At 44.2% G+C, this 144,179-nt stretch overlaps 3 protein-coding genes, 1 long non-coding RNA gene, 17 other non-coding genes and 3 pseudogenes across 26 annotated transcripts; 22 read left to right on the top strand and 2 right to left on the bottom strand.

The window, feature by feature from the left end:
• Window positions 1–71,145: 71,145 nt before the first annotated feature.
• Window positions 71,146–71,284, bottom strand: LOC147992249 (small nucleolar RNA Z247; annotated as a pseudogene).
• Window positions 71,285–72,459: 1,175 nt separating this feature from the next.
• Window positions 72,460–72,547, top strand: LOC125533392 (small nucleolar RNA U31b; annotated as a pseudogene).
• Window positions 72,548–72,730: 183 nt separating this feature from the next.
• LOC125533357 (small nucleolar RNA Z107/R87) lies at window positions 72,731–72,834 on the top strand. The gene has a single exon (XR_007294239.1). It is a non-coding gene; the product is annotated as a small nucleolar RNA Z107/R87 (small nucleolar RNA).
• An 87-nt stretch (window positions 72,835–72,921) lies between these two features.
• Window positions 72,922–73,017, top strand: LOC125533438 (small nucleolar RNA R30/Z108). Its single transcript, XR_007294311.1, has one exon. It is a non-coding gene; the product is annotated as a small nucleolar RNA R30/Z108 (small nucleolar RNA).
• Window positions 73,018–73,069: 52 nt separating this feature from the next.
• On the top strand, window positions 73,070–73,162 carry LOC125533395 (small nucleolar RNA snoR31). Its single transcript, XR_007294273.1, has one exon. It is a non-coding gene; the product is annotated as a small nucleolar RNA snoR31 (small nucleolar RNA).
• A 41-nt stretch (window positions 73,163–73,203) lies between these two features.
• Window positions 73,204–73,301, top strand: LOC125533349 (small nucleolar RNA snoR31/Z110/Z27). Its single transcript, XR_007294231.1, has one exon. It is a non-coding gene; the product is annotated as a small nucleolar RNA snoR31/Z110/Z27 (small nucleolar RNA).
• Window positions 73,302–73,342: 41 nt separating this feature from the next.
• Window positions 73,343–73,413, top strand: LOC125533364 (small nucleolar RNA snoR77Y; annotated as a pseudogene).
• A 38-nt stretch (window positions 73,414–73,451) lies between these two features.
• Window positions 73,452–73,634, top strand: LOC125533343 (small nucleolar RNA Z112). The gene has a single exon (XR_007294227.1). It is a non-coding gene; the product is annotated as a small nucleolar RNA Z112 (small nucleolar RNA).
• Window positions 73,635–73,833: 199 nt separating this feature from the next.
• LOC125533430 (small nucleolar RNA SNORD14) lies at window positions 73,834–73,953 on the top strand. The gene has a single exon (XR_007294304.2). It is a non-coding gene; the product is annotated as a small nucleolar RNA SNORD14 (small nucleolar RNA).
• Window positions 73,954–94,678: 20,725 nt separating this feature from the next.
• LOC147992248 (uncharacterized) lies at window positions 94,679–96,815 on the bottom strand. The gene is made up of 2 exons (XM_087538976.1): window positions 96,676–96,815; window positions 94,679–96,536 (listed from the first exon to the last, which is right to left on the bottom strand). The coding sequence occupies exons 1-2, from the start codon at window positions 96,813–96,815 to the stop codon at window positions 95,450–95,452; spliced, it is 1,227 nt and encodes a 408-aa protein (XP_087395102.1). The 3' UTR covers window positions 94,679–95,449.
• Window positions 96,816–97,077: 262 nt separating this feature from the next.
• LOC125533391 (small nucleolar RNA U31b) lies at window positions 97,078–97,164 on the top strand. Its single transcript, XR_007294270.1, has one exon. It is a non-coding gene; the product is annotated as a small nucleolar RNA U31b (small nucleolar RNA).
• A 128-nt stretch (window positions 97,165–97,292) lies between these two features.
• On the top strand, window positions 97,293–97,396 carry LOC125533356 (small nucleolar RNA Z107/R87). Its single transcript, XR_007294238.1, has one exon. It is a non-coding gene; the product is annotated as a small nucleolar RNA Z107/R87 (small nucleolar RNA).
• Window positions 97,397–103,656: 6,260 nt separating this feature from the next.
• On the top strand, window positions 103,657–109,219 carry LOC125525788 (uncharacterized). The gene is made up of 2 exons (XR_007291421.2): window positions 103,657–103,931; window positions 106,554–109,219. It is a non-coding gene; the product is annotated as an uncharacterized LOC125525788 (long non-coding RNA).
• Window positions 103,999–104,097, top strand: LOC125533339 (small nucleolar RNA Z43). The gene has a single exon (XR_007294223.1). It is a non-coding gene; the product is annotated as a small nucleolar RNA Z43 (small nucleolar RNA).
• Window positions 104,673–104,759, top strand: LOC125533389 (small nucleolar RNA U31b). Its single transcript, XR_007294267.1, has one exon. It is a non-coding gene; the product is annotated as a small nucleolar RNA U31b (small nucleolar RNA).
• LOC125533358 (small nucleolar RNA Z107/R87) lies at window positions 104,944–105,045 on the top strand. Its single transcript, XR_007294240.1, has one exon. It is a non-coding gene; the product is annotated as a small nucleolar RNA Z107/R87 (small nucleolar RNA).
• On the top strand, window positions 105,125–105,220 carry LOC125533435 (small nucleolar RNA R30/Z108). Its single transcript, XR_007294308.1, has one exon. It is a non-coding gene; the product is annotated as a small nucleolar RNA R30/Z108 (small nucleolar RNA).
• Window positions 105,273–105,365, top strand: LOC125533393 (small nucleolar RNA snoR31). The gene has a single exon (XR_007294271.1). It is a non-coding gene; the product is annotated as a small nucleolar RNA snoR31 (small nucleolar RNA).
• Window positions 105,407–105,504, top strand: LOC125533350 (small nucleolar RNA snoR31/Z110/Z27). The gene has a single exon (XR_007294232.1). It is a non-coding gene; the product is annotated as a small nucleolar RNA snoR31/Z110/Z27 (small nucleolar RNA).
• LOC125533362 (small nucleolar RNA snoR77Y) lies at window positions 105,546–105,626 on the top strand. The gene has a single exon (XR_007294243.1). It is a non-coding gene; the product is annotated as a small nucleolar RNA snoR77Y (small nucleolar RNA).
• LOC125533342 (small nucleolar RNA Z112) lies at window positions 105,685–105,864 on the top strand. The gene has a single exon (XR_007294226.1). It is a non-coding gene; the product is annotated as a small nucleolar RNA Z112 (small nucleolar RNA).
• Window positions 109,220–110,078: 859 nt separating the features above from the next.
• Window positions 110,079–110,164, top strand: LOC125533390 (small nucleolar RNA U31b). Its single transcript, XR_007294268.1, has one exon. It is a non-coding gene; the product is annotated as a small nucleolar RNA U31b (small nucleolar RNA).
• Window positions 110,165–113,901: 3,737 nt separating this feature from the next.
• Window positions 113,902–117,141, top strand: LOC125525781 (putative WRKY transcription factor 51). Its single transcript, XM_048690794.2, has 2 exons — window positions 113,902–114,541; window positions 116,681–117,141. Exons 1-2 carry the CDS (start codon window positions 114,039–114,041, stop codon window positions 116,856–116,858), a joined length of 681 nt encoding a protein of 226 aa, XP_048546751.2. The 5' UTR covers window positions 113,902–114,038; the 3' UTR covers window positions 116,859–117,141.
• Window positions 117,142–122,962: 5,821 nt separating this feature from the next.
• On the top strand, window positions 122,963–126,139 carry LOC125525771 (malate dehydrogenase, chloroplastic). Of its 6 annotated transcripts, XR_015608831.1 has the most exons (4): window positions 122,963–123,219; window positions 123,961–125,203; window positions 125,743–125,799; window positions 125,890–126,139. XR_015608831.1 is itself a non-coding variant. In XM_087528785.1 (3 exons), exon 2 carries the CDS (start codon window positions 123,967–123,969, stop codon window positions 125,161–125,163), a length of 1,197 nt encoding a protein of 398 aa, XP_087384911.1. In that variant the 5' UTR covers window positions 122,963–123,219; window positions 123,961–123,966; the 3' UTR covers window positions 125,164–125,203; window positions 125,858–126,139. The 6 variants fall into 6 exon arrangements, 5 of the variants coding, with proteins under 5 accessions (XP_087384911.1, XP_087384916.1, XP_087384913.1 ...); XM_087528785.1 differs by lacking the exon at window positions 125,743–125,799 and having other exon boundaries at window positions 125,858–126,139; XM_087528790.1 differs by lacking the exon at window positions 125,743–125,799 and having other exon boundaries at window positions 125,829–126,139.
• Window positions 126,140–144,179: the final 18,040 nt, after the last annotated feature.

The following is a 144,179-nucleotide window of genomic DNA, read 5'->3' as shown; positions in this document are numbered from 1 at the left end:
TGCTAGGAAACAAGGCCTAGGGTTCATACTTTCACTAGTGCAAGTCCTCTCAACAATACTAACATAATTGGATCACATAACTATCCCTCAACATGCAACAAAGAGTCACTCCAAAGTCACTAATAGTGGAGAACAAACAAAGAGATTATGGAAGGGTACGAAACCACCTCAAAGTTATTCTTTCCAATCAATCCGTTGGGCTATTCCTATAAGTGTCACAAACAGCCCTATAGTTCGTACTAGAATAACACCTTAAGACACAAATCAACCAAAACCCTAATGTCACCTAGATAATCCAATGTCACCTCAAGTATCCGTGGGTATGATTATACGATATGCGTCACACAATCTCAGATTCATCTATTCAACCAACACATAGAACCTGAAAGAGTGCCCCAAAGTTCTACCGGAGAATCACGACAAAAATGTGTGCCAACCCCTATGCATAGGTTCATGGGCGGAAATCGCAAGTTGATCACCAAAACATACATCAAGTGAATCACGTGGTATCCCATTGTCACCACAGATACGCACGGCAAGACATACATCAAGTGTTCTCAAATCTTTAAAGACTCAATCCGATAAGATTACTTCAAAGGGGAAACTCAATTCATTACAAGAGAGAAGAGGGGGAGGAGAAACATAATATCCAACTCTAATAGCAAAGCTCGTGATACATCAAGATCGAGCCAAATCAAGAACACAAGAGAGAGAGAGATCAAACACATAGCTACTAGTACATACCCTCAGCCCTGAGGGAGAACTACTCCCTCCTCGTCATGGAGAGCACCGGGATGATGAAGATGGTCACTGGAGAGGGATTGCCCCCTCCGGCAGGGTGCCGGAACGGGTCTAGATTGGCTTTCGGTGGCTACGGAGGCTTTTGGCGGCGGATCTCTCGATCTATTGTGCTCCTGGATGTTTTTAGGGTATATGGTGATATATAGGCGGAAGAAGTATGTCAGGGGGGCCACGAGGGGCCCACGAGGGTGGAGGGCGCGCCCAGGGGAGTGGGCGCCCCCCTGCCTCATGGCCTCATCTTAGGTCCCCCACGTGCACTCCAAGTCTTCTGGGCTTCTTTCCTTCCAAAAATGAGTTCTGTGAAGTTTCAGGTCAATTGGACTCCGTTTGATTTTCCTTTTCTTTGAAACCCTAAAACAGGGTAAAAACAGAAACTGGCACTGGGCTCTGGGTTAATAGGTTAGTCCCAAAAATGATATAAAAGTGTATAATAAAGCCCACAAACATTCAGAACAATAGATAATATAACATGGAGCAATCAAAAATTATAGATACGTTGGAGTCGTATCAGCATCCCCAAGCTTAATTCCTGCTCGTCCTCGAGTAGGTAAATGATAAAAGAAAGAATTTTTGATGTGGAATGCTAGTTGGCATAATTTCAATGTAATTCTTCTTAATTGTGGTATGAATATTCAGATCCGAAAGATTCAAGACAAAAGTTCATATTGACATAAAAATGATAATACTTCAAGCATACTAACTAAGCAATTATGTCTTCTCAAAATAACATGGCCAAAGGAAGTTCATCCCTACAAAATCATATAGTTTAGTCATGTTTCATTTTCGTCACACAAGAATGCTCTCATCATGCACAACCCCGATGACAAGCCAAGCAATTGTTTCATACTTTAGTAATCTCAAACTCATAAAATTTCACGCAATACATGAGCGCGAGCCATGGATATAGCACTATGGGTGGAATAGAATAATGAGGGGGTTAAGTGGAGAAGACAAAAAGGAGAAAGTCTCACATCAACGAGGCTAATCAATGGGCTATGGAGATGCCCACCGATTGATGTTAATGCAAGGAGTAGGGATTTCCATGCAACGGATGCACTAGAGCTATAAATGTATGAAAGCTCAACAAAAGAAACTAGTGGGTGTGCATCCAACTTGCTTGCTCACGAAGACCTAGGGCACTTGAGGAGGCCCATTGTTGGAATATACAAGCCAAGTTCTATAATGAAAAATTTCCACTAGTATATGAAAGTGATAACATGAGAGACTCTCTACTATGAAGATCATGGTGCTACTTTGAAGCACAAGTGTGGTAAAAGGATAGTAACATTGTCCCTTCTCTCTTTTTCTCTCATTTTTTGGGCCTTTTCTTTTTTATGGCCTTTCTCTTTGTTTGGGCCTTCTCTTTTTTATGGCCTTTCTCTTTTTTATTTTTTTATTTATTCCTCACTTGGGACAATGCTCTAATAATGATGATCATCACACTTCTATTTATTTACAACTCAATGATTACAACTCGATACTAGAACAAAGATGACTCTATATGAATGCCTCCGGCGGTGTACCGGGATGTGCAATGAATCAAGAGTGACAAGTATGAAAGAATTATGAACGGTGGCTTTGCCACAAATACTATGTCAACTACATGATCATGCTAGCAATATGACAATGATGAATGTGTCATGATAAACTAGATGGTGGAAAGTTGCATGGCAATATATCTCGGAATGGCTATGGAAATGCCATAATAGGTAGGTATGGTGGCTGTTTTGAGGAAGATATAAGGAGGTTTATGTGTGAAAGAGCGTATCATATCACGGGTTTGGATGCACCGGCGAAGTTTGCACCAACTCTCAATGTGATAAAGGGCAATGCACGGTAACGAAGAGGCTAGCAAGGATGGAAGGGTGAGAGTGCGTATAATCCATGGACTCAGCATTAGTCATAAAGAACTCACATACTTATTGCAAAAATCTACAAGTCATCAAAAACCTCGGTACTACGCGCATGCTCCTAGGGGGATAGATTGGTAGGAAAAGACCATCGCTCGTCCCCGACCGCCACTCATAAGGAGGACAATCAAATAACGCCTCATGTTTCAAATTTTTTACACAACGTTTAGCATACGTGCATGCTACGGGACTTGCAAACTTCAACACAAGCATTTCTCAATTTTACAACTACTCAACTAGCACGACCTTGATATTATTACCTCTATATCTCAAAACAATCATCAAGCATCAAACTTCTCTTAGTATTCAACACACTCATAAGAAAGTTTTATTATTCTTGAATACCTAGCATATTAGGATTTTAAGCAAATTACCATGCTACTAAGACTCTCAAAATAATCTAAGTGAAGCATGAGAGTTCATCTATTTCTTCAAAATAAAACTACCACCATGCTCTAAAAGATATAAGTGAAGCACTAGAGCAAATGAGAAACTACTCCGAAAGATATAAGTGAAGATCAATGCGTAGTTGAATAATTATGCAACTATGTGAAGACTCTCTAACATTTAAGAATTTCATATCTTGGTATTTTATTCAAACAGCAAGCAAACCAAAATAAAATGACATTCTAAGAATGGCAAACATCATGTGAAGAAGCAAAAACTTAGGATCAACCGAAACTAACCGATAGTTGTTGAAGAAGAAAGGTGGGATGCCAGCCGGGGCATCCCCAAGCTTAGAAGCTTGAGGATTCTTGAAATATTATCTTGGGGTGCCTTGGGAATCCCCAAGATTGAGCTTTTTTTGTCTCCTTAATTCCTCTCATATCACGGTCTCCCTAAATCTCAAAAGCTTCATCCACACAAAACTCAACAAGGACTCGTGAGATAAGTTAGTATAAACCATTGCAAAAACCTTATCATAATATACTGTAGAAAATCACTAAAATTATTATTCAACATTGCATACTAAATGCCTCTGCATATTTTATAGTCCTATCCTCAAATAGAATCATTAAAGAAGCAAACATATGCAAACAATGCAAACATAACAGCAATCTGCCTAAACAGGACAGTCTGTAAAGAATGCAGCAACATCCATACTTCCCTAGCTCCAAAAATTATGAAATAAAATTCCCACTGTAGTAAATTTATCAGATCTTAATATGCAAAAGGTTTCAACATTTTATCACATTCTGACTTTTCTAGGGAATCATTGCAACAGCGGTAAACTTTCTGTTTTCAAACAGCAACATGTGGACTTCTAAAATAGGCATAGTAAAGACTATAAATGCCACTTTTATTGAAATAAAAGATGAAGAAAATTGTTTTAAATAAAAGCAAGAAAATCCTAAATAAAATAAAATGATTCTCCAAGCAAAACTGATATCATGTGGCGAATAAAAATATAGCTCCAAGTAAAGTTACCGATGAACGAAGACGAAAGAGGGGATGCCTTCCGGGGCATACCCAAGCTTAGGCTCTTGGATATCCTTGAATATTACCTTGGGGTGCCTTGGGAATCCCCAAATATTAGGCTCTTGCCACTCATTATTCCATAGTCCATCAAATCCTTACCCAAAACTTGAAAACTTCACAACACAAAACATAACAGAAAACTCATAAGCTCCGTTAGCGAAAGAAAACAAAAGACCACTTCAAGTTACTGTAATGAACTCATTCATTATTCATATTGGTGTTAAACATACTGTATTACAACTTCTCTATGGTTTATAAACTATTTTACTAGCCATAGATTCATCAAAATAAGTAAACAACACATGAAAAACAGAATCTGTCAAAAACAGAACAGTCTGTAGTAATCTGGATCAAACGTATACTTATGTAACTCATAAAATTCTCAACTAAATTGATGAACCTGATGAATTTATCTATTAATCATATGAAAAAAGAATTAACTAAATATCACTCTCCAAATAAAAATGGCAGTAATTCTCGTGAGCGCTAAAGTTTCTGTTTTTTACAGCATGATCAACAAGACTTTCCCAAAGTCTTCCCAAAGGTTCTACTTGGCACAAACACTAATTAAAAGCATAAAACCACATCTAAGCATAGGCTATATTAATTATTTATTACTAAACAGGAGCAAAAAGCAAGTAACAAAAATAATATTGGGTTGCCTCCCAACAAGCGCTATCGTTTAACGCCCCTAGCTAGGCATGATGATTTCAACGATGCTCACATAAAAGATAAGACTTGAAACATAAAGAGAGGATCATGAATAATATGACTAACACATTTGAGTCTAACCCACTTCCTATGCATAGGGATTTTGTGAGCAAACAACTTGTGGGAACAAGAATCAACTTGCATAGTAAGGTAAAACAAGCATAACTTCAAAATTTTAAGCACATAGAGAGGAAACTTGATATTATTGCAATTCCTACAAGCATATATTCCTCCCTCATAATAATTTTCAGTAGAATCATGAATGAATTCAACAATATAACTATCACATAAAGCATTCTTTTCATAGTCTACAAGCATAGAAAATTTACTACTCTCCACATAAGCAAAATTCTTCTCATTCGGAATAGTGGGAGTATCATAAGAGACTTGAATACTATAAATTGTTTCCACATTAAAAGAGTAATGTTTAGAGAAAGGGTACTCATAATCATGACAAGTTTTGTAAATATAATCATCACTACTCTTTATAACATAAGTTTCATCACAATAATCATCATAAGTAGCAACTTTGTTCTCATCATAATCAATTGAAACCTCTTCCGAAATAGTGGATACATCACTAAATAAAGTCATGACCTCTCCAAATCCACTTTCATCAATATAATCATCATAGGTAGAAGGCATGCTATCATCATAACAACTTTCCATATCAAAACTTGGAAGACTAAAAATATCACCATTATTAAACATGGCATCCCCAAGCTTGGGACAAACATTAATTGCAGCAAATATATTCTCAAATATGTCATCCTCATCAAACATAGATTCCCCAAGCTTGGGCCTTTTCGTATATAAGCATAATCACTCTCATCATTAATAGTATGGATAGCACCAATGGTATAGCAATTATAATATTCTTCCAAGCAAGTGCCAAAAAGATTTTCAAGATCATAAGGAGTATCATTATCTTCCCAATCATAATCATCACAACAAGCAATAGGCATAACGAGATCATCATCAAGTGTATCATCTTCATTTTCATGAGGCACAACAATAATAGGAGCAACTTTATTTGGGAGAGATACCTTTTTACCTCTCTTCCTTTTTCTTTTCTTCTTCTTTAGCACATCATGTGTGGGTTCAATCCTCCTTTTGGAGCTCCTTATTAATGAGATTGGTTGAATAGAAGGCTCCTCCTCGTTACCTGATTCATCATAAGAAATAATAGGAGCATATTGGGAAGTCTCTTCCCTTTCATTAGTATTTTATTCATCCTCTATTTGTTTTCTTTTCTTTATGTAATTGGCAATATAAGGATTTTCAATGCAATTCACCGCACAATACATATAAATTTCTTGTAGATCAATATCGAGGAATTTCTCAAGGTTATATTCTGGAATATGCCTAGTTTGACGTTTCATTTCTTCATAACCCAAAAGCAAACTAAGTTCATTATAATGTGCAAGGGAAATCAAGTCATCACAATTTTTGGACACGATTCGATCATGAAACAATTTGCATTTGATATTTAAATGACCATGTTCATTGCAAAGTTCACAAGTACGGTAAAGATATTTTAAATTTTCAGCACTCACATTTAGCCTTTCTTGCAACCATTTAGTTTCTAAGTACTTATGCCTCTTGCAATATCTATCTTCCCTATTTGGTGTGTACTTACAAACCCAATGCACTCCACAAAAATTGACATGTTTATAGGAGGCATTTTCATCATAACTAGTGCAATCATCATTAGTACTATGGATATTCAAGGAGTTCATACTAACAACATTGAAATCATGCTCATCATTCAAAGATTTAGTGCCAAACATTTTATAGATTTCTTCTTCTAGCACTTGAGCACAATTATCCTTTCCATCATACTCACGAAAGATATTAAAAAGGTGAAGCATATGAGACAAACTCAATTCCATTTTTTATATAGTTTTCTTTTATAAACTAAACTAGTGATAAAACAAGAAACTAAAAGACTCGATTACAAGATCTAAAGATATACCATCAAGCTCTAACCTCCCTGGTAACGGCGCCAGAAAAGAGCTTGATGTCTACTACACAACCTTCTTCTTGTAGACGTTGTTGGGCCTCCAAGTGCAGAGATTTGTAGGACAATAGCAAATTTCCCTCAAGTGGATGACCTAAGGTTTATCAATCCGTAGGAGGCGTAGGATGCAGATGGTCTCTCTCAAGCAACCCTGCAACCAAATAACAAAGAGTCTCTTGTGTCCCCAACACACCCAATACAACGATAAATTGTATAGGTGCACTAGTTCGGCGAAGAGATGGTGAAACAAGTGGTATATGGATAGTAGATAAAGGTATTTGTAATCTGAAAATATAAAAACAGCAAGGTAACTAATGGTAAAAGTGAGCGTAAATGGTATTGCAATGCTAGGAAACAAGGCCTAGGGTTCATACTTTCACTAGTGCAAGTCCTCTCAACAATACTAACATAATTGGATCACATAAGTATCCCTCAACATGCAACAAAGAGTCACTCCAAAGTCACTAATAGCGGAGAACAAACGAAGAGATTATGGTAGGGTACGAAACCACCTCAAAGTTATTCTTTCCAATCAATCCGTTGGGCTATTCCTATAAGTGTCACAAACAGCCCTAGAGTTCGTACTAGAATAACACCTTAAGACACAAATCAACCAAAACCCTAATGTCACCTAGATACTCCAATGTCACCTCAAGTATCAGTGGGTATGATTATACGATATGTGTCACACAATCTCAGATTCATCTATTCAACCAACACATAGAACCTCAAAGAGTGCCTGAGGGAGTCCTGGATTAGGGGGTGTTCGGATAGCCGGACTATACCTTCAGCCGGACTCCTGGACTATGAAGATACAAGATTGAAGACTCCATCCCATGTCCGGAAGGGACTTTCCTTGGCGTGGAAGGCAAGCTTGGCGATACGGATATGAAGATCTCCTACCATTGTAACCGACTTTGTGTAACCCTAACCCTCTCCGGTGTCTATATAAACCGGAGGGTTTTAGTCCGTAGGACAACATACACATCAACAATCATACCATAGGCTAGCTTCTAGGGTTTAGCCTCCTTGATCTCGTGGTAGATCTACTCTTGTATTACCCATATCATCAATATTAATCAAGCGGGACGTAGGGTTTTACCTCCATCGAGAGGGCCCGAACCTGGGTAAAACTTCATGTCCCTTGTCTCATGTTACCATCCGGCCTAGACGCACAGTTCGGGACCCCCTACCCGAGATCCGCCGGTTTTGACACCGACATTCGTGCTTTCATTGAGAGTTCCTCTGTGTCGTCGCCATCAGGAAGGATGCCTCGCCCCGTCTTTAAAGACGGCACCGTTGCTGAGGGAGCTTTGGCTGTCGACCAAACCCTCCGGCTAGGTGGTTTTCGTATGACCGCCTGTTCGGCTTCTGCGCCGACGATGACCTCTCAAGCCATCGAAAACAATCTTCATGTCAGCTCGGAACTCGCTGAGCAGTTAGATCCAATGGAGCTTTCCTCCATAAACGAGCTCTTGCATTGCTTCGCCGCCCTGGGAGTCGCTACGGATTACGACCAGATCGGGCCTAAAACCGATCTGAGAGAGATTAACTCTCCCCAAGTCACCCATCACGTTGCCGTGGTAGAGGGACAGTGCGGCGACCCTTCATCTATCTTAAGGACTCGCTACGTCCGGATTCCCGATCCCTCCAAGCAGGATACCCGCGGAGGGGAGGATATCACTCAAGACCTGAACTTAGAGTCAGGCGATGGGCTGGATTCATTAGAAAGCATCCAGGAATCCAAATTTTCGAGTTCAGAAATTCCTCGGCCTCTGAGCCTTAGATGGGGTGAGGCTTCGGATTTAATTCCACCCACCCACCCCAACATAAGCGATCTATCCAAAATCAGGCAAGAACCCGATGAAACAGTACATCATTACTGGGCCAGATTCCTCCTGGTTAAGAACAGGCTAAGGGACTGCCGCGAGGAAGACGCAATCTCAATCTTCTGCAATAATTGCACGGACAAGGGAATACTCAACGCCATAAGTCGCCATGATATTACACGCTTCGCTGACTTGGCGTCCATTGTACGAAAGTACTGTGCGATGGAAAGCGCCTGGAAAACCGAAATAAAATTTTGGGACAATCCGGCCCTGAATACAAACCCAGTCCGAAATAAAAGGGTGCATCATCACCAGTCACCCGGGTCAAGCACTAAAAAGCAAAAACCATCTACAGGGCAGGGAACCGTACTGGAAGGATGGCTTAATGGACCCTGTAAAATTCACAGTACAGAGGACGCCACACCAACTCATAGCCTCAGAGCATGTTGGATACTCCGGCAGGTGGCCAAAATTGGCAAAAATCTCCTAATTCCGGAGGCCACAGAAAGCCACCCTAGAGACACCAATATGCTATTAACAGTCTTCGAGACTTTTGCATCAAATAATATGCGAAAAAGGACACTCCGCAGCCTTGCCGAAGTCTACCAAATAGCAACAATAAACCCATGGAGTGACACGGCTATTACCTTTAACGCCAGTGATGAACCTAAATTTCGAACAGCCCGAGCACCAGCCGCATTGGTCCTCAGTCCAATAGTGGACGGCTCTCGTCTTACCAAGGTACTCATGGACGGCGGCAGCGGATTGAACCTCATTTATGAGGAGACCCTTCAAAAAATGGAAATAGACTGGAACCGCATTGAGCGAAGCAGCACAACCTTTAGAGGAATAATCCCCAGTCGGGAAGCGCGCTGTACAGGAAAAATCACACTAGATGTGGTGTTCGGCATGCCGGATAATTACAGGTCCGAAGAGGTCACGTTCCAGGTGGCTCCATTCAGCAGCGGTTATCACGCTCTACTAGGGCGGGAAGCGTTTACAATCTTCCAAGCAATACCCCATTACGGGTACATGAAGATCAAGATGCCCGGGCCTAACGGGATTATCACTCTCGCTAGTGATCCGGACATAGCACTCCGCGCCGAAAACAAGACAGCCGCATTGGCCCTCGAGGCACTATCCGAAGCCCTAGCGGCTGTGGAGCTGACTGCGCTGCGCTCTACAGTGAATAGGGACGATGTGGTACTCGACAAAAGATCCAAGTCCACCTCCTTTAAATCGGTAGACGAAATAGTCAAATTCCAAGTCCATCCAACGGACCCCAATAAAACAGCTTCCATCGGGGCACAGTTAAACCCTGATGTCGACACCGCATTGCGAGAGTTCCTACGTGAGAACTGGGACATTTTCGCCTGGCACCCTTCAGACATGCTAGGAATCCCATGCAGGCTGGCCGAGCACAGCTTAAATATCCAAACAGGATTCAAACCTGTCAAACAGGCTCTTCGGCATTTTTCCGAACCTAAGAGACATGCCATGGGAGAGGAGCTAGCAAAGCTATTGGAGGCTGGATTCATCAGAGATATAAAACATCCGGACTGGCTAGCAAACCTGGTGATGGTACCAAAGAAGGACAAATCCTGGCGCCTGTGTGTTGATTTTAAAGACCTTAACAAGGCTTGCCCAAAGGATCCCTTCCCCCTCCCCCGCATCGATCAAATTATCGACGCTACCACAGGACATGATTCGTTGTGTTTCCTCGACGCATATTCTGGCTACCATCAAATCAAGATGGCAGAACCGGACCAAGCCGCAACGGCATTTATCACACCATACGGGCCATTCTGCTTCAACACGATGCCCTTCGGGCTCAAAAACGCCGGCGCAACATATCAGCGCATGATTCAGACATGTCTGGCAAGCTAGATCGGCAAAACAGTGGAGGCATATGTAGACGATGTGGTCGTCAAAACAAGACATGTTGAATCTCTAGTAGACGACTTGAGGCTCACATTTGATAACCTCCGAACATACGACATCAAGCTCAACCCGGAAAAATGCGTTTTCGGCATTCCAGCCGGAAAGCTCTTGGGCTTTATTGTATCCGGTAGAGGAATTGAAGCAAATCCAGCCAAGATCCGAGCTCTGTCGCAACTGGATATCCCAAAGGACCTCAAACAAATACAAAAGTTAACCGGATGCATCGTGGCTCTAAGCCGCTTTATCTCCCACTTGGGAGAAAAGGCCCTACCCCTTTACCGCCTCCTTCGGCGCACCGAACACTTCAAATGGACGGATGCAGCCACGGCCGGACTCGACAAAATAAAAGCCATACTGGCAACAAACCCAGTCCTGGCCGCGCCAAACATTGGCGAACCAATGCTATTATACATTGCAGCAACACATCAGGTTGTAAGCGCAGTGCTCGTCGTCGAACGAGAAGTGGACGGACACAAATTCCCCCTTCAAAAGTTGGTCTATTATGTGTCCACTATCCTCACTCCCTGCAAATCACGGTACCCACATTATCAAAAGATTGCGTACGCGGTATTCATGGCATCCCGGAAGCTACGACACTACTTTCAAGAGTGTTCAATAACAGTAGCCTCGGAAGTACCACTTAACAATATTATAAACAACCGTGACTCAACGGGCTGGATTGCAAAATGGGCCATTGAGCTCCTCCCGTTCGACATAACTTATAAGCCACAACGAGCCATCAAGTCACAAGTCTTGGCCGACTTCGTCGCAGAATGGACGGAGGCCGAACTCCCTAAAGAGTACGGCACATACTCAAATTGGATCATGCATTTCGACGGCTCCAAGATGTTGGCCGGACTGGGGGCTGGCGTCGTTTTGACGTCCCCCACGGGAGACACAGTTCAATAAGTACTACAGATTATGTACACGGACTCCAACAATGCAGCCGAATATGAGGCCCTTTTACATGGTCTCCGGATGGCAGTATCCATGGGCATTCAACACCTAGAGGTGCGCGGGGACTCGAACCTCGCAATATCCCAAATAAATGGAGACTTTGATGCCAAGGATCCAAAAATGGTAGCTTACCGCAATGCCGTCCTAAAAATGTCAGCTCGGTTCGAGGAGCTTGAATTTCACCATATAGCCCGGGAAAATAATCAGGCGGCAGATGTCCTAGCACGCATCGGTGCAAAACGCGATGTAGTCCCCCCCAACATTTTCTTGGAAAGGCTGTTCAAGCCATCCGTAGCATGGGAAGGGGAGCCGAACAATAACAGCCCAGACCCAACCGCACTACCCGACATCGAACATTCTGACACAATCGAAGGCTCTACCAATGAAATAACACCTTCAGCCCACGTAATAATGGCCGTCATCGCCCCGTGGACAGAACCATTCCTCGCCTACCTTACTAGGCAGGAACTCCCCGAGGACCAAAATGAGGCACGCTGCATAGTGCGGCGATCCAAAGCCTACAGAGTCCACGAGGGAGAGCTTTATAAGAAAAGCACTACCGGAGTCCTTCAAAGGTGCATCTCCGAAGAGGAGGGGCGGAACCTCCTGGCTGAAATTCATGCCGGACTCGGCGGTCATCACGCTGCAGCCCGGTCCCTTGTAAGCAAGGCCTTCCGTACAGGCTTTTATTGGCCGACGGCCCGGGCAGTCGCTCAGGACTTAGTCCAACGATGCACCGGTTGCCAGCTCTTTGCATACCAAAGCCATATGCCACCCACCGCCCTCCAAACTATCCCCATTACTTGGCCCTTCGCGGTCTGGGGGCTTGACATGGTTGGACCCCTTAAAGGCGGAACCCACAAGCAAAAATACTTACTGGTCATGGTGGATAAGTTCACCAAATGGATAGAAGCCAAGCTTGTTAAGACGGCCGAATCCGGACCGGTGATAGACTTTATATCCGGGGTTGTACACCGTTACGGCGTCCCCCGCAGCATCACGGCACGAACTTCACGGCCGATGAGGTAAAACTCTGGTGCAAAAACATGGGCATCAAGCTCGATTATGCTTCCGTCTATCACCCACAAACTAACGGCCAGGTCGAACGTGCAAATGGTCTTATCATGAGTGGCATCCAATCCAGATTAGTGCGGTCCCTCAAGGAATCTAACACGCATTGGGTAGAGGAGCTCGACTCCGTACTCTGGGGACTGCGGACCACACCGAATCGCACCACCGGATACACACCATTCTTTATGGTGTACGACGCAGAGGCAGTTTTGCCTTGCGATATAATTCATGACTCACCTCGAGTGCGCATGTACGAAGAAAGAGAAGCCGAGCTCGATCGGCAGGACAGCTTGGACGAATTGAAGAGGAGCGTGACGTGGCAAAAACCCATTCTGTGTTCTATCAACAGCAGGCTCGAAGATACTAAAGCAGAGAAGTACGGGCCAAAAATTACAACGTTGGCGAATTAGTTCTATGACTACCGGACAAGAAAAAGGACAAACTCAAGCCCAAGTGGGAAGGTCCCTTCATAATTGACCAAGTCCTGACTGGTGGAGCGTACCGCTTGCGGGATGCATCGGATAACCGACTCGAGCCAAACCCATGGAACGCAGCCCGTCTCCGAAGATTCTATGCCTAGCGCCGGACTCTGTGTTCGTCTCCTTCCTCTGTCCATTTTTTATATATTTTCTATCTTACATTTCTTTTCTTCTTCTCTCTCTCTTGTAGCCTCTAAAGGCTCATAAAGTGACGCACTATCTGCGCTCATTAAACCTGGGGGCTTCTTTAAACAGAAACTTATTCATACGGGCTTCATGCCCAACACATGTGTCACACTTCCGCATGTACCTTTTATTCGCCATTATATGCATCAATATGACTTATGTTTTGGCCAAGCTGGGTTGCCTGGCTCCTGTGCTTACCCTTACGTTCCCGATTGTTCGGCTAGGTGGTAAAGGGAGCACCTCTGCGATTGTTACTGTCGGGTCAGCCGGACGTGTACCTCAGACTGGGTGAAGCCGAAAGCTAGCGTTCTTAAGGGAATATTCGGTCGGTGAACAAAAGATGATCTTTTTTTATTTTTATCTATACGCCCCCAGATGTTTTTCCTGTGTTTCTTTTCGCAGCATGGACATGCACCTTAGGGCATGCCTCCCAGGGAAAGGAACCCCTAACAAAACTATTCTCCCTGGAAGATGTTTCTTACTAACCATGTAATATAACATAACTAGTCGGGCACTTGTCTGTTCACGCCCCAATGACCCCTACGCCTGGTCTCCATGCATTTCCCGGTTCCTATATAACCGCATGGGAATTCGGACACACTCCGGACCGTCAGGTCCCGAGGCTGAAGTGAAAAGGTCGGCCATGACAAATGATCTACAATCCGGCTAGAAGGCATTATAAATGTCAATTAAATTACATAGTCATTTTGACTGGCTATATTCCTCTTCAATACCATCTAACAGGCTGTCTAATTTACAGTCCTGCTGGGAATACTTTGCGGCCAACTCTACTTGGCCGTATACTAAGATTACAGGGATCTCCTTCCCATCGGGCCCTACAGGACCGACCTCGGCCATGTAGTTGGGGTTAGCCTTTGCGTACAACGTCTTCACCATGGCCCAGGCCTCCCTAGCGCCTTGACGGCAGGCTGATATCTTCCACAATAGGAAGCGCCGCCGTGCTCCCTTTAGCTTCTCCGCAAGCTCTCCAATACCTTCGGGCATGGAGACGGATGGCCACAGGGCCTGGGCGACGCCTTGCATTGCCTGCCAAACTCGATCGAGTAGTTGCGAGAGCTCGGGAAGAAGGTCACCCGTAGAACCGGGCATCTCCTCTGCAGGACGACATGTTAGTACACCTATAGACATTGCTCTGTTAGTCGACTTCCCGCTGAACTTTCTTTCAAAAGGTTCATTCAAGCACTTACTAAATATGCCGCGCCGAAGCCGCTGATTCTCCTTCACGGAGTCTGACAGCTGGGCACGAACATCTTTCAGCTCGACGCCCAGCTTGGTGTTGGCATCTTGGAGATTGTTCTTCTCCCCCATCACCTTTATCAGCACCCTCTCACCAGCCTTTAGCTGGCATAGGAGGTGTTGCCTTTCCGGATTCAATCCGGCGCCATCTGCAATTTCATTTGTCAGATTCGCACCCATGCCATGCTTCGCAAAATACTTATCTTTCGAAGTATATATTACCAGAGGGGGTCTCCTTGGGCTCCCCTGCCGCGGCTAGTGCGGCCTCAAGTTGGGCTTTGCACTCTTCCAGCTCCTTGGACAGTAGGGAATTCTTTTCTGTAAGAACCTGCATAACAAATGATCCTTAAATCAGTTATTCTAACTGTTTCAAGTCTCGGGGGCTACTGGTATATATATAATTACCAGAATTTTCTTACCCGTATGTCTTTTACATACTGCTCCGTGGCTCGGGCTAGACCATTTTGAGCGGCACGGAGGTACGCATCTCCCGAGTTGAAGGCATCTAACGCCCCTTGGGAGAAACAAGCGTCGCGAAGAATTGTCTGGCGACGCCTGTGGTTCATGGCACTCTCCACCTCAGAGTTAGTGGCAGACAACCCGTCCACATCCTCCGTCGGAGGAGCATCTGGCGTGCGCCTTGCGTTCGCCTCCGCCTCCGGACCAGGCTTTGGAGCCTGGCTGGTGGAGGCGCGATTGGCAGCCTCTCCAGATATAGTCCGGCGAGGTCTCTTTGTCCTGAAAAGAGCGCAAGTGTCAATATGCCTCGAATGTATAACGCCTGCGATAAGGGGGCGCGCCATACCTTTGCACTGACGCCTCCGTCCGGACTGCACTTCTTTTTTGCCCACGGGGCCCTACGGCCCCTCGTTGGCTTGTCGCCGCAGGTTCGGCCTTCCACCTTAAAAACCTCCCCTGCAAAGTTTGATTGCAATTAGGAAACTGAACACGAGTGGGCGGACACCTATTCGGGGTACTGGGACTTCGATCTCAGGTACCTGGGGCGTCAGGATTAGCCTGGGGTAATCGGCCGTAATGGCCACCAAGGTGTTGTCCTTGCTCAATTGATGGAACACTCCATCAATCAGCTCCATAGATATGTCCGGATCCTCTTGAGAGGCCGGGTCGAGGGACCGTCCTGGGTCCTCGGGTTGTGGAGGAGGGCTGCTTATTTCCTTAACAGCCCGGTGCAGTTCCTGCGTTAAAGTCGTCAGACTGAATATTTAACAATGGGAATACAAAACGGTTGGACAAGTAAATACGGCCACTTACCCAGCTCGGGGGATTGTGCATGGAGAATCCACCCTGAGGGTTGATGCGGAGAAAGTCCTCCTCTTCCCCCTTATACAAAGTGGATAAAATCTTTAGTAGAGCGGCAGCTGAATCCGGCCCCTTGCGACCGTAGCGGGTGGCGTCGTCCTCCCCGTTGAAATCCCACATGGGGTGGCTTCTATACTGAAGCGGCTGCACCCCCCGCATAATGCATTCAGCCATAACCCCGATCATGGTTAGTCCGGAATGGGCTAACAATCTTATTCAGCCCATCAGGTAAATGATGCCCCTCTCACTTTCCCTCTGAGGGCTCCGCGGGCGCCAGCTTAGGCGCTTCTTTAAGGGAGCGCTGTTGAATTCAGGGAGGCCGATCTAGACATGATCCGGCAACGGGACGTCTTCTATATAAAACCATTCTGAGGGCCAGTCTTCGGACGCCTTCTTTGGGGTTCCGGACAGATATCCGGTCCCGGCGATGCGCCACACTTCGGCTCCGCCCACTTGATACATTGACCCCTTCTTGGAATGGGGCACGAGGCAAAATAGCTCCTTCCACAGTCCGAAATGAGCTTCAACACCCAAGAACAGCTCGCAGAGGGCTACAAAGCCCGCGATATGCAATACTGAAGCAGGCGTGAGATGATGTAGCTGGAGGCCGTAGAACTCCAGCAGCCCTCAGAGAAATGGATGGATTGGAAATCCGAGCCCCCTTATTAAGTAAGGGACGAGGCACACCCGCTCTCCTTTGGAGGGATTAGGGGCATTCTCTGCTTGCTCTCCGCGGTTGTAGACAGCAAGACCGGCTCGAATCGGGACCATATAGGTCGGGGGAGAAATCCCTTGGTCTGAAGCGTCACTAGCTCGCTATGCGGGATGGAACATCTCTCCCAATATCCAGGCTTAGGGCTGGAAGGGTGAGGGGAGGAGTTGCGATGGCTGGCCATGGTGGAATGGACCTTTGTCGAATGCGCTCTGATGAACACTCATAGAGGGGAGAAGGTGTGGATTGGATCTAAATCCTCGTCCCCTTAAATAGGGCAGCTCCTCTACGCGGCTAGGGGTGTGAATGTAAAAACACTCAGACTTTTCATATTCGTTTGACACGTGGGAAGCGGCCATTATTGGGCGTAGAAGCCAAGGAGCGCAAACATCTACAAGAAACCGGACTTTATTCAACAGGTACACGGAATTTGGAGGAGAACCCGCCTTGCAATGCCGAAGACAATCTGCGCGCCGGACTCATCGTCATTGAAGCCTAGTTCGGGGGCTACTGAGGGAGTCCTGGATTAGGGGGTGTTCGGATAGCCGGACTCCTGGACTATGAAGATACAAGATTGAAGACTCCGTCCCATGTCCGGAAGGGACTTTCCTTGGCGTGGAAGGCAAGCTTGGCGATACGGATATGAAGATCTCCTACCATTGTAACCGACTTTGTGTAACCCTAACCCTCTCCGGTGTCTATATAAACCAGAGGGTTTTAGTCCGTAGGACAACATACACATCAACAATCATACCATAGGCTAGCTTCTAGGGTTTAGCCTCCTCGATCTCGTGGTAGATCTACTCTTGTATTACCCATATCATCAATATTAATCAAGTAGGACGTAGGGTTTTACCTCCATCGAGAGGGCCCGAACCTGGGTAAAACTTCGTGTCCCTTGTCTCCTGTTACCATCCGGCCTAGACGCACAGTTCGGGACCACCTACTCGAGATCCGCCGGTTTTGACACCGACAGTGCCCCAAAGTTCTACCGGAGAATCACGACGAAAACGTGTGCCAACCCCTATGCATAGGTTCATGGGCAGAACCCGCAAGTTGATCACCAAAAGATACATCAAGTGAATCACGTGGTATCCCATTGTCACCACAGATACGCACGGCAAGACATACATCAAGTGTTCTCAAATCTTTAAAGACTCAATCCGATATGATTACTTCAAAGGGCAAACTCAATTCATTACAAGAGAGAAGAGGGGGAGGAGAAACATAAGATCCAACTATAATAGCAAAGCTCGCGATACATCAAGATTGTGCCAAATCAAGAACACGAGAGAGAGATCAAACACATAGCTACTGGTACATACCCTCAGCCCTGAGGGAGAACTACTCCCTTCTCGTCATGGAGAGCACTGGGATGATGATGATGGCCACCGGAGAGGGATTGCCCCCTCCAGCAGGGTGCTGGAACGGGTCTAGATTGGCTTTCGGTGGCTACGGAGGCTTCTGGCGGCGGAACTCCCGATCTATTGTTCTCCTGGATGTTTTTAGGGTATATGGAGATATATAGGCGGAACAAGTACGTCAGGGGGGCCACGAGGGTGGAGGGCGCGCCCAGGAGGGTGGGCGTGCCCCCTGCCTCATGGCTTCCTCTTAGGTCCCCCGACGTGCACTCCAAGTCTTCTGGGCTTCTTTCCTTCCAAAAAAGAGTTCCATGAAGTTTCAGGTCAATTGGACTCCGTTTGATTTTCCTTTTCTTCGAAACCCTAAAACAGGGTAAAAACAGAAACTGGCACTGGGCTCTGGGTTAATAGGTTAGTCCCAAAAATGATATAAAAGTGTATAATAAAGCCCATAAACATTCAAAACAGTAGATAATATAGCATGGAGCAATCAAAAATTATAGATACGTTGGAGACGTATCAAGTACCACGAGCAACATTCTTCGACTCTGTTCGTGGAGCTGCTATGGAAGCCATACGTCAGATTGGGGAAATGCTAGAAGCAAGACTCCGTCACACTCGGGAATACCTGAGGGAGGTGCATGCAGAGATGATGGAGGTGAAGCTCATGGCCACCATGATGAAGCAAAACATCGATGATTTGAAGGATCACATCGCACAATTCTAGTGGGACTAAAGCATCTTCAAGTAGGGCAAAAGAATAAAGATGGAAGTAATGCTTGACCATGCCAAACTATGTGGGTGGCAGCTTTTGTAATATAGTACTTTTGAAATTTGAGTTTTGAGTAGTGGTTAAGGTGTAATAAAGGATTTGATATGAAGAGAATATGAATTATTGATGAACCAGTGCATTTTTTTGGCGATACTTGTTTGTGTGAACACTTGACCAATGGAAAAGAAAATGTATTCCATAGAGTGAAGTTTGGACAAATGAGTTGGAGTTTGGTTTTAGTTATGATGGTTACCCCAAGAGTAGGCAGGAATGAAGTGATATTGTATTTAAAGGAGATGTAATGTTGGAATATGGAACAATAGTAGCTCCAAGGATGAGTTAAAGTTATACCAAGTGTTGAAGTGGGCCATAACCCACAAGACCCAGGATTTGATAAGGAAACAAGCACAATCTTGTTGAAGAAAAGAATTCTGGAAGAAGCTGTGAGTTCATCAGCAGACGTTCCATAGGAGGTTACGTAAACCCGAGAGTTGTGAAGAAACGATAGAGGTTTTGTTTGGCTTGCAGGACCAATGGATTTATCGGACCCAGTCCGTGGAGAAGAGAAGTTCTGCAATGCTTGTGAGGATGCCCAAGTGTTAGAATACGTGATTCACTATCTGCGTATGTGGTAATGATTCAAGTACGGGATGGATTGCCCCCCATACTGGAGACTTCTATCATGAGCCATCATATGTTGATAGAAAATCAGATAGCCTTAAAACCCTAGAAGAGTGTCGACGCCATAAGACAAAAACCTTAGAATGGCAGGACGATGGAAACCCTGTACAGGCACCTATTGCCAATCGTAGGTTATGCGGTGAGGTTCAACCCAGACCCATTTCCTACAGGAGAAATCATAAATTGTTGACCACCATGAGGTTTTTGATAGTTGTTTAGCATTGGCGCCAGACCTGTCAAGTCTCAGAAGGATCCTATTTTGATGCAAGGACACCTGATTTTGAGGAAAAGGCCATGCCCTTACCAGAAGAGCAAAAGTGAAGGAGTTATCTCGGAGAATATGAGAAGACCGACACCTTCAATGCAAAGGATGGAGTACATGATTTTTGTTGGAACCGTGACCATGCTTCTAAGGGTGGTAGCACCACATACCTCTTGGGTTGATTAATGGATTTCCAAGAAGACCCCCCAAACCTAACCTTCATTCTAGCCTCTTCGAATCTCGATGACGAGATTCATTTTAAGGGTGGTAGTTTGTAACATCCCAAAATTCTAAATTTTGGAATGTTATATTAAATAAATTATTATGATTGTTAGTTTGATTGTTGTGTGATTGATTGTGTGAAAATGTTTGGAAATTGAAAACTTTTTGAAAGTTGAATGAGAGGGAATAAAAGGACTTTCCCGAAACTTTCATCTTGCATTTTGATCTCCATGAATTCAAATTCATTTCATCAAAAAACCCTAGAGTGAAGATAATATGACCTCTTCCATTTAAAGAAATGAAGAGGCGTTTGAAATGATTTGAATTCCATTTGAGATATTAAAATATAGAAACTTTAAGCAACTCAATGAGTTCATGAGGGAAGATAAAATGACTTCTTCAAAATTGAAGAAAGAGAGTTGGGAGTTTCAAAGAAATAAATTGGAAGTCACTTTGAAGTTATTTGAAACTCATTTTCCAATTGAAGTTGTTTCAAATTCCAAATTCAAATCCTCTTGGAAGTTATTTAGTTTTAATTCAAATTATTTTTCTCTTAAAAATAAATAAATGGAAATAAGGGTAAAATGATTCCCTTCAATGGAAAATTAGGAGAAAATAAATTTTAAATCATTTTGCTATTTTAAAAATGATTGTTATTGATTTTAAATGCAACAGTAGCACTGTTTGACTTTTATGAATTTTTATGGAATTTAGTTGAACTTGAAAAATAGTTCATCTTATTCCGGGTATTTTTTTTGAACATTTTGGTATATAATATTCCTACTTAAATTGTTTTTAGTTATTTTTCCTATGTTGAAGTTTTTGTTTCTGCAAAGAAAAACAAAAAAAACACGCACACCACCTGGACCGAGGCCAGTTCGGCCCAGGAGTGCACCCAACCGGCCCATGGCCAGTTTTGGCCAGGCTAGCCCAGCGCCCGAGCGCTACTCGCATCGCTCGCCCGCGACCCTCTTCCCTCGCTCGCCTCCCGCCGCTGCCGCTGACTAGCGGGGCCCATCCCCGGGTCGCCCCCAACCTCCCACCGCGCCGCTCGGAACGAGCTCGCGCGTGTGCCGCCCGCAACTGCCGGCCGCTCCACTCGGGATAGAGCTCATTCCCTCACTACCGGAGCACCAGACTGCGCCTATAAATGCCCCCGACTCCCCTCTGTCGATCCCGCCGTCTCGCATCTACCCAAGCCGCTTGTAGCCGCCTCCTCGTCGTTTTGCATCTCGCCAGAGCCGAGCTCCTCACCGGACGAATTCGTCGCCGGTGAACCCTTTCGATCCCTATCTCCGTGCTCATTCGGACCCCCGTGCTCCTCCACGTCTTTGTGACGTTTTTCTTGTCGCCTAGGTCGCCCGGAGAAGCCGCCCCAATGACGCATGCCCTCGCCGGAGCACCAGAGCCGCCGCCCTTCCTCCGCCCACCTGGACACTACCGACGCCCTGCACCACCACTCCGTGGACGCCCTCGACACGCCGGACCCCGCCGCCTCCTTCCCTGCCGTCGAGGACCGCCGCAGCCGCCACCCCACCGACGGAGAGCCCTGCCGGAGCATGGAGCTCCGTTGTCCTCGCGCCACCCATCTGGACGCCCCGAGGATCCTCGCCACCACCACCGCGACGCCCGCGCCACGCCGCACCCCTCCGTCCACTTCGCCGCCGTCGAAGCCCGCCGGAACCGCCGCCCCGTCGACGCCGAGGTCCTGGCCAACGCAGGCACCGCCGCAGTTGCCCCTATTAGCCGCCCCGCCTCCTCGTTCTTTTCTAAGTCTAGGTTTTTTTGTGAACCATTACATGAAAAAAAACCCACCGGTTTTATTTGTAAACCGGCCGGTTCACTTAGTTTAGGCGCGGTAGCCCGTTTTTCTTATATGTCGACCGTTCGCCGGTTAAGCTCCGCAATGAATGGGTATGCACCAGTAGGAATTTGCCACGTGTCAGGGACCCGTTTGTGATAGTTTCTTCACTGTTTAGTCCCTGTAATTAGCAGATTAGTCCCTAAACTTAGAATAGCCACAACTTTTTAACCGTAAGTCCAAATTCGACGAAACCAGCGGCAAAATGTTCGTCTCAAATAGCTTTATCCAGAGAACCAGCTTTGAAAACTTTTGGCCAATTTAAAATTTGAATTTATTCAGGTTCGAATTGAAACTTCAACTGGCCATATCTCCTAAACTGTAGCTCCGATTGATGTGATTCTTTTTGCACCGTGTCACCGTTGCCAAACCCTATCACTTGGACCTATCTCGTGATATTTTTCACACATTAGGATCTGTCCATAGTAGTTTTACTCGTATGCCTAGTATGCACTGTGGTCCACGTCACAATTTTTGGCACCCATGCCCTATGTTGTTTTGCACTTAGTATTTTCTTTTGATAGTTAAGTGTGTTGTGTGTTCATTTGGATTTTCCGAGTCTTTTCATGTTGCATGTTATTTGGTTCTCTGAAATGATTGCTTATGTGAATGCAATGTTTGACCTTATAGATTTTCATCGGAGAGTGACGAATAGCTCTATGAAGTAAATTTCTGAGAGCGATATAATCTTCATCAACTATTACCAGGAAAGTTCACATTTGACAATTCTTCCAATTACCTATGTTTATATTATGCACTTAGTCCTTTTGTGGTAGGATTGCATGGTAGGATTTATTGTTGCCAGATGGCAATGCCGTTACCTAGTAGTTAATTTGAGGTAGGTCTGATCTATACAACCTTGTCACCACCGTATTAGTTTATTTCTACCTCGCAAATGTAGATGTGGATTGGGAAGTGTTCATGGTGAGACATGAGTGACAAAGTAGTAATCAGGACTAAGACTTCTAAATGAACTACTTGGGCGGTATTTGGTTTGAATGGTGGTGAAGTACAGTGGGAGCATGCATGGTTAATCCATGGTGGTGCACCACTAGTGGTCAGTCGCCCAGGCTCAAAGAGATCAATCGTATTCTCATGTCTAGAAGCTTACGTGTGCAGCCACAAGCCAATATGGGCTCTGTCTTAGTTGAGTAGTTAGTGTGACCCCTTCCGGGATGGGGTGGCAGATGTAGAATGAGTAGGTGTACCGGCCTATCCGTGGGTTAAGGGGGAATACTTTCCAAAGACTATGTCTCGGTCATCCTGTTCTCAAATGCCAGGCAGTGCAAGAACTTCAAGGGAGGCGATCGAGTGTTGTGGGGAAAAGTGCACAAACCTCTACAGAGTGTTAAAACCTAATCGATTAGCCGTGTCCCCGGTTACGGACAACTTGAGCATCTAGTAGTGGAAATGCTGGGAGATCTCATCACTCTTAATTAAATAGTTGGGTTTTAAATGAAACCTTGGGAATGGATTGAGTTGGGTTTGCCAACTCATCCTATGCTATACAGTAGTGGTAGAATAATATCTTTTATTCTAGGGGAAAACTAGCTTTATGCAAAAACTAAACTTAGAGCTTTCCACCAGCCAAATTACACGTACAATAGGTTCATTATTCTTATGATGTGACTTGCCAATACATTCAATGTACTGACCTACAGGGCTGCAACGTCTTATGTTGCAGGAATTTTCTACGACGAGTAAGAGTTACGTTGTAGGGTTACGGTCTACACTCAACTTGCCGTTGGCGTTGATGGACTCCACACCCTTATGTTTGTTTCCGTTGAGACTTATGAGGTATATATCAGTTTTACATTATTTATACATGTGATTGCACTTTGATATATACATTGATGTACTGTGTGTGCCAGCATACCGATCCAGGGATGGCACGGATACACAGAGGCTTGACCGTTTGAGGTTGGGTCGCTACAGAGATGGTATCAAAGCACATGTTAACTGTAGGACGTGACCCTAGAAACTAGAAATCCCTTAGGAAAGGATTTCTCTAAAACTTTATTTTCAAAAAGATCCTTTACCTCTCTTCTTTTCTGAGCTTTATCAAATATTTCCTTTTACCTCAAATATTTAGACAATACCCTTTTTCCCTTTGACCACACGGAGGATCAATTGATGAGACCCCTCCGAGAAGGGCAAGATATCGGACTTCACCATACACTAGAAGAATTGAAGCTACAACAGTCGAAGCCTTTGAAGAATTGAAGAATTTGAAGACACCGACAAATTCCAAGATTTATATGACCTTTAGAAGACCAAACCCTTGTTGTATACTCACGTTAGATGCGATGATTTGTGAGCTGTCATATTTGGTGTGTGTTTTCTGACAGCAACAAATAAAACTTATTTTCAAAAGTATATTGTTTGTATTGTGTGTATCTCTCTCTATCCCTTTCTTGTATCTCATCCCAAAACCCTATTGTTTGTATTATTTTCATTGGGTATATTGAGTTGAGTTGTGAAATGCAAATTGTAATAGTTCATGAAGCAATAAAAGTTGATGGACTCCACACCCTTATGTTTGTTTCTGCTGAGACTTATGAGATATATATCAGTTTTACATTATTTATACATGTGATTGCACTTTGATATATACATTGATGTACTGTGTGTGCCAGAATACCGATCCAGGGATGGCACGAATACACAGAGGCTTGACCGTTTGAGGTTGGGTCGCTACAGCTAGTGTTTCCATGATTCCAAAAACTTTGTGTGATGTGTTAGGTTTTCGTGAATTTGATGATTGTTCTTTAAATTTGCACCTTGCGGATTCCACCATTAAGAAACCTATGGGAAAAATTAATGACATTATTATTGTTGCAAATAGGAATTATGTGCCTATAGATTTTATCGTTCTTGATATAGATTGCAATCCTACATGTCCTATTATTCTTGGTAGACCTTTCCTTAGAACGATTGGTGCAATTATTGACATGAAAGAAGGAAATATTAGATTCCACTTTCCTTTAAGGAAAGGCATGGAACACTTTCCTAGAAAGAAAATTAAATTACCTTATGAATCTATTATGAGAGCCACTTATGGATTGCATACCAAAGATGAGAATACCTAGATCTATTCTTGCTTTTATGCCTAGCTAGGGGCGTTAAACGATAGCGCTTGTTGGGAGGCAACCCAATTTTGTTTTTGTTCCTTGCTTTTTGTTCCGTTTTAGTAATAAATAAATCATCTATCCTCTGTTATGATTGTATTTTTATGTTTTAGTTAGTGTTTGTGCCAGGTAAAGCCTTTAGGATCTTCTTGGGTGATTGTTGTTTGATCTTGCTGATAAAAACATAAAGTATGCGCTCACAAGAATAATTTTCATTTTTACCAGAGAGCGATAAAATACCAATTCCAACTGCAATAGATCAATATACAAATTATTTAGGTCTTCCTAATTTTTCAGAATTTCTGGAGTTACAGAAGTATTCAAAACCTCCAAATTGCTACAAAACCGTTCATTTTTTGACAGATTCTGCTTTTCGTGTGTTGTTTGCTTATTTTGATGAATCTATGGCTAGTATATGGGGGTATGAACCATAGAGAAGTTGGAATACAGTAGGTTTAACACCAATATAAATAAAGAATGAGTTTATTACAACACCTTAAAGTGGTGGTTTGTTTTCTTATACTAACGGAGCTCATGAGATTTTCTGTTGAGTTTTGTGTTGTGAAGTTTTCAAGTTTTTGGGCAAAGATTTGATGGATTTTGGAACAAGGAGTGGCAGGAGCCTAAGCTTGGGATGCCCAAGGCACCCCAAGGTAAAATTCAAGGACAACCAAAAGCCTAAGCTTGGGGATGCCCCGGAAGGCATCCCCTCTTTCGTCTTCGTCTATCGGCAACTTTACTTGAGGCTATATTTTTATTCACCACATGATATGTGTTTTGCTTGGAGCGTCTTGTATGATTTGAGTCATTGCTTTTTAGTTTACCACAATCATCCTTTCGGTACACACCTTTTGGGAGACACACACATGAATCGGAATTTATTAGAATACTCTATGTGCTTCACTTATATCTTTTGAGCTAGATAATTTTGCTCTAGTGCTTCACTTATATATTTTTAGAGCACGATGGTGGTTTTATTTTATAGAAATTATTGATCTCTCATTCTTCACTTATATTATTTTGAGAATCTTTTAGAACAGCATGGTAATTTGCTTTGGTTATGAAATTAGTCCTAATATGATAGGCATCCGAGATGGGTATAATAAAAACTTTCATATAGAGTGCATTGAATACTATGAGAAGTTTGATACTTGATGATTGTTTTGAGATATGAAGATGGTGATATTAGAGTCATGCTAATTGTGTATTTGTGAATTTGAGAAATACTTGTGTTGAGGTCTGCAAGTCCCGTAGCATGCACGTATGGTAACCGTTGTGTAACAAATTTGAAGCATGAGGTGTCTCTTTGATTGTCCTCCTTACGAGTGGCGGTCGGGGACGAGCAATGGTCTTTTCCTACCAATATATCCCCCTAGGAGCATGGGCGTGACAAGTCTCCAACGTATCTATAATTTTTGATTGTTCCATGCTATTATATTATCTGTTTTGGATGTTCAATGGGCTTTAATTTACCTTTTTATATTATTTTCGGGACGAACCTACTAACCAAAGGCCCAATGCAAATTGCTGTTTTTTGCCTATTTCAGTGTTTCGCAGAAAAGGAATATCAAACGGAATCCAACCTTCGGGAGAGTTATTTTTGGAACAAACGTGATCCCGGAGACTTGGAGTGGACGTCAAGAAAGAAGTGAGGAGGCCACGAGGCAGGAGGGCGCGCCCAGGGGGGTAGGCGCGCCCCCACCCTCGTGGGCCCCTCGCAGCTCCACCGACATACTTCTTCCTCCTATATATACCCATATACCCCGAAAACATCAAGGAGCACCACGAAACCCTATTTCCACCGCCCCAACCTTCTGTACCCATGAGATCCCATCTTGGGGCCTTTTCCGGCGCTCCGCCGGAGGGGGAATCAATCACGGAGAGCTTCTACATCAACACCATAGCTTCTCCGATAATGTGTGAGTAGTTTACCACAGACCTTTGGGTCCATAGTTATTAGCTAGATGGCTTCTTCTCTCTCTTTGGATCTCAATACAAAGTTCTCCTCGATTCTCTTGGAGATCTATTCAATGTAATTCTTTTCGCGGTGTGTTTGTCGAGATCTGATGAATTGTGGGTTTATGATCAAGATTATCTATGAACAATATTTCATTCTTCTCTGAAATATTTTATGCATGATTTAAATATCTTTGCAAGTCTCTTCGAATTATCAGTTTGGTTTGGCCTACTAGATTGATCGTTCTTGCAATGGGAGTCGTGCTTAGCTTTGGTTTCAATCTTGCGGTGTCCTTTCCCAGTGACAGCAGGGATAACAAGGCATGTATTGTATTGTTGCCATCGAGGATAAAAAGATGGGGTTTATATCATATTGCTTGAGTTTATCCCTCTACATCATGTCATCTTGCCTAATGTGTTACTCTGTTCTTATGAACTTAATACTCTAGATGCATGCTGGATAGCGGTCGATGTGTGGAGTAATAGTAGTAGATGCAGAATCGTTTCGGTCTACTTGTTGCGTACGTGATGCCTATATACATGATCATGCCTAGATATTCTCATAAGTATTCTCTTTTCTATCAATTGCTCAACAGTAATTTGTTCACCCACCGTAGAATTTGCTATCTTGAGGGAAGCCACTAGTGAAACCTATGGCCCCGGGTCTATCTTCCATCATATTATTTTCATATCAATTTGCTATTTCTATTACCATTTATTTTGCAATCTTTATTTTCCAATCTATATCATAAAAATACCAAAAATATTTATCTTATTATCTCTACCAGATCTCACTTTCGTAAGTGACCGTGAAGGGATTCACAACCCCTTTATCACGTTGGTTGCAAGGTTCTTGTTTGTTTCTGCAGGTACTAGGTGACTTGTGTGTTACCTTCTACTGGGTTGATACCTTGGTTCTCAAAAACCGAGGGAAATACTTACGCTACTGTGCTGCATCACCCTTCCCTCTTCAAGGGAAAACCAATGCATGCTCAAGAGGTAGCAACGCGTAGTGCTTGGTTTTGATGACTTGTAGATTTTTGTAATAAGTATGTGAGTTCTTTATGACTAATGTTGAGTCCATGGATTATACGCACTCTCGCCCTTCCATCATTGCTAGCCTCTTCGATACTGTGCATTAATTAACCTTTCTCACCTCGAGAGTAGGTGCAAACTTCGCCGATGCATCCAAATCCCGTGATATGATACACTCTATCACACATAAACCTCCTTATATCTTCCTCAAAACAGCCACCATACCTACCTATTAGGGCATTTCCATAGCCATTTCGAGATATATTGCCATGCAACTTTCCGTCGTTCCGTTTATTATGACACGCTTCATCATTGTCATATTTCCTTGCATGATCATGTAGTTGACATCGTATTTGTGGCAAAGCCACCGCTCATAATTTTTTATACATGTCACTCTTGAATCATTGCACATCCTGGTACACCGCCAGAGGCATTCATATAGAGTCATATTTTGTTCTAGTATTGAGTTGTAAATAAATAGAAGTGTGATGATCATCATTATTAGAGCATTGTCCCATGTGAGGAAAAAAAGGAAAAAAAGAAAAAAAAAGAGAAAGGCCAAAAAAGAGAAGGCCCAAAAAATGAGAGAAAAAGAGAGAAGGGACAATGTTACTATCCTTTTTACACACTTGTGCTTCAAAGTAGCACCATGATCTTCATGATAGAGAGTCTCTTATTTTGTCACTTTCATATACTAGTAGGAATTTCTATTATAGAACTTGGCTTGTATATTCCAACAATGGGCTTCCTCAAAATGCCCTAGGTCTTCGTGAGCAAGCAAGTTGGATGCACACCCATTTAGTTTCTTTTGTTGAGCTTTCATACATTTATAGCTCTACTGCATCCGTTGCATGGCAATCCCTACTCCTCGCATTGACATCAATTGACGAGCATCTCCATAGCCCGTTGATTAGCCGCGTCAATGTGAGACTTTCTCCTTTTTTTTGTCTTCTCCACACAACCTCCATCATTATATTCTATTCCACCTATAGTGCTATGTCCATGGCTCGCGCTCATGTATTGCGTGAAAGTTGAAAAAGTTTGAGAAAACTAAAGTATGAAACAATTGCTTGTCTTGTCATCGGGGTTGTGCATGATAGGAGCATTTTCTGTGACGAAAATAAAGCATGGCCAAACTATATGACTTTGTAGGGATGAGCTTTCTTTGGCTATGTTGTTTTGAGAAGACATAATTGCTTGGTTAGTATGCTTGAAGTATTTTTATTTTTATGTCAATATTAAACTTTTGTCTTGAATCTTTCGGATCTGAATATTCATGCCACAATAAATAAAATTACATTGAAAATTATGTTTGGAAGCATTCCACATCAAAAATTATGTTTTTATCATTTACCTACTTGAGGACGAGTAGGAATTAAGCTTGGGGATGCTGATACGTCTCCAACGTATATATAATTTTTGATTGTTCCATGCTATTATATTATCTGTTTTGGATGTTTAATGGGCTTTAATATGCTCTTTTATATTATTTTTGGGACTAACCTATTAACCGGAGGCCTAGTGCCAGTTTCTGTTTTTGCCTATTTCAGTGTTTCACAGAAAAGGAATATCAAACGGAACGAAACCTTCGCGAGGATCTTTCTTGGAACAAACACAATCCAGGAGACTTGGAGTGGAAGTCGGAGACGCAACGAGGCGGCCACAAGGTAGGAGGGCGCGCCCAGGGGGTAGGCGCGCCCCCACCCTCGTGGGACCCTCGTAGCTCCATCGACATACTTCTTCCGCCTATATATACTCTTATACCCTAAAAACATCCAGGGGAGCCATGAAACCACTTTTCCACTGCCGCAACCTTCTGTACCCATGAGATCTCATCTAGGGACCTTTTTCGGTGATCTGCCGGAGGGGGATTCGATCACGGAGAGCTTCTACATCAACACCATAGCCTCTCCGATGATGTGAGTAGTTTACCATAGACCTTCGGGTCCATAGTTCTTACCTAGATGGCTTATTCTCTCTCTTTGGTTCTCAATACAAAGTTCTCCTCGATGTTCTTGGAGATCTATTCGATGTAATATTCTTTTGCGGTGTGTCTGCCGAGATCCGATGAATTGTGGATTTATGATCAAGTTTATCTATGAACAATATTTGGCTCTTCTCTGAATTCTTATATGCATGATTTGATATCTTTGCAAGTCTCTTCGAATTATCGGTTTAGTTTGGACTACTAGATTGATCTTTCTTGCAGTGGGAGAAGTGCTTAGCTTTGGGTTCAATCTTGCGGTGTCCTTTCCCAGTGACAGTAGGGGCAGCAAGGCACGTATTGTATCGTTGCCATCGAGTATAAAAAGATGGTGTTTATATCATATTGCTTGAGTTTATCCCTCTACATCATGTCATCGCCTAAAGCATTACTCTGTTCTTATGAACTTAATACTCTAGATGCATGCTGGATAGCGGTTGATGTGTGGAGTAATAGTAGTAGATGCAGAATCGTTCAGGTCGACTTAACACAAACATGATGCCTATATTTCATAATCATGCCTAGATATTCTCATAACTATGCACTCTTCTATCAATTGCTCGGCAGTAATTTGTTCACCCACCGTAATACATGCTATCATGAGAGAAGCCACTAGTGAAACCTATGGCCCCCGGGTCTATTTTATATCATATAAGTAATAAGTTTCCGATCTACAATTCTAGTTTACTATTTATTTTATTTTGCAATCTTTACTTTTCAATCTATACAACAAAAATACCAAAAATATTTATCTTATTATCTTTATCAGATCTCACTTTCGTAAGTGACCGTGAAGGGATTGACAACCCCTTTATCGCATTGGTTGCGAGGTTCTTTATTGTTTGTGTAGGTACTAGGGGACTTGCGTGTAGTCTCCTACTGGATTGATACCCTGGTTCTAAAAAACTGAGGGAAATACTTACGCTACTTTGCTGCATCACCCTTTCCTCTTCAAGGGAAAACCAACGCATGCTCAAGAGGTAGCATGCCACCCCTGGTTGATTTTGGACTATTGACGACAAACGTGGTTGAGGAACTAATGTGTTTGTGAGTTTCACACGAGAATAGAGGTAGAAGTCCCTATTGATTCGGTTTACCCATTGACGATGACCCCTAAAACCATATGCAGACATTCAAGACAATGGTGGTTCGCGAAGACAGTCGTGTCAAAGATAATGACACGTGAAGACATTCATTTGAAGACAATGGAGCGCAAAGACATAGTTGTTTCGTAGTTTCATATTCTTCTTTCTTGGGTCATAGGAACCATCGAACTGTTAAGTGGGTTCAAGTGAACAAAGTCAAAAAGCTGACGTGACGCTCAACCCAAATCCTATGTATTCAAGCAAAGACAAATCAGAGAAAACCTCATCCTGAGTTGGATAAGTCAGCTTTACTTGTAGCCCAAGTCAAGCTGCCGCTTGTTTGAAATCCGACTGTTGGACACGTGTCGGTTCCTTAATGACCTAGGGTCATTTCAGTCATATCATGTCGGGTTGCCTCATGGCTATAAATATCCCACCCCTCCATCATAAATTGGTGTCTGCTCAGAGTTAGTGCACGACTTTTGTCATTTGAGAGAAACCAACCTCCGAATGTTTTGAGAGAGAATCCTTGCAAGGACAAAACCCAAAAAGGCCAGAGCCCAGAGAGTGTTTGGCATCACTAAAGTTTTTCTGTCTGTGTCATCTGAAGACTTATTACACTTGAAGACTATGATCTTCGAGTCGGTTAGGCGTCGCATTTTGAGGATCCAAGAGTAATTGTGGATCATCGGCGAATGAAGTCTGTGAAGGTTTGGAAGTATACCTTGAAGACTTACCCGAGTGATTGGGCGAGGACTAAGTGACCTTAACTCAAGTGGAATTAGGTGAAGACGTGGTCTTCCGAGTTCAATCTCAGCTTCCCTAGCCAGACGTACAATTGTCACAACAACTGGAACTGGTCTACTAAATCCCTTGTCTTCGTCAAGCAACTGGTTCTATCACTTCAACCCTTACTTACCGCTTTGCTTTGTGAAGTCTTTGCTTGTCTGTCCTCATTGACTTCAGTGTGTGAAGACATTCACCTTTGATTGCATATTTGGCTTCATACTGACTTCCTGTTTGATCTGTTCTACCTAGTTGCTATTTTCCCTTGTGCTTACTCTGTACTGTCTCTTTGAATATGGCATGACTAGTGTAGTTTACCTTCCGCTGCATCCTGTATAGGTGTCATTTGATTGCCTGTCTTCGGAGAAGTGATTAGCTTTGGGTTCAATATTGTGGTGTCCTTTCCCACTGACAGTAGGGGCAGCAAGGCACGTATTGTATTGTTGCCATCAAGGATATAAAGATGGGGTTTATATCATATTGCTTGATTTTATCCCTCTACATCATGTCATCTTTCCTAAAGCATTACTATGTTCTTATGAACTTAATACTCTAGATGCATGCTGGATAGCGATTGATGTGTGGAGTAATAGTAGTAGATGCAGAATTGTTTAGGTATACTTAACACGGACATGATGCCTATATTTCATAATCATGCCTAGATATTCTCATAACTATGCGCACTTCTATCAATTGCTCAGCAGTAATTTGTTCACCCACCATAATACATGCTATCATGAGAGAAGCCACTAGTGAAACCTATGGCCCCCGGGTCTATTTTATATCATATAAGTAATAAGTTTCCGATCTACAATTCTAGTTTACTATTTATTTTATTTTGCAATCTTTACTTTTCAATCTATACCACAAAAATACCAAAAATATTTATCTTATTATCTTTATCAAATCTCACTTTCGTAAGTGACCGTGAAGGGATTGACAACCCCTTTATCGCATTGGTTGCGAGGTTCTTGATTGTCTGTGCAGGTACTAGGGGACTTGCATGTAGTCTCCTACTGGATTGATACCTTGGTTCTAAAAAAACTAAGGGAAATACTTACACTACTTTGCTGCATCACCCTTTCCTCTTCAAGGGAAAACCAACACATGATCAAGAGGTAGCATGCCACCCCTTGTTGATTTTGGACTATTGACAACAAACGTGGTTGAGGAACTAATGTGTTCGTGAGTTTCACACGAGAACATAGGTAGAAGTCCCTATTGATTCAGTTTACCCATTGACGATGACCCCTAAAACCATATGCAGACATTCAAGACAATGGTGGTTCACGAAGACAGTCGTGTCTAAGATAATGACACGTGAAGACATTCATTTGAAGACAATGGAGCGTGAAGACATAGTTGTTTCGTAGTTTCATTTTCTTCTTTCTTGGGTCATAGGAACCATCGAACTGTTAAGTGGGGTTCAAGTGAACAAAGTTAGAAAGCTGATCTTGATAACCCACAAGTATAGGGGATTGCAATAGGTTTCGATAAGTAAGAGTGTCGAACCCAACGAGGAGCTAAAGGCAGAACAAATATTCCGTCAAGTTATATCGAGCACCGATACAACTCTACGCACGCTTGATGTTCGCTTTACCTAGAACAAGTATGAAACTAGAAGTACTTTGTAGGTGTTGTTGGATAGGTTTGCAAGATAATAAAGGGCACGTAGATAAAAAGTAGGGGCTGTTTAGATAAAGAAACTATAAAGTAAATATAGCGAGTGTGGAAAAGTGGTGGTAGGAGTTGCGAAATTGCCCCTAAGCAATTGACTACTTTACTAGACCGATAGCAAGTATTATGTGGGAGAGGCCACTGCTAGCATGTCATCCCTGACTTGGAATTCTATGCACTTATGATTGGAACTATTAGCAAGCATCCGCAACTACTAACGTTCATTAAGGTAAAACCCAACCATAGCATTAAGATATATTGGTCCCCCTTCAATCCCGTATGCATCAATTTCTATGCTAGGTTGAAGTTTTTGTCACTCTTGCCCTCCAGTACATAGTCCTATCAACATACAACTAACCCTATGGTGCGATCCATGCGCGCACTCATATGATGGGCACCAAAGGACAGCAACATAACCACAAGCAAATTAAATCAATCATAGCAATTCATCAACCACCAATAGGACAACGAAAATCTACTCAGGCATCATAGGATGGCAACACGTCATTGGATAATAATATGAAGCATAAAGCACCATGTTCAAGTAGAGGGTACAGCGGGTTGCGGGAGAGTGGACCGCTGTAGATAGAGGGGGGAAGGTGATGGAGATGTTGGTGAAGATGGCAGAGGTGTTGGTGTATATCGCGGTGATGATGATGATGGCCACGGCAGCGTTCCGGCGCCACCGGAAGAGAAGGGGAGATGGGGCCCCTTTGTCTTCTTCTTCCTTGACCAACTCCCTAGTTGGGAGAAGGGTTTCCCCTCTGGTCCTTGGCCTCCATGGCATGGGAGGGGCGAGCCTCTCCGAGATTGGATCTGTCTCTCTGTCTCTCTCTGTTTCTGCGTTCTGTTCTGCTGCCCTTTCACCGTTTCGTATATATATGGAGATCCGTAACTCTGATTGGCCTGAAACCTTCGCCAGGATTTTTTTACCAAAAAATAGCTTTCTTGCGGCCGAAGAAGGGCATCAACCGCCTTACGGGTGGCCCACGAGGGTCAAGGGCGCGCCCCCTGCCTCGTGGCCACCTCTGGCACCGTCTCATGTGGATTTTTCTTCCGGAATTTTCCAAATATTCAAAAAATAAGCTCCATCCGTTTTTATCCCGTTTGGATTCTGTTTGATATGGATATTCTGCGAAACATAAAACATGCAACAATTAGGAACTGGCACCGGGCACTGGATCAATATGTTAGTCCCAAAAATAATATAAAAAGTTGCCTAAAGTATATGAAAGTTGTAGAATATTGGCATGGAATAATAAAAAAAATATAGATACGACGGAGACATATCAGCATCCCCAAGCTTAATTCCTGCTCGTCCTCGAGTAGGTAAATGATAAAAAATATAATTTTTGATGTGGAATGCTACCTAGCATAATCTTGATCACATATCTAATCATGGCATGAATATTAAGACACGAGTGATTCAAAGCAATAGTCTATCATTTTACATAAAAACAATAATACTTCAAGCCTACTAATAAAGCAATCATGTCTTTTTTAAATATCATGGCCAAAGAAAGCTATCCCTACAAAATCATATAGTCTGGCTATGCTCCATCTTCACCACACAAAATATTCACATCATGCACAACCCCGATGACAAGCCGAGCAATTGGTTCATACTTTTTAACACGCTTCAGCATTTTCAACCCTCACGCAATACATGAGTGTGAGCCATGGACATAGCACTATAGGTGGAATAGAATGGTGGTTGTGGAGAAGACAAAAAGGAGAAGATAGTCTCACATCAACTAGGCGTATCAACGGGCTATGCAGATTCCCATCAATAGATATCAATGTGAGTGAGTAGGGATTGCCATGCAACAGATGCACTAGAGCTATAAGTATATGAAAGCTCAAACTGAAACTAAGTGGGTGTGCATCCAACTTGCTTGCTCATGAAGACCTAGGGCATTTGAGGAAGCCCATTGTTGGAATATACAAGCCAAGTTCTATAATGAAAATTCCCACTAGTATATGAAAGTGATAACTCAAGAGACTCTCTATATGAAGAACATGGTGCTACTTTGAAGCACAAGTGTGGTAAAAGGATAGTAACATTGTCCCTTCTCTCTTTTCTCTCATTTTTTTTATTTTTTCTCCCTTTTTTGGTGGGCTTCTTTGGTCTCTTTTATTTTGATAACCTCACATGGGACAATGTTCTAATAATGATGATCATCACACTTTTATTTACTTACAACTCAATATTACAACTCGATACTAGAACAAAGATATGACTCTATATGAATGCCTCCGGCAGTGTACCGGGATGTGCAATGATCTAGTGTAGCAATGCCATCAAAAAACAGACAAGCCATGAAAACATCATGCTAGCTATCTTACGATAATGCAAAGCAATATGACAATGAATGCTCAAGTCATGTATATGATGATGATGGAAGTAGCATGGCAATATATCTCGGAATGGCTATGGAAATGCCATGATAGGTAGGTATGGTGGCTGTTTTGAGGAAGGTATTTGGTGGGTTTAAGGTACCGGCGAAAGTTGCGCGATACTAGAGAGGCTAGCAATGATGGAAGGGTGAGAGTGCGTATAATCCATGGACTCAACATTAGTCATAAAGAACTCACATACTTATTGCAAAATTTTATTAGCCCTCGAAGCAAAGTACTACTACGCATGCCCCTAGGGGGATATATTGGTAGGAAAAGACCATCGCTCGTCCCCGACCGCCACTCATAAGGAAGACAATCAATAAATACCTCATGCTCCAACTTCGTTACATAACGGTTCACCATACGTGCATGCTACGGGAATAACAAACCTCAACACAAGTATTTCTACTAATCCACAACTACCCACTAGCATGTCTCTAATATCACCATCTTTATATCGCAAAACTATTGCAAGGAATCAAACATATCATATTCAGTGATCTACAAGTTTTATGTAGGATTTTATGACTAGCCATGTGAATGACCAATTCCTGTCATCTCTCTAAATAGATATAAGTGAAGCAAGAGAGTTTAATTCTTTCTACAAAAGATATGCCCACGCTCTAACAAATCTAAGTGAAGCAAAAGAGCATTCTACAAATGGCGGTTCTCTAAGTGAAGAGAAACAGGCAATCCAAACTTCAAATGATATAAGTGAAGCACATGAAGCATTCTATAAAGCCATACTCAAAAGATATAAGTGAAGTGCATAGAGCATTCTATAGATCAACCAAGGACTATCTCATACCAGCATGGTTCATAAAAGAAAGATGAAAACTAAATGCAAAAGATGCTCCAAGATTGCATATATCGCATGAACTAAACGAATCTGAAAACATACCGATACTTGTTGAAGAAACAGGGGATGCCTTCCGGGGCATCCCCAAGCTTAGACGCTTGAGTATCCTTGAATAGTTACTTGGAGTGCCTTGGTCATCCCCAAGCTTGAGCTCTTGTCTCTCTTCCTTCTTCTCACATCGAGACCTTCTCGATCATCGAACACTTCATCCACACAAAACTTCAACAGAAAACTCGGTAAGATCCGTTAGTATAATAAAGCAAATCACTACTCTAAGTACTGTTGCAAACCAATTCATATTTTGTTTTTGCATTGTGTCTACTGTAGTATAACTTTTACATGGCTTAATCCACTGATATAAATCGTTAGTTTCATCAAAACAAGCAAACTATGCATCAAAAACAGAATCTGTCTAAAACAGAACAGTCTGTAACAATCTGAACATTCACCACACTTCTGATACTTGAAACATTCTGCCAAAATTAAGAAAAATAAACAATTTTTATAGAAAGATAGTGCAAAAAGAATCAGAACCATTTGATGTTCCAGATAAAAATGTAAAATCGCGCACTACAGCCAAAGTTTCTGTCCTGCACCGTACAGACCATCAACCAAATGTAAACATCCTAAAGGCAAACCTTGGCACATTATTTTTATAATACAATGGAATTGTACAAGGGGATAATTATTTTTGTTGAAAAGTTTCTGTAATAAAGATTCACAAAGTTTCGTGAGCATGAACAAAGTTCAAGGAGCTCTCCCACTTCAACAATGCTTGTCTCTCTCACTTTCACTTTCCTTTTTGAAGAAGTTTTGGGTTCCCCTCTTTGTTTTTGTTGTTTTTAAACTATATGAAAGCACTCAACAGAAATAAATGACTCTCTAAAACTTCCGGGTTGTCTCCCTGGTAGCGCTTTCTTTAAAGCCATTAAGCTAGGCATATAGTGCTCAAGTAGTGAATCCACCCGGATCCCAAGGTATATCAAAGCCAATTTTAATTAACAATGATTTATAATTTAGTAGTGAGCACAAAGTAACATATATCATGCAACAATGAAGTCTAACTCTCTTCCTATGCATCGGCATGTCATAAAAGAACAATTCATGCACACAAAGTAAAGGCCAATGCATAGTATAAACAGTTTGTTGCAATTTTATCATGTGGGAAACATAGAGAGGTGGAGATATAGTTCCTCTCTCATAATAATTGCAAGTAGGAGCAGAAAGCACATGCATATTATATTCATCAAAATCATCATGTGCAATGGTATAAGGCAACCCATCAATATAATCCTTAATAAGCACAAACTTCTCCGATATAGTGTAGTTTGGAGAATTCAAAAAGATAATAGGACTATCATGCGTGGGTGCAATAGCAACAATTTCCTGTTTAACATAAGGAACTATAGCAAGTTCATCTCCATAAGCATAATTCATATTGGCATCTTGGCCACAGACATAGCAAGCATCATCAAAAAGAGATATTTCAAAAGAATCAACGGGATGATAGCAATTATCATAGCACTCATCCTTCGGTAAGCGTGAAGGGGAATTAAACAATGTATGGGATAAAGAGTTAATCTCATTAGAAGGTGGGCATGGGTGATCAATCCGATCTTCCTCCTTTTGTTCTTCGCTCTCCTCCTCATCTTTTTCATCCAATGAGCTCACAATTTCATCAACTTCTTCCATAGATTCCTGTAAAATATTAGTCTCTTCTTGGACAGCGGAGACTTTCTCAATAAGCACATTAATATAGGAATTATATTCATAATTATCATAGCAATATTTTAGGATAGATAAATTTTCAGACCTATAAACATCATCATCAAAATCTTCAAACTCTTTAAACATAGATTCAATTTCATAAGCACCCATAAAAGCAACAAATTCTTCTATTTGTTCCACATCATAGTAATCATATATACCATTAGCATAAGAAGCTAAGGTTTAATTATCATTAAATTCGCATAAAAAGGGAAGGTTTGGAGCCTTCATCCTAGAGCAACAAGCATAATCATATCTCAAGAATAGTTGCCTAGCATACCAATTCAATATATGGATTTGATCCCATAATAGTTTCCCTTTTTGTGTCAAGCGGTAATCCCTAAAGTATTCACGTTGATCCAACGTTACTCCCATTACATAATTGAATGGGGTTTTCTCAGGATTATTAAAGTAGTACATAATATCTTTCACATAACCAGCATCGAGGGTTTTAGGAGGTTCCCCGTCTCCATGAGCAGAAAGTACACCTAATTTTTTTGGTATTTCGTGTTCCATATCCACAACTAAAGATAAAGAACAACTAAGAACAGCAAATACAAATTACTTAGTGATAAACAAACAAGCACACACGAGAATATTCACCCCACGCTATTGCTCCCCGGCAATGGCGCCAGAAAAAGGTCTTGATAACCCACAAGTATAGGGGATCGCAACAGTTTTCGATAAGTAAGAGTGTCGAACCCAACGAGGAGCTAAAGGCAGAACAAATATTCCGTCAAGTTATATCGAGCACCGATACAACTCTACGCACGCTTGATGTTCGCTTTACCTAGAACAAGTATGAAACTAGAAGTACTTTGTAGGTGTTGTTGGATAGGTTTGCAAGATAATAAAGGGCACGTAGATAAAAAGTAGGGGCTGTTTAGATAAAGAAACTATAAAGTAAATATAGCGAGTGTGGAAAAGTGGTGGTAGGAGTTGCGAAATTGCCCCTAAGCAATTGACTACTTTACTAGACCGATAACAAGTATTATGTGGGAGAGGCCACTGCTAGCATGTCATCCCTGACTTGGAATTCTATGCACTTATGATTGGAACTATTAGCAAGCATCCGCAACTACTATCGTTCATTAAGGTAAAATCCAACCATAACATTAAGATATATTGGTCCCCCTTCAATCCCGTATGCATCAATTTCTATGCTAGGTTGAAGTTTCTGTCACTCTTGCCCTCCAATACATAGTCCTATCAACATACAACTAACCCTATGGTGTGCTCCACGCGCGCACTCATATGATGGGCACCAAAGGACAGCAACATAACCACAAGCAAATTAAATCAATCATAGAAATTCATCAACCACCAATAGGACAACGAAAATCTACTCAGACATCATAGGATGGCAACACATCATTGGATAATAATATGAAGCATAAAGCACCATGTTCAAGTACAAGGTGCAGCGGGTTGCGGGAGAGTGAACCATTGTAGATAGAGGGGGGGAGGTGATGGAGATGTTGGTGAAGATGGCGGAGGTGTTGGTGTAGATCGCGGTGATGATGATGATGGCCGCGGCAGCGTTCCGGCGCCACCGAAAGAGAAGGGGACAGGGGGCCCCTTCGTCTTCTTCTTCCTTGACCTCCTCCCCTGATGGGAGAAGGGTTTACCCTCTGGTCCTTGGCCTCCATGGCATGGGATTGAGGGGAGAGAGCCACTCTGAGATTGGATCTGTCTCTCTGTCTCTCTCGGTTTCTGCGTTATGTTCTGCTGCCCTTTCACCATTTCATATATATATGGAGATCCGTAACTCCGATTGGCCTGAAACCTTCGCCGTGATTTTTTTTACCAAAAATTAGCTTTCTTGCGGCCAAAGAAGGGCATCAACCGCCTTAGGGGTGGCCCACGAGGGTCAGGGCGCGCCCCCTACCTCGTGGCCACCTCGGGCACCGTCTCGCATGGATTTTTCTTCCGGAATTTTCCAAATATTCCAAAAATAATTGATACGTCTCCAACATATCTATAATTTTTGATTGTTCCATGCTATTATATTATCAACCTTGGATGTTTTATATGCTATTTTATATGATTTTGGGACTAACCTATTAACCTAGAGCCCAGTGCCAGTTTCTGTTTTTCCTCGTTTTAGAGTATCGCAGAAAAGGAAAATCCAACGGAGTCCAACTGACCTGAACCTTCACGAAACTTATTTTTGGAAGGAAAGCAACCCGAGAGACTTGGAGTCCACGTAAGGGAAGCAACGAGGAAGCCACGAGGCAGGGGGCGCGCCCTCCACCATCGTGGGCCCCTCATGGCTCCCCTGACGTACTTCTTCCGCCTATATATCTCCATATACCCTAAAACGATCGGGGAGCACAATAGATCGGGAGTTCCGCCGCCAGAAGCCTCTGTAGCCACCGAAAGCCAATCTAGACCTGTTCCGGCACCCTGCCGGAGGGGGGATTCCTCTCCGGTGGTCATCTTCATCATCCCGGTGCTCTCCATGACGAGGAGGGAGTAGTTCTCCCTCGGGGCTGAGGGTATGTACCAGTAGCTATGTGTTTGATCTCTCTCTCTCTCTCTCGTGTTCTTGAGGTGATACGATCTTGATGTATCGCGAGCTTTGCTATTATAGTTGGATCCTATGATGTTTTCTCCCCCCTCTACTCTCTTGTAATGGATTGAGTTTCCCCTTTGAAGTTATCTTATCGGATAGAGTCTTTAAATATTTGAGAACACTTGATGTATGTCTTGCCGTGCGTATCTGTGGTGACAATGGGATACCATGTGATTCACTTGATGTATGTTTTGGTGATCAACTTGCGGGTTCCGCCCATGAACCTATGCATAGGGGTTGGCACACGTTTTCGTCGTGATTCTCCGGTAGAAACTTTGGTGCACTCTTTGAGGTTCTATGTGTCGGTTGAATAGATGAATCTGAGATTGTGTGATGCATATCGTATAATCATACCCACGGATACTTGAGGTGACATTGGAGTATCTAGGTGACATTAGGGTTTTGGTTGATTTGTGTCTTAAGGTGTTATTCTAGTACGAACTCTAGTGCTGTTTGTGACACTTATAGGAATAGCCCAACGGATTGATTGGAAAGAATAACTTTGAGGTGGTTTCGTACCCTACCATAATCTCTTTGTTTTTTCTCCGCTATTAGTGACTTTGGAGTGACTCTTTGTTGCATGTTGAGGGATAGTTATGTGATCCAATTATGTTATTATTGTTGAGAGGACTTGCACTAGTGAAAGTATGAACCCTAGGCCTTGTTTCAACGCATTGCAATACCGTTTACGCTCACTTTTACCATTAGTTACCTTGCTGTTTTATAATTTCAGATTACAAATACCTTTATCTACCATCCATATTGCACTTGTATCACCATCTCTTCGCCGAACTAGTGCACCTATACAATTTACCATTGTATTGGGTGTGTTGGGGACACAAGAGACTCTTTGTTATTTGGTTGCAGGCTTGCTTGAGAGAGACCATCTTCATCCTACGCCTCCTACGAATTGATAAACCTTAGGTCATCCACTTGAGGGAAATTTCCTACTGTCCTACAAACCTCTGCACTTGGAGGCCCAACAACGCCTACAAGAAGAAGGTTGTGTAGTAGACATCAAGCTCTTTTCTAGCGCCGTTGCCGGGGAGGTTAGCACTTGAAGGTATATCTTTAGATCTTGCAATCGAGTCTTTTAGTTTCTTGTTTTAGCACTAGTTTAGTTTATAAAAGAAAACTACAAAAAAATGGAATTGAGTTTGCCTCATACACTTCATCTTTTTAATATCTTTCATGAGTATGATGGAAAGGAAAATTGTGCCAAAGTGTTAGAAGAAGAATGCATTAAAATGTTTGGCACTAAATATTTGAATGATGAGCATGATTGCAATGTTGTTAGTATGAATTCCTTGAATATCCATGATGCTAATGATATGCAAAGCCACAAGCTTGGGGAAGCTATGTTTGATGAAGATGATATTTTTTGTCCCCCAAGCTTTGATGAGCAAATTCACTATGATGAAAGCATGCCTCCTATCTATGATGATTATTGTGATGGCACGTATGCTTTAAAGAATAATGATAACCATGAAACTTGTCATCTTGATCTTAATTTTCAATCACATGATAGTTATTTTGTTGAGTTTGCTCCCACTATTATCCATGAGAAGAAATTTGCTTATGCGGAGAGTAATAAAAATTCTATGCTTGTAGCTCATGAAAAGAATGCTTTAGGTGCTGGTTATATTGTTTAATTCATTCATGATGCTACTGAAAATTATTATGAGGGAGGAACATATGCTTGTAGGAATTGCAATAATATCAAGTTTCCTCTCTATGTGCTTAAAGTTTTAAAGTCATGTTTGTTTTGCCTTCCTAGGCTAGTTGATTATTGTTCCCATAAGTTGTTTGCTCACAAAATACCTATGCATAGGAAGTGGGTTAGACTTAAATGTTCTAGTCATATTCTTCATGGTGCTCTCTTTATGTTACAATTCTTATCTTTTATGTGAGCATCGTTGAAATCTCATGCCTAGCTAGGGGCGTTAAACGATAGCGCTTGTTGGGAGGCAACCCAACTTTATTTGTGTTCCTTGCTTTTTTTTTTCCTGTTTAGTAATAAATAATTCATCTAGCCTCTGTTTAGATGTGGTTTTATGCTTTTAACTAGTGTTTGTGCCAAGTGGAACCTTTGGGAAGACTTGGGGAAAGTCTTTGCGATCATGCTGTAAAAAACAGAAACTTTAGCGCTCACGAGAATTGCTTCCATGTTTATTTGTAAAGTGCTATTTAGTGAATTATTTTTGCAGATGATTAATAGATAAATTCCTCAGGTCCAGCAATTTATTTTATAATTTTATGAGTTCCAGAAGTATACGTTTGATCCAGATTACTACAGATTGTTCTCTTTTCGACAGATTCTGTTTTTCATGTGTTGTTTACTTATTTTGATGAATCTATGGCTAGTAAAATAGTTTATAAACCATAGAGAAGTTGGAATAAAGTAGGTTTAACACAAATATAAATAAAGAATGAGTTCATTACAGTACCTTGAAGTGGTGATTTATTTTCTTATACTAACGGAGCTTACGAGTTTTCTGTTAAGTTTTGTGTTGTGAAGTTTTCAAGTTTTGGGTAAGGATTCGATGGAGTATGGAATAAGGAGTGGCAAGAGCCTAAGCTTGGGTATGCCCAAGGCACCCCAAGGTAATATTCAAGGATAGCCAAGAGCCTAAGCTTGGGGATGCCCCGGAAGGCATCCCCTCTTTCGTCTTCGTTCATCGGTAACTTTACTTGGAGCTATATTTTTATTCACCATATGATATGTGTTTTCTTGGAGCATAAATTTATTTTGTTAAGATTTGCTTGATGTTATTTAGAACAATTTTTTGCATCTTTTATTTCAATAAAAGTGGCATTGATAGCCTTTACTATGCCTATTTTACAAGTCCTCATGTTGCTGTTTGAAAACAGAAAGTTTACCGCTGTTGCAATAATTCCCTAGAAAAGTCAGAATGTGATAAAATGTTGAAACCTTTTTCATATTAATCTCTGATAAATTTACTACATTGGTAATTTTCTTTCATAATTTTTGGAGCTAGGGAAGTATGGATGTTGCTGCATTCTTTACAGACTGTCCTGTTTAGGCAGATTGCTGTTATGTTTGCATTGTTTGCATATGTTTGCTTCTTTAATGATTCTATTTGAGGATGGGACTATTAAATATGCAGAGGCATTTAGTATGAAATTCTGAATAATAATTTTAGTGATTTGCTACAGTAGAGTATGATAAGGTTTTGGCAATGGTTTATACTAACTTATCTCATGAGCCCTTGTTGAGTTTTGTGTGGATGAAGCTTTTGAGATTTAGGGAGACCGTGATATGAGAGGAATTAAGGAGACACAAAAAGCTCAAGCTTGGGGATGCCCAAGGAATCCCAAGATAATATTTCAAGAAGTCTCAAGCTTCTAAGCTTGGGGATGCCCCGGCTGGCATCCCACCTTTCTTCTTCAACAACTATCGGTTAGTTTCGGTTGATCCTAAGTTTTTGCTTCTTCACATGATGTTTGATATTCTTAGAATGTCATTTTCTTTTGCTTTGCTTGCTGTTTGAATAAAATACCAAGATCTGAAATTATTAAATTTTATAGAGTATTCACATAGTTTCATAATTATTCAACTACTCATTGATCTTCGCTTATATCTTTCGGAGTAGTTTGTCATTTGCTCTAGTGCTTCACTTATATCTTTTTAGAGCACGGTGGTGGTTTTATTTTATAGAAATAATTGATCTCTCATGCTTCACTTATATTATTTTGAGAGCCTTTTAGAACAGCATGGTAGTTTGCTTTGGTTATGAAACTAGTCCTAATATTATGGGCATCCAAGAGGGATATAATAAAAACTTTCATATAAAGTGCATTGAATACTATGAGAAGTTTGATACTTGATGATTGTTTTGAGATATGAGTATGGTAATATTAGAGTCATGCTAGTTGAGTAGTTGTGAATTTGAGAAATTCTTGTGTTAAAGTTTGTGATTCCCGTAGCATGCACGTATGGTGAACCGTCATGTGATGAAGTCGGAGCATGATTTATTTATTGATTGTATTCCTTATGAGTGGCGGTCGGGGACGAGCGATGGTCTTTTCCTACCAATCTACCCCCTTGGAGCATGCGCGTAATACTTCGTTTCGATAACTAATAGATTTTTTCAATAAGTATGTGAGTTCTTTATGACTAATGTTGAGTCCATGGATTATACGCACTCTCAGCCTTCCACCATTGCTAGCCTCTCTAGTATCGCGCAACTTTCGCCGGTACCTTAAACCCACCATATACCTTCCTCAAAACAGCCACCATACCTACCTATTATGGCATTTCCATAGCCATTCCGAGATATATTTCCATGCAACTTTCCACCGTTCCGTTATTATGACACGCTCCATCATTGTCATATTGCTTTGCATGATCATGTAGTTGACATTTGCCACCATTCATAATTCTTTCATACATGTCACTCATGCATCATTGCACATCCTGGTACACCGCCGGAGGCATTCATATAGAGTTTTATCTTGTTCTAAGTATCGAGTTGTAATTCTTGAGTTGTAAGAAAATAAAAGTGTGATGATCATCAATATTAGAGCATTGTCCCAGTGAGGAAAGGATGATGGATACTATGATTCCCCCACAAGTCGGGATGAGACTCCGGACAAAAAAGAAAAAAAGAGGCCAAAGAAGCCCAAATAAAAAAAGAGGCCATAAAAAAGGAGAAGGCCCAAATAAAAAAATAAAAAATGAGAGAAAAAGAGAGAAGGGGCAATGCTACTATCCTTTTACCACACTTGTGCTTCAAAGTAGCACCATGATCTTCATGATAGAGAGTCTCCTATGTTGTCACTTTCATATACTAGTGGGAATATTTCATTGTAGAACTTGGCTTATATATTCCAATGATGGGCTTCCTCAAAATGCCCTAGGCCTTCGTGAGCAAGCGAGTTGGATGCACACCCACTTAGTTCTTTTTTGAGCTTTCATATACTTATAGCTCTAGTGCATCCGTTGCATGGCAATCCCTACTCACTCACATTGATATCTATTGATGGGCATCTCCATAGCCCGTTGATACACCTAGTTGATGTGAGACTATCTTCTCCTTTTTGTCTTCTCCACAACCACCATTCTATTCCACATATAGTGCTATGTCCATGGCTCACGCTCATGTATTGCGTGAAGATTGAAAAAGTTTGACAACATCAAAAGTATGAAACAATTGCTTGGCTTGTCATCGGGGTTGTGCATGATTTAAATATTTTGTGTGGTGAAGATGGAGCATAGCCAGACTATATGATTTTGTAGGGATAGCTTTCTTTGGCCATGTTATTTTGAGAAGACATGATTGCTTTGTTAGTATGCTTGAAGTATTATTGTTTTTATGTCAATATTAAACTTTTGTCTTGAGTCTTATGGATCTAAATATTCTTGCCACAATAAAGAGAAATACATGATGAATATGTTAGGTAGCATTCCACATCAAAAATTCTGTTTTTATCATTTACCTACTCGAGGACGAGCAGGAATTAAGCTTGGGGATGCTGATACGTCTCCAACGTATCTATAATTTTTTATTGTTCCATGCTATTATATTATCAACCTTGGATGTTTTATATGCATTTATATGCTATTTTATATGATTTTTGGGACTAACCTATTAACCTAGAGCCCAGTGCCAGTTTCTGTTTTTTCCTTGTTTTAGAGTATCGCAGAAAAGGAAAATCAAACGGAGTCCAATTGACCTGAAACTTCACGGAACTTATTTTTGGAAGGAAATCAACCCGAGAGACTTGGATTCCACGTAAGGGAAGCAACGAGGAAGCCACGAGGCAGGGGGGCGCGCCCGCCCCCCTGGGCGCACCCTCCACCCTCGTGGGCCCCTCGTGGCTCCCCTGACGTACTTCTTCCGCCTATATATCTCCATATACCCTAAAACGATCGGGGAGCAAAATAGATCGGGAGTTCCGCCGCCAGAAGCCTCTGTAGCCACTGAAAGCCAATCTAGACCCGTTCCGGCACCCTGCCGGAGGGGGGATCCCTCTCCCGTGGTCATCTTCATCATCCCGGTGCTCTCCATGACAAGGAGGGAGTAGTTCTCCCTCGGGGCTGAGGGTATGTACCCGTAGCTATGTGTTTGATCTCTCTCTCTCGTGTTCTTGAGGTGATACGATCTTGATGTATCGCGAGCTTCGCTATTATAGTTGGATCCTATGATGTTTTCTCCCCCTCTACTCTCTTGTAATGGATTGAGTTTCCCCTTTGAAGTTATCTTATCAGAGTGAGTCTTTAAAGATTTGAGAACACTTGATGTATGTCTTGTCGTGCGTATCTGTGGTGACAATGGGATACCACGTGATTCACTTGATGTATGTTTTGGTGATCAACTTGCGGGTTCTGCCCATGAACCTATGCATAGGGGTTGGCACATGTTTTCGTCGTGATTCTCCGGTAGAAACTTTGGGGCACTCTTTGAGGTTCTATGTGTTGGTTGAATAGATGAATCTGAGATTGTGTGATGCATATCATATAATCATACCCACGGATACTTGAGGTGACATTGGAGTATCTAGGTGACATTAGGGTTTTGGTTGATTTGTGTCTTAAGGTGTTATTCTAGTACGAACTCTAGGGCTGTTTGTGACACTTATAGGAATAGCCCAACGGATTGATTGGAAAGAATAACTTTGAGGTGGTTTCGTACCCTACCATAATCTCTTTGTTTGTTCTCCGCTATTAGTGACTTTGGAGTGACTCTTTGTTGCATGTTGAGGGATAGTTATGTGATCCAATTATGTTATTATTGTTGAGAGGACTTGCACTAGTGAAAGTATGAACCCTAGGCCTTGTTTCAACGCATTGCAATACCGTTTACGCTCACTTTTACCATTAGTTACCTTGCTGTTTTATAATTTCAGATTACAAATACCTTTATCTACCATCCATATTGCACTTGTATCACCATCTCTTCGCCGAACTAGTACACCTATACAATTTACCATTGTATTGGGTGTGTTGGGGACGCAAGAGACTCTTTGTTATTTGGTTGCAGGGTTGCTTGAGAGAGACCATCTTCATTCTACACCTCCTATGGATTGATAAACCTTAGGTCATCCACTTGAGGGAAATTTGCTACTGTCCTACAAACCTCTGCACTTGGAGGCCCAACAACGTCTACAAGAAGAAGGTTGTGTAGTAGACATCAATAAGCTCCGTCCGTTTTTATCCCGTTTGGGTTCCGTTTGATATGGATATTCTGTGAAACATAAAACATGCAACAAACAGGAACTGGCACGGGGCACTGGATCAATATGTTAGTCCCAAAAATAATATAAAAAGTTGCCAAAAGTATATGAAAGTTGTAGAATATTGGCATGGAACGATAAAAAATTATAGATACGATGGAGACGTATCAGCTGACGTGACGCTCAACCCAAATCCTATGTCTTCAACAAAGACAAATCAGAGAAAACCTCATCCTGAGTTGGAGAAGTCAGCTTTACTTATAGCCCAAGTCAAGCTGCCGCTTGCTTGAAATCCGACTGTTGGACACGTGTCGGTTCCTTAATGACCTAGGGTCATTTTAGTCATATCATGTCGGGTTGCCTCATGGCTATAAATAGCCCACCCCCTCCATCATAAATTGGCGTCTGCTTAGAGTTAGTGCATGACTTTTGTCGTTTGAGAGAAACGAACCTCCAAATCTTTTGAGAGAGAATCCTTGCAAGGACAAAACCCAAAATGGCCAGAGCCCAAAGAGTGTTTGGCATCACTAAAGTTTTTCTGTCTGCGTGATCTGAAGACTTATTACACTTGAAGACTATGATCTTCCAGTCAGTTAGGCGTCATGTTTTGAGGATCCAAGAGTCATTATGGATCGTCGGCGAACGAAGTCTGTGAAGGTTTGGAAGTCTACCTTGAAGACTTACCCAAGTGATTGGGCGAGGACTAAGTGACCTTAACTCAAGTGGAATAAGGTGAAGACGTGGTCTTCTGAGTTCAATCTCAGCTTCCCTAGCCAGACATATAGTTGTCACAACAGCATGAACTGGTCTACTAAATCCCTTGTCTTCGTCAAGCAACTGGTTCTATCACTTCAACCCTTACTTACTGCTTTGCTTTGTGAAGTCTTTGCTTGTATGTCCTCATTGACTTCAGTGTGCAAAGACATTCACCTTTGATTGCATATTTGGCTTCATACTGTCTTCCTATTTGATCTGTTCTACCTAGTTGCTATTTGCCCTTGTGGTTACTCTGTACTGTTTCTTTGAATATGGCATGACTAGTGTAGTTTACCTTCCGCTGCATCCTGTATAGGTGTCATTTGATTGCCTATCTTCGGAGATTTTCTTCTTTCGAAGACTTCAATAAAAATCGTATATTCACCCTCCTCTAGTCGATAACTAGCACTTTCAAGGCTACATGGCTCTGTATGTAAAATCTATGTACATCGACCCTTTCCTTTCCTCGGAGGTCTACCTTTCTTAAGGCCCTAAAACTACTTTCTAAAACGCATGGGAAAGACAGTAGATCTTCTTTCGACTTATCCTTTAAAGTCTATATTCTTGTTCTTTTTCAAAAACCCACTCTAGTCTATATTCTTATCCGAATAAAAATTATCCTTCTCTATTCAGTTTAGGGGATCAACTAGGTGACAGTCAGAGGAGTAAAACCAAAATTTTACTCTAACGCCGAATAGGAGATCAACTAGAGTTGGCCTTAGGGCGTTACCCGAGTCATGTTATATCCTATCGTTGTTGCCTACGGCTAGTCGTTAACCTGGCTCCCACACTATTATGTGAAATGTGGTAGTAATTTAGGACAATAATATTGGGATGTTATAGGTTATCCATCGATGTTTTGTCCCACTCAAGCTGACTTAGGACCCTAGTTCGTATTGTCTTATCCAGAATGATCGCAGTAACCACATGTGAGTCTTTGTTTGACCCCCTTGACCGGGTACCTCAGACTAGATTTTTCCAGGGGCTCAAATTGGTTTTCCATTGGCCTTTCGTACCTTTGAGCCATCAGGGAGGAATCCCATGGTGTCTCGCAAACTTAGTGGCACTGCAGGCGGTTAGGACAACTCCAATGGTAGAGGGCGTCGTGGAGTCGCTAATATGTGGGCCAGGGGCGGACTCGAGTGGACGAGAGGGGGCGAGGAGAGCGTCTGTTTTTGTAAGCCCAGACGCATTTATAGCCCAAATTTACTCCAGATTTGGGGTCAGCCGGACAAAATTGTCCATTTGGGTACGCCCGTTGGGCTGAGTTTTGCCCAAACGGACGCAAGCGGGCAATTTTTGGTCTAGCGTTGGAGTTGGCCTTAAGGCAACTCCAACGGGCAACTCCAATGCAAGACCCCAAATCGTCCGGGTCTGCCCATTTGGGGTTAAACAATGGATAGACGAGACGGCCCAACGCGCATCCTCATCCACAAAAAACGTCTGTTTCTGATTCGGCTTGCCCCATCCTGGACGCAAAATCGGTCTGGCTTTGCGTCTGAATCAGACACAAGTGGACGATTTCTATGCCGTCCTCGTCCGATCATGTCCTTTGCATGTGACTCCTGGCCCGCCTGTCATTCAAACGGGAGGGGCCGCCTATCCACCCACCCATCCCACTCTCTCTCTCCCCTCTTGTTCTTTCTCTTCCCCACCAAGGCACCAACCCACCCGTCACCAGCTCTTTGGCCGGCGCTGCAGCTTTTGCCCCGCCGCCACCCAGGCACGGAGCAGCAATAGCTGTAGTCGCTGACACTGTCGGCCTCTCCCCGCTCGCGCACCCAGGCATGGAGCAATATCAACCGAGTGGAGTGCAGCCAGAGCGTGTGTGCGCAGGCTCGGAAATGAGCGCAGCGGCGCAGGCTGGGGCACGGGCGGGCAGTGCTGGTCCTCCATGCCGGCGGTCACCTCAAGGCGCGGGAGCTCGAAGCGAGCGCCAGGCTGCAGCACTGCGACCATCCCGACGCTAGGGCGTGCGTGCGGCGAGGGTGGGCCGACGTGGGGGGTGCAGGCGTGCACAACGAGCACAGGCGTGGGCGGGGAGAGGAGGGCGCGTCGCGAGCGGGTGGGGAGTCGGGTAGCTAACGCGGGTGGGTGGCAAGGTGGGGCGCGACGGCGCAGGGGCGGGGGCGGCTCTGGGGAGGGGGTGCCGGGGGTGGCGAGCAAGGCACAAGGGCGCGACTGGAAGGAGCTCGCCGCCGCGCTGTAGACCAGAGCAGGGCGACGAGGCGGGGTGTGGGTGTCAAAACCGGCGGATCTTGGGTAGGGGGTCCCGAACTGTGCGTCTAAGGCGGATGGTAACAGGAGGCAGGGGACATGATGTTTACCCAGGTTCGGGCCCTCTTGATGGAGGTAATGCCCTATGTCCTGCTTGATTGTTCTTAATGATATGAGTATTACAAGAGTTGATCTACCACTAGATCGAAGAGGCTAAACCCTAGAAGCTAGCCTATGGTGTGATTGTATGTTGTCCTATGCACTAAAACCCTCCGGTTTATATAGACACCGGAGGGGGCTAGGGTTACACAAGGTCGGTTACAAAGGAGGAGATATACATATCCGTATTGCTTAGCTTTCCTTCCACGCCAAGTAGAGTCCCATCCGGACACGGGACGAAGTCTTCAATCTCGTATCTTCATAGTCCAACAGTCCGGCCAAAGGATATAGTCCGGCTGTCCGAGGACCCCCTAATCCAGGACTCCCTCAGTAGCCCCTGAACCAGGCTTCAATGACGATGAGTCCGGCGCACAGTGTTGTCTTCGGCATTGCAAGCCGGGTTCCTCCTCCGAATACACCATGGAAAAGTTTGAATACAAGGACAGTGTCCGACCCTGCAAAATAAGTCCCACATACCACCGTAGAGAGAATACTATTTCCACAAATCTAATCTGCTGACACATTTTGACAGCATGACATCACGCCATGGCCCGGTCACTATTCGAACCTTTTTCTCAACCAGCTCCGCACATAACGTGAGGCGGTTTTCTTGACACATCTTGTCAAAGCAGAGATCGTGTCCCCTTTATCACGGGATTCTCATCAATACAAACGTGGGTAACCCAACCGTGCCTGTTGGTATGACTCCTAGATCTTAGGCAAGTCCCAAACGGCCACGAGGAGGACGCCTGATATTCACCCTCTTTATAAAGGGGACAAGGCTTCCCCCCCCCCCCCCCCCGCGCTCAATCGAATCCCGAATCCTTCCCCCGCCTCGAGTTCTAACACCCAAAGCTCGGGTCAGGTGCTTCAGACCTTCAACTATGTCCGGATCCAACCTTCAAGGTCGGTGGATGCCTTCCTCCGTCACAGAGGAGGACATCAAGAAGTTGAGAGAGGCCAGATATCTGACCGCCAAAATTTCGCATAGGCTGCCCGCCCAAGGGCAGGTCGTCCCTACTCCCGAACCCAACGAGAGCGTTGTGTTCGTCTCTCACTTCCTCCGAGGACTAGGCCTTGCTCTAGATCCCTTTGTTAGGGGTCTTATGTTCTATTATGGGATGGATTTTCACGATCTGGCCCCGGATTCCCTTCTTCACATCTCGTCATTTATTGTCGTATGTGAGGCCTTCCTCCGCATTACCCCTCACTTCGGCCCATGGCTCAAGACCTTCGATGTGAAGCCGAAGATGATCGGGGGGAAGCACGCGGCGTGCGGAGGTGCTTTAATAAGCAAAATCGCTGATGCTCCATGGCCAGAGGGTTCCTTCCCAGAGGTGTCCGGATTGTGGCAGCGGGAGTGGTTTTACGTCACAGCTCCCCGAAGTGCCAAGTGGGCAGCTGCCCCCACCTTTTGCTCGGGCCTCCCACCGCAACTGATGTCATGGATCAGCAGGGGGCTGAGCTGGGGTCCAGCAAAGGACGTGCCAATACTGCAGAGCCGCATCCGAGATCTCTTTGAGAGAGATTTCAGTCTGGTTATGGTAATGCAAGTTATGCTAGTTCATCGAATCCAGCCTTGCAAACGCCGGCCCCTCCACATGTGGGAATTCAACCCGAAAGGACTGAGAGCTATTTAGCATTTCCTCGGCATAACACTCGAAGAGATGTACAAATCGTTCTTCGGACCCCAAATAGAATGTCCGGACACCACCGAGGACGTGGGTCTGAGCTGCAACCGCCCCGCTGCCCAAGTAAGTAATCCCATGTCGAACCTACTGTCCTTTTATTTATCATGGCATCATACTAAAAGAGCCGCTTTTTGACCAGGACTGGATAACAAAGGCGATGATGATCAGGTGTTCGGCCCCCCTTCCTGAGGGCTTGGACAATCCGGTACTGGACAAGATGCTCGAGCCATCGCCTTATCCAGTGCCCTCGAAGGAAGATGATGGGGGGAATAAAGAGGGCGAAAGCGGGCCTCACTCGCTACTTATTCCAGCCGGGGGAATGAGCACCTCCGCGAGGGAGGACAATCAAAGGGAAGAATCTGACATTCTCTCTCCCCGGGGAAGGAAGAGGACTACCTCTGAAGATCCGGAAACTAAGGTTTCCAAACGGGAGAAGAAATCTTCATCAGAGGGTCCTGCCTCGGAGGGTATTCTTGCTGCACAATGTCCGCGCGGGGATCAGCCCTCTACCGAGCTGTAAGTAATCAAAAAGTACTTAATAGTGGAAACATCCTACCTTACTTCCGAAGACAATAACCGATGCTTATAAATTGTAGTCCGGATCGTAGCCCTTCTCGAAAGAGTTCATCTTCGGGGGATCTTCTTCCGGAGATGATGGAGAGCGAAACGCCTCCCCCGAACACCCCGCCTCATGAAGCAGGCGACCTTGAAGTGTCGTCGCGAAGGGTATCTCTGGATCCACTAAGGCCAGAGGATAACCCTTTGGCTACCCAGAATCCCCAGTATCTGGCTCCTAAGGAGAGCGACAGCAAGGGTCTGTATAGTGTGCGGTCGGACGCGCTAAAGGATCTTCTGGGGCAAGCGGCCGTCTCGGAAGCGCATCGTACGCTAATGGGTACGGTAATTGAAAGGATTTCATCCGCTAAAAGCGGTTTGCATGAAGCCTTTATGAGTCTGCTGAAAGGCTTCGAGGTACGTGAAATAATGTATGTTTTTAACAGTACCGCACACGTTAGGTGTGCCCTATGCAGATAGTAGCCCCTGAGACTCTGGTTGTCGTCGAAAACGGCGGCAAACAGAGGATCATAGTCCCAGGTAATAACCAGACCGCCTTTATGTGCAGGTGGCTAAAGCTCCGGTGGCTAGCCGGACTGATGGGTTTGCCGAGCTAAAGCGGCAACTTGATGCGGAAGATGCCGACGTCGTGCTTGTCAACAAGCGGCTTGACGAGGCACAGGGTGAGTGACTTCTCTGGTGATCGTCACATAATAAGAGTAGCATGATGCCAGTATCTTTAATATGTTGTGACTGCATATGCAGCTGCCACCGTGGAGACCCTTCGGGTAGAGCTTGCCCGAGCCAAGGAGCAAGCAAGGAGTAGCAATGCGGCCGCTCTAAAGGTGGCCGAAGAGTTAAGGGCCGAACAGGCCGCGCATTGCGAGAGAAAGGAAAAAATAGCCAAGATGGCTATAGAGTTAAAAGATGCCGCTGACCGTTACCAGCTTCTTGAAGAAGAAAACCGGGCGAAGGCGACGGACCTGGAGAAGGCCCTGGTGGCTGCCAAGGAAGCCCGCTCCAAAATTAGAGCGACGAAGCAGGAGCTGAATCAAGCTGCAGCTATCGTGTTTGGGAAGCCCTTCTTGTTGTGGACTAAGTTCAGAGATCCGAAATATGCTCCTCTGGACCGGCTATGGAGTTCTGCGGACGCCTACACGGATTTGGCTGCAAGTGCTGCTGATGCGGCCGAGTACTTCAAGGATCAGAAAGGTCCCGAAGTGGAAAAGTTGTTCTGGTCACAGTTTCACGCTCCAGTTCGTCCGCTGCTGTTGAATGAGCGATTGGCCGAGTGGGCCAAGCTCCATAGGTTGTCCGGACTTGCCATGAGGTCCGTTGTGGACCACCTGTGGCCGGGAGGGCCAAGGCCGAATAGCTACTTTAGTTTAGTGCAACAATTCCTTGGTGTTGTGCCATGCATCGATGCTGTAAAGATATCGGCGTGCATAGAGGGTGCGCAGATGGCCCTTGCCCGTGTCAAGACATACTGGGTGGAGATGGAGGCCACCACTATTGCGACACAGGGTTCGTCCGTAGGCCGAGTGGCTGCCGAGCACTACTTTGAAGAAGTTCTTGAAGGCGCTCGTTCGATAGAGGCTCTGTGCTCAAAGAATATTATGTTCTAGTGACATGTATTCCCATTGTAAAAACAATGTTTTACAGAATTATCATGGTTGTATTTATACTTTTGCCCAAAAGTACTATGATGCCTCATGCGGCCGTTTATGTATATATGTATATAACCTGAAAGTTTGCAGTCGTCGGCTTCCGCCCCCACGCATATAATGCGAGGGTGTTCGCAGAAAATGCATATCCACACTTGATCCAACGTCTTGGTCCATTAAGGAGGTGATAGCACAGTGAACGAGGCAATCAGACTATATTGCTTTAACACTTTCACTTAGCCATAGGAGTTTGACGGTGGGGCTACTATATAGCCCCTGGTACTTCTGTGCTCGTCCGAATACGGGGCGCATACGTACATGACCGGGAAACGGCCCTTCGTTAATGCGGAGGAATCCCGAAGATTCCGATGAGTCATCGAGTGGTTGACCAGTCTCTCGCTATATCATGACAGACAGTTTTCGGCTTTCTCTACTGAGGTGCTCGTCCGGATGAACCAGGGCACAATTGTAGTAGTTCTCCCAGTGCTACCTTAGCCGATATAACGGAACATAAGGTACCAAAACGTGGGAGCCGGGCAAACCCAACATGTGACCAAAGACATGATTCGGAGATGATGCATATAGGGCCAAACTCGCGACGCCGAACACTCCCTAAGGTGTTCGGTCTTTATAACATATACCGGGCTAAACAATGCCCTTAATAAGAAACCCCATGTGTCCAGGTACATGCAAAATCCTGACCTGGCCACATGCCAATAACGCCAGCATCCTTATCGATTGTGCGGAGTATCCGGAGGATGTGAGCAACAAGAGACAGTAAAAAAGGTTTACGCAGGGTCTTAATCTAAAAAGAAACCTTTGGGCGGATCCCTGCTGCACGTTTGCGTCCGTGTCTCCGTTGTGCCATGTCCTGGACGGGTGTAGCACGATTGTCATCTGCAAAAGGAAAGAACTTAGGTGAAAGTTGTCGTGCCAAAAAGAAGAATTGGTTATTATCAATGAACTATCAAAATTCAAGAGAAGCCAAGTTGAGCCGGGCTGGCCCTGATTACACGCGGGAAGCCCCTGGTATCGTTTATGAGGGTTTGATCATCAAACCAATCTCGTGTATATATGATGGAACGCCGGATTCGTTTGACCGTGTCCGTGGCCTTGCCGACCTAACCTTTTTCTGGTTGGTGAGGCCGTGTAGTTTGCGGTTGCTAGAGCCGCCGCATCCTCTTCCATACGTGGGAAACATTCGGTATTTCCGCTAACTGAGATGATGCCACGTGGACCAGGCATCTTAAGCTTGAGAAAAGCATAATGCGGTATTGCGTTAAAACGAGCGAAATACGTTCTTCCGAGTAGTGCTTGATAGCCACTTCGAAATGGGGCGATGTGAAAAGTTAACCTTTCGCTTCGGAAGTTATCGGGAGAACCGAATACCACCTCTAGTAGTAGAGAGCCTGTACAGCGGGCCTCTTGGCCTGGTATTACTCCCTTGAAGGTAGTATTACTGTGGCTTACTTGTGTCGGGTCTATCCCCATTTTGCGGACTGTGTCCTGATATATCAGATTTAGATCACTACCGCCGTCCATGAGGACTCGTGTGAAATGGTACCCATTTATTATTGGGTCTAATACCAAGGCCGTCAGTCCTCCGTGCCAGATATTTGTCTTGTGATCCCTACGATCAAAAGTGATCGGGTAGGTCAACCAAGGGTTGAACCTAGGGGTGACGGACTCTATGGCGCATGTGCCTCGGAGTGTATGCTTGCTTCTCCTCTTTGTCACATGGATCACGTTTACTGTTTTAACCTCTGGTGGTAACTTTTTCTGTCCTCCGGCGCTTTGCTGGTGAGGCTCATCCTCGTCTTCACTTGGTGTCTCTTCCCCTTTGTGTCCGGTGTTTAGCTTACCGGCCTGCTTGAAGACCCAACATTCTCTGTGGGTATGATTTGCAGGTTTGTCTGGGGTGCCGTGAATCTGACAGGGTGGTGGCTTTAACAAATAAGCTCCAATTGATCCATTATTTGAGGTGGCCACCGGTGGTAGCCCTTAGGAAGTTCTTAACTGCGCTAATTCACCTCTTATTTCTCTTACAAACCCGCCTCCGTAGGGGCTTCAAGCGAGCGTGTTTTGATGTCAACGAAGGTATGCCCAATTAGGGATTGAATTCTCTTATAATTCAGAGTTTGTCAAGAATTTTGTTTAGGCCAGATTGTCCTTCTCTGCTGCCTTTGAAAGGTTTTTTCCGCTGACCTGGCTGGGAGCCCCTGAATCTGGCTATTACCGCCATGTTATCTGGGCTACCTTCTTTATTTCGACACTTGTTTTTGTTGAGTCGTGGTTTACCTTTGCCATCCCTGACTTCGAATGTGCTTGGGTCGCTGGTGCTGCTACGGGCCAACCAGCTGTCCTCGCCCACACAAAAGCGGGTCATGAGGCTTGTTAGGGCTACCATTGTTCTCGGTTTTTCTTGACCGAGGTGTCCGGCGAGCCATTCATCTCGGACGCTATGTTTAAAAGCTGCTAAGGCTTCGGCGTCCGGACAGTCGATGATTTGGTTCTTCTTGGTGAGGAACCTGTTCCAAAGCTTTCGGGCGGACTCTCCGGACTGTTGGATTATATGACTTAAATCGTTTGCATCCGGAGGTCAGACATAAGTCCCTTGAAAATTGGCCCGAAAAGCGTCCTCGAGCTCCTCCCAACTTCCAATTGAGTTTTCGGGGAGGCTTTTCAGCCAGTGCCGAGCTGGCCCTTTAAGCTTGAGGGGCAAGTATTTAATGGCATGGAGATCGTCTCCACGAGCCATATGAATATGGAGGATGAAGTCCTCTATCCATACTCCAGGGTCTGTGGTTCCGTCGTACGCCTCTATGTTCACCGGTTTGAATCCCTCTGGGAATTTGTGATCCAGCGCCTCATCAGTGAAACATAAGGGGTGTGCGGCACCCCTATATTGGGATGCGCCATGGTGTTCGGACGGTTGTAGTATTCGGTGTTGGTTTTGTACCGTAGCGCGCTTCCTAGATCCATAGATGGATCTGGTCGCGCCGGGTTTTTGACGCAAGTTCTCACGTAGATCGTGTGTTGACTTATGCGCGACTTTGTTAGCCACTCTATCGTGTTCACAAGGTGGTGGATCCGGCCGGTTGGCCGTATCACTCTTCGGTTGTATGGGCTCTAAGGCCTCATCGTCGAATTCCGGTAATAGCTTGCATTTTGGATAGCTATTTTTATGGTAACTTCCACCATACTTTGTTACTTTGTTCCACTTGCTGTTGAGCGTATCTTGTGCGACCCTAAGCCTTTTGCTTCTGTTTCTTCAGGCTCCTCGCTGTGGCCATAAGCCTTCTCCGGAGGTTTTCTTGCTCCAAGTGCGTTTCCGGGATGATGTGTGCATCTTCGTTCGGACTGTTTTCTTCCCCAGACGGGGTTTGATGAGGCTTATCGTTGGCGTCGTCGTGTTCAGACGTCAGATCCGTACTATGTTTGCAGTTTGCATCCTGATCGTGCTCTGCCACCGGGGTGGTGCAGTCGTCGTTTCTTCTAGAGTCGACTTGACTGTTATTTCCTCTTGCGTTGTTATCGTTGTTTTTGCTATGGCGGGACTTAGAGTGGCGCCGCTGACGTCGGTGCCTAGGTTGCTTGGAGGGGGCATCCTCCGTTGTCTCTTTGCCATTGCCCTCTCTGGGTGTATCCACCATGTATACGTCATGTGATGAAGTGGCGGTACAGTGCCCTGTGGGCGGTGGTTCCTGTTCGTCTCCTGCATCGTCGTCCATACCGTCGATGTCTTCGGAGTCGAAGTCGAGCATGTCGGTTAAGTCGTCAACAGTGGCTCCTAAGTGGGTGGTGGGTGGGCAGTGAATTTCTTCGTCGTCCGCATCCCATTCTAGCCAGACATAGTTCGGCCAAGGTTCTCCTGACAGGGAGAGAGACCATAATGAATTTAGCACATCTCTGAAAGGTGAGTGCTGAAAGATATCCGCGGAGGTGAACTCCATGATCGGCGCCCCGTCGGGTTCGATAGGCACGGATGTAGGCGGCTCGGAGTCCGTGGCCGGGGATAAATCCAGTGGTTCGGCGATGTGGCTCTCGAAAGGGGTGTAGTCAGTATCTGGCTCTATCGCTACTAAGAGTGCGGCCTCCATGGCGGGGTCTATCCCTCCGCTCTCGGATGGTGCGATGATAACCCACAAGTATAGGGGATCGCAACAGTTTTCGAGGGTAAAGTATTCAACCCAAATTTATTGATTCGACACAAGGGGAGCCAAAGAATACTCTCAAGTATTAGCAGCCGAGTTGTCAATTCAACCACACCTGGAAACTTAATATCTGCAGCAGAGTATTTAGTAGCAAAGTAATATGATAATAGTGGTAACGATAACAAAAGGTAACGGTAGTAAAAGCAATGTTTTTGGTATTTTGTAGTGATGATATCAATAGCAACGGGAAAGTAAATAAGCGAAGAACAATATATGGAAAGCTTGTATGCAATGGATCGGTGATGGAGAATTATGCCGGATGCGGTTCATCATGTAACAGTCATAACCTAGGGTGACACAGAACTAGCTCCAGTTCGTCAATGTAATGTAGGCATGTATTCCAAATATAGTCATACATGCTTATGGAAAAGAACTTGCATGACATCTTTTGTCCTACCCTCCCGTGGCAGCGTGGTCCTTACGGAAACTAAGGGATATTAAGGCCTCCTTTTAATAGAGTATCGGAACAAAGCATTAACACATAGTGAATACATGAACTCCTCAAACTATGGTCATCACTGGTAAGTATCCCGATTATTGTCACTTCGGGGTTAACGGATCATAACACATAATAGGTGACTATAGACTTGCAAGATAGGATCAAGAACACTCATATATTGATGAAAACATAATAGGTTCAGATCTGAAATCATGGCACTCGGGCCCTAGTGACAAGCTTCAAGCATAGCAAAGTCATAGCAACATCAATCTCAGAACATAGTGGATACTAGGGATCAAACCCTAACAAAACTAACTCGATTACATGATAGATCCCATCCAACCCATCACCGTCCAGCAAGCCTACGATGGAATTACTCATGCACGGCGGTGAGCATCATGAAATTGGTGATGGAGGATGGTTGATGATGACGATGGCGACGGATTCCCCTCTCCGGAGCCTCGAACGGACTCCAGATCAGCCCTCCCGAGAGGTTTTAGGGCTTGGCGGCGGCTCCGTATCGTAAAACGCGATGATTTCTTCTCTCTGATTTTTTTCTCCCTGAAACACAATATATGGAGTTGGAGTTGGAGTCGGAGAGGCAACAGGGGGCCCACGAGGTAGGGGGGCGCGCCCCCACCCTTGTGGAGAGGTGGTGGGCCCCCTGGCCTTGATCTTTTGTAGGTATTTTTCATATTTTCTGAAAAGTTGCTCCGTGAAGTTTCAGGTCATTCCGAGAATGTTTGTTTCTGCACATAAATAACACCATGGTAATTCTGCTGAAAACAGCGTCAGTCCGGGTTAGTTCCATTCAAATCATGCAAGTTAGAGTCCAAAACAAGGGCAAAAGTGTTTGGAAAAGTAGATACGACGGAGACGTATCAACTCCCCCAAGCTTAAACCTTTGCCTGTCCTCAAGCAATTCAGTTGATAAACTGAAAGTGATAAAGAAAAACTTCTACAAACTCTGTTTGCTCTTGTTGTTGTAAATATGTAAAGCCGGGATTCAAGTTTTCAGCAAAGATTATAACTAACCACATTCGCAATAACGCTTAGGTCTCAAGTTTACTCATATCAATAGCATAATCAACTAGCGAGCCATAATAATAAATCCCGGATGACAACACTTTCTCAAAACAATCATAATATGATATAACAAGGTGGTATCTTGCTAGCCCTTTCTGAGACCGCAAAACATAAATGCAAATCACCTTTAAAGACCAAGGACTGACTAGACATTGTAATTCATGGTAAAAGAGATCCAGTCAAGTCATACTCAATGTAAATTAACAATAATGAATGCAAATGACAGCGGTGCTCTCCAACTGGTGCTTTTTAATAAGAGGATGATGACTCAACATAAAAGTAAATAGATAGGCCCTTCTCAGAGGGAAGTAGGGATTTTTAGAGGTGTCAGAGCTCGGTTTTGAAATAGCGGTGAATAATATTTTGAGCGGTATACTTTCATTGTCAACATAACAACCAAGAGATGGCGATATCTTCCATGCTACACACATTATAGGCGGTTCCCAAATAGAATGGTAAAGTTTATACTCCCCCTTCCACCAACAAGCATCAATCCATGGCTTGCTCAAAACAACGAGTGCCTCCAACTAACAAGAGTCCCAGGGGGAGTTTTGTTTGCAATTATTTTGATTTAGTTTGCATAAAGCATGGGACTGGGCATCCCGGTGACCAGCCATTTATCTCGTGAGTGAGGAGCGGAGTCCACTCCTCTTGAGAATAACCCGCCTAACATGGAAGATACAGACATCCCTAGTTGATATATGAGCTATAAGAGCATACAAAACAGGATATTTATTTGAAGGTTTAGAGTTTGGCACATACAAATTTACTTGGAATGGCAGGTAGATACCGTATATAGGTAGGTATAGTGGACTCATGTGGAATAACTTTGGGGTTTAAGGAGTTTGGATGCACAAGCAGTATTCCCGCTTAGTACAGGTGAAGGCTAGCAAAAGACTGGGAAGCGACCAGCTAGAGAGTGACAACAGTCATGAACATGCATTAAAATTAATCAACACCGAATGCAAGCATGAGTAGGATATAATCCACCATGAACATAAATATCATGAAGGCTATGTTGATTTTGTTTCAACTACATGCGTGAGCATGTGCCAAGTCAAGTCACTTAAATCATTCAGAGGAGGATACCACCCTATCATACCACATCATAACCATTTTAATAGCATGTTGGCATGCAAGGTAAACCATTATAACTCATAGCTAATCAAGCATGGCATAAGAAACTATGATCTCTAGTTGTCATTGCAAACATGTTTATTCATAATAGGCTGAATCAGGAACGATGAACTAATCATATTTATAAAAACAAAAGAGGTCGAGTTCATACCAGCTTTTCTCATCTCAGCTAGTCCATCATATATCATCATAATTGCCTTTCACTTGCACGATCGAATGATGTGAATAATAATAATAGTGCACGTGCATTGGACTAAGCTGGAATCTGCAAGCATTCAATAAACAGGAGAAGACAAGGCAATATGGGCTCTTTTGCTAGATAAGCAATAATGCATATAAGAGCCACTTCAATAATTTAATTATGGTCTTCTCCTATCGACCCCCAAAGAAAAGAAAAGAAATAAAACTATTTACACGGGAAAACTCCCAACAAGCAAAAGAAGAACAAGAAATCTTTTTGGGTTTTCTTTTTAATTACTACTACAAGCATGGAAATTAAACTGATTAAAAGCTATAACTAATTTGTTTGGTTTTTCTTAAGGTTTATTAAACACACAAGAAAAAGCATAAAAAGGAAAGAAACTAGCATGGATGATACAAGGAAAAAGTATGAGCACCGACATCTAGCAATGAGTGTGTGAACATAAATGTAATGTCGGTGAGAAATACTTACTCCCCCAAGCTTAGGCTTTTGGCCTAAGTTGGTCTATGGCCACGGCTGGCCTGGCGGATATCCATAGTAAAAGTTGGGGTCGTACTGAGAAGCAGCGGCTATCGCCTCCCGAGCTGCAGCGTGGCGACGAGCGGCCTCTGCCCTCCTCTCGTACTCATCTGCCTCCTCTCTAGTAATAACATATCTTCCTTTTTCCTGATAATCAAAGAAGGCAGGAGCAGGGAGAGTAATATGGACAACACGACGTCTGTCAAAGATTAAACGATACTGGAGAGGTGATTCATTCCTCTCGACAAACTGGTGGTGAACCATAGCATTAAAGTCTAGGTAAGCAGGAGGTAGTTCAATATCATCTTCACGTATGGCTATACCAAGAAAATTAGCTATGTGGGTTGCATAAATTCCACCAAAGAAATCTCCATTAAATCTATTAAGATGCAACCTACGTGCAACAATGGCTCCTAAATTATAAGATTTGTCTCCTAACACAGCACTCCTAAGAATACTGAAGTCAGGGACACACATGTGACATGCCTCATCTTTACCATTAATGCATCTACCTATGAAGAGAGAAAAATAATGTATAGCAGGAAAGTGAATGCTCCCTATGGTGTCTTGTGTTATATCTCTAGATTCTCCCACAGTTATACTAGCAAGAAAATCTCTAAATTCAGATTTGCGAGGATCCCTGATACTACCCCATTGTGGAAGTTTGCAAGCAGTGGTAAAATCCTCTAAGTCCATAGTGTAAGAATTTTCATAAAGATCAAACAGGATAGTTGGAGAATTACTTGAAGATGAAAATTCAAACCTCCTCACAAAGGAACTACTGAGATAGTGATACTGGCTGCACTTTTCTTCCTTGAAGCTCACAAGATCAACGTTACGCAAATATGTGTTAAATTCTTCCTTAATTCTCGCTCGGTCCATAAAGTTTTTAGAAGGCCACTCACAAGGACGCACTGGAGCATCTCTTGGTGGCTCTAAATCAGCATCACGCATTGCAAGCCTGGGTCCTTGCTTCCTTGAAGAACCACCTTGGAACATTTTCCTAAGCATATTTCTTCCTCTGAAAAATTTCTGAATTTTTTTGTAACTTCAAAATAAAAGTAAACCAAACTCAATAATATTGATAGCAACTACTCCTACAAGTGCCTAGGGCCTATCATGCATCAAAACTACTTGTGACCATATAAATTTGACATGCAAGCTCAAGAACAGGGTCACCTAAGTAGCAAAAATTTGCAATGAATAAAGCACTAGAACAAAAACTAATTGGACCAATGGAGGAGTCACATACCAAGGAACAATCTTCCCAAGCAGTTTTGTGAGAGGTGCTTTGAGCAAGGATATCAAAAATGGCAGCAAAGTGAGCTAGAACTCGTGCTTGAGCTGGATATTCATGTTTGTGGGAGGAAGAAGGAGTGTATGGGTGTAGGATTAAGTGGAGGAGGGCCACCATGGGCCCACGAGGCAGGGGGTGCGCCCTAGGGGGTAGGGCGCACCCTCCACCCTCGTGGGCAGGTGGTTGACCCCCCTGCTATGTTCTCAGTGCCAAATATTCTCAGATATTCTAGAAAAAATCATATTTAAATTTCAGGGCATTTGTAGAACTTTTATTTTCGGGGTATTTTTATATTGCACGGATAATTCAGATAACAGACAGAAAAATATTTATTTTTATTTTATTTAATATAAATAACAGAAAGTAAAAGTGGGGTACAGAAGGTTGTGCCTTCTAGTTTCATCCATCTCATGATCATCAAAAGGAATCTGCTAACAAGGTTGGTCAAGTCTTGTTAACGAACTCATTCCGAATAACATGGAACCGGAGAAATTTTGAATAACACTATGTTACCTCAACGGGGATATGCACATCCCCAATAATAAGAATATCATATTTATTCTTGACAGTAGGAAGAGGAAATTCAAAACCTCCAAATATAATCGATGTGATTTTTCCAATAGAGTTGATACTATGAACTTGAGGTTGTTTCCTCGAAAAGTGTACCGTATGCTCATTACCATTAACATGAAAAGTGACATTGCCTTTAGTGCAATCAATAACAGCCCCTGCAGTATTCAAAAAGGGTCTTCCAAGAATAATAGACATACTATCGTCCTCGGGAATATCAAGAATAAAAAAGTCCGTTAAAATAGTAATGTACGCAACTACAACAGGCACATCCTCACAAATACCGACAGGTATAGCACTTGATTTATCAGCCATTTGCAAAGATATTTCAGTAGGTGTCAACTTATTCAAATCAAGTCTACGATATAAAGAGAGAGGCATAACACTAACACCGGCTCCAAGATCACATAAAGCAGTTTTAACATAGTTCCTTTTAGTGGAGCATGGTATAGTGGGTACTCCTGGATCTCCAAGTTTCTTTGGTATTCCACCCTTAAAAGTATAATTAGCAAGCATGGTGGAAATTTCAGCTTCCGGTATCTTTCTTTTATTAGTAACAATTTCTTTCATGTACTTAGCATAAGGATTCTTTTAAGCATATCAGTCAATCGCATACGCAAAAATATAGGTCTAATCATTTCAGCAAAGCACTCAAAATCCTCATCATCCTTTTTCTTGGATGGTTTGGGAGGAAAAGGCATAGGTTTCTGAACCCAAGGCTCTCTTTCCTTACCATGTTTCCTAGCAACAAAGTCTTTCTTATCATAACGTTGATTCTTTGATTGTGGGTTATCAAGATCAACATCAGGTTCAATTTCTATATCATTATCATTACTAGGTTGAGCATCATCATGAACACTATCATTGACATTATCACTAGACTCAGGTTCATTACCAGATTTTGTTTCAACATCAGAAATAGAAATATCATTTGGATTCTCAGGTGTTTCAATAACAGGTTCACTAGAAGCATGCAAAGTTCTATCATTTTTCTTTTTCTTCCTTTTAGAAGGACTAGGTGCATCCACATTATTTCTCTGAGAATATTGCTCAATTCTCTTAGGGTGGCCTTCAGAATACAAAGGTTCCTGTGTCATTCTACCACCTCTAGTCATAACTCTAATAGCATTATCATTATCCTTACTATTCAATTCATTGAGAAAATCATTTTGAGCTTTAAGTACTTGTTCTACTTGAATGGTAACCATAGAAGCATGTTTACTAATAAGTTTAAGTTCACATTTGACATTAGCCATATAATAACCCAAGTGTTCAAGCATATTTGAATTGTATTTCAATTGTCTACCAAAATAAGCATTAAAATCTTCTTGCTTAACCATAAATTTAGCAAACTCATCTAAGCATGGGCTAGCAAACTTAGTAAATGGAATTTCAGCTTTATCATATCTATAGAGAGAATTTACCTTTACTACCTGTGTCGGGTTATCAAGACCATGAGTTTCTTCAATAGGTAAAGGATTAAGATCATATGTTTCTTCAATAGGCGGTAAATTAAGACCATGTATTTCTTCAATAGGAGGTAAATTCTTAACATCTTCAGCTTTAATACCTTTTTCTTTCATAGATTTCTTTGCCTCTTGCATATCTTCAGGACTGAGAAACAGAATACCCCTCTTCTTCGGAGTTGTTTTAGGAATTGGCTCAGGAATTGGCTCCGGAAGTGTCCAATTATTTTCATTTGTCAACATATTATTCAATAGAATTTCAGCTTCATCCGGTGTTCTTTCCCTGAAAACAGAACCAGCACAACTATCCAGGTAATCTCTGGAGGCATCGGTTAGTCCATTATAAAAGATATCAAGTATTTCATTTTTCTTAAGAGGATGATCAGGCAAAGCATTAAGTAACTTGAGAAGCCTCCCCCAAGCTTGTGGGAGAATTTGCACAAAATTATATATATATCCCTTAAAGTAGTTTGTTTCTTATGAGCAGGGAAATATTTAGCAGAGAAGTAATAAATCATATCCTGGGGACTACGCACACAACCAGGATCAAGAGAATTAAACCATATCTTAGCATCACCCTTTAATGAGAATGGAAATATTTTAAGGATATAAAAGTAACGAGTTTTCTCATCAGTAGTGAACAGGGTGGCTATATCATTTAATTTAGTAAGATGTGCCACAATAGTTTCTGATTCATAGCCATGAAAAGGATCAGATTCAACCAAAGTAATTATATCAGGATCAATAGAGGATTCATAATCCTTATCAGTAACAAAGATAGGTGAAGTAGCAAAAGCATGGTCAGGTTTCATTCTAGCATTAAGAGATTGCTGCTTCCATTAAGCTAATAACCTCTTGAGCTCGTATCTATCTTTGCAAGCTAAAATAGCTAAAGAAGCTTCTTTATCAACAACATAACCCTCAGGAATAACAGGTGAGTCTTCATCATCACTTTCATCAATATTATCAAATTCAATATTTTCATTCTCTCTAGCCCTAGCAAGTTGTTCATCAAGAAATTCACCAAGTGGCACAGTAGTATCAAGCATAGAAGTGGTTTCATCATAAGTATCATGTATAGCAGAAGTGGCATCATCAATAACATGCGACATATCAGAACGAATAGCAAAAGCAAGTTGAGTTGTCGCAAGCTTACTCAAAACAGAAGGTGAATCAAGTGCAAAGCTAGATGGCAGTTCCTTACCTCCCCTCGTAGTTGAGGGATAAATCTTAGTTCTTGGATCTTTCAAGTTCTTCATAATGATAAGCAGATATATATCCCAAGTGACTCAAAGAATAGAGCTATGCTCCCCGGCAACGGCACCAGAAAATAGTCTTGATAACCCACAAGTATAGGGGATCGCAACAGTTTTCGAGGGTAGAGTATTCAACCCAAATTTATTGATTCGACACAAGGGGAGCCAAAGAATATTCTCAAGTATTAGCAGCTGAGTTGTCAATTCAACCACACCTGGAAACTTAGTATCTGCAGCAAAGTACTTAGTAGCAAAGTAATATGATAGTAGTGGTAATGGTAGCAAAAGGTAACGGTAGCAAAAGTAATGTTTTTGGTATTTTGTAGTGATGATAGCAATAGCAACGGAAAAGTAAATAAGCAAAGAACAATATATGGAAAGCTCATAGGCAATGGATCAGTGATGGAGAAGTATGCCGGATGCGGTTCATCATGTAACAATCATAACTTAGGGTGACACAGAACTAGCTCCAGTTCATCAATGTAATGTAGGCATGTATTCCGAATATAGTCATACGTGCTTATGGAAAATAACTTGCATGACATCTTTTGTCCTACCCTCCCGTGGCAGCGGGGTCCTAACGGAAACTAAGGGATATTAAGGCCTCCTTTTAATAGAGTACCGGAACAAAGCATTAACACATAGTGAATACATGAACTCCTCAAACTACGGTCATCACCGGTAAGTATCTCGATTATTGTCACTTTAGGGTTAATGGATCATAACACATAATAGGTGACTATGGACTTGCAAGATAGGATCAAGAACTCTCATATATTGATGAAAACATAATAGGTTCAGATCTGAAATCATGGCACTCGGGCCCTAGTGACAAGCATTAAGCATAGCAAAGTCATAGCAACATCAATATCAGAACATAGTGGATACTAGGGATCAAACTCTAACAAAACTAAATCGATTACATGATAGATCCCATCCAACCCATCACCGTCCAGCAAGCCTATGATGGAATTACTCACGCACGGTAGTGAGCATCATGAAATTGGTGATGGAGGATGGTTGATGATGACGATGGCGACGGATTCCCCTCTCCGGAGCCCCGAGAGGTTTTAGGGCTTGGTGGCGGCTCCATATCGTAAAACGCGATGAATTCTTCTCTCTGATTTTTTCTCTCCGAAACCAAATATATAGAGTTGGAGTTGAGGTCGGAGGAGCTCCAGGGGGGCCACGAGGTAGGGGGTGTGCCCCCCACCCTCGTGGACATGTGGTGGCCCCCCTGGCCTTCATCTTTTGCAAGGATTTTTTATTATTTCCGAAAAGTTGTTCCGTGAAGTTTCAGGTCATTCCGAGAACTTTTGTTTCTGCACATAAATAACACCATGGTAATTCTACTGAAAACAGCGTCAGTCCGGGTTAGTTCCATTCAAATCATGCAAGTTAGAGTCCAAAACAAGGGCAAAAGTGTTTGGAAAAGTAGATACGACGGAGACGTATCAGCGGGTCCCGCGCCCGTCGGCCGACGTGGGTCGTGTCGTTTGTAGCACACGGGTTGGACCAGAAACCGGGCCCCCAAAGACCCAATAGGAGGCGGACAGGCGGCACCGCGTGATTCGCTCGGGTTGATGGAGACGCCGCCGCGAATCGCTGGTGGCCGCATGGCACACGCGGGCTCGCTCGCCGCGCGCGCGCTGTCGGAGGCTCCACGCGCAGCTGATGGCATGGATTCTTGAGGGGATTCTGCCCCCCTGCTAGCAGCGGCGGATCCCGAGGACGATCTGCTGGGCAGGTCTGCCTCTGCCACGGGAACTGATCCCGAGGTGGATTTGTTCCCTGGTTTGGGGCACATGAAATATGGCCCGTGCACTTCATTTTCTTCATCGTTTTGCATTCCGTTTTCTTCTGCAACATCACACAACTCATGCACAATGGTTTGAGGGTTAGTCAACATATGATCATCATGGTTTCGTTCCCCTTCATCAAGGTCGGTGAGAGAAGATGGTAGAAGGAGGATTTCTTTACGGAGTAAAGCACCGGCGTTAGGATGAAGGTCGGCAAAGGGAAATTTCTTCTCATCAAACACAACATCACGGGAAATATAAACGTGCCCAGTGGAAACATCTAGGCACTTAACACCCTTGTGTTGGGCACTATAGCCAAGGAAAACACATTGTTTAGATCTGAACATGAGTTTGCGAGAGTTGTAGGGATGGAGGTTGGGCCAACATGCACAACCAAAGACACGTAGAGATATGTAGTTGGGCTTGACATGAAGAAGCCGTTCTATGGGGGTTTCATTGTTTATGACATGGCTTGGGAGCATATTGATGATATGAACAACGGTGAGGAACGCTTCATCCCAAAACTTGAGAGGCATGGAAACACCGGCTAAAAGAGCTAGACCAGCTTCAACTATATGCCTATGCTTGCGTTCGGCAGAACCGTTTTGTTGGTGAGCATGAGGGCATGACACATGGTGTGAAATGCCAAGTGTTTGGAAGAAGGAATTTAATTTCTCGTATTCCCCTCCCCAGTCGGATTGGACAGCAATGATCTTGCTATCGAACTTGCGTTCAACAAGTGCTTGAAAGTTTTTGAACACTTGAAAAACGTCGGATCGTTTCTTAAGAAGATAGATCCAAGAAAATTTGCTATAGTCATCAATGAAACTTACATAGTACATGTGTCTACCAACAGAACTAGGACCAGGGCCCCAAACATCGGAGAAAATTAATTGCAATGGTTGAGTAGAGACACTTGTAGAAATAGGATAAGGTAATTGATGACATTTTGCTCTTTGGCAAGAATCACAAATAGTTTCAACATTCCGCTCACCAACAAACGGGAGCTTATTTTTCCTAAGCAAACGTTCAACAAGAGGAAAAGAGGCATGCCCTAAACGATCGTGCCAATGTGTTGAAGAAAGTTTGACAACACCATAGGCTTGTTTATTGAATCTCCTAAGCTCCGGAATCAACGGGTAAAGCCCTCGAACGCATCTACCTCGATATAGTACCTTCTTCGTGGCCTGATCCTTTATCAAAAAGAAAAAGGGATGGAATTCAATAAAGACATGATTGTCAATGGTAATGCGATGAACGGATAGGAGATTTTTGTTGGCACTAGGAACATGCAAAATTTTGTGAAGATGAATTTTACGAGAAGGGGTACGTATAACCGAGTGACCAATGTGACGTATGCTCATACCTGCACCACTGGCCGTATGAATCCGGTCCTTCCCGTGATACTTTTCACAGAGAATCACCTTCTCCAGCTCCCCCATGAGGTGATTGGTTGCGCCACTATCAATGTACCAGTTTGTGTCGACACCATAGGATCCTTCAGCGGCGGCAACAACTTTGTCATCATCTTTAGAGGAGGCATCATCTTCATCAAAACGATACCAACAGTCTTTGGCAGTGTGGCCTGGTTTGCCGTAGATTTGGCAGCGAACGGCGTCAGGACACAAACGGCTGGAGTCGCCGCGGCGACCCCTGTTGTTGGTGGAGTTGGGGCGACCGCCGCGGGAGCCGGAGTTGTTGGTGTTGCCGTTGTTGTGCTTGCCCTTGGTGCGAGGAGGACCGCAGTGACGGGAGGAGTACCCACCACGCCCGCGGGTTGCTGCGTTCGCCGAAGACTTGAACCCGCCGCCAGCACTGTGGTACTGGGCGACGCACTGGTCGAAGTTGCTCAGCATGGCGTAGAGCTCATCGAGGGACACCAGTGTGACGCGAGCATCCAGCGCAGACACGAGCGGCTGGTAGTCCATGTCCAGCCCGTGAAGTAGATACGAGATCAGATCATCGTCCTGGATGGGCTTGCCGGCCACGACGAGCTCATCAGCAAGGCCACGCATGGCAGCGAAGTAGGAGGCCATCGATTGGTTCCCTTTCTACGCATTGATCAAGGCAGTGCGGATGTTGTTGACGCGGCTCAAGGACTGCGACAAGAATATACCTGCGAGTGCTGTCCAGAGAGCATGTGCGGTGGTGACCGCGGTGACCGCGATGAGCACCTCTTTGGTGAGGTTGTTGAGTAGGTAGCCTAGAACCTGCTGGTCCTCCCTTACCCAGATGGGATGGAGAGGATTGGGCTCGGATGACTCCTTCCCGTCCTTGTCCTTGGTGACGAGAAGGCGGGACGGCTCCGGCTGGGTGCTGTCGACGTAGCCATAGAGGTCGGCTCCCCTCAACTGTGGCGTGATTTGGGTGCGCCACATGACGTAGTTTGTCCGGGAGAGCTTCTCCGTGACCTGACCGCTCAGATTGGATTGGGTGGCACTGGAGGAAGACATGGCTGGCACTGGTGGAGATCAAAAGCTAGGGTTTGGAAGAGGAGGCTCTGATTACCATGTGCGATAGGCGGAAACGTCTTGCCTCGACCTGAGGCAACGTGCTACGTGTTTATAGGCAGGGGCGCACCTCCCTGTAGCGCATACATTGTTGGAGATATTACAGGAGGTTTAAAACTTGGAGAGCAAGAGATAGAACTGGTTACAAGGGATAAGAGAAGATAGAATTACATGTAACTTAAACTAGCTATCTTCCTAGATCCTGCGCAACCTCTTGGATATCTTGGACTCTGTCATATGTAACACATATTATGTTTAACAACTGCATCTGAGAAACCATATCCTAAATTTAAGGGGGTTTTTCTTTTGCTTGGATTTGGAGCATTGATGCGAAAATTCACTTAATATGATGTATCAGGTGTTTGACTATCAATCGCTACGTTCTTACTCAGCTCCTTTCCATTTACTTTTGCTTGATGTTATTGATATGTCTTCTGGGTATTCTTTAAATATAATCTAAGAACCAGTTTGTGATGCAAATTGTTGGACAACTAAAATTCTTTTAGAACTTTCATGTAGTACCAGTTGTAATAATTATGTAGAGTACAAGATGATACAAATTGGGATAAAACAGAGCAGATATAGTTGTAATGATATAGGAACCTAGCTACCTAATTTTTAATTGGCTATATTGTAGCTATGAAGATGATGAGTTCATATTTGTCGCCCGAGTCTTAGGATCTGCGTCGGTACATCTGTGCTGATTGACATACTTATGAATCTGACTTCGTAGATGAAAATTTGACTACATAGTGGTCGTATGGTGCTATGCTTACTTATGTACTGCTAGTTGATCAAAATAAGACAGGAATTTTATTTTAAGATATCATGCTTTCATGACGCTTTTGATGAATAGTGTGAGCCTTTCTCATTTGGTTCGACATTCTTTCTGAATTTTTATTTTCCTTGGATGATGGCAGTGAAGATTTGCAAATATTCAAGATCAATAGACCAAATCACAGGTTTTCTCTCAGGAATCGATTTGTATGCCAATTATCCTGCTGGACCGAGCCATATGATACCTGTTTTTTTAGCCTGTCGCCCATTGTTGTTTATCTTTCATGCGTCTTTTTGTGTTTGATGTGTTTGTTTGCTTTGGAGGACGTAGCTGCGATGAGGATAACAAGCTCCCTCTTCTGAAAGCATTGACGACATCGCTGGCAGAACCGAACCAATTAAACATTGCCACCACTGAGCAACTATGTATCCTTCTTTACTGTTATTCATCGTTTGCTTCTTACAAGATCTGTTTGGATCATGAGGAGGTATTGATTTATAATTCAACACTCGATCCGAGGGTGGCTTGAGCAGCCCGTGTGATGTCATCTTTGCAACTGAATCCATTGGAGATCAGTTTTTCAATTGTTTTATTTTGTTATTTCGTGAGTATCATGGGACGAAACCTTGAAACAATCTTAGGACACCTTCTGACACAGTGCTTATTTACCTGTGAATGAGAAGGCATTTATATTCTGATGATACGCCTTGTTTCCACCGATTTTATTTTGAGTTATTATGCAATTGAAGCCCATGATGATTAGCTTTTTGTTGGAATTACCATCAGATTCTAAATGATGATATTTTCACGGCTTAATACCAATAGCTTCAGGTCCTAGTATATATAGTTAATTTTGTCTGTTCTTAAATTATCAGACCATAGGAAGTGCCATATGACAATGTAAACAACAGTTGCTTCTCCTCACTGCAAGTATCCTCATTTGGCCATAACCTTTGTGGTTTGGTCTGGGCTGGAATCTCCATTTGCAGCTGGTTTGGTTTAGTTGTGTGCTTGATTTTAAGCGGGTCCCTGAGTGATTCTCTTTAAACTTGTTTGCTCTGTTTTCTGCATTGTATCTAATTATTTGTTGCAGCTAGTTTAGAAGGAAAAGGACATCAGGGGCTATTCGGCCTAACCTGAGACTGTATTTTGGTCGGTCTACAGAACTGGTTATTGTGATTAAATTTTGTTATGACTAGCTAACAAGTTGTCGTCGATATGATTTGAGGATATGTTATGGCGATGATGATAAATTTGTGGCTTGTTTCTGAAACATTCGCAGTTGCCACCTAAGAGCTTTCGCCCAGTCAGGCTTGAGAGCCAATGCTGCTAATTCCTTCCTTGGATGTCTGATCCTTGTTAACATCCCCATTTTATATTTAGTTCTATCTTACTTTTGCATTGCAAATGTTGATAAATTAAAAACTTGATTTTTTTTCTCAAAACATTCGCAGCTGTCGCCTAAGACTCCTCTTTGATGCTTTCATTTTTTATGTGTTGATGTTTCATTTGTTTGACTCGAGGTGCACTGTCCCATTGTTTGGCTGCTGTTCTCTTGGTGGATTCGAGTTTACAGTGCTCCCGAGTTCAGGTGGCGCTTAGAGCGCAAATCCATCAAGATGGATCTTGGGTTACGCTTGCCCCCAAATTCCACTATATTGGTTTTTTTGTTTGCTTTTTGTTGTCTGTATAATTCTAGTTCTTGTGGGACTGCTGATTTAGTGATTTGAACCTTTTATGGTGCAGTGATTACTGATGGGAAATCCCCATGAGCTGCTCCTATACATCCATAGAATCTGAGCACCAACAAACAATAATTTTCTTGGATTGCTCTGATCCAAACATGAAGATGCACCACGCATGCAAAATCTGTGGAGAAATAGGACACACCTACAAGGAACACCAGGATGGATGCCCCTACTGTGAAGCGAGTCACTTGGGTGAAGAATGTCCCACTATGCAAGTCACCTGTTTTATGTGTAAAGCACTAACCACAATCCAGCCCAGTGTCGTCTACTCACCAAGACACAAGAAGTGGTTCAGCAACAGAGGAAAGGAATGAAGGAAGCTATCCAGGAATTCATGGCAGCACCCATGAAGAGAAGGAAGAAGAGGCGCTACACCAAGAAGTGTAGAACAAGGGGCACTATGCCAACGCGTGTCCAGAACTGAAAGGAGAGAGAGAGAGAGAGAGAGAGAGAGAGAGAGAGAGAAAGATGGGGGCGCTACTCCAGCCCGTGTCCAGAATTGAAAAGAGGAAGAGGGAGATGGGAACCTTGGAGCAAAGAAGCCACATGACTTGTCAGGAGTAATTTGTTTGATACTCTTCCTTTCTGTAAGAATTAATTCAATACACTATTCCAAGGGAGCTAATGTTAGTAATTGGAGGACAGCTATCTGAGCCAAGCAATAAGTGTATTAGGAAACTTTTTACGTTATCTTGGAGATGATGGGTTGAGACGTGCAATGTCAATGGAAGGAGTAAATTGCAAAAAACCACCACAATTGGGGACCCTAATTCAGAAAACCGCCACCATTCAGTTTTTTTTCAAAAAAACACCAACATTGGGGTGACAGTTTTCAAAAAACGTTGATATAGTGATTTAGAGCGTTTGAGTGGATTTCTGACCGGTGGGTCCCTTTGTCAGGGGCCACGTGGGCAGGGCGAGACGGCGGCCGTGACGTGCCGTTAGACGGCGTAGGGCTAAGCCTAACGAGCTGCTCGAACCCTACCACCACTTTCCCCCCCAATCGCGTCTCGACTCCCCCTGGCTACCCGCTCGTGCTCACATCTCCCCCATGGCCACCAACAGCGGCGGCGGCAGATGTGCCGGTAGCGACCTCAATTTCGTTGAATCCGTTGCCCACTCTACCCTTCGTCGCTCTCCCACTGCCCTTCCTCGCTCTCCCACCGCCCCCGTGCTAGGGTTCCTGGCAACGGTGGATATTTCACCGGCAGCGGAGAGGAGCTCGACGAGCAAGGTGGCAGCAAGTTCAAGCCCACCTCCGATGACATTTTTTCACGGGCGGCAGCATCATTGGCCCAGGTCTGGAAGGCAAATCCTACACAGAGCCACCACTTCACCTCTGGCCTAGGCGGCGTGGAATGAGTCTTCTTCTTCCTCTTAACTCTCTGAATTGGCTAGGAATGCTTAGCTCTGTATAATTTTTCGTGTAGTCTATACTTTGCTCTTAGCCAACTGAATTTAGGAATTATGGTTAACTGAATTTAGGAATTAGAGTTAACTGAATTGTTCATGCTTATTTGTTCGTGTATGTATTAGCTATCTTGAGGTGTACTCAATATACATTTTAGTGTTATCTGAAATTATTTGGAACTGAATTATAGTTTAATTGAAAGTAGTGTTAACTGGAAATATTTTCAACTAGTTTAACTGAAAGTAGTGTTAACTGGCATTGGAACTGAACTATAGTGTAACTGAATGTAGACCTGTGTTTTGACATAAATTACAGTTTAACTGAATGTACCGCTACCTGTGTTTTATGTTGACATGAATTATAGTTGAACTGGATGTAGTTTAACTGAATGTACTATTAAGTTAACTTGTTTATAAATTGCAGTTTGGATGATGATGAACCATGGGAAGTGATATTCCATTTCCAAGGATGTGACAATCTGGAAAGGAGATTGTATCAGTCAGATATAACATACCTGAATATGTTAGCTATCATTGGGATTCAGGGCTATGATCAGAGTGATTCCATGTATTACGTGAAGGAAGATGGTGTAGGAATGTCAGGGATGCAACTAATCAGGAGTAATGAAGATGTTGAAGAGATGTTGGAGTTATATGAGGACAAGATGTGTGTTACTATCACTGTTATGAAAGGTAGAGAGATTGAGAGGGCAGAACTGCAGATTAACATTGGAGATGAGCAGCAAATTCCTATTTCACAGATAGGTTCACCTAAAATATATAATGTAGATGAAGAAGGTGTGTTGTATGCAAGTCAGACAAATGAAAAAGCAGAACATGTAGCATGTTTTGCTCCAATTGTCAGTGTACACACAGAGGACTCATGTGGAGAATATCTTATCACTCAGGAGAGTTGCAATGTGAGGAAGCGGGCAACTATTGCAGATCTAGATGATTTCCTTAATGAGTTTGCTGACATTCCAGAAGTGCAAGAACATAACATGGAAGAAGATAACATGGAGGATGAAGAAAACATGGAGGAGGAAGATCTGATGGATTCTGATAGCTCTAAAGATGAGCAAGAGGATGAGGATGCAGACATACATGTGAAAATAAAAGACCTGAAGAGGAAGAGGGTTCTTGAAGGTGATTCTGAGCCAGAAGATTTATTTTGTGAGGCTGATGTGGAAGAAGAGGGCTTTTGTTGGAAATATGCCCTAGAGGCAACAATAAATTGGTTATTATTATATTTCCTTGTTCATGATAATCGTTTATTATCCATGCTAGAATTGTATTGATAGGAAACTCAGATACATGTGTGGATACATAGACAACACCATGTCCCTAGTAAGCCTCTAGTTGACTAGCTCGTTGATCAATGGATGGTTACGGTTTCCTGACCATGGACATTGGATGTCTTTGATAACGGGATCACATCATTAGGAGAATGATGTGATGGACAAGACCCAATCCTAAGCCTAGCACAAGATCGTGTAGTTCGTATGCTAAAGCTTTTCTAATGTCAAGTATCATTTCCTTAGACCATGAGATTGTGCAACTCCCAAATACCGTAGGAGTTCTTTGGGTGTGCCAAACATCACAACGTAACTGGGTGGCTATAAAGGTGCACTACGGGTATCTCTGAAAGTGTCTGTTGGGTTGGCACGAATCGAGACTGGGATTTGTCACTCCGTGTAACGGAGAGGTATCTCTGGGCCCACTCGGTAGGACGTCATCATAATGTGCACAATGTGACCAAGGAGTTGATCATGGGATGATGTGTTACAGAACGAGTAAAGAGACTTGCCGGTAACGATATTGAACAAGGTATCGGGATACCGACGATCGAATCTCGGGCAAGTATCGTACCGATAGACAAAGGGAATTGTATACGGGATTGATTGAATCCTTGACATCGTGGTTCATCCGATGAGATCATCGTGGAGCATGTGGGAACCAACATGGGTATCCAGATCCCGCTGTTGGTTATTGATCGGAGAGTTGTCTCGGCCATGTCTGCATGACTCCCGAACCCGTAGGGTCTACACACTTACGGTTCGATGACGCTAGGGTTATAGGGAAAGTATGTACGCGGTTACCGACTATTGTTCGGCGTCCCGGATGAGATCCCGGGCGTCACGAGGAGTTCCGGAATGGTCCGGAGGTAAAGATTGATATATAGGAAGTATGGTCTTGGCCATCGGAAGTGTTCCAGGCATCATTGGTAGTGTACCGGGACCACCGGAGGGGTCCAGGGGTCCACCGGGAGGGGCCATGGGCCCCGGAGGCCTACATGGGCCAATAGTGGGAAGGGACCAGCCCCTAGGTGGGCTGGGGCGCCTCCCACCAAGGCCCAAGGCGCCTCCAAGAGGGGAAGGGGGCAAACCCTAGGGCAGATGGGCCCTAAGGCCCACCCCAGGTATGCCTTCCCCTCTCCCCCTTGTGGCCGCCACCCTAGATGGCATCTAGGGCTGCCACACCCCTTGGGGTGGGAACCCTAGGTGGGGGCGCAGCCCTCCCTCTCCCCCTATATATAGTGGAGGCAAAGGGGCAGCCCAACACACGAAGTTCTTTCCATGTTGGCGCAGCCCTACCCCTCTCCCTCCTCGTCTCTCGTAGTGCTTGGCGAAGCCCTGCTGGAGTCCCGCGCTCCTCCACCACCACCATGCCGTCGTGCTGCTGCTGGACGGAGTCTTCCCCAACCTCTCCTTCTCCCCTTGCTGGATCAAGGCGTAGGAGACGTCACCGGGCTGCACGTGTGTTGAACGCGGAGGCGCCGTTGTTCGGCGCTTAGATCGGAATCAACCGCGATCTGAATCGCTACGAGTACGACTCCTTCATCCGCATTCTTGCAATGCTTCCGCTTAGCGATCTACAAGGGTATGTAGATGCACTCTCCTTCCCCTCGTTGCTAGATTACTCCATAGATTGATCTTGGTGATGCGTAGAAAATTTTAAATTTCTGCTACGATCTCACAACAGTGGCATCATGAGCCAGGTCTATGCGTAGTTTCTATGCACGAGTAGAACACAAGTTGTTGTGGGCGTCGATTTTGACAATTTACTTGCCATTACTATTCTCATCTTGATTCGGCGGCATCGTGGGATGAAGCGGCCCGGACCGACCTTACACATACTCTTACGTGAGACAGGTTCCACCGACTGACATGCACTAGTTGCATAAGGTGGCTAGCGGGTGTCTATCTCTCCCACTTTAGTTGGATCGGATTCGATGAAAAGGGTCCTTATGAAGGGTAAATAGAAATTGGCATATCACGTTGTGGTTTTGGCGTAGGTAAGAAACGTTCTTGCTAGAAACCTATAGCAGCCACGTAAAAACTTGCAACAACAATTAGAGGACGTCTAACTTGTTTTTGCAGCATATGCCTTGTGATGTGATATGGCCAAAAGGATGTGATGAATGATATATGTGATGTATGAGATTGATCATGTTCTTGTTATAGGAATCACGACTTGCATGTCGATGAGTATGACAACCGGCAGGAGCCATAGGAGTTGTCTTAATTTATTTATGATCTGCGTGTCAACATAGACGTCATTTAATTACTTTACTTTATTGCTAAAGCGTTAGCCATAGTAGTAGAAGTAATAGATGACGAGACAACTTCAAGAAGACACGATGATGGAGATCATGGTGTCATGCCGGTGACAACGATGATCATGGAGCCCCAAAGATGGAGATCATAAGGAGCAAAATGATATTGGCCATATCATGTCACTATTTGATTGCATGTGATGTTTATCATGTTTTACATCTTATTTGCTTAGAACGACGGTAGATTAAATAAGATGATCCCTCACTAAAATTTCAAGAAAAGTGTTCCCCCTAACTGTGCACCATTGCGAAGGTTCGTTGTTTCGAAGCACCACGTGATGATCGGGTGTGATAGATTCTAACGTTCGAATACAACGGGTGTTGACGAGCCTAGCATGTACAGACATGGCCTCGGAACACATGCGAAACACTTAGGTTGACTTGACGAGCCTAGCATGTACAGACATGGCCTCGGAACACGGAAGACCGAAAGGTCGAACATGAGTCGTATAGAAGATACGATCAACATGAGATGTTCACCGTTGATGACTAGTCCGTCTCACGTGATGATCGGACACGGCCTAGTCGATTCGGATCATGTTTCACTTAGATGACTAGAGGGATGTCTATCTGAGTGGGAGTTCATTAAATAATTTGATTAGATGAACTTAATTATCATGAACATAGTCTAAATTGTCTTTGCAAATATGTTGTAGATAAATAGCTCACGTTGTTGCTCCCTATTTCAATACGTTCCTAGAGAAAGACCAAGTTGAAAGATATTGTAAGCAATGATGCGGACTGGGTCCATAGTCCGAGGAGTGTCCTCACTGCTACACAGAAGGCTTACATCTTTGATGCACCGCTCGATGTGCAAACCCCTACAACGTCATCTGTGGATGTTGTGAACACCTGACAGACACATCCCGATGACTACTTGATAGTTTAGTGCACCATACTTCACGGCTTAGAATCAGGATTCCAATGACGTTTTTGAACGCCATAAGACATATGAGATGTTCCAAGAGCTGAAATTGGGATTTCAGGCTCATGCCCGTGTTGAGAGGTATGAGACCTCTGACAAGTTCTTTTGCCAACAAGATGGAGGAGAATAGCTCAGCCAGTGAGCATGTGCTCAGAATGTCTGGGTGCTACAATCACTTAAATCAAGTGGGAGTTAAACTTCTAGATAAGATAGTGATTGATAGAGTTCTCTAGCCACTATCACTAAGCCACTACATCTTTGTGATGAACTATGACATCAAGGGATGGAGTTGATCCCGGAGTTGTTCGCGGTGCTTAAGACCGCAAAAGGTAGAAATCAAGAAGGAGCATCAAGTGTTGATGGTTTAACAAGACCACTGGTTTCAAGAAGGGCAAGGGCTAGAAGGGAAACTTCATGGATGGCAAACCAGTTGCCGCTCCAGTGAAGGAACCCAAGGTTGAACCCAAACCAGAGACTGAGTGCTTCTATAGTAAGGGGAACGGTCATTGGTAGCGGAATTACCCCAAATGCATGGTAGATAAGAAAGCTGGCAACTTCAACAAAGTATATACGTGTTATTAATGTGTACCTCACTAGTACTCCTGGTAGCACCTGGGTATTGGATACCGGTTCAGTTACTATTATTGGTGACTTGAAGCAAAAGCTACGGACTAAACGGAGACTAGCTAAGGGCGAGGTGACGATGTGTGTTGGAAGTGTTTCCAAAGTTGATGAGATCACCATCGCACGCTCCATCTGCCTTCGGGATTACTATTGAACCTAGATAAATGTTATCAGGTGTCTACGTTGAGCATAAATATGATTAGATCATGTTCATTGCAATACGGTTATTCATTTAAGTTAGAGAATAATGGTTATTCTGTTTACATGAATAATACCTTTCATGGTCATGCACCCTATGTGAATGGTTCATTGAATCTCGGTCATGGTAATACACATGTTCACGCCAAAAGATGTAGAGTTAATAATGATAGTACTACTTTCTTGTGGCACTGCCGCTTAAGTCATATTGGCGTAAGATGCATGAAGAAACTCCATGTCGATGGATGTTTGGAGTCACTTGATTTTGAATCACTTGACACATGCGAGCCATGCCTCATGGGCAGGATGACTTGTTGGAAATCATACATGCTGATGCATGTGATCCAATGAGAATTGAAGCGTGCGGTGGATATCGCTATTTTCTCATCTTCACTAACGATTTGAGTAGATATAGGTATATTTACTTAATGAAGCACAAGTCTGAAACGTTTGAAAAGTTCAAGCGATTTCAGAGTGAAGTTAAGAATCGTCATAACAAGAAGATCAAATTCCTACGATCTGATCAATGAGAATTTCTGAGTTATGAGTTTGGCAAACACTTAAGACATTGTGAATTTTTTCGCAGTTGAAGCCACCTGGAACACCACAGCGTAATGGTGTGTCCGGACGTCGTAATCAAACCTTATGAGATATGGTGCGATCTATGATGTCTCTTACCGATCTACCATTTTCATTTTGAGGTTATGCGTTCGAGACAGCTGCATTCACTTTAGATAGGACACCATCTAAGTCCGTTGAGACGACGTCATATGAACATTGGTTCGGAAAGAAACCAAAGTTGTCGTTTCTTAATGTTTGGGGCTGCGATGCTTAAGGCTTCAGCCGGAGAAGCTCGAACCCAAAAGTGGACAAACACATGTTCATAGAATACCCAAAGGTGACAGTTGGGTATACCTTCTATCTCAGATCCAAGGGCAAATTGTTTGTCGCTAAGAACGGGTCCTTTCTCGAGAAGGAGTTTCTCTCGAAAGAATTGAGTGGGAGGAAGATAGAACTTGATGAGGTTGTCGAACCTTTGTTTCAACCAGAGAGTGATGCAACACAGAAAGATGTTTTTGTTGGGTTTCGTAGTAATTTCAAAAAATTTCCTACGCTCACACAAGATCATGTGATGCATAGCAACGAGAGGGGAGAGTGTTGTCTACGTACCCACGTAGACCGACTGCGGAAGCGTTGACGCAACGTAGAGGAAGTAGTCGTACGTCTTCACGATCCAACCGATCAAGCACCGAAACTACGGCACCTCCGAGTTCGAGCACACGTTCAGCTCGATGACGATCCCCGGACTCCGATCCAGCAAAGTGTCGGGGAAGAGTTTCGTCAGCACGACGGCGTGGTGACGATCTTGATGTACTACAGCAGCAGGGCTTCGCCTAAACTCCGCTACAGTATTATCGAGGATTATGGTGGCTGGGGCACCGCACACGGCTAAGGAATAGATCACGTGGATCAACTTATGTGTTCTAGGGTGCCTCTACCTCAGTATATAAAGGACCAAAGGGGGGAGGCTGGCCGGCCACAAGGGGTGCGCCAGGAGAGTCCTACTCCCTCCGGGAGTAGGATTCCCCCCCCCCCAATCCTAGTTGGAATAGGATTCGCGGAGGGGGAAAAGAGAGAGAGGGGGCCGGCCACCTCTCCTAGTCCTAATAGGACTAGGGGAAGGAGGAGGCGCGCAGCCCATGTAGGGCTGCCTCTTCTCTTTTCCACTAAGGCCCATCATGGCCCACTTAGCTCCCGGGGGGTTCCGGTAACCTTCCCGGTACTCCGGTAAAATCCCGATTTCACCCGGAACACTTCCGATATCCAAACATAGGCTTCCAATATATCAATCTTTACGTCTCGACCATTTTGAGACTCCTCGTCATGTCCGTGATCACATCCGGGACTGCGAACAACCTTCGGTACATCAAAATGCATAAACTCATATTATAACTGTCATCGTAACCTTAAGCATGCGGACCCTACGAGTTCGAGAACAATGTAGACATGACCGAGACACGTCTCCGGTCAATAACCAATAGCGGGACCTGGATGCCCATATTGGCTCCTACATATTCTACGAAGATCTTTATCGGTCAGACCGCATAACAACATACGTTGTTCCCTTTGTCATCGGTATGTTACTTGCCCGGGATTCGATCGTCGGTATCCAATACCTAGTTCAATCTCGTTACCGGCAAGTCTCTTTACTCGTTCTGTAATACATCATCTCACAACTAACATCTTAGTTACAATGCTTGCAAGGCTTATGTGATGTGTATTACCGAGAGGGCCCCAGAGATACCTCTCCGACAATCGGAGTGACAAAACCTAATCTCGAAATACGCCAACCCAACATGTACCTTTGGAGACACCTGTAGTACTCCTTTATAATCACCCAGTTACGTTGTGACGTTTGGTAGTACCCAAAGTGTTCCTCCGGTAAACGGGAGTTGCATAATCTCATAGTTATAGGAACATGTATAAGTCATGAAGAAAGCAATAGCAACATACTAAACGATCGGGTGCTAAGCTAATGGAATGGGTCATGTCAATCAGATCATTCAACTAATGATGTGACCTCGTTAATCAAATAATAACTCTTTGTTCATGGTTAGGAAACATAACCATCTTTGATTAACGAGCTAGTCAAGTAGAGGCATACTAGTGACACTCTTTTTGTCTATGTATTCACACATGTATTATGTTTCCGGTTAATACAATTCTAGCATGAATAATAAACATTTATCATGATATAAGGAAATAAATAATAACTTTATTATTGCCTCTAGGGCATATTTCCTTCAGTTTTCTGTGGCGCCTACGTCTGTTGAAGAGGAAGTTAATGATAGTGATCATGAAGCTTCGGATCAAGTTGCTATCGAACCTCATAGGTCGACAAGGATATGTACTACTCCTGAGTGGTACGGTAATCCTGTCTTAGATATCATGTTGTTAGAAAACAATGAACCTACGAGCTATGGAGAAGCGATGGTGGGCCCGTATTCCGACAAATGGTTAGAAGCCATGAAATCCGAGATAGGATCCATGTATCAGAACAAAGTATGGACTTTGGTGGACTTGCCCGATGATCGGCAAGCCATTGAGATAAATGGATATTTAAGAAGAAGACGGACGTGGGCGGTAATGTTACCGTCTATGAAGCTCGACTTGTGGGAAAGAGTCTTTTCACAAGTTCAAGGAGTTGACTACGATGAGAATTTCTCACCCGTAGCGATGCTTAAGTCCGTCGGAATCATGTTAGCATTAGCTGTATTTTTCGATTATGAAATTTGACAGATGGATGTTAAAACAAGTTTTCTTACCAGTTTTCATAAGAAAAAGTTGTATGTGATACAATAAAAGGTTTTGTCGATCCTAAGGATGCTAAAAGGTATGCTGGCTCCAGCAATCCTTCTATGGACAAGAGCAAGCATCTCGGAGTCAGAATATATGCTTTGATGGAGTGATCAAAGCTTTTAGGTTTATACAATGTTTGCTAGAAACTTGTATTTACAAGAAAGTGAGTGGGAGCACTACAACATTTCTGATAAGTATATGTGGATGACATATTCTTGATTTGAAATGATGTAGAATTTCTGAAAAGCATAAACGGTTGTTTGAAGAGTGATTTTCAAAGGAAGGCCTGGATAAAGCTGCTTACATATTGGGCATCAAGATCTATAGAGATAGATTAAAATGCCTGATGATACTTTCAAAGAACGCACACCTTGACATGTTTTTGAAGGAGTTCAAAATAGATCAGTCAAAGAAGGGGTTCTTACCTGAGTTGTAAGGTGTGAAGTTCAGTAAGACTCAAAGCTTGACCATGGCAGAAGAAAGAGGAAGGACGAAGGTCGTCCCCTATGCTTTTGTCATAGGCTCTATACGGTATGCCATGCTGAAGTACCGCACCTGATGTGTGCCTTGCCACATGTCTGGCAAGAGGGTACACAGGTGATCTAGGAGAGGATCACCAGATAGCGGTCAAAATTATCCTTAGAGGAATAAGGAAATGTTTCTCGGTTATGGAGCTGATAAAGAGTTCGACGTAAAGAGTTACGTCGATGCAAGCTTAACACCTATCTGGATAGCTCTGAGTAGAGATACCGGATACGTATAATGGAGCAACAATTTGGAATAGCTCCAAGTGGAACGTGGTAGCAGCATCTATGATATGACATAAAGTTTTGCGAAATACATAGGGATCTGAATATGGCAAGACCCATTGACTACAACCTCTCTCACCAGCATAACATGATCAAACCCAGAACTCTTTGAGTGTTTATCACATAGTGATGTGAACTAGATCATTGAGTCTAGTAGACTCTTGGATGTTGGTCACATGGCGATGTGACCTGTGAGTGTTAATCACATGGCGATGTGAACTAGATTATTGACTCTAGTGCAAGTGGGAGACTGTTGGAAATATGCCCTAGAGGCAATAATAAATTGGTTATTATTATATTTCCTTGTTCATGATAATCGTTTATTATCCATGCTAGAATTGTATTGATAGGAAACTCAGATACATGTGTGGATACATAGACAACACCATGTCCCTAGTAAGCCTCTAGTTGACTAGCTCGTTGATCAATGGATGGTTACGGTTTCCTGACCATGGACATTGGATGTCGTTGATAACGGGATCACATCATTAGGAGAATGATGTGATGGACAAAACCCAATCCTAAGCCTAGCACAAGATCGTGTAGTTCGTATGCTAAAGCTTTTCTAATGTCAAGTATCATTTCCTTAGACCATGAGATTGTGCAACTCCCGAATACCGTAGGAGTTCTTTGGGTGTGCCAAATGTCACAACGTAACTGGGTGGATATAAAGGTGCACTACGGGTATCTCTGAAAGTGTCTGTTGGGTTGGCACGAATCGAGACTGGGATTTGTCACTCCATGTAACGGAGAGGTATCTCTGGGCCCACTCGGTAGGACGTCATCATAATGTGCACAATGTGACCAAGGAGTTGATCACGGGATGATGTGTTACGGAATGAGTAAAGAGACTTGCCGGTAACGAGATTGAACAAGGTATCGGGATACCGACGATCGAATCTCGGGCAAGTATCGTACCGATAGACAAAGGGAATTGTATACGGGATTGATTGAATCCTTGACATCGTGGTTCATCCGATGAGATCATCGTGGAGCATGTGGGAACCAACATGGGTATCCAGATCCCGCTGTTGGTTATTGACCGGAGAGTTGTCTCGGCCATGGCTGCATGACTCCCGAACCCGTAGGGTCTACACACTTAAGGTTCGATGACGCTAGGGTAATAGGGAAAGTATGTACGCGGTTACCGAATGTTGTTTGGAGTCCCGGATGAGATCCCGGACGTCACGAGGAGTTCCGTAATGGTCCGGAGGTAAAGATTGATATATAGGAAGTATGGTTTTGGCCACCGGAAGTGTTCCGGGCATCACCGGTAGTGTACCAGGACCACCGGAGGGGTCCGGGGGTCCACCGGGAGGGGCCACGGGCCCCGGAGGCCTACATGGGCCAATAGTGGGAAGGGACCAGCCCCTAGGTGGGCTGGGGCGCCTCCCACCAAGGCCCAAGGCGCCTCCAAGAGGGGAAGTGGGCAAACCCTAGGGCAGATGGGCCCTAAGGCCCACCCCAGGTGCGCCTCCCCCTCTCCCCCTTGTGGCCACCACCCTAGATGGGATCTAGGGCTGCCGCACCCCTTGGGGTGGGAACCCTAGGTGGGGGCGCAGCCCTCCCTCTCCCCCTATATATAGTGGAGGCAAAGGGGCAGCCCAACACACGAAATTCTTCCCATGTTGGCGCAGCCCTACCCCTCTCCCTCCTCGTCTCTCGTAGTGCTTGGCGAAGCCCTGCTAGAGTCCCGCGCTCCTCCACCACCACCACGCCGTCGTGCTGCTGCTGGACGGAGTCTTCCCCAACCTCTCCTTCTCCCCTTGCTGGATCAAGGCATAGGAGACGTCACCGGGCTGCATGTGTGTTGAACGCGGAGGCGCCGTTGTTCGGCGCTTAGATCGGAATCAACCGCGATCTGAATCGCTATGAGTACGACTCCTTCATCCGCGTTCTTGCAACGCTTCCGCTTAGCGATCTACAAGGGTATGTAGATGCACTCTCCTTCCCCTCGTTGCTAGATTACTACATAGATTGATCTTGGTGATGCGTAGAAAATTTTAAATTTCTGCTATGATCTCCAACAGCTTTGTTGAACTAGCACCTATGCAGAAATTGCCTATTAGAAGAGGACCCACAACAAGATCTCATTGTAGTTCAGAAGCTAAACTTGAAGAAGATTATGTTCCATTGTCTGATGAGGACATAGATGTGAAACTTGAAGCTGATTTGGATGAAGAGATTGTGTTCTACTGCTCCTTATCTGGCAGGAAGTCAAGGGCAAAGAAGAGGAAGGCCAGGAAATGGTATGATGAGAACAGGCTTGCCCCACAGGAGAAAATATGCTTTCACATGTGTTTTACTGATGTTTATCAGTTCAGGAGAGCTTTGGTTAATCTTCATGTCACTCAAAGGAGGAACTTCCATTGCCATAGGAACAACAAAGACAGGGTAATTGTTGACTGTGTTGAGAAAGACCGCCCCTTCCACATGGTTGCATCTGTTATAGCAAATGAGAAAACATTTTGTATTAGGAAGTTGCAATTAGAGCATACATGTGCCCCAAGTGGTGAGAATTGAGGATAGGTATGTGGCCAAAGCAGTTGAGGATAGTTTCAGGACAGATCCAAAAGCAGGAATTGAGACTGTGATAGACAAGACAAAGGAGAAGTTTGGTGTGGAGGTTGGGAAGATGAAGGCTTACAGGGAAAGACAGCAAGCTCTCAGTGTGGTCCAAGGTGATCAGGAAGCACAATATACTAGGATAAGAGACTATCTCCAGACTGTGCTTGACACTAACCCAGGAAGCAGATGCATTGTGACAACAAGAGTTGTGAAAGAGCATCCAAGCAAAACCCTAGGTTTCATAGGTTGTTCATTTGTTTGGCAGCTCAAAGGGATGGTTTTCTCAAAGGATGTAGACCTTTCATAGGTATGTTACTAGTGCAATTCCGTATACAAGTGTAGCATATTAAGGTTTTGTGAAATTTACTATGGTCTTGTGTAATTGTTTTCAGGTCTAGATGGTTGCTTTGTGAAGTTGAACACAGGTCAACAAATCCTAGCTGCTACAGGTAGAGATGGAACCAATAACATATATCCACTAGCTTTTGGAGTAGTTGAGAAGGAAGATACTCCAAGTTGGTGCCGGTTTCTCACTCAACTGAAGATAGCTACTGGTGGAGAATCAGGAGAATTTGGATACTACACAATTATTTCAGACACACAAAAGGTAAATTAATACTAGTTGCAAAACATAGTTAGTTACTAAATTAGTGTCGTTATTTCTTACTTAGGGATACTAGTTGTAAAACATAGTTAGTGACTAAATTAGTGCCTTCATTACTGTCATCAGGGTCTTCTCAATGCCATTGACCAAATATTTCCAAATTGCCCTCAAAGATACTGTTTAAGACACATTTATGCAAATTTCCAAAGTGCTGGCTTTAGGAGGGGTGAACTTAAGAAATATATGGATGCAGCTGCTTACTCTTACACTGAAAATGGGTTTATATTAGCAATGGAAGAAATTAGAAAGGAGAGTGAGGATGCATGGTTGTGGCTCAAGGCAATTCCTGTTGAAACATGGGCTAGGCATGCCATGGACACAAACTATAAGACTGACCTAGTAGTCAACAACATTAGTGAGGTGTTCAATAGGATGATTTTGGATATTAGGGGAAAACCCATTAAAACAATGGTTGAAGGTGCCAGGAGCAAATTGATGGTCAAGTTCAATGAGAAAAGGATTGGAGGGCAGACTGCCAGATGGGAAATTACCCCAACATATGCAGAGATGCTAGAAGAGGCCAAGCAATGGGCTAGGAATTGCAAGGCCACGATGGCAGGCCCAGATCTATTCCAGGTCAGTAGTGGTGAGAAGTCTTATGCTGTCAACTTGAAAGATTGGACCTGTGGCTGTAGGAAATGGGATATGTCAGGTGTACCATGTAATCATGCAGTGTCTGCCATATACAAATCAAAACAACAACCTGAGGATTTTGTTCATAAATTCTTCAAGAAACCAATGTATGTTGCAGCATACAAACCAATGATCTACCCTATTCCAGGTCCTGATCTTTGGACAAGAACTGATACAAGGGACATTGATCCACCTATGTTTCATAGAAAGAAGGGCAGAAAACAGACCCAAAGAAGGAAGGGCCAATTTGAGGTGCCAAAACCAAAGGACACATCTAGGGTTGGAACAATTACATGCAGTAATTGTGGAAGGCAGGGACATAGGTACACAAACTGCCATGATGCTATAAAGCCAACACTTGCTGCTAGGAAAAACAAGCACAAGGTACATTTACATTTTTGCACTTTTATTTCCAAAGATGCTAGCAAAAACTGTTTCTGATACAATAGGGCTGGACCTATTTTGTTTCAGGAAAATAGGGCTGCTCCAAGAGCTGCAGTAGGAACTTCAGCAGCTCCTACTCATACTCCAAGAGCTACTCCAACACCTGCTCCAGCAGCTGCTCCAAGACCTGCTCCAGAATCTGCTCCAAGACCCGCTCCATCTTCTGCCAGCACAATTTTCACATCAAGGGCTTCTGCTGCTCCAAGATCTGTAGCTGCTAGAGGAAGGGTTGGACCAACAAGGACTACACCAGCACCAAGGTCTTCATTTGCTTCTCCATGGCCTTCCACTGATCACAGGGCTAGAAGTTCTTCAGCTGCAGGTAGAAGGGTCACCAAGAGGCCAAACAGGCTCAAGGATTACTTCTATGCTAGTGGCAACTAGCTGTGTAATGCACCCAAGCTGATAGTCCAACCAAGGAGTCATTTTGCCAAACTATGTCATGTTGCAACTTGTTGTGTTTGTTGCTTTGTGGCTGTTGAACTCATTATGGATGAGAATTGCCATGTTGAACTTGTTTTGTGGTTGTGTAATGAAGACTTGATATGTCCTGGATGATCTTTTATTATGCCACTCTAGATGATTGCCATGAGGAACTTGATATGTTATGGATGATCTTTTATTATGCCACTATTGATGATTGCCATGATGAACTTGATATGTCATGTATGATCTTTTATTATGCCACTATTGATGATTACCATGATGAACTTGATATGTCATGGATTCTCTTTTATTATGCCACTATTGATGATTGCCATGATGAACTTGATATGTCATGTACGATCTTTTATTATGCCACTATTGATGATTGCCATGATGAACTTGATATGTCATGGATGCTCTTTTATTATGCCACTATTGATGATTGCCATGATGACCTTGATTTGTCGAGAGGCTAGGTTGAACCAAAAGAATCATTTTGTCATCGAGGGGTTTGTCGAGAGGCTAGGTTGAACCGAAAGAATCATTTTGTCATCGAGGGGTTTGTCGAGGGGCTAGGTTGAACCGAAAGAATCATTTTGTCATCGAGGGGTTTGTCGAGAGGCTAGGTTGAACCAAAAGAACCATTTTGTCATCGAGGGGTTTCTCGAGAGGCTAGGTTGAACCAAAAGAATAATTTTGTCATCGAGGGGTTTGTCGAGAGGCTAGGTTGAACCAAAAGAACCATTTTGTCATCAAGGGGTTTGCCGAGAGGCTAGGTTGAACCAAAAGAATCATTTTGTCATCGAGGGGTTTGTCGAGAGGCTAGGTTGAACCAAAAGCATCATTTTGTCATCGAGGGGTTTGTCGAGAGGCTAGGTTGAACCAAAAGAACCATTTTGTCATCGAGGGGTTTGTCGGGAGGCTAGGTTGAACCGAAAGAATCATTTTGTCATCGAGGGATTTTTCGAGAGGCTAGGTTGAACCGAAAGAATCATTTTGTCACCGAGGGGTTTGTCCAGAGGCTAGGTTGAACCAAAAGAACCATTTTGGCATCGAGGGGTTTGTCGAGAGGCTAGGTTGAACCAAAAGAATAATGTTGTCATCGAGGGGTTTGTCGAGAGGCTAGGGTGAACCAAAAGAACCATTTTGTAATCGAGGGGTTTGCCGAGAGGCCAGGTTGAACCAAAAGAATCATTTTGTCATCGAGGGGTTTGTCGAGAGGCTAGGTTGAACCAAAAGAATCATTTTGTCATCGAGGGGTTTGTCGAGAGGCTAGGTTGAACCAAAAGAACCATTTTGTCATCGAGGGGTTTGTCGAGAGGCTAGGTTGAACCAAAAGAGTAATTTTGGGATCATTTCTCAACTTCAAAGTGCACATCATAATTTTTTCATCAGTTATCATACATGATTTTGTCATAATTAAATCAGTGGACAACGTTGTAACCAACATGATAATTGTTCTGCTATCACAGCAACATCATAATTGTTCTGCTATCACAGCAACACACTTCATTCCAACCAACATGATAGTTCCAAACATTAGTAGCCACAACCATACATGATAATATAGGTTCACATAGTACAACACCCACACATTGTTCTTGCTTCTAACATTAGTAGCCACCACAACCATACATGATACATAATACATAAAGCCCTACATTTACTCATCACAAATTTCTTTGATTCTCTTGATCTTACTCTTGTTCTGCTCCCTAGCCTTCAGCAAATCAGCTATGATATACTCCAGCCTTTTCTTCTCTTCCTTCACCTCTGCCATACCTTGATCTGCTACAGCCTTCTTCCAAATGTTGATCAGTTCCTCATTGCTCTGCTTAATAACTTGAAGTGCTAGCTTCAGATCCATATTCTCTTTCTCAAGCCTAGCCTTCTCTTCCTGGGCTTTAACTACAACTTTCTCTACATCACTATCCTGCATAATCTTCTGATAGTTCTCCCTCATCACATTCTTATGAATTGTTGCAAAAAACTGGCTTGTTTCCTTTATATGGTTGTGGTGATGCTTCTCTTGTATTAGCTTCTTTTCTTCTTCCGGCTTCTGTATCACCTTCTCTTTTCTTTCAATCTCTGTCCTGCTCTGGTCATACATATCCCAAATCTTGTGCAATGCATTCTGCATTGGTTCTGGCCATTCTGCATCAATCCACTGCACCAGACCATAGTTATCACCTTCCTGCATTAAAAAGTTGCAAAAGGAGAAAGTACTAAGTAAAATTGAATAGGAACTGAACACTTAAATGTTGTAATTATCAAAAGCTGAATTATAATGGATTTGTAACAAGCTATACACTCTGTTCTTAATTACCAAACAGCACATACATATAAGCCTAATCCCAAATTACACCTAAATTTCATAGTCTCTAGTAGAAAATTGTTCAATGGCATACAGAGGATCTGCACAAACCTCATTACCACATCCGTAAAACCTACGGCCGGTGTTCACGCCTTGGAATACAACACCCCTATGCACCGGCAAGTTGTGACCGCACATCGGTCCTCGGCAACAATGCCACACCACTCTGGGTCAACAATGGTATGTGGAACCTACAAGGGTTCAGATAGAGTACATCCTCAAATCCCAGATCAAAATGGGTCAAAACTAACCTCAAATGGAGTACAGGTCGAAGAGAACCTAACCCTAATTGAGAAAGAAGATGAACTCACATAGGATTCGTCTGCGTGCGAGATGAAAAGGGGGGAAACAGAGTCCTCGCTGCTGGTTTCGCCGTCCTTCCAGGAGACCATGGCTGTGGCGGTCGGCGGCGGGGGCGCGGGCGGTCGACGAGGGGGGAGGGGGCGAGCGGCAGCGACAGAGACCTGCGAGAGAGACAGAGAACGAATGGACGAATGGGTTGGGTTCGAGCAGCTCGTTAGGTTTAAACCGACGCCGTCTAACGGCTCGTCACGGCCGCCGTCTCGCCCTGGCCACGTGGCACCTGACAAAGGGACCCACCGGTCAGAAATCCACTCAAACGCTATAAATCACGGTATCAGCGTTTTTTGAAAACTGTCACCCCAATGTTGGTGGTTTTTTGAAAAAAAAACTGAATGGTGGCGATTTTCTGAATTAGGGTCCCCAATTGTTGTGGTTTTTTGCAATTTACTCCAGTGGAAGAGGCTATACATTTCCTGTGTTGTGATTGGTATTTCTTTTGTGAGCAGAATATGACTAGTGGGTCCTTGCGCGGTGCTTCGCTGGTACGTCAATGTGCTGGGTTTTTTTGTATTTGGTGTAAACTTGTATGCACTGGGCGCTTCGCTTGAACAACGTGCCGGAATCTATTGGGTTTTACATATTGTTCTTCTTAAATCACCATGCACGCATAAATCTGTGGGCACATTGTGCCGGAATGGGTGTTGTTGGGTGAGATGAAAAAAACTTAAATTTAATCATGACCAAATCCACATGCAGTAGCACACAAGAAAGGCCGCGCCACCGCATCAACAGGAAGTATTTCATCTAGGTCAAAGCCGTGCTGACCAGATCTTATCAGGAACGGTCCAGAACTTAAAATCTGATGACCAACTGAGTCCGCAGAAGCCAATGCAGGTGAGCACGGACATTGCAGGGGTGTGCTCTGTCAGCATTCTTCTTCCACCACCTACCCTGATGTGGAATTCGACGATCAGACCTGCAGAATTCGGACCTTTTAGTTGGTGTTGGACCAACCCAAAGGCTAGCTTCAACGCCAGAGCTAACCTATTTGTGATGATGTTTATGGGGGTGATGATGGATTCCAAATGGACAGAAGCATGGGTTCCAAATGGTACGAACCGGAAAATTGTGACTATCCATTGGGGTAATCTCCTTTCAAAAGTTGGGGACCTTATTGATCCCGTCACAAGACTATGGGATGTAGAGCTTGTGAAGCAGACTTTCTGGTAGGTTGATGTGCAGCGTATACTCTCGATTCCTTTACCGTCGTATGGTATGGAACATTTCGTGGCATGAAGTTTGATGAAGAACAACAGGTTTCTGGTGGAACTGCCTACTTTGCGCAGTGGGATCATCAACATGTGTCAGAGTTGAGGCGCACCAATGAGATGGGAGCCGCAGGCTCAAATATGATCTGGGAATGTATTTGGAGGTTAAAATGCCCTAGCAAAGTAAAAAAAACTGAAAGTCTGTTTTTTAAATAATGAGGTCAAAATCTTTTTGTTTTTGTAGTTTGGATGCCCAAACTACGAACTTGAACAAAAGTATTTAGCTCCTAGTTGACGACCTTTAGCTTGCTTGTCCAGTTTCAAATCTAATTGCACATGAGAAACTGTATCCTAAATTGAAGATTTTTTTGTTGCTTGGATTTGGATCATTGATGCGAAAATTCACTCAGTATGATATATCAGGTGTGATTTTCAATCTCTACATTCCTACTGAGCTCCTATTCGTTTACTTTTGCTTGAAGTTATTGAGTCAGTTTGCAAGAGACAAGTTTTTTTTTTGCAAATTGTTGGACAACTAATATTCGTTTAGAACTTTGATGTCATGCCAGCTGTAATCATTAAGTATTGCACATGGTACAAGTTGAGATAAAACAGAGTACATTTTTTTTTAAACGGAGGCAAAAGATTTGTCTCATCGATTAATTAAGTAGAAGAGAATTGCCCGGTTAATTAACGGAAAACCGGGCAAAAACCGATACAAATCAACCACATGTGGACTACTCACTCGACAACCATATCCAACACGTAAAGACCATCAACCCCACACTGCTACATCGCAAAGACACCCCAAACACCCCAAACGAGGCTAACTTGGCTAGCGACCACGGACACCACCAAATCCACAAAGACAATGCAGGCCATAAGGACAATGCAAGAGACTGAAGATCATCCATTAAGCAGCCGCGGACGCCTTTTTTGTGGCGTCACTCTTCTTTCTTTTGCTCCTAAGAGCCTCTACCACAATCGCCTTGCCAGATCCAGGGCTAGCCGCCTCCAAACGTTTAAGCAAGCTATGAAGCTCTATCTGAAAGAGAATGTCATCGACCTTCTCACGCACAGAGACCTGCCTAACAGTCACGTGCGAGTGGGTTACCGCAACATCAGAACCTTCATCCTCCACAAAGGTGAGCGGCTGGCTAGGATCCAAAGGATCAGAAGCCAACATATTAATCGTCTGAACATCATCAACCACAGAAGCAACCGACACGATGGACTCAGACATCTCCAGTTGCTCACATGATAGAGCATCAGAGTTAGGCGCCAACACACCTGTCTCATCAACCTCGTCACTCAAGGACACCTCATGCCCAATGGGCATAGATGAGAGAGTGACAGAACCACCCAAACATCCACTATCCACAAAGGCGAGCGGCTGGCAGGACTCTGACGGTGATGGTGAGGCCAAGGACTCCAATGAGCCCGGCTTCATCGGCTGCACCATAGCTGATTCCCCACAAAGCTCCTACAGCTCAGGCATAATCTGCAGAACAGGAGCCACGACCTCGGTGATGACCACACCGCCACGGACATACGACGTCCCATCCACAGCACGAGGAGAAAATTCTCCAAAGAAGCATTCATCCACCTCATCAATGGAACCAGACTGGAGCTCAGGCACCAAAGGCACAACCGAAGCAACCTGAAGCTTGGCAAGAGCGTCGCGAAGCTCAGTGCGGAGGAGCTCAACCTCCTGAAGGAGCTCCGTGCGTAGCAAAGCAAACTGGGACTCCAAAGCAGAGACCAAAAAGGCACTGGCATTGGAATCCTGGCGACACCTAGATTGGGACCTTGGCGGCACCGACACATGCAGCGACGAGTTGCCCACGACCTCTGCCCAACACCTAGTCAGTGAAGAACAAGGCTGGACAAATGGGGAGCGGCTCCGCTGGTGATGAGCTTGAGAGACCGGAGAGCTCACGCGGGCGACCGGAGAGCGTTCCCGAGCAACCGGAGAGTGAGCACGACAAAACCTCTCATGATGACCAGGGCGACGATAGCGTATGCATCTGAATGGATCATGACATGCACGGACTTGGTGGCCACGCTCGAGGCAACGAAAGCACCTTCCTCGAGCCCAACGCTTGAAGGCGAGGCTACGCTCAAGACCTTCTCTCGACGGCACAGGGGGAGCACCCCGGCCGGAACGGTGTCCCCGTTCCACATGCTCCCAGCCAGCCTCCGCTTCAAGAGCAGCAGTGGCAGCAGAGATGCCGATGCAAGCCGACTCTGAAGATGGACCAAGCAGCTTCTGTGGTGTCTTCTCGTCATCACATCCTTCAGTGAGGCCCTCAATATCTTCCACATCCTTCACAACAGAGCAACCAAGCTGGAGATGTGCATCGCCGGCAGACCCGTCGGGCAACGGCGACTGTAGAACCAACTCCTCAATCTGGACCTCATCATCATTGACAGCGCACCAGGAAGCAGGCCTGGAGTCGAGCACCACCACCAAGCCAACGCCGGGTGCAGGGACTCGGCCCGACTCGGCCCGCCTGAGGTGGCGAAGGTAGCGTTGGGGCCGCCGCCAGATCCGGTAGAACAAGGAGAGCCTCGGGGATCAAAGCCTGGGACTCCAGCAGCTGACCGGAAGCGCCGCCAGAGACGGAGGGCTGCCGGGTGGCCACCGACCCGGGCAGGGGAGGAGACTCGCGGGGAACCCGCGCACGCCCCCCATTCTCCGCTCTGAACCTGCTCGCGGGTGCAGGCTGCCGCGAGCTACGGGGGACGCGCGGATCCGTGAGGGAGGCCGACGGGGCCGGAGCGGCGGCCGCCGCAAGGGGCTGGTGGGGCGGAGGGCCGTTGTCGCCAGAGCGTTCCAATGCAGGCATGGCTGCTCCCACGGGCTGGGAGAGAGGAGCCATGGTGCCCAGCGGAGCTTCGCGGGGGAGAAGAGAGAGAGCGCTGAGGAGATTCCAGATCCGGTGCCGACGGCCGCAGGGGAGGCTGTGGGGAGGAGATCAAGGCAGCGCCGCCGGCGCGCTCACCCGATGCAGCCGCGGTCGCGAGAGCCTCAATAACTCCTACTTACATATGGTTGGAATGACCGAGGAACATAGCTACCTGATTGTGAATTGGCTATATTGTAGTTCTGAGGATGATAAGTTCATATTTGTCGCCCCCATCTTAGGTTCTGCTTGGGTGGATCTGTGCTGATTGACATACTTATGAATCTGACTCTGTAGATGAAAATTTGACTACATAGTATGGTGCTATGCTAACTTCTATACTGTTAGCTGATCAAAATAAAACAGGGATTTTATATTAAGATATCGTGTATTATTTTTGAATTGTTCTTTTCCTTGGATAATGGCAATGAAGATTTGCAAATATTCAAGCTCAACAGACCAAATCACAGGTTTTCTCTCAGGAGTTGATTTGTATGCGGATTATCCCGCTGAACTGAGACATCTAATATTTCATGAGCTTTTTAGTAAAAAAGTTTATTTGTTTTATTGTTTGCTTTGGAGGGCATAGTTCACGAAAAAGGCTTCCGCTCCATTTTATAGACAAAGCACAAACCACAAATACACGGCCAAACGATGTCACGTAAAAAGTGCAAAAATAAGACCCACATGGTATATAGAATGATGACAACTCAGAAAGAAACACAAGGTTTTTATGATGGCTCGTCATCTCTTTATCATGCAACCGTAGCACATGATAGGACTATGATTTAATTCAGTGCAGATTTAGTGAGTAAGCAAAAAAATTAAAGTCTTGGTCCTGAGAGAAAAGGAGAGGGTGAATTAGTTGTTTATATTTTTGGACATGAACATGCGGTAAAACTCATGTTGCTGTTGAAAATGCTCAAATAAAGTTTGGAAATTCTTAAAGAAAATTTAGAGGAAAATAAATATGTTAACCCTATAAATACCATTTCTGGCCTTTCCAAAAGGATTTTAAATAAATAACTAAAAACTTTTAAAAATATTTTTGAAGTATAATAGACACCGGAAATATTTTTTAATGAATTACTGTTCTGAAAGATAAATACTTTTAGTTCAAACCTCATTTTTTAGGTTTTTCTAAAAAGGGTTTATTTGCTTTTTGCCCAAAATAAATTTCAGTACAGGCATTTTTGGGCTCTACCCACATGGCACGATCATTGGAAAATATTTGGGCCACGTGATCAGAAGAGGATAGCTAGAGGGCTCTCTATGAATTAAAATCCAAAGGAAATACCAAACAAAATAATTAAAAGAAAGAATAAATTCAAACAAGGCAATAATACTCTAAAAAACTGAGTGAAGTAACGCAAAACACATGATGTGAAAGATACACCACGTCGAAGGTTATTTCCATAGTTTTTCCTGTATAGCAACTAAACACCGTGTATAATAGATTCATGGTGTTTTCAACTCTTACAAAATTCGATATGACAATGAGTCAATGACATACAATCTACGATTTTCATATTCCTACCAATCTTGCATACCAAAGAGGCGCTTACACATACTGCTATTGCATGTCGGCTTCTTGGTTTCATAGGCGGAGACACAACAATCACTCAACGATAGGCGCCGACATCAACTGAAGAATGTGAGGAATTGAGGATCAACCACAATCCCCATTTTTAGAGCTTAGAGGTTGTAGGATTAGTACAAGGATTCGCCAAGGAGTGAAGCGAATCACGGAAACATAATCGAGTTTCACAATGCGTGATCCTCTTGCGGTTGGACTATTTTTCCTAATGTCACACATCCTAAAGTATGATCACGTTAGAACAACAATTGTGATTCTCACCTAAAGATAAGAAGCAAAGTATGTCTATACAGCCAAAGAAATAATGTGCATGTCTCTTTCCTTGGCTACATTGGTCACATCTCTAGTGTGTGTAAAGAGGGAAAATAGTATGACATGCAACATGTTTCAAGAAATTAGGACTCTTATGGAACTCTTGCAATCATTGACAATCAAGGATGGTCGTGGCCCTTGTGACATTCCAGCACCAAGGGTATGTGCACCTTCTAGTGTCATTATTATTGCGTGCCAGCTTCTAACAATTAGGTGGGCGAGAATCACTAAGTAAATCAAGAGACGGGGACACTCACCAAAAATCAAGAGAAGTAGTCAGAACTCCCCATCTCTGTAGAGCTTAGAGGCTGCAGGTACTAGTGCAAGCATGCACCAAGGTGTACAACAAAGTAATGAAACATAATCGACTTGTGAGTGGGGCTTAGTCAGTTGAATTATTTTTCCCAATGCCGCTCATCCCTAAAGCATGATCACACAAGAATAGAAATTACAACAATTTTTTTCTCACTTAAAGATACGAAGTTTGGATGAACAAATAAGGAAACAACCTATATTTGCTTGCTTGGATACATGGGTCATGTCACCACTCACATCTTAGTATATATAAAGAGTGAAAAGATACCAAGGTAAATAGTAGGTGCGGCTTTATTTCAAATATTCACTTACAATGGTGTATAGTACGACATGTCTTATTCACTTAGATCTAAGCACCGAGGCCATGCCTGCGAGTCAGAGGCCAAACCATGCACCAGCCCAGACGGGCCTAGATCGGGCCCCACAGGCCGCATTAACCATCGCTCGCCCATCGGAAATCACAAACACGTCACCTCCTCAACCTCCACTATGCAACGGACATCCCCAACACGTGTGTCCGCCGCCGCACCTAGCACCACCGTCGTACAAAAGCAACTAGAGAAGTGTACCATTATCCTCAAAGCATGGCGACCTTCGTTAGCATGCATGCGCTTCTGGCGGCGACGAGAGGAGAAACCCCCCCCCCCCCCCCCCCGGTCGTCGGGCGATCCGGGAGTGAGGAGAAGTGAGCTAAATGGTTCAACTTGGACCTTTCTAATTTTGTCTCAACCTAGTACATGACATGTGCCCGGCCTATTTTGGCTTCTAGCACGACAACACATGAGTTTACTCGCTATCCCGCGCTCTATGGGTGGGATAGAAGCTCCCAAGCACTTTTTTCTAGTGTTGCTCACAAAATGATTCATAAGATAATTTTGGAGTTTGTCCCAAGGAGTACTGTTATGCTTTACCGTAGTAGCATTTTTCAATTGCTAAAATCGCTTATTGCAACTCGTATGATAGCACTCACTCACTACAATCAGTCTTGGTGGGCCGGCCCATTATCAGGAGTGAATTGCTCCTAGAGTGGTTTTGCGATGCTTCTCTCACCGGTTTGGAAGCTTTGGGAAGTTTTTAATTGATTTTCTGTAATATGTGTTTTTGTGATGTTTTTTGGTTTCTCATGAGTTTTTTCTCTTTCTTTCATTTCCTCTTTATTTTTGTTTATTTTTTCCATTTCTACCCTTTTTTCCTTTTCTATTTTTCCATTCATGAACACATTTCTAAAATTTTGAACATATTTTAAATTCACAAACATTTTAAAAAATTGCAAATTGTTTTCCTTTGATGAATGCTTTTTTAAATTCATGGATTTTTTTTCTAAATTGGTGAATATTTTTTTAATTCATAAACATTTTACATTTTTTGTATTTTTTTCTCAAATTCGTAATTGTTCTTAAAATTTGTGAACATTGAGATGTAGTCTGAACAGCAAGATCCCGACCCAAGTTCCATAGTCCATACTGTTTGTGTGTGGAATCAGAAGTCGATCATATATACCTACTGTTAAAGGGACTAGTAAGTGTGCACGTGCACGCACGCCTCGACAAATATTACAATCCTATATGAGAATTCACGTGCATAGAGAAAACATTATGATAACACTAAAAATACTACAAATCATCTATAATTTAATCGAGTTCCAAGAGACGCTATAATTTAGCATTGTATGCATAGAGTAACGACACAAGAAATTATCTTAGTAATCACTAATAAGCTTATGCAATTCTCATTGATGTTTTCTCTAGCTTCCTTCTCGATGTAGTTGAGCAAGTGCACCACAAGTGGTATTATGAGAATCAACATTCATGCACCGTATCTGGCACTATAAAAAAAGTTTTGATGAAGGGATGTTGGAGATATGACCTAGAGGCAATCATGTATGATGATATTTTCTATGTGTTTATGAATAAAGATAGTCCTTGGACATTATCAATGATGTGTACCAGCAAGTACGTGACTTATTTGTGGGACTATGCATTGTATGATGAACGTCCTAAAAGGTCCCTAGTCGAAAGGGCTGTGTGGACACGCAACCAACTAGACTAGCATATGACACGGTCGATGGCTTGGTCTCACTAGCCATGGGGCATTGGATGCTAACCGGATAATATGGACTCGGAAGGATCTGGTCGGATTCAACATAGTCGGATCCGAGTTGAGATAAGGTCCGAGTCGGACAGACCCAACTATGAGACGCAGCGATATGTCATTTGTGAGTCTCTAGTACAACATATGTTCTATGTCCTAAGACCTGAGCTGGCGCATGTACTTGGTATGGTAACAGACTTGCTTTGGGTCAACCAAACGCTACTCCGTGACTGGACAGTTACAAAGGTAGGTTACGGGCTTGTCCAGACCCATGCCGCGAGACATGGTCGAGCAATATGGGATTTGCCCCTCCGATAAGGAGAGATATAATCTGGGCCCCTCGTGTGATCCGACCAGGATAAGCATGGCCATGCGACAAGGATTATGAGATAATCTGGTTTGTGGTCGGCATCACTGGAACGAGAAAGAGGTCGGGCTAGCACAAGGATGGCAGACTCGCCTTGAGCCCGACAACATATATCGTGTGGCAAAAGGAATGGAAGTGTGATGTATAGGTTCGCCTAACCAGCTTCATCGTCAGCTTGGTGGTCGGCACGCCTTGCTAGAGGCCGCTACCAGCCATGTAGTCCGGATGTGATCCGAACTGCGACCAAGCCGGCTTGAACCTAAGGGGTCACGCGCTTAAGGAAAGGAACCTACGAGGTCGGATCCGAGGACACTGGTCGGATGTGATCCGAGCTGTATTCGGATTGTGGCCGGGTAGACTTAAGGGCTTTAGGGTTCGTGCGAGGCCCAAGTATTGAGCCCGCGACGGACACCTATATAAAGTGGGGTGCGGCAAACTCATGCGGTTGATCGCTTCGGCACTGTCACTAGGGTTTGCATGTGTTACGAATAGATACCTCCACTCGCCGCCGGTTGTGTGATCGGACCTAGCAGTCCGCCGCATGATGTTCCTCCTGCATGCGTGGATACCGTTAAAGGCGGTGCACTTGCGCCGCTCCGACGAACCTGTACGTGGGACCGACGACCGGCTGTACGAGGGAGATCGTACGAGGAGGAGACGATCCACGCGGACGCGCTGCCCCAACTCTTCTTCCGCTACACGGTACTGCGCGTCTAGTGGTAACAAACTGTGATCCATTTCCCGTAGCATATTCTTGGTTGTTCTGCGCGTAGAAAAATTTTAAATTTACAGTCGACGCACCCTACCGTAGATCCCAACAAAGGAGTCAACAAGTATCATGCCTATCATCGTGCATAGAATTTTACTTATGCTAATCTTATTGTTGAAAAAGAAAGGCTTCCTAGTCAGCCAACCTCTATCAGATTTGCAATGTCATTAGATAATTTTCTTATAGCCCCCTGCGAGTCTGCATGCTGATTTTCCCCCCAACAAGATCCAACATCACTGCCTTTATAAATAAAGGAACTCACTCGCAAAAAATTATAAAGCAACTCAAAGTGGTGCTGTCAATTCACAGGGTACTCTCTAACCTTGTTTGCATTCATGAGTTGCAGCTACAATCTCGGACCATGCCTCCATTATAAATACATCTTATTCATAAATTTGTTTAGGTATGGTTGCAAATCTTGCAAAAGATCGATGCTTCAACACTGACCTTTGTGGGAGCATGAACTGAACACCACCATAATCTAGAAAAGAAACAAGTTCCTTATAAGGAAAAAGAAACAAATGGCATGGAGATGAATAATATTTGTAGTTCTTCGCTTGTAAGCAACACCAAAATAAGCTGAAGCTTACACTGGTTTTGGCAAATTTCCACCAAATCTTAAACCCATGCCTAATCTGAAACGAAGAGGACATCAAACCTCCAAGGGAAGAGGAAACTAAAATAATGCGTGTCTTCTCTTTTGTTTCATTCAAAGCTAGAGGAAACTAAAATCTGAGACATTTGTAAACTCCACAAAACATGAAGGTGGATCAGATTGCAAAGTACCTCCACATTGCAGTAAAAGGTACTGGTAAAAAATGTAATAGATAAAAAGATCTGGTAAAGAACCTAGATCGAGGGTATAGAAAATCAAAAACCCAATAGATACATACTCCCTCCGTTCTTAAATATTTGTCTTTCTAGAGATTTTAATAAGTGATTACATATGAAACAAAATGAGTGAATCTACACTTTAAAATATGTCTATATACATCCGTATGTGGTAGTCTATTTGAAATCTCTAAAAAGACAAATATTTAGGAATGGAGGGAGTGCAATTGATTCTAAAAAAATACAATCGAATGAAAATCTAAGCAGGTGCCACTAAACTCTCCTCTTGGTACTCTTGTGCAAATTGAACACAAACAATCCAGCCTGAAAAAATGGAAGCATAAATGCATACATTATGAGCTTACCGCGGCGGCACCGCTAATTTGGGAATCAAATATACCATACACATTTTTAACTTCATCTTACAAATGAACTTAAAAACTGGAGTTTGAAATATGAACAGCCAAGAAATGTCATATGTAGGATCGGTTATAAAAAAATCTTTTGCGGCATGAGAAATACATAAATGGATAAAAACAATTAAATTCAATTTACCGGCACTCAAAGACAGAAATAAAAATAAAAGCGATGGGTTCGTGGGCCCCATCGGTCGTGGTCTATGGGCCGAGCAGATTACACCAGGTTACCCGCGATAGGCTAGAGCCCACTTGAAGGGGAGCCACGGCATGGGTCGGCCGGGCCGGGCACCTCTGCGAAGCGAAACCCTAACCACCAGCGAAGAGACCTTCCCCACGCCGCCACCTCCCGTCTCAACAGGTTCCCTCCCCCCTCTCCTCTCTCTGCGTTCTACTTTGAGGGATTTTACCTGTTTTTGCATCCGGTTTGACGCTGGTGACGATTGATATTTGGTCTCATTCGTCGTAACTGGCATTCATTTCCCTTGCCGACCATCCCGCTGTATAACCACCCATATTCTGAGTTTGACATGTGAATTCTTTTTATTGATTGTCTAGGAGTAATAGACAAGCATATGTCTCAATTCAATTCCCTTAATGAGGAAAGTATAATTAACAATGAGGTCCAAATATGTTTGTTTTTGTAGTTCAGTAAACAAAAGTCTTTAGCTCCTAGCTGACGACCTTTAGCTTGCTCGTGTAGTTTCAATTCTAACTGCACATGAGAAACCATATCCTAAATTGAAGTTTTTTTTTGCTTGGATTTTGAGCATTGATGCGAAAATTCACTCACTATGAACTATCTGGTGTGATTATCAATCGCTACTTCCTTACTGAGCTCCTTTCCGTTGACTTTTGCTTGACGTCATTGTGAGATGTCTTCCAGGTATTCTTTAAATATATAAACTAAGAACCTGTTTGTAAGATAGCAATTCACAAATTGTTGGACAATTTGAAATCCTTTTAGAACTTTCATGTAGTACCAGCTGTAATAATTATGTAGAGTACAAGATGATACGAATTGAGATAAAACAGAGCAGGTATAGTTGGAATGATTGAGGAGCATAGTTAGCCAATTTTGAATTGGCTATATTGTAGCTATGAGAATGATGAGTTCATATTTGTCGCACCAGTCTTAGGATCTGCTTCGGTGGATCTGTGTCGATTGACATACTTATGAATCTAACTCTGTAGATGAAATTTGACTGCATAGTGGTTGTATGGTGCTATGCTTAAATCGGTACTGTTAGTTGTTCAAAATAAAACAGGAATTTTATTTTTGAGATATCGTGCTTTCGTGAAGCCTTTGATGATTAGTGTGAACCTTCCTCATTTGGTTCGATACTCTTTCTGGACTTTTCTTTTCCTTGGATGATTGCGGTGACGATTTGCAAATTTCAAGCTCAACAGACCAATCGCAGGTTTTCTCTCAGGAGTTGATTTGTATGCCGATTATCCCGCTGAACCAAGCCATCTGATACTTGATTTTGTTAGTCCGCCCTCCATTGTTGTTTCCCCTTTCGTGTGTTTGATGTGTGTGTTTGCTTTGGAGGACTTAGTTGCGATGAGGATAACAAGCTCCCTCTTCTGAAAGCATTGACGACATCGCTGGCAGAATCGAACCAATTAAACATTGCCACCACTGAGCAACTATGTATCTTTCTTCACTGTTATTCATCGTTTGCTTCTTACAAGATCTGTTTGGATCGTGAGGAGGTATTGATGCATAATCCAACACTTGATCCGAGGGTTGCTTGAGCCGCCCATATGATGTCATCTTTGCAACTGAATCCATTAGAGATCAGCGTTTCCGTTGTTTTGCTTCTTTATTCCGTTAGTCTCATGGGATGAAACCTTGAAACAATCTTAAGACACCTTCTGACACAGTGCTTATTTACCTGTGAATGAGAAGGCATTTATATTCTGATGATATGCCTTGTTTCCACCGATTTTATTTGGAGCTATAATGCAATTGAAGCCCATGATGATTAGCTTTTTGTTGGAATTACCGTCAGATTCTGAATGACGATATTTTTGCGGCTTTCTGAGGCTTAATACCAATAGCTTCAGGTCCTAGTATAGTTTGTATAGTTAATTTTGTCCATTCTTAAATTATCCTGGTGAAGATTCTCAGACCATAGGAAGTGCCGTAGGACACTGTAAACAACGGCTGCTTCTCTCCACTGCAAGTGTCCTCCTTCGCCCATAACCTTTGTTGTTTGTGGGCTGGAATTTCCATTTGCAGCTGGTTTGGTTCAGCTGTGTGCGTGATTTTAAGTGGGTCTCTGAGGGATTCTCTTTGATCTTGTTTGCTCTGTTTTTTGCATTGTATCTAATTTTTTGTTGGTAGTAACCTGAGACTGTATTTTGGTTGGTCTACTGAACCATTTATTGTGATTAAATTTTGTTACGACTAGCTAACAAGTTGTGGTCAATATGATTTGAGGATATGTTATGGCGATGAGATAAATTTAAGGCTTGTTTCTCAAACATTCGCAGTTGCCGCCTAAGAGCTTTTGCCCAGCCAGACTTTAGAGTTAATGCTGCTAATTTCTTCTGAGCCTTGTTAACATCCCCATTTGTTTCTATTTTACTTCGCTGTCTTCACTTATTCTTTGCATTGCAAATGTTGATAAATTTAAAACTTGTTTTTTTTTCTCAAAACAATAGCAGTTGCCGCCTAAGACTCCTCTTTGATGCTTTCATTTTTATGTGTTAGTGTTTCATTTGTTTGACTTGGGAATCACTGTCCCATTGTTTGGCCGCCATTCTCTTGGTGCATCTGAGTTTACAACGCTCCCGAGAGGTAAACCGGGTGGCGCTTAGAGTGCAAATCTGTCTAGATGGATCTTTGGTTACGCTTGCCCCCAAATTCCAGTTTAATCTCTGTTATATCGGTTTCTTTTGTTTGCTTTTTGTTGTCTGTATAATTCTAGTTCTTGTGGGACTGCTGATTTAGCGATTTGAACCATTTTTGGTGCAGTGATCACTGATGGGAAATCCCCTCCTATACACCCATAGAATCTGAGCACCAACAAACAATCTTTTCTCGGATTCCTCTGATCGAAGCATGAAGATGCACCGCGCATGCAAAATCTGTGGAGAAATAGGACACACTGATAAGGAACACCAAGATGGATGCCCCTATTGTGAAGCGAGTCACTTGGGTGAAGAATGTCCCACTACGCGAGTCACCTGTTTCATGTGTGAAGGGACTAACCACAATCCAGCCCAGTGTCGTCTACTCACCACGACACAAGAAGTGGTTCAGCAACAGAGGAAAGGAATGAAGAAGGCTGTCCAGGAAATCATCATGAAGAGAAGGGCTTTAGTTACTTGCCATAAGTGTAGGAGCAAGGGGCACTACGCCAGCGTGTGTCCAGAAGTGATAACAGAGAGAGAAAGATGGGCGCGCTACTCCAGCCCGTGTCCAGAAAAGAAAAGAGGGAGAGGGAGATGGGAAGCTTGGAGCAAACAAGCGCCATGACTTGTCAGTAGTAATTTGTTTGATATTTTCCTTTGTGTAAGAATTCATTCAGTAACTATTCCAAGGGAGCTAATGTTAGTTATTGGAGGATAGCTATCTGAGGCAAGCAATAAGGGTATTAGGAGACCTTTTAGGTTATCTTGGAGATGTTGGGTTGAGACGTGCAATGGCCATGGACGAGAGACTTTACACTTCCTGTGTTGTGACGACTTTTTAGCGATGTGATTGCGATTCTTTTGTGAGCAGAATATGACTAGTGGGTCCTTGCGCGGTGCTTCGCTGGTATGTTAATGTGCTGGGTTTTTTTTTGTATTTGGCGTGAACTTGTGCACTGGGCGCTTCACTTGTACATCGTGCTGGTTTTGCATATTTATAAGCTAGTCATTCTACATGGATCTTCACCCTTGTACTACGGTGTTGATGGTGTGGACATTATTCCTCAGCCGTGGATGGCCAAGCTCGTTTTGGTTCGAGCTATCTTTATAGCCGGCTCCTGGATGCACTGACAGGTTTTGTCTCTCCCCCTTTTGTAGTTTGGATGACTAACTGCGAACTTGAACAAAAGTCTTTAGCATGGCTTGATTGTGTAGTTTCAATTCTAATTGCATATGAGAAACTATATCCAATGCATTCGTGCCCCCTCGACCCCCGCGTCGCCTAGCTCGGGCGACATGGGGGAACCTAGCGCCGCCGCCACAAAGCTCTCCTCCCCCCACTCCCCCGCATCGCCGCCGCCGGAGGGGCCGCCGGCGAAGCCCGCGCGTGCCCCAGGGAGGGTGGCAGCGGGGCGTTTTCTCCTCTTCCGCGGTAGCGCGCGCGGCGGCTGCATCTTCCCGACGGCGCGGGCGGCTGGCGGGGTTGCGGGGACGGTGTTTGCGCGGGGAGCGGCTGGATCCTGGCCGGGCTTGGTCGGATCTGGCTTCTCCGCCCTCGGTGGCTGCGGCGGAGTGGCGCGCGACGCGTCAGCGGGCTGGTGCTCGGCAGCTCCATGGAGGGGTTGTTGGCACCGGCGAGGGGCTGCAGCGGGCGGCATGCATCGACGACGTGGTGCTTGGCGGCTCCATGGTAGAGCTGTGAGGTCTAACGGGTATCGATGGCTGGCATCCGGGGCGGCGGTCCGGGAAGGTGGTTGACGTGTCGGCGGCTATGGAGTTCGCGCGGGCGACGCAGCGGCCGTGGTGTGTTGGTGGTGGGAGGCTCGTCCTGCCTGTCTAGGCAGCTCGGCGACGGCGGTTCTTCGGCAGGTCATAGCTCCGGCGGCTCGGGCTGTGGCGTCTGCGTGCTGCGTGGTCTTTGGACCATCAGATCTGGCCGGCAGGAGGGTACAAGGTGGCAGTCTGCCCTTCCCTGCCCGGAGGACGGGCATCAGTCTTCGTGCCGATGGTTTGCCATGGTTGACTCGACAGCAAGGCGTGGTGGTGGTCCCTGCACGGTCATGGCGCTGTGGTTGTGCAGGGGTGCGCGGGTCAGTGGAGTTGCTTGCGTGAGAGCGGTGGTGTCGATGATTTGAGCGAATGCTTGGCCGGTTCTTGCTGGCCGCACGGGCGCCGCTTTCTTCTTTGGAGGCGCCGTCGAGGTGATTTGGGCATCCTTCGCTCTCGGGTCAAGATCTTCGGGCGAAAGTTATGATCCTGGTTAGATCAGGCGGCGGCCTCGTCTTCAATATCGTATTCCCTTTTGGGGGCGCCGTCTTGAAGATCTTGGTTTCATTTGTGATTCCTGCAGGCTGGATGTGCACTACATTGCGGTTGGCAGGTGCCCGACCGGCGATGAGGTGGTGTGGCGTTGCGACGTGTGTGGCAACGACGATGGTAGCGAGGAGAGACGGGTCGCGACTTGTCCTTCTGATGCCGAAGGTCCGGTGCGCCAATGGGTGTGCCTATGTTGGCTTCTAGCTGTGACAGAGAATTCGGAGCTGCGAGCGGCGAGGCCACGGCGGCAACGATGACTCCATGGGGCGGTTTTCAACGAGCGGTGCTCTTCGGGTGTTGCGCTGGACTAGGTCGGTGCGAGGCTTGTAAATTTCTCATGTGATGCTCGTTGGCAAAATCGGAGCTGCCATGTCCTCGACGCTGCGGTCGACTGTTTGGCGTTGCTTTGTTGTTCGGTGCTACCTCTCGACGGTTGTGTCGTTGGTTGTGTCGTGATTTTGTTGGTAGCCAGGTCGTCCGTGTGTGCCCTTTGTAGGGTTTGTAATTTAGGTTTTTGTCCGGTTTTCCTCTAATTAATCGGACAACTCTCTTCTTCTTAATCAATGAAAATGACAAATCTTTTGTCTTGTTTCAAAAAAAAAACTATATCCCAAATTGAAGATTTTTTTGCTTGGATTTGGAGCAATCATGCGAAAATTCACTCAATATGATATATCAGGTGTGATTATCAAACTCTATGTTCTTACTTTTTTCGGAAAGGAGGATAATCCCCGGCCTCTACATCGGAAGATCCACCCAGCCATATATTATTCATTATTGAAAGTCCAGCAGCCGAACAAATTCGACCTGGAAAAGAAATCCGAGGCCGCATGCATCATGACAGTAACTCCACCATACAACCACTAACCATAACGTAAATGACTAAAACAAAGCGAGAAATATACAACTCCTACACTAAGCCTTGAAGAAGAAATCGCCGCAAGTGCGCCGATGATGATGAGTCTAGCCCTAGGTTGATCTCGGGATTTTCATCTCCAAAGCCAAGCTTCAAGCCACCACCATCAAAAGAAAACAACGCAGGCATGTATTGATATATAACCTGATCAGAGATCTAGTGTTTCCATCGGAGAGCACATACTCGTCGTTGAAGCCGCCTCAACCATCATCACTTGTCTAGCTACTGAAACCTCGCTAACCTTGATGTTATTGAGTCAGTTTGCAAGAGGCAAGTTCTTTGCAAATTGTTGGACAACTAAAATTCGTTCAGAATTTTCATGTCACGCTGGCTTAATCATTACGTAGAGTACATATAGTTGGAATGATAGAGGAACATAGCTACCCGATTGTGAATTGGCTATGTTGTAGTTATGAGAATGACGAGTTCATATTTGTCGCCCAGTCTTAGGTTATGCTTGGGTGGATCTGTGCTGATTGACATACTTATGTATCTGACTCTGTAGATGAAAAATTTGAAGTCTTGGCCGTGAGAGAAAAAAGAGAGGGTGAATTGGTCGTTTATTTTGTTTGACATGACCATGGGGTAAAACTAAAACTCATGTGGGTGTCAAAAATACATAAATAATGTTTGGAAATTTTTTAAGGAAATTTTAGAGGAAAATAAATATGGTAACCCTATAAATACCATTTCCAGCCTTTTCAAAAAGGAACTTTAATAAATAATTTAAAATTTTATTTTTTGGAGGAATAGTAATCTTATATATAATAGACCTCAGAAATAAATTTTAATTAATTATTTTTTTGAAAATATAAATACTTTTAGTTAAAACCTCTTCCTTTTTGAAAAACAAAAAGTTTATTGGCTTTTTGGACAAAATAAATTTCAATACAAATAGTTTTGGGCTCTACCCACATGACATGATAGTTAGAAAATATTTGGGCCACATGATTGGAAGAGGATAACTAGAGGAATTTCTATGACTTAAGATCCAACGGAAACACCAAATAAAACAATTAAAAGTAACACTAAAATCAAACAAGGCAATAATAATACTCTAAAAAGTTGAGCGAAGTAACACAAAACACATGATATGAAAGGTACCCCACGTCGAAGGTTATTTCCATAACAACAAGAATTCTTGTGTTTTTTCTGCAGAGCAACTAAATAAGATGTATTATAGATTCACGATGTTTTCAACTCTTGTAAGATTCGATATGACAATGAGTCAATGACATCCAATCCTATGGTTTTTATATTACTACCAATCTTGCATACCAAAGAGGCCCTTACACATACTGCTATTGCATGTTGGCTTCTGATGGTTTTGTAGGCAGACGGACAACAATCACTTAATGATAGGCGTCTACGTCAACTAAAGAATATGAGGATCAACTATAACCCCCCATTTTTAGGGAACTTAAAGGTTGTAGGATTAGTCCAAGGATCCATCAAGGATTGAAGTGAATCATGGAAACATAACTGAGTTGCACAATGTGTGATCCTCTTGCAGTTGAACTATTTTCCCTAATGTCATAACCTCAAAATATGATCACGTCAGAATAACAATTGTGATTCTCACCTAAAGATACGAAGCATGTCTGGGAAGCCAAAGAAATAATGTGCATGTCTCTTTCCTTGGCTACATTGGTCATGTCACCACTCACATCTCTAGTGCGCGCAAAGAGGAAAAATAGTATGACATGCAATCAGTTTCAAGAAATTCGGGATTCTTGTGGAACTCTTGCAATCGTTAACAATAAGATGGTTGTGGCATTCCAGCACCAAGGGTATGTGCGCCTTGCCATGTCATTTTTCTCCATCTAACCATTTTGATTTGTGAGTTTGATATGGGCTATTCTTCACCTTTTCGTTTAGTGGGTTGAGTTTGGGCTTTTTTTGCTTCATAATAGACCGCACATGGTGTTTTCTTATGGGACCCCATTGTTTTGACATTCGTAAAACTCGATCATGTGGTGTATTATTATTGTGTGCCAGCTTTTGAGAATTAAGTGGGTGAGATAGATGACAATCACTCGATAGGCTGGTACACTTGCAACAAATCATGAGGAGTAGTCAGAACTCCCCATTTCTATAGTGCTTAGAGGCTGCCGGTGCTGGTGAAAGAATGCACCTAAGTGTAAAGCAAACTAAAGAAACATAACCGACTTGTGTCTGATACTTGCTCAGTTGAATTATTTTTCCCAATGCTGCTCATCCCTAAAGCATGACCACATAAGAATAGAAACTACAACAAGTTTTTTCTCACTTAAAGATATGAAGTTTGGGTGAACAGATAATGAAATAACATATATTTGTTTGCTTGGATACATGGGTCATATGTCACCACTCACACATCTGGTATATATAAAGAGTAAACAGTAGGTGTGACTTTATTTCAAATATTCACTTGGAGTGGTGTATAGTACGACATGTCTTATTCACTTATATCTAAGCACCAAGGTCACGCCTACGAGTCGGAGGCCAGACCATGCACCGGCTCGAACGGGTACAAATCAGTCCCCGCATGCTGCATCTGTTGTCGCTCGCCCATAGGAGATCACAAACATGTCGTTGCTTGAACCTCCATTGTGCAACCCAAAGCCACAAGATGCGTGCCCGCCACCGACCCCCAACACCATCACCATGCAGAGCATCTGGAGAATTGCCCCTCCACCATCATACACAAAGCCTGCCGACCTTCGTGACCAGGCGCTTCTGGAGACAATGAGAAGGAGAAGGGGGGTGCCCCCCTCGTTGCCGAGCTACATGGGGAGTAAGGAGAGGTGAGTTAAATTGGTCAGCTTGGACCTTTCTAATTTTGGCTCAACTCAGTACATGTCCCAACTTATTTTGGCTTCTGGCACAACAACACGTGAGTTTGCTCGCTATCCCACCCTTTATGGGTGGGATAGGAGCTCTCAAGAAGCACTTCTTTCTACTCTTTCTCAAAAAATGATTCATAAGATACTTTTGGACTTTGTCTCAAGGAGGATTTCTATGCTTTACTTGAGCTAGCATTTTGCAATTGTCAAATGCTGCTTATAGCAACCCTTATGATAGCGCTTACTCACTACAATCGCTCTTGGTGGGTCGGCCCATTAACTTGAGTGAAGTGCTCCTAGAGTGGTTTTGCGAAGATTCTGTCACCTGTTTGGAAGCTTCCACCCAATTTTTGGAAGCTTTCACTCTTTTTTTTCTTTTATGTGTTTTCCTTTTTTTGGGTTTTGACCCATTTAGTCTCTCTTTTTTTCATTTTCCTTTTTATTTTTGTTTATTTTTTCAATTTCCACCTTTTTTCTTTCCCTTTTTAAATTCATGAAAATACTTCTACATTTGTGAACATATTCTTTAATCGCAAACACTTTTCCATTTATTAATATTTTTCCAATCCATGGACAACTTTCTAAATTTTTTAATATTTTGAAGTTCACAAACGTTTTACAATTTTATTTTATTTTAAATTGATAACTGCCTTTAAAATTCGTGAATATTTTTTGAAGCGATGAACAAAATTTCTAATTCATGATTTTTTTTAAAATATTTTTTTACTTCACGGTAATTTTTATTAAATCTGTGTTTTTTCAAAAAAAATCATCATTTTTTTCTAAACTAATAAAAAAATGATAGCCGCTTTTCCCTGATCAAAGACTAGAGTAGCCAGCGAAAAACAAAAGAAACTAGGGAGCGAAAGCTTGATGGGCCGACCCCCCAAAGACAGCGCATATCACACATTTCGTTGGGTCAGCCTGGCGATGGTAGTTTGAACTGCAAGGTCCTGGCCCGAGTTCCATAGTCCATAGTGTTTGTGTGACAGGGTCTTTTCTCAAAAAAAAAAGTTTGTGTGACAGGTCAGACCGACGACATTTTGCCTTGACTTTTTGAGGTACGCGCGCACACAGATTTTTACATGCCCCCCACGTAACCCGATCTGGAGGGGACACGCACGCAGCCAGTACGTACGTGGGGATGTAAAAAACTAATCGAGGGCTCGTGCGTGCGCGCGGGGGCGGACGGGGCAGTTGAGCCGACCCGATCGGGTAGCTGGGAAACGGTTGCGATGTCGAGCTACGTAGCTCGTCCCCCTCACTCTCTCTCTCTCTCTCTCTCTCTCTCTCTCTCTCTCTCTCTCCCGTGGATCGCGTCCTTGGCTTGCATGCCGCAGCCAGCACGCTCGGTTTGCCCAACTCCTCTCACCTTCCCGTCTCACCCTCCGGTCACAGCTACCCGCAGCTAGCTGCAACCAACCGTCTATATACCACGGCGCCCCCTCGATGTCACACGCTGCGGTCACTCCTCCATCCATCGGTCTCCTCTCCGGCCGCCGGAGCAACCGATCGAGGCTGGGCGAGCGGCGTCACTTCCGTATCGGTGATGGAGAACTTGCGGGAGGGAGACGACCACCTACAACTGCAAGGGGACGACGAGCTGTTCCGTCACTTCCAGTATATGCAGTCTCCGCCGCTGATGGAGCAGCAGCAGCCGCAGTCGTCGACGTGCGACTCTGCGGCTGATCATCTGGGTGGCCAGCCGGGGATGCCCATGCCCGGGCTGGTGGACTGGGCGTCTCTGCTTCTCCCGCTGGGGCCGGGCGCCGCCACCGGGTCGACTTCGCAGCAGGTGGCGGCCGGTGTGGGCAGGGAGGAGATGGTGAGCGGGGCGGCGCCGCCGCCGCCGCCGGAGAGTGGTGCAGGGAGCAGTAGTGGCGTGGGAAGGGAGGAGACGAAAGGGAAGGGCAGTGCGCGCGGGCGGGGGAGCAGGAAGGCGAGCCGGCCGCGGTTCGCGTTCCAGACCAAGAGCGAGAACGACGTCCTCGACGACGGCTACCGGTGGAGGAAGTACGGCCAGAAGGCCGTCAAGAACAGCGCCTTCCCCAGGTACGTATATATGTTCATCGCTTCTTCTCGCCATGGCTAACGATCACTCGTGGTACGTACGTTGCAGGTTCGCATGTGACGTGCATGCATAAACTTGAAATTAATCAAACATGTTGCGTGTGCTCTTTGTGCCGACAGTAGACCATTTGTGTGTTTTGTGTACCCATTTTTTTTTTTGCGGGGTGTTGTGTTTTGTGTAGATTATCTAGGTGCATAAGCTTAATTGGTTACCATCATCGTTAATTTGCACCCTAGCCCCTAGTTATATACTAACTGGTACCTGATGACGAAGGTCGGCCGTAGCAAGCGACAAAATGCTTCCAGGAGTTGAAAATAAAGATCGGATATTCTTATTGTAGGTGATCTCTCCACATGCAATTGATGCATGCATATCGGTTATCAACTATTGAAAGTTCGAAAAATAGACTCATAGTATGAGCAAGTAATCAATTCTCACATGAATAGCTAAGAACCTAGTAAGTCCAGCATTGACTTCTTTAGATGTGCCAATTAGACATTTTTTGCTAGTGCATTGTTTGTTCTTTGGCTTTGGTCCCCATCGTGATCCTACTAGCGACCTTATCAATGCCATTGGTTCTGATCTACATTTGGAAAGAAAGTAGGAGAACAGTGTCACGATAGTGTGGGAAAGACGGGGGCAATAAAAGACCCAATCGAGGAGGGAAGGGATATAACAACATGGGCTATGTGGTAAGGTACCTCAAAACTCAATATATCTAAGAAGAGGAGAGGGATATGGAGCTATAGACATATATGACAGGTTGACAGTTAGGCTAACCCTGCCAACAAACTTAAGGTGTCATGTGAACGGAAGTTTGGGTGTGATGGCCAAATGGTGAAGTTTGATTTGCACTATATTTGAGGAGAAACATGGTACAAACATATGCACTCATATACGCGCACGTGAACTCACCTCTATGACCCCCCCCCCCTCCCCCGCTCCACACACACACTATCCTATGAGCACAGAGCACCTCCATGAGTTTGAGACGGTAAATCTTGAGATTGATGAAGTCATCAGAGGCATCATATAGTCGATGGGCACGCCCTTTCACACCGAAAGAATAGTGCCATAAATTTGAATAAATCTGCAAAGATGCAGGTACCCAGGCCAAGGTAGGACCTGAACTTGAACCCGATTAGACAAATTCCACCATAAGAGACCTAACCAACTTTGTCTTCCAGTTGCATAGACTATGGGAGTTTGAAAGACGGTAGACAAGTGACAATCCGAGGAATTGAAATAGGGATATAGGATAGTGTGCAACGACCACTTGGTCACTATACCTATTGAACGACCACTTTCCTCCCCCACCCCACACACGCAAGGCTTCTTGTACACCCTCACCTCCCCTTCTTCTTTCTCCCATCCACCACACCGATCCCACCTCAATCTGTAACCAACCAGCAATAGGGGATGTGGCGATGTACGGTCGGGGTGTTGGCGAGCCACAATTATGCATTCCACTAATTGGGAGGGGTGGGGAGGGGGATCGAGGTGCTCATAAGCTAGGCGTCGATCAACCACCTCTCCAGGTTGTCATCATTGTTGATGTTGGTCAACTCCTTCCTTGCCTTACTCTTCCTCCTTCATTCTCTATCCCCTCCTCTGGCCATTGAATTCTTCATTTCTTCCTGTCACGCCAGTGCATTCTTCCTCCTTTGTATCAGCAAGTGTTCAAGCGTTCGCTCCCAAATAATAGTCGCCCCACTGAAGATCCGATCCCTAGATTTTTCAAATTGTAATATGATTGGCCCTATTAGATAGACATTCAACAAACACACTCAATCAAATTGAAGCACATAGAATTCAATTTCGCAATTCAATTAGTGTGCTTTGTGAAACAGATGAAGTACTGAAAAGTTGTACACAAGTGTAATGTGTTGTAGCAACACATGCAAACACACACCACATGTCAGCCATGCAGTTACATGCACTGATTAATTGCTACAGCCGAACTGATAATGCAATGCCAAGTAGTTTTTTTTTTACTATGTGCCAAGTAATATTACTTTCAGCAGCTTGCTTAATAAGTTTTTTCTGCCTTAAAAGACATCACGTTCTGTCTTTCACCGACTAATACATGCATGCATGCCGACATTTGTGTGATGATCCAGGAGCTACTACCGGTGCACGCACCACACATGCAACGTGAAGAAGCAGGTGCAGCGGCTGGCCAAGGACACGAGCATCGTGGTGACCACGTACGAGGGCGTCCACAACCACCCCTGCGAGAAGCTCATGGAGGCCCTCAACCCCATCCTCAGGCAGCTTCAGTTCCTCTCACAGCTCTAACCAATCAACCGTCTGCATGTGGAGGAATGCGTACGAGAGTACGTACGTGACCTACAGCCCAGCATACTCAGTTCGGGAAGAGAAGGGATAACATGTCCTACCTCCCAGTTACTCACTATACAACTGATCTCTCTCCATGTATGTTGTATGTACTTACTCTTGTTTACATGCATGTAGAGATGAAGATGCATGTGATTCCATGCTAAAATACATGTATGATATGATACATATATAGTCGTCCTTGTAATTTGGTCGTTTAAATTGATAACACATTTACAAATTATCTATTTGTCATGGTTGCTTATTTTTGTGGTTAAAGAAGATATGAGAGAAACAAGGAAAAACACCTACTGTTTTTTTTTCTTGAGGTAAATACATTAGAAGTCTTACAACTTGCGCGCGATGGTCAGTTTGGTGCACAAACTTGTAAAATATGTGTTTCTGATCATCAAACTTGCGCGGGTGTGCAAATGCGGTTACATTTCCCGCGCGTGGGTGTATTTGCTGCCTACGTGGCATGCCAGTGTGGCAAGGACCATTGTCAGTGGCTAGTGCACGTGATGTTTTTTTTTGTAGAAACACCCTCATTTTTTTTACTCTGTACAAAACCACTCCAACAATAGTTGCCCGCTGGGTCCCACCCATCAGTATTCGCTGTAAATATATTTGGCTGGAAAAATGGGACGGAGCAAGTTCGAAAAGGCGAACTCTTGTAATGGCGCTAACGACCTAACCACCACAACTGATCGTGCTTGCTATTTCATTTAGACTAATAAGGTATATCACGTCTTGGATAAAAGTACACATTCTGAATATATTTTCTTTTCTTTAGATTTTCAAATTTAAAATTATTCAGATTCAAACAATATTTCCGCTAATTTGTTCGAAAGAAAATTACGTACATTCCTTCTGCACTAAATTTTCTTTTATCTAGATTTTTTAATTTAAAATATTCGAATTCAAACAAAAAAATTATTTAATTTTTCTGGGGAAAACTTACATAAATTCATTCGGACCTATATTTTCTTTTATCAAGATTTTCCGATTTAAAATTATTCGAATTCAAACAAAATTTCCACTGATTTGTTCGAAGGAAATTTACATACATTCATTATGAACTATATTTATTTTATATAGCGTATTCTAATTCAAACAAAAATTAGATGATTTGTCCGGAAAAACAATTACATTCATTCTGACCCACATTTCCTTTTCTCTAGATTTTCAAATTTCAAATTATTCGAATTCAAACAAACAAAATTGATTTGTCCCCAGAAAATGTGTATATTCATTGTGCACTATATTAAATTTTATCCATATTTTTAATTTTTAAATTATTTGAATTCAAACAAAAAATAGTTGATTTCTTTGAAAAATTATGTACATTATTTTTTTACATATAAATTTTTATCTAGATTTTCGAATTTCTAATGAATTCTGTCGATTTGTCCGAAAGAAATTGACGTCTACTAATTATGAACTATATTTTCTTTTAAATAGAAAAAAGAAAGAAGAATACATAAGATAAATTGTGTTTATCTATTTAAATGTCATTGTAGCTGATGTTTTTTTTAACTCACTGTGGCCGGATGGTTGGTGCTCCCACACAAGGCGAGCTTATATGTTCACTGGTTCTTCTAAAAAAATGTGGTCATAGGTTCGAACCGGTGCCTTCCCTTTTTCTCGTTTTGGTTTCTATTTTAACTTGTGCAGTCTTTTTTTAAGGCCGTACAGTCTTTCTAATATAAAGCTAATTGTGCTCCAAAAGCATGAACAATATGTAGGTCAAGTGGTTATCAAAGCGTGGCAGATTGTAGCAGGTGTTCTGTTCGAATCCCACTGTTGGTTGAACATTTTTTATTTCATTTGAGGATTTTTTTGCGTACATAAATAAAATGCAAGGGTGCTTCCTGAAGAAAAAAAAACAGTGCACGCGGGTTACCACTGCTGACAGTGGGCCCTTGCCACGTTGGCATGCCATGTGTGCACATGATACGGTTGAATACAGTAGAAAGCACCGTATATGAACGGAGGGACAAGTTAGATGACCAAAAACACGTATTTTACAAGTTTATGCACCAAACTGACCATTGTGTGCAAGTTCTACAACTTGCGGTGTATTTACCTCGTTTTTCTTCTACGAGAAACATCCTCATATTGACAAGTCAACAGATGAAGAATTAACTTCTCAACTTATACATTAAGGGCATGTTTGCTATCTTCACCAGGTTCAACCAACCCCGCCGGATGCACATTCTTCGTGTAACGGAAGCAAATGTTCATCATCACGGCAACATATCCTCATGTCATTTGAAATAAAAAATATTGTATGATGGAAACAAATTCATATTTCTATGGAAAGAATTCTTTGGTTGATGAAATTAAAATAGTATTGTATTTGGAAGCAAATTTTGCCTACGTAGTACCCTTTTTTTTTTTTTTGCTAAATCGAAGCATTTTTTTGTTACCATGGAGACAAAATTCGTTACTCGATGGAAGTGACTTTGCTACAAACGATTACATTAGAAAAACTATGTACAGATTGAAGCAACTTTTAGCTGCGCTAGAAGTAAATTAATGTCACACCTGAAAAAAATTTATACTCATACAAGAGGAAAAGAAAGATGCATGGCCAGGAAACTTATTTTGATGGGATAATTAATTCAATTAAATTCCAAAACTAGTACACCAATTTATGTTAAGTCGAAGCAAATTTAGCTAACCGTGGAGGCCAATTCGCTATCGGCCACTAAAGCAACCAACTGGAGGAGTGGCTTGCACATGTGGCCTTTGTCAATGCCAAATCGGGAAAAGGAAGATAAACACAACAAAGAAGAATGAGGGAATGGTTCAAACTCATCGGATTTAACAATATGTTTGCCTAAAGAGGAGATATCTTCAGTATTGCAATATCAACAAGGGAGCTCGATTGAACCCTTTCCCCAATGCCGCTCATCCTGAATGTACCACCATATTCCCAAGTTGTTTTTTTCGAGAGAAGGCAAGAAAATAATATGCCCTCCGTTTGCTAGCTTCACTACATGGGTCACCCCTTGCATGGCATCTTCAAATTTTTGGCATATGTAGAGAGAAAATATGCATGATACCCCACTCAAGTAGGTGCGATTTTACTCATTGCATGACAATTAATTAGATGTAGTAGATATTTAGTATTATTAAATGTCTTGGTATAATGGTGGTGAAGAGAAGTAGCATTAGTGCATAGATGGATTTATAGGTTACAGTCTCATGTCAAGTTAATATGTACCATGGTAACTTTATATTTGCAAAATGCACTATAGAATGATGATAAGAACGAGTGAGATAGTTGTTCCTTAAGCAACAACTCCATTTATCTAAACACAAGTCAACTCAAGAATGAAATTTGCTCCACTACACAGACATATCATTGTTAAAAGGAAGACATGTCTGAAACTCACATGTTGACTAGAGATAAAACCCTCAAATTGTCGCATAACACTAACACCACATCTCAGTGACCAACCACATATGGTTAGTTATATTTAGATAAAATCAATTACACCTGAATCAAATTAATAAAATCTCAAATGACTTGACTAGATGCAAGATGCCAAGGAAATAATCCTTGCAATCTCAATATTATCTAATGGATTAAATCTACTACTGTTGCTGCAACGAGGTTCGCATTTACAAAAACTGACCGATCTCGATATTATCTATTGGAACCATAAGTGCATGTTTGTATAGGAGGATGTGGATTCAAATATATGTTTAGTCAAGTGTCATTGCAAAAGAAAATGAGGGTGTCATCAAAATTGAAATGTTATAATCTCACGCTAGGTGAATAAGCACGTGGATTCCTCTAAATAAGTACAATGGTGGTAAAGTCGAATGACTTCACTTTTGAAGTAATGCATCAGAACCCTCGCCCGATTCCCTGAAAGGGCTGCTATGTACTTAGGGAAAAGCATTTTGGAGGAGGAAGATAGATGAAATCTAAACTAAAGAGTGCATGCTACGTTTGCAGTTTTGTGGAACACACTAGATTGAATTATTTTCCCGATTCCGCTCACCCTGAAGGCATTCTTCCATTTTCATATTTCTTTGTCACTCAAAGACATGAAACTTGGGGGGGGGGGTACAAAATCTGACAAGAGACAAGAAAGTAAAATACAACTTCAAGTTCGTTATGCAGATCGAAGTTTGGTTGAAGAGGAACTCTAAAACTCACTACACCTAGGATTACTCTGCTTTTTTTAGTGTTTCTAGGATTAATGTGTTACCGTGTACTTTATGTGACATAAAATTGTTGTCATTATATTCATACTCTGATTTTGTGTCACGAAAGTTACATGTCTCTACTATTAAAGAGGAGTTGGTCATTGTACGCTCGCCCTCACACCCACCCCCTCCACACGCCCCTTCTCCCACATCATTCATGCATTAACTGAATGAAATAAAATCTTACCAAAATTTCAAGTAAATCAAAACTTTCATTGCCTCCCCCTACCCATACAAATCATCAAATCTAAAATCTAGAATATGATGTGTGTAAGATTTATGTTGGACATGATTACTGTTGAACCAGTAGAATATGTATGCCTCCGTTGCAACACATGAACAATTAGCTACTTATTAGTGTAATTGTCGGCGAAAGGCTTGTCATAAGGAGATCTAATGCACATAGTACAAAAGGAGAGGGTATGATAGTTATTTCCAACTGCCCACTGATTTGGACCATTAACACGATTAGTTTGTTTTTTTTCTCAAGCTGTGCTTTAGTTTTATGTTTGAATTTGTATGAAATAGTACATTTTTTATGTTTTACATGCTAAATTGTTTTCAGACTTTAAAACAACTTGTAAGAGCATATCTTTGGTTTCACCTATACCTGGCCATACCTCGGGCCGGGCCGGGCTTCGGGCCGGGCCTAGCCAAGCCCGACGCAAAAAACCCAGGCCCGGGCCTGGCCCGGCCCGGCCATCGGGCCTGTTTTTTGGGCCCGAGCCCGGCCCGTACATGTAAAATCCCGTCGGGCTCCGGGCCGGGCCGGCCCAACCTTCAGAAAAACACAAAAACGACGGGCCCGGGCCCGGCCCGACCATCAGGCTTAAAATCTAGGCCCAAGCCCGGCCCGGGAGCAGCGTCGGGCCGGGCCGGGTCGGGCTTTTTCGCGCCGGGCTTCCCATGGCCAGGTATAGTTTCACCTAGTGATGATTGCCTTGGTAAGGTATTGTCATACCAACTACTCCCTCTCTTCCGGTTTAAGGGCTCATCTCGAAATTCTCAACAATCGAGATAGATGTTGAGTTAAGGGCTAAGAGTTTTGTGGGTTTAAACTCGCCCGGTAAAATATGCTCCACATGTTTGCATGGTATGGTACATGTAATACTCCCTCCGTTTCTAAATATAAGTCTTTTTAGAGATTTCAATATGAACTACATACGGATGTTCCAGCGCAAAAAAAACCCTACATACAAATGTATGTAGACATAGTTTAAAGTGTAGATTCATTCATTTTGCTCCGTATGTGTGGTTCATATAAAAGTCTTTAAAAAGACTTATATTTAGAAACGGGGGAATTATATAACAAGAGTGCGTGCATGGCCTCTGATTTTCTCTCTCGCATCTTCATGCATGGATTGAATGTGGCATGGGATTCAAAGCATCCTTAACTCAAAATGAGACCTTAAATTTTTTGAAGGAAAGCACAACAGCATCTATATCAGTATAAAAAGACCCAAAGGAGTAGATCCACTTAAACTTAATCTCGATCATCAAATCATGTCAATCCAACAACCTAGACTGCTTCAATATCAAACGCTCAACACGTTTAGCATGCAGTTAATTTTATGCCAAATATAATATAATAATACATAAATATTATTCACATGTACTTAATATACTTCAAAATTAACATGCACTGCACGTAGGCAAGATCCCCCTGCCCCTACGGCCCTACCCCAGCTGCACCTAACGGCGGACGGAGAAAGGAGCGTCGGCCAACGGCAGAGCCAGCCCGTTGTCTCCGAGGCTACCGTCCAGCGAGCGAACCAGCGTTCCCTCAAAAAAAAAAAAAGCGAGCGAACCAGCGCAAGAAAAATCAAAGCCGATCTCTCTCTCTTTCTCTTGCGCCGCCACCGCCGCTGCCCAGCCCAGCTATTTATTTATCACCAGGAGTCCAGAGCCACCTGCCCCCAACCAAGAAAAAAGAGCAAAGGGTGAGCCAAGAGCCGCTGCCTCCGCCCACCAACCGCCGACGCCCCCTCGGGCCGCGCTTCGCCGCCGCAGCTCCCCTACTTCATCGGCCTCCGGAGCATCCTGCCGCTCTCTCCACCCCGTCCCACTCCCTGCGGACTGATTGGGTCTCCTTTTCCAGGTATGAGCAGATAGGTTGGTTCGTCAGTTTCTCTCTGTTGTTAAAATCAATCGATCCCGCCAGGGTAGGGAGGGGCCTTCACAATTTCAGGGCGTGTCGGCACACTATTTAGTTTTAGATCCGCCCCTGCGAGTCGCGGCAACGTATCGTATGGCGTCATAGGTTACTGATTGCTGCTGTAAGATGAGCCATTGTGCAAGATTTTCCTGCAGCGCCATATCATACAGACGACCTCCCCTTGCACAGATCCAGGGATCTGATTGTCTGCGTGTCGTACAGCCCTGCATCATGTTTAGCAAAGCCGTAAATTGCTGCATTCTGAATAGAAATAGCTTCCTCTCATTATTCTACCTAGGGAAATTTATCTCTGATTCTACCTAGTACGTACTTGTTTACATTCCACGGTCGGGGAAGAAATGTCGCAAGTGTTTACGTGTAATTTCAACTCCTATTTCACTTACAGTAATTCATAATTAGTACAGTTCCTTTCGTGTTCAAAATGAAGGGAGGAGATAGTTTGCCATCCCTTGTTCCATTGATGCTTGCAAGCAAATACATAGTATAACTTACAATCAAGTGCCCTTGTTTTATTCTCGTTACAATTTATTTCGAGTGTTCCTACATCTACTCCATGGATGGTGTAATTGGAATCTGCATTTACCACTGTATTGGGCTATTAGTCCAGTTCAATTTTTTTTAGCTGGAATTTGTAATTAATCTCATATAGTTCTGTTCCTGCAGTTGGACATGGCATCAGCTGTTACCATGACTTCAGTTAGTGCTCAGGCCGCTTTGGTTTCAAGGCCAAGGAGCCATGGCATCACAAGCTATGGTGGCTTAAAGGCATCGTCGTCATCAGTTAACTTTGAATTGGGATCCTCATTCCTCGGCAAGACCGCACCTCTTCGGGCATCTGTCACCACAAGGGTTGTGCCAAAGGCAAAGTCTGTGGCTCAGATACTACCTGAGGCATCTTACAAAGTGGCAGTGCTTGGTGCTGCTGGGGGCATCGGGCAGCCATTGGGCCTGTTAATCAAGATGTCTCCTCTGGTCTCAGAACTGCGCCTGTATGATATTGCGAATGTCAAGGGAGTCGCTGCTGATCTCAGCCACTGCAACACACCTTCTCAGGTCATGGACTTTACTGGCCCTGCTGAGTTAGCCAACTGCTTGAAAGGTGTGGATGTTGTTGTCATCCCTGCTGGGGTCCCAAGAAAGCCAGGCATGACTCGTGATGACCTGTTCAACATCAATGCGGGCATCGTCAAGTCGCTTATTGAGGCTGTCGCAGACAATTGCCCTGATGCCTTTATCCATATTATCAGCAACCCAGTCAACTCCACAGTGCCGATTGCTGCTGAGATTCTGAAACAGAAGGGTGTCTACAACCCCAAGAAGCTTTTCGGAGTTTCCACCCTGGATGTTGTCAGAGCGAACACGTTTGTAGCTCAGAAGAAGGACCTCAAGCTCATTGACGTTGATGTCCCAGTTGTTGGTGGTCATGCTGGAATTACAATCCTACCTCTGTTGTCCAAAACTAGGCCATCTGTCACTTTCACGGATGAGGAAACTGAAGAGCTGACAAAGAGGATACAGAATGCAGGGACAGAGGTGGTGGAGGCGAAAGCCGGTGCTGGATCCGCTACCCTGTCCATGGCATATGCCGCTGCCAGATTTGTCGAGTCATCACTCCGTGCACTGGCTGGTGATCCAGATGTTTACGAGTGCACGTATGTCCAGTCCGAGCTAACTGAGCTACCATTCTTTGCGTCCAGAGTTAAGATTGGGAAGAATGGTGTCGAGTCCATCATCTCTTCCGACCTGGAGGGAGTGACCGATTATGAGGCCAAGGCACTCGAGGCGTTGAAGCCTGAGCTGAAGGCCAGCATTGAGAAGGGCATCGAGTTTGCGCACAAGAAGCAGGGAGCCGCCGCGTCCGTTTGAGGTGAAGGATAACGATAACTCCGTACGAAGAGAATAAAAGGCAAAATGATTGTCCCTGTCTTAAGTTTTGCAGCCTAGAGTGTTGACATCATGTAGGAAGGGGTATGCCCTGGAGCAGCTATATTTGTCGGTCGTCGGTCGGTTCCTATGATTCTAGATTGCATGAGGGCGTGAAGCCCAGAACTCGCTCCCTGCTCCGGGGCCTTGTTTTGTTTGACACATTACATCTGCTGGTCTTGTAGCTTCCGAAGTTGACAAACCTTGGAATAATAATAAAGTATTTCTTTGATAGTTGCTCGGAACCTCTTATGTGGGAACTTGTACTACTATGTTGCGGTCACCATCAGGTTCCTATAGCTCTTGGCTACTTGTCATTTTCCTTGTTGATTGGCGAGTTTACACAGAATTCCGTTGTCAGTCTTGTTATTATCGATGTGAACAATGTGTCTGAGCGTGTGAGATGGACGGCTGGAAGAGTATTTTGGTACAATTTTGGCATTTTTAAATCTTGCGCTGCTCTTGCAAACAAATGGAGTCTGAACTTGATCATTGCTTGTCGAAACCTCATTTGCTGCCTAGATGAAGCCCTTTCTACAGATCCAGGGATGTGATTGTCTTGTTCATCCATATCACGAGGTAATTGTTTGTTGTATACTCAACAGCAGATGAATCTCTAAATTCACTAAGCTCCCAGGGTATCGATTTGGCCGGCTGTTACCGATTTAGATTGGTTCAAGTGCGTGGAGGGAGGCCTTTGCTGGTCAAACCGGGTGTCGTGGAGGCTGGGAGGCATTGGCAGAATACGTGCTGTGAGGTCTTCTTTCCTCGCCTGTGTCCAGAGGGGAGCACCCCTGTTGGTTACCATTGTTAGGAGTGACTATTTGTTCAATGTGTTTAATGGTAAATATGGAGTTGTATGAGTCTGTGGATTGCACTGTTTACTATGGCAACAAGTTGAAATACTGGTTGACAACAAGTTTTGGGTTTGATCCCAACGAGTGCTCCATTAGTATTTATGCAGTATGGACCAAATCTGGTAAAAGTGTTTTGTGGGAGTTGAACATGATAGATAGGAGACATAAGTGGTTGGCCTGGTTAAGGCGTTGCAGAAAAAGGATGATTCACTCATATGCCTAAGTGATCCCTGTGCCGAAGGAGGAGAATTTATTGGAAGGCGGCCGGATGTATGAACCCGACCAGGGTGGTCAGTCGACTAATGAGATTCATCCACCTGGGTCACAACCGATGAATAGTAGAATTATATGTCACGCATAGCCGTTTGTCGTGAAACAGGGTTGAGCAGTCAGTCAGCAGTAATTGTTGGTAGGGGTTTGGCTAATATTGCTGGTAGTGGTTTGGCTAATGGGGACGGGGAAGGGGAGAAAATGCAAAGGATGATGGAAGAGAAGGATGAGAATGGATTGGCGGATGATCTAGATTCTGATAATTTTTAAGAAGATGAAGGTGAGTGAGGATGAGGACTGGGCGCCGTTGGGAAGACACCAAGACGTTGATCTCCTGCAGCTCACTCTTGCCCGTCTTCGTCAGGTCTACGCTCTGGCGAGAGCTCCTGCGCCGCCCCTGTAGGGATGTGAGGCAGGCACCTTTTGGCACCTTTGTTGTGAGCCTGCGTGCTCTATGCTAGCCGTCTTCGGTTTGTAATCCAAAACTTGCTCCCCTCGCCTCGCTTGATTTTTTGAGGGTTTCTGTTGCGTTGTAAGACTGAAAGTGCGTTATATCGACTAGAGGGGGGGGGGGGTGAATAGGCGATTTTTATGAAAGTCTTCAAAACGTGAAAGTTATGAAGACAAACGATAGAAATAAACCTATTACCATGCAGCGGAAGGTAGACTACACTAGGCAAACCATAGTCAAGTATTCAATGGAGTGAAAGCACAATGACTAATAGCAGCAATGTAGTAAGGATCAGGTAGGAAGATATTATGAAGCCAAACAGAACACGCAGTCACTCAGTGAAGATAAAAGATAATGCAATCATACAATGACTTCACAAGGACCAACAGTAAGTAAAGGGAAGGAAAGGATGAAACCAGTGACATGTTAAAGACAATAATTTGTTGGACCAGTTCCAGTTGCTGTGACAACTGTACGTCTGGTTAGGGCGGCTAGGTATTTAAACCTGAGGACACACAGTCCCGGACACCCAGTCCTGAACACGCAGCTCAGGACACCCAGTCCTCACCGTATTCCCCTTGAACTAAGGTCACACAGACCTCGCCCAATCACTCTGGTAAGTCTTCAAGGTAGACTCCCAAACCTTCATAGACTTCGTTCACCGGCGATCCACAATGTCTCTTGGATGCTCAGAACGCGACGCCTAACCGGCTGGAGCATTCACAGTCCTCAAGTGTAATAAGTCTTCAGATCACACAGACAAGAAGACTTAAGTGATGCCTAATTCTCTTTGGCTCTGGGTGGTTAGGGCTTTATCCTCGCAAGGAATTCTCTCTCAAAGGCTTCGAGGTGGGTTGCTCTCAAACGACAAAAGCCGTATACTAACTCTGAGCAGCCAACCATTTATGGTTGTAGGGGGTGGGCTATTTATAGCCACTAGGCAACCCGACCTGATTTGTCCGAAATGACCCTGGGTCACTAAGGAACTGACACGTGTTCCAACGGTCAGATTTCAAACTCACACGGCAACTTTACTTGGGCTACAAGCAAAGCTGACTTGTCCGACTCTGGACAAGATTCGCTCTCATAGTCTTCACTCGAAGACATAGGTTTTGGTTAAGCATCACTTCAGTCATTCTGACTGGTTCTCTTGGACCCCACTTAACAGTACGGTGGTTCCTATGACTCAACAAAGAAGAGGAAAAAGAACTATAAAAGATCTAAGTCTTCGAGCTCCATAGGCTTCATGCGATGTCTTCTCTTGTCATAGTCTTCAATGTGAATATCTTCATATACCACCTTTGACATCAATGTCTTCATACATTTTTAGGGGTCATCTCTGGTAGGAAAACCGAATCAATGAGGGACTTCTACCTGTGTTATCCTGCAATTCTCACAAACACATTAGTCCCTCAACTAGGTTTGTCGTCAATACTCCAAAACCAACTAGGGGTGGCACTAGATGCACTTACAATCTCCCCCTTTTTGGTGATTGATGACAAACTAGTTGAAGTTTTCAACGGGGAATATAATATGTGAAATTGTAAAGGATAAGGAATTGTCTTCATAAGTTGCAAGGGCTCCCCCTGAAGATGTGCATATAAGTAGTTTGCTTTTGGAATGCAAATGCACATGGCAAGTTGTGCTTGTGGAGATCCTTTTCAACTTATGATGACAATCCACTATGCATGTGAAGGTATGTGAAGATAATGATATGCATAATGGAAAATGGACGTCTGCAAAATGATCTAAGTGCGGAATTTATCGTCGCACATGCGGAATTTATCATCGCATCACAAAATGGCAAATAAGTAGTAGACGACCATCGAGTTTAAGTGTTACAACTCAAAGAACCAAATGTATCAAAACGACAGTTGTAAACACGAAGCAAAATATGAAGCACCCGCCCATATGGACCCGCTTGAAGACTATCAAACTCATATGCTTCTCCCCCTTTTGTCAGTAAGGACCAAAAAGGTTTGAAGACATAGAGCATCTACTCGTTCCCATGAAGAGTAGGTGAAGCAGCAGGGTCGTCGGTGGTGTTCGGCGGTGCAGAAGAACTTGGAGCAGTGTCGAAGTGTGCTGAAGGAGGCGGCGGTGAAGTAGCATCGTCTTCATCCTCGATCACTCTGGCATTTATAGTTGCAGCAGAGGAAGAGAACTCAGAGTCTTCAAGAGATGGAGTTCGTCGCAGCACTGCCCTTCGAGGGGGTGTGGAGTCAAACTTGAAGCGCTCAGAGAAGCCATCCTCTTGAAGATTATCTTCAGAACACATCAGCGTCAGCCCTTTCCATGTGCGTCGAGAGGTTTCATGGGCAACAAAGGCATTCTTGGTGGCAAGATTGCGAATGCGATTAACATCCACCAAGAGGCTTTGCATTTGACGCTTCAGCCAGTCATGATGCCTATCCTGTTTCTGATGAAGAGCCACAAGAAGCTCTCGGTCATTGAGAACACGAGTGCGCTTCTTGGGTCGTGGGGCAGTTGTACTGTCAGTGGCTTCAGTGAGAGCAGGATGTGGTGCACGTGTAGTGCCAGCCAAAGGATACACACGAGTGACTGCTTCAACTCCTTCAATGTTCTGAGAAAAACTTTGATGCTCTGCATTCTGAAGACTTAGAGGTTCCTTGGCAGGCTCAGGATAGATGGCTTCAACAGACATATCCACATCAGGCAGAAAAATTCGATGATTGCGAGCAGATGGCTGATATGAGATAGCGGAGTGAAGTTTGATCAGCCGCATTACCCATGGGGCGTAGAACTTCAAGCCAAACAGATCAGAGCCTGATGCAGCAAGTTGGCGAATGAAGAAATCCTGTGCATTGAAGCATTTTCCATGAAGAATATAGAAGATCAAAGTCTTCATTGCACCTTCCAGCTTGGCATGTGGAGAGTGCCCTTTGATGGGCCAGAGAGTTCGCCTTATGATGTGATAAATAGTCCTTGGCAGATACTCTAGGTCTTCAACAAAGAACTCTTTGGGATATGCAGCATCTTGGGGTAATGGTTTCATCATACTGAGCATCTGACTCATATTAGGTTCAGGCTTATGAAAGATGCTCTCCACAGCTTCACTGTGAAGTTGACAGCCAGATTCGTAGAGATCGCCGGGAGTGGGTAAACCAGTGAGCTCAATGATGTCAAAGGCTTTGTCTTCGTGATGAACATTTCCTGTCATCCACTCCAGGACCCAAGTCTTCGGATCTCTGTTATACCCGCGGATGTGAAGTGTGGCATAGAATTGAAGCAGCAACTCTTCATTCCAATGCTCTTGGTCAGTGACGAACGGCAGCAATCCAACCTCCTTGAAGCAATCCAGAGCTTCTTCCAGACAGGGCAGACCAGCTATTGCTTCAATGTCAAGACGCTTGTGTGGGAAGATGCAACCTTGATTGTATAGAATGTAGGAGTAATAGCTTCGCTGCGGATAGCTCCAGAACCGATCAGATGATATTCTTTCCCTTGAGTAGGGGTTCCTGGAGCTATTGAAGAATGTGTTGTCTGCTCTGAAGCCATTGATATTGAAGGATCCAGGTGTAACACCCCGGATGTAACTTTCCCAATTTGTACTCCAACTCTTGCCATTTCCGGCGTTAAGTTATATTTATTTTTCTCGGGTTCGGGTCTTTGTCTCCGTGTGTTGTTTCGTTGTCATGCATCTCATATCATGTCATCATGTGCATTGCATTCGCATACGTGTTCATCTCATGCATTCGAGCTTTTTCCCCGTTGTCCGTTTTGCATTCCGGCGCTTCGTTCTCCTCCGGTGGTCATTTCTAGCTTTCTTTCGTGTGTGGGGACTAAACATTTCCGGATTGGACCGAGACTTTCCAAGCAGCCTTGGTTTACTACCGGTAGACCGCCTGTCAAATTTCGTACCATTTGGACTTCGTTTGATACTCCAACGGTTAACCGAGGGACCGAAAAGGCCTCGTGTGTGTTGCAGCCCAACACCCCTCCATTTTGGCCCAAAACCCACCAAACTCTGCTCCATGTCCTAGAGCGTTCGATCACGATCGCGTGACCGAAAACCGCACCTCATTTGGACTCTCCTAACTCCACTTATGCCTATAAATAGACCCCCCGTTTTTCGGATCTCCTCCCCCACGAAACCCTAAAAAATTCATCTCTCCGCGCGCCGGGCACGTCCGCCCGACGCCGGACACGACCGCCGCGCCCCCTCGCCTATCCGGCGCCCCCACGTGGCAGCGTTGCCTACCACCGCCGCCGGGCCCGAAGGCCCATCTCCGGCCCCCGCGCGAGCCGCCACCGGGCCAGACCCGCGCGCCGCCGCCCCGCCTCTTCTCCTCCGACGCCGGCCGCCGCCCCGCCGTCGCTCGCCGCCGCCTCGCCCGGCTGCCTCCGCCGCCTCGCCGGCGAGCGCCGCCCGCGCCGCCTCAACCTCGGCCGCCCCGCGCGCCACCGCGACGCCCCTCGCCGCCACCCGGCCGGCGCCGCCTCTCTGCCGCCCGGCCCCCTCTCCTCCGGCCTCCTCGCTGCTCCGGCGAGCTCCCTCCTACTCCGGCCACCGCGGCCATTGCCGGCCGTCGAACCTCGGGACGCGTGCCTGCTACAGTAAACATCTCAGATCTGAGATCTGAAAAACCCTAGGGTTGACTTTTTCCCCTCTCCCTCTAATTTTTGTGCGATCTTTGACCTGCTGTAACTTTGCATCCATAGCTCCGTTTTGGACATATAGTATATCAAAATGTTCGTCTCGATGAGTACATCATTTCATTCCATTGCATCATTTTCGTTTGAGTTCATCTTGATGCCCGAAATGCTGTTAGAAGGAGGCTTCGTGAGTTAATTGTCAGATCTGCTAGTTCATCTTAGACTTTTGTCATTTTTGCAATGATTATTGTGTGCATGATATGCCTGTGAGTCCTTCTTATGTTTTGTTAAGGATTTTGTTATCTTTCCAGAGGTGCAACCCATGCATTTTTGTGATGTGTGTGGTGACTTGTGCAAGCTTGCAAAGTGAGGCACCCGGTAAATCTGTTTTCAAGGACTTAGTAGTTTTCACTAAGTCTGGGATTATTTAGTTCATGATGCCATATGTTCATCTTGTTTCCGAGTGATCCGTGCCTCTTTTGAGGATGATCAGTAAAGGAGTTTTGTTAATCATGTTATGATCTATTCATCCATGTCTTTGATTTCAATTATGGAGCACCCTAGCTTGAGTCAATCGAGCTCTACTTTTGCTTCATGGTGAATCTGGGCAGATCGTTAACTCGTTTGCGATTTTGCCGATGCTATTGTAGTTGATCCGTGCATGATATGCCATTGTTCTTGCCATGTCTAGCTATCATTTTGTGCCTTCTTAATGGATGTATGCTTTCCTTGCCATGACTTGCACCGTAGTGAGTGCATCGAGCTCGTTTAATGCCTTCGTGAGTTAAATTTCAGCATGTCCCAGTTTTCACTAAGTCTGAAAACTGATTATGTTTTTGCTATGTTCGTGTGCTTGGTCACTAAGGGACTTTTGTTAAGCTTGTTGAGTAGCTCCATGCCATGTCTTTCTTTGTCATGTTCAGGTCCTGTAGCATGTTGTTTTGATGCTCCGAAGAGGGCTTCATGATCTGAAATTTTAGACAAGTGTTAATTTCACCAAGTCTGAGATCTGTTTTGCATTTGCGTTTTTGCCATGCTTGTTTGAACCTCATAATGGATGATTTGGCCGTGGCTCAGTGCTAGACTTTTGTTAAGCATCTTGTGTGCATCCCTGTCATGTATTTCGTTGTCATGTTTGGTGGCTGTAGCATGTTCATTTCATTGCATTTAGATGCCTACTTGCTGTAAATCGCAGACCGGTGTCATTTTTGAATCGCTTGCCATTTCCAAACCGTAACTCCGATTCCGGCGTTCTCTATATCGTTTTCAAGTGATTTCATCTCATCTTTCCAGTGGCACCCTTGGAATTCCAAGTTGAGGCCAGGTTCATGCATTTCCTGTCATATCTTGCATTTTGCATCCCGCATCGCATCCCGCATAGCATATCATCTTTACATCGTGTTGATTGAGTTTGCACGTGGTTGATTGTATCCTTGTTGCTTGTTTGTCTTGTTTGGGTAGAGCCGGGAGTCGAGTTCGCTAACGAGGAGCCCGTTGAGAGTGCTTTTGAGGATCAAGTCAACTCTGACAACTGTGCAGGCAAGATGAGCACACCCTCGAAATCACTACTATCTTTGCTATGCTAGTTTGCTCGCTCTTTTGCTATGCCATTGCTACGATTCCTACCACTTGCTTGCAAGCCTCCCAAATTTCCATGTCAAACCTCTAACCCACCTTGTCCTAGCAAACCGTTGATTGGCTATGTTACCGCTTTGCTCAGCCCCCTCTTATAGCGTTGCTAGTTGCAGGTGAAGTTTGGAGGCCGTTCCTTGTTGCAACATCTTTTATTTACTTGTTGGGATATCATTATATTGCCATGTTACCTTAAAGCATCTATATACTTGGTAAAGGGTGGAAGGCTCGGCCTCTCGCCTAGTGTTTTGTTCCACTCTTGCCGCCCTAGTTTCCGTCATATCGGTGTTATGTTCCCGGATTTTTGCGTTCCTTACGCGGTTGGGTTATATTGGGAACCCCTTGATATTTCGCCTTGATTAAAGCTTTTCCAGCAATGCCCAACATTGGTCTTACCATTCGCCACCTAGCCTTTTCTTTCCCTTGGGTTCTGCAGACTCAAGGGTCATCTTATTTTAACCCCCCCGGGCCAGTGCTCCTCTGAGTGTTGGTCCAACCGAGCGATGTCCGGGGCTACCAGGGGCAACGCTGGGTTGGCCTACCCGACGTCTTGCTCATCTGGGTGTGCCCTGAGAAAGAGATATGTGCAGCTCCTATCAGGATTTGTCGGCACATTCGGGCGGTGTTGCTGGTCTTGTTTTAACCTGTCGAAGTGTCTTGAGTTACCGAGATACCGAGTCTGATCGGAACGTCTTGGGAGGAGGTCTATTCCTTCGTTGACCGTGAGAGCTTGTCATGGGCTAAGTTGGGACTCCCCTGCAGGGATTGAACTTTCGAAAGCCGTGCCCGCGGTTATGGGCAGATGGGAATTTGTTAATGACCGGTTGTAGACAACTTGAACCTTAATTAATTAAAATGAATCAACTGAGTGTGTTACCATGATGGCCTCTTCTCGGCGGAGTCCGGGAAGTGGACACGGTGTTGGAGTAATGTTTGCGCAGGTTGCTCTCTAGTTTCCCGCTCGTGCTTCGCCTCCTCTTTCTCGCTCTCTTTTGCGTATAAGTTAGCCACCACATATGCTAGTCGCTTGCTGCAGCTCCACATATATTTGCCTTTCCTTTCCTATAAGCTTGAATAGTCTTGATCGCGAGGGTGCGAGATTGCTGAGTCCTTGTGGCTCACAGATTACTATTCCACCAGATGCAGGGCCCGATGATTCCGTTCCAGGAGACGCGTATGAGCTCAAGTGGGAGTTCGACGAAGACTCTCAACGATACTATGTTTCCTTTCCCGATGATCAGTAGTGGTGCCCAGTTGGGGGTGATTGGGACCGTGTCGCATGTTGGGTTCTCTTTTATTTTGGCGCCGTAGTCGGGCCTTGAGTGTATGGATGATGTAATGTTATTTCTGTACTTGATTGACGTGGCGAGTGTAAGCCAACTATGTTCTCCCCTTTTATTATTTACATTACATGGGATGTTGTGAAGATTTCCTAACTTGCGACATATGCCTTCAATGCGATTATGTCTCTAAGTCGTGCCACGACACGTGGGAGCTATAGTCGCATCGAGGGTGTTACAAGTTGCTATCGTGAGCACCCAGTTGCTATTCTTGAAGAGACTGAACGCAAGACTCGCAACAAGTCAATCAAATTTCTCAAAGTCAAGTGGTCACACCATTCCGACCGTGAAGCTACCTGGGAACGCGAGGATCACCTCCGTTCTGAGTATCCGGCGTTCTTTCAGTCCTAGATCTCGGGACGAGATCCTTTCGTAGTGGTGGAGTGTTGTAACTGTTGGGGAACGTTGCAGAAAACAAAAATTTTCCTACTCGTTTCACCAAGATCCATCTAGGAGTTCATCTAGCAACGAGTGATTAGATGCATCTACGTACCTTGTAGATCGCGAGCGGAAGCGTTCAAAGAACGGGGATGATGTAGTCGAACACGACGTGATTCAAATCACTGATGATCTTAGCACCGAACGGACGATGCCTCCGCGTTCAACACACGTACGGAACGGATGACGTCTCCTCCTTTCTTGATCCAGCAAGGGGGGAAGAGAGGTTGATGAAGATCCAGCAGCACGACGGCGTGGTGGTGGATGCAGGGCGTCACAGTAGCAGGGCTTCGCCTATACTACGAGAGAGAGACGTAACGGGGAGAGAGGAAGCACCAAAGGCTGAGGTATGAAATCCCTCCTCTCCCCCACTATATATAGGAGGGCCAAGGGGGGGTGGTGCGCAGCCTAGGAGATCCAATCTCCTAGGTGCGGCGGCCAGGGGAGGGTTTCCCTCCCCCCAAGGCACCTCGGGGTGCCTTCCACCACTTGGACTCCTCCGTGGTGGAAACCCTAGGCGCATGGGCCTAGTAGGGCTGGTGCCCTTGGCCCATGAAGGCCAAGGCGCACCCCCTACAGCCCATGTGGCCCCCCCGGGACAGGTGGCCCCACCCGGTGGGCCCCCGGGACCCCTCCGGTGGTCCCGGTACAATACCGATAACCCCGAAACTTGTCCCGATGGCCGAAACAACACTTCCTATATATAATTCTTTACCTTCGGACCATTCCAGAACTCCTCGTGACGTCCGGGATCTCATCCGGGACTCCGAACAACATTCGGATTACTGCATATACATATCTTCATAACCCTAGCGTCACCGAACCTTAAGTGTGTAGACCCTACGGGTTCGGGAGACAAGCAGACATGACCGAGACGACTCTCCGGTCAATAACCAACAGCGGGATCTGGATACCCATGATGGCTCCCACATGCTCCACGATGATCTCATCGGATGAACCACGATGTCGAGGATTAATCAACCCCGTATACAATTCCCTTTGTCAATCGGTATGTTACTTGCCCGAGACTCGATCGTCGGTATCCCAATACCTTGTTCAATCTCGTTACCGGCAAGTCACTTTACTCGTACCGTAATGCATGATCCCGTGATCAACCACTTGGTCACCTTGAGCTCATAATGATGATGCATTACCGAGTGGGCCCAGTGATACCTCTCCGTTATCCAGAGTGACAAATCCCAGTCTCGATCCGTGTCAACCCAACAGACACTTTCGGAGATACCTGTAATGCACCTTTATAGTCACCCAGTTACGTTGTGACGTTTGATACACCCAAAGCACTCCTACGGTATCCGGGAGTTACACGATCTCATGGTCAAAGGAAAAGATACTTGACATTGGAAAAGCTCTAGCAAACGAACTACACGATCTTTGTGCTATGCTTAGGATTGGGTCTTGTCCATCACATCATTCTCCTAATGATGTGATCCCGTTATCAATTACATCCAATGTCCATAGCCAGGAAACCATGACTATCTGTTGATCAACGAGCTAGTCAACTAGAGGCTTACTAGGGACATATTATGGTCTATGTATTCACACGTGTATTACGATTTCCGGATAATACAGTTATAGCATGAATAAAGACAATTATCATGAACAAAGAAATATAATAATAATGCTTTTATTATTGCCTCTAGGGCATATTTCCAACAGTCTCCCACTTGCACTAGAGTCAATAATCTAGTTACATTGTGATGAATCGAACACCCATGGAATTCTGGTGTTGATCATGTTTTGCCCTAGGGAGAGGTTTAGTCAACGGATCTGCTATATTCAGGTCCGTATGTACTTTACAAATCTCTATGTCTCCATTTTGAACATTTTCACGAATGGAGTTGAAGCGGCACTTTATGTGCCTTGTCTTCTTGTGAAACCTGGGCTCCTTGGCAAGTGCAATAGCTCCAGTGTTGTCACAAAAGAGTTTGATTGGCCCCGACGCATTGGGTATGACTCCTAGGTCGGTGATGAACTCCTTCACCCATATTGCTTCATGTGCTGCCTCCGAGGCTGCCATGTACTCCGCTTCACATGTAGATCCCGCCACGACGCTCTGCTTGCAGCTGCACCAGCTCACTGCTCCTCCATTCAACATATACACGTATCCGGTTTGTGACTTAGAGTCATCCAGATCTGTGTCGAAGCTAGCGTCGACGTAACCCTTTACAACGAGCTCTTCGTCACCTCCATAAATGAGAAACATGTCCTTTGTCCTTTTCAGGTACTTCAGGATATTCTTGACCGCTGTCCAGTGTTCCTTGCCGGGATTACTTTGGTACCTTCCTACCAAACTTACGGCAAGGTTTACATCAGGTCTGGTACACAACATGGCATACATAATAGAACCTATGGCTGAGGCATAGGGGATGATACTCATCTCTTCTATATCTTCTGCCGTGGTCGGGCATTGAGCCGAGCTCAATCTCACACCTTGCAAAACAGGCAAGAACCCTTTCTTGGACTGATCCATTTTGAACTTCTTCAAAATGTTATCAAGGTATGTGCTTTGTGAAAGACCTATGAGGCGTCTTGATCTATCTCTGTAGATCTTGATGCCTAATATATAAGCAGCTTCTCCAAGGTCCTTCATTGAAAAACTTTTATTCAAGTAGGCCTTGATGCTGTCCAAGAGTTCTATATCATTTCCCATCAAAAGTATGTCATCTACATATAGTATGAGAAATGCTACAGAGCTCCCACTCACTTTCTTGTAAACGCAGGCTTCTCCATAAGTCTGCGTAAACCCAAACGCTTTGATCATCTCATCAAAGAGAATGTTCCAACTCCGAGATGCTTGCACCAGCCCATAAATCGAGCGTTGGAGCTTGCACACCTTGTTAGCATTCTCAGGATCAACAAAACCTTCCGGCTGCATCATATACAATTCTTCCTTAAGGAAACCATTAAGGAATGCCGTTTTGACGTCCATTTGCCATATCTCATAATCGTAGAATGCGGCAATTGCTAACATGATTCGGACGGACTTTAGCTTCGCTACCGGTGAGAAAGTCTCATCGTAGTCAACCCCTTGAACTTGTCGATAACCCTTAGCGACAAGCCGAGCTTTATAGATGGTCACATTACCATCCGCGTCTGTCTTCTTCTTAAAGATCCATTTATTTTCTATGGCTCGCCGTTCAACGGGCAAGTCAGTCAAAGTCCATACTTCGTTTTCATACATGGATCCTATCTCGGATTTCATGGCTTCTAGCCATTTGTCGGAATCCGGACCCGCCATCGCTTCTTCATAGTTCGAAGGTTCACGGTTGTCTAACAACATGATTTCCAAGACAGGGTTGCCGTACCACTCTGGTGCGGAACGTGTCCTTGTGGACCTTCGAATTTCAGTAGGAGCTTGATCAGAAGTATCTTGATCATCATCAATAACTTCCTCTCTAGTCGGTGCAGGCACCTCAGGAACATTTTCTTGAGTTGCGCCATTTACCGGTTCAAGAGGCAATACTTCATCAAGTTCTACTTTTCTCCCACTTACTTCTTTCGAGAGAAACTCTTTCTCTAGAAAGGACCCATTCTTGGCAACAAAGATCTTGCCTTCGGATCTGAGGTAGAAGGTATACCCATAAGTTTCTTTAGGGTATCCTATGAAGACGCATTTTTCCGACTTGGGTTCGAGCTTTTCAGGTTGAAGTTTCCTGACATAAGCATCGCATCCCCAAACTTTTAGAAACGACAGCTTAGGTTTCTTCCCAAACCATAATTCATACGGTGTAGTCTCAACGGATTTCGACGGAGCCCTATTTAAAGTGAATGCGGCAGTCTCTAAAGCATAGCCCCAAAAAGATAACGGTAAATCGGCAAGAGACATCATAGATCGCACCATATCTAATAAAGTGCGATTACGACGTTCGGACACACCATTACGCTAAGGTGTTCCAGGCGGCGTTAGTTGTGAAACTATTCCACATTTTCTTAAGTGTGTGCCAAATTCGTGACTCAAGTATTCTCCTCCACGATCTGATCGTAGAAACTTGATTTTCCTGTCACGTTGATTCTCAACTTCACTCTGAAATTCCTTGAACTTTTCAAAGGTTTCAGACTTGTGTTTCATTAAGTAGACATACCCATATCTACTTAAGTCATCAGTGAGGGTGAGAACATAACGATAGCCACCGCGAGCCTCAACACTCATTGGACCGCACACATCAGTATGTATGATTTCCAATAAGTTGGTTGCTCGCTCCATTGTTCCTGAGAACGGAGTCTTGGTCATTTTACCCATGAGGCATGGTTCGCACGTGTCAAATGATTCATAATCAAGAGATTCTAAAAGTCCATCTGCATGGAGCTTCTTCATGCGTTTGACACCTATGTGACCAAGGCGGCAGTGCCACAAGTATGTGGGACTATCATTATCAACTTTACATCTTTTGGTATTCACACTATGAATATGTGTAGTAATACGCTCGAGATTCATTAAGAATAAACCATCGACTATCGGAGCATGACCATAAAACATATCTCTCATATAAATAAACAACCATTATTCTCGGATTTAAATGAGTAGCCATCTCGTATTAAACGAGATCCTGATACAATGTTCATGCTCAGACATGGCACTAAATAACAATTATTGAGGTTTATAACTAATCCCGTAGGTAAATGTAGAGGTAGCGTGCCGACGGCGATCACATCGACCTTGGAACCATTCCCGACGCGCATCGTCACCTCGTCCTTCTCCAGTTTCCGTTTATTCCGCAGCTCCTGTGGTGAGTTACAAATATGAGTAACGGCACCGGTATCAAATACCCAGGAGTTACTACGAGTACTGGTAAGGTACACATCAATCACATGTATATCAAATATACCTTTGGTGTTGCCGGCCTTCTTATCCGCTAAGTATTTAGGGCAGTTCCGCTTCCAGTGACCCTTCCCTTTGCAATAAAAGCACTCTGTCTCAGGCTTGGGTCCATTCTTTGACTTCTTCCCGACAGCTTGCTTGCCGGGCGCAGCAACTTCCTTGCCGTCCTTCTTGAAGTTCTTTTTACCCTTGCCCTTCTTGAACTTAGTGGTTTTATTCATCATCAACACTTGATGTTCCTTCTTGACTTCTACCTCTGCTGATTTCAGCATAGCAAATACTTCAGGAATGGTCTTTACCATCCCCTGCATATTGAAGTTCATCACAAAGCTCTTGTAGCTTGGTGGAAGCGACTGGAGGATTCTGTCAATGACCGCGTCATCCGGGAGATTAACTCCCAGCTGAGTCAAGCGGTTATGCAACCCAGACATAGTGAGTATGTGCTCACTGACATAACTATTTTCCTCCATCTTACAGCTGAAGAATTTATCGGAGACTTCGTATCTCTCGATCCGGGCATGAGCTTGAAAAACCATTTTTAGCTCTTCGAACATCTCATATGCTCCATGTCTCTCAAAACGCTTTTGGAGCCCCGGCTCTAAGCTATAAAGCATGCCGCACTGAACGAGGGAGTAGTCATCAGTACGTGTCTGCCAAGCGTTCATAGCGTCTTGGTTCTGTGGGACGGGTGGATCACCAAGCGGTGCTTGTAGGACATAATCTTTCTTGGCAGCTATGAGGATGATCCTCAGGTTCCGGACCCAGTCCGTATAGTTGCTGCCATCGTCTTTCAGCTTGGTTTTCTCTAGGAACGCGTTGAAATTGAATACAACGTTGGCCATTTGATCTACAGGACATATTGTAAAGATTTTAGACTAAGTTCATGATAATTAAGTTCATCTAATCAAATTATTAATGAACTCCCACTCAGATTAGACATCCCTCTAGTCATCTAAGTGTTACACGATCCAAGTCAACTAATCCGTGTCCGATTAACACGTGAGACGGACTAGTCATCGTCGGTGAACATCTCCATGTTGATCGTATCTTCCATACGACTCGTGTTCGAACTTTCGGTCTCTGTGTTCCGAGGCCATGTCTTCACATGCTTAGGCTCGTCAAGTTAACCCTAAGTGTTTTTGCATGTGTAAAACTTCTTACACCCGTTGTATGTGAACGAAAGGATCTATCACACCCGATTAACACGTGGTGCTTCGAAGCGACGAACTGTAGCAACGGTGCACAGTTAGGGGAGAACACTTCTTGAAATTGTTGTAAGGGATCATCTTATTTACTACCGTCGTTTTAAGTAAACAAGATGCAAAACATGATAAACATCACATGCAATCAAATAATAATAGTGACATGATATGGCCAATATCACATAGCTCCTTTGATCTCCATCTTGGGGCTCCATGATCATCCTTGTAGATCGTCATACTCATCGACATGTAAGTCGTGATTCCTTGTACAAGAACATGATCAATCTCATACATCACATATATCATTCATCACATCCTTTTGGCCATATCACATCACATAGCATACCCTGCAAAAACAAGTTAGACGTCCTCTAATTGTTGTTTGCATGTTTTACGTGGCTGCTATGGGTTTCTAGCAAGAACGTTTCTTACCTACGCAATGACCACAACGTGATATGCCAATTGCTATTTACCCTTCATAAGGACCCTTTTCATCGAATCCGATCCGACTAAAGTAGGAGAGACAGATACCCGCTAGCCACCTTATGCAACTAGTGCATGTCAGTCGGTGGAACCTGTCTCACGTAAGAGTACGTGTAAGGTCGGTCCGGGCCGCTTCATCCCACGATGCCGCCGAATCAAGATAAGACTAGTAACGGCAAGTATATTGAACAAAATCAACGCCCACAACTACTTTGTGTTCTACTCGTGCAAGAGAACTACGCATAGACCTAGCTCATGATGCCACTGTTGGGGAACGTTGCAGAAAACAAAAATTTTCCTACTCGTTTCACCAAGATCCATCTAGGAGTTCATCTAGCAACGAGTGATTAGATGCATCTACGTACCTTGTAGATCGCGAGCGGAAGCGTTCAAAGAACGGGGATGATGTAGTCGAACACGACGTGATTCAAATCACTGATGATCTTAACACCGAACGGACGATGCCTCCGCGTTCAACACACGTACGGAACGGATGACGTCTCCTCCTTTCTTGATCCAGCAATGGGGGAAGAGAGGTTGATGAAGATCCAGCAGCACGACGGCGTGGTGGTGGATGCAGGGCGTCACAGTAGCAGGGCTTCGCCTATACTACGAGAGAGAGACGTAACGGGGAGAGAGGAAGCACCAAAGGCTGAGGTATGAAATCCCTCCTCTCCCCCACTATATATAGGAGGGCCAAGGGGGGGTGGTGCGCAGCCTAGGAGATCCAATCTCCTAGGTGCGGCGGCCAGGGGAGGGTTTCCCTCCCCCCAAGGCACCTCGGGGTGCCTTCCACCACTTGGACTCCTCCGTGGTGGAAACCCTAGGCGCATGGGCCTAGTAGGGCTGGTGCCCTTGGCCCATGAAGGCCAAGGCGCACCCCCTACAGCCCATGTGGCCCCCCCGGGACAGGTGGCCCCACCCGGTGGGCCCCCGGGACCCCTCCGGTGGTCCCGGTACAATACCGATAACCCCGAAACTTGCCCCGATGGCCGAAACAGCACTTCCTATATATAATTCTTTACCTCCGGACCATTCCGGAACTCCTCGTGACGTCCGGGATCTCATCCGGGACTCCGAACAACATTCGGATTACTGCATATACATATCTTCATAACCCTAGCGTCACCGAACCTTAAGTGTGTAGACCCTACGGGTTCGGGAGACAAGCAGACATGACCGAGACGACTCTCCGGTCAATAACCAACAGCGGGATCTGGATACCCATGATGGCTCCCACATGCTCCACGATGATCTCATCGGATGAACCACGATGTCGAGGATTAATCAACCCCGTATACAATTCCCTTTGTCAATCGGTATGTTACTTGCCCGAGACTCGATCGTCGGTATCCCAATACCTTGTTCAATCTCATTACCGGCAAGTCACTTTACTCGTACCGTAATGCATGATCCCGTGATCAACCACTTGGTCACCTTGAGCTCATAATGATGATGCATTACCGAGTGGGCCCAGTGATACCTCTCCGTTATCCAGAGTGACAAATCCCAGTCTCGATCCGTGTCAACCCAACAGACACTTTCGGAGATACCTGTAATGCACCTTTATAGTCACCCAGTTACGTTGTGATGTTTGATACACCCAAAGCACTCCTACGGCATCCGGGAGTTACACGATCTCATGGTCAAAGGAAAAGATACTTGACATTGGAAAAGCTCTAGCAAACGAACTACACGATCTTTGTGCTATGCTTAGGATTGGGTCTTGTCCATCACATCATTCTCCTAATGATGTGATCCCGTTATCAATGACATCCAATGTCCATAGCCAGGAAACCATGACTATCTGTTGATCAACGAGCTAGTCAACTAGAGGCTTACTAGGGACATATTATGGTCTATGTATTCACACGTGTATTACGATTTCCGGATAATACAGTTATAGCATGAATAAAGACAATTATCATGAACAAAGAAATATAATAATAATGCTTTTATTATTGCCTCTAGGGCATATTTCCAACAGTAACACCCCGGATGTAACTTTCCCGATTTGTACTCCAACTCTTGCCGTTTCCGGCGTTAAGTTATATTTATTTTTCTTGGGTTCGGGTCTTTGTCTCCGTGTGTTGTTTCGTTGTCATGCATCTCATATCATGTCATCATGTCCATTGCATTCGCATACGTGTTCATCTCATGCATTCGAGCTTTTTCCCCGTTGTCCGTTTTGCATTCCGGCGCTTCGTTCTCCTCCGGTGGTCATTTCTAGCTTTCTTTCGTGTGTGGGGACTAAACATTTCCAGATTGGACCGAGACTTGCCAAGCGGCCTTGGTTTACTACCGGTAGACCGCCTGTCAAATTTCATACCATTTGGACTTCGTTTGATACTCCAACGGTTAACTGAGGGACCGAAAAGGCCTCGTGTGTGTTGCAGCCCAACACCCCTCCATTTTGGCCCAAAACCCACCAAACTCTGCTTCATGTCCTAGAGCGTTCGATCACGATCGCATGGCCGAAAACCGCACCTCATTTGGACTCTCCTAGCTCCACTTATGCCTATAAATAGACCCCCCGTTTTTCGGATCTCCTCCCCCACGAAACCCTAAAAAATTCATCTCTCCACACGCCGGACACATCCGCCCGGCGCCGGACACGTCCGCCACGCCCCCTCGCCTATCCGCCGCCGCCACGTGGCAGCGTTGCCTACCACCGCCGCCGGGCCCGAAGGCCCATCTCCGGCCCCCGCGCGAGCCGCCACCGGGCCAGACCCGCGCGCCGCCGCCCCGCCTCTTCTCCTCCGACGCCGGCCGCCGCCCCGCCGTCGCTCGCCGCCGCCTCGCCCGGCTGCCTCCGCCGCCTCGCCGGCG

The sequence above is a fragment of the Triticum urartu genome, chromosome 1A, assembly GCF_056163025.1.
Source record: "Triticum urartu cultivar PI428250 chromosome 1A, HENAU_Tu73, whole genome shotgun sequence".
In the NCBI taxonomy this organism is placed as follows: domain Eukaryota; kingdom Viridiplantae; phylum Streptophyta; class Magnoliopsida; order Poales; family Poaceae; genus Triticum; species Triticum urartu.
Note: the sequence above shows the minus strand (reverse complement) of the source record. Positions and strands in the feature narration are given on the sequence as shown.

Excerpts from the sequence above, each read along its gene's own strand:
- LOC125525781 (XM_048690794.2), top strand. The coding sequence starts at position 114,039 with ATGGAGAACTTGCGGGAGGGAGACGACCACCTACAACTGCAAGGGGAC. Across the intron at positions 114,542-116,680 it reads AAGAACAGCGCCTTCCCCAG|GAGCTACTACCGGTGCACGC; the intron begins GTACGTATATAT and ends GTGATGATCCAG.
- LOC147992248 (XM_087538976.1), bottom strand. The coding sequence starts at position 96,815 with ATGCCTGCATTGGAACGCTCTGGCGACAACGGCCCTCCGCCCCACCAG. Across the intron at positions 96,537-96,675 it reads CAGCCTGCACCCGCGAGCAG|GCTCTCCTTGTTCTACCGGA; the intron begins GTTCAGAGCGGA and ends TTGATCCCCGAG.
- LOC125525771 (XM_087528785.1), top strand. The coding sequence starts at position 123,967 with ATGGCATCAGCTGTTACCATGACTTCAGTTAGTGCTCAGGCCGCTTTG.